This window comes from Rhinoderma darwinii, chromosome 4 (genome assembly GCF_050947455.1).
Source record: "Rhinoderma darwinii isolate aRhiDar2 chromosome 4, aRhiDar2.hap1, whole genome shotgun sequence".
In the NCBI taxonomy this organism is placed as follows: domain Eukaryota; kingdom Metazoa; phylum Chordata; class Amphibia; order Anura; family Rhinodermatidae; genus Rhinoderma; species Rhinoderma darwinii.
Window position 1 is genome coordinate 397,150,527 of NC_134690.1, and position 132,884 is coordinate 397,283,410.

The 132,884-nt window shown below is 45.3% G+C and overlaps 3 protein-coding genes and 1 long non-coding RNA gene across 9 annotated transcripts; 2 read left to right on the forward strand and 2 right to left on the reverse strand.

Moving 5' to 3' along the window:
* Positions 1-5,043: 5,043 nt before the first annotated feature.
* On the reverse strand, positions 5,044-22,564 carry FBXO28 (F-box protein 28). Its single transcript, XM_075863398.1, has 5 exons — positions 22,331-22,564; positions 14,201-14,310; positions 9,653-9,791; positions 7,831-8,026; positions 5,044-7,169 (listed from the first exon to the last, which is right to left on the reverse strand). The coding sequence occupies exons 1-5, from the start codon at positions 22,505-22,507 to the stop codon at positions 6,778-6,780; spliced, it is 1,014 nt and encodes a 337-aa protein (XP_075719513.1). The 5' UTR covers positions 22,508-22,564; the 3' UTR covers positions 5,044-6,777.
* A 12,919-nt stretch (positions 22,565-35,483) lies between these two features.
* Positions 35,484-80,273, forward strand: TP53BP2 (tumor protein p53 binding protein 2). 6 transcript variants are annotated; one of them, XM_075863399.1, is made up of 19 exons: positions 35,484-35,916; positions 38,802-38,933; positions 54,039-54,186; positions 56,443-56,556; positions 56,749-56,828; positions 57,386-57,487; positions 58,483-58,657; positions 58,798-58,979; positions 61,007-61,294; positions 63,022-63,253; positions 63,597-63,707; positions 64,775-64,917; positions 66,167-66,584; positions 67,798-68,591; positions 69,281-69,418; positions 70,611-70,744; positions 72,139-72,305; positions 79,265-79,464; positions 79,734-80,273. In XM_075863399.1, the coding sequence occupies exons 2-19, from the start codon at positions 38,907-38,909 to the stop codon at positions 79,773-79,775; spliced, it is 3,495 nt and encodes a 1,164-aa protein (XP_075719514.1). In that variant the 5' UTR covers positions 35,484-35,916; positions 38,802-38,906; the 3' UTR covers positions 79,776-80,273. The 6 variants fall into 6 exon arrangements, with proteins under 6 accessions (XP_075719514.1, XP_075719515.1, XP_075719517.1 ...); XM_075863400.1 differs by having other exon boundaries at positions 61,007-61,273; XM_075863402.1 differs by having other exon boundaries at positions 61,007-61,171; positions 63,049-63,253.
* A 1,470-nt stretch (positions 80,274-81,743) lies between these two features.
* Positions 81,744-119,457, reverse strand: LOC142760290 (calpain-2 catalytic subunit-like). Its single transcript, XM_075863407.1, has 21 exons — positions 119,134-119,457; positions 112,551-112,620; positions 105,732-105,850; positions 105,165-105,298; positions 104,376-104,544; positions 102,538-102,621; positions 102,370-102,455; positions 100,916-100,990; positions 98,486-98,646; positions 97,174-97,343; positions 94,385-94,396; positions 93,037-93,248; positions 92,696-92,732; positions 92,033-92,098; positions 87,316-87,373; positions 86,844-86,908; positions 85,322-85,390; positions 84,862-84,940; positions 84,340-84,456; positions 84,003-84,061; positions 81,744-83,298 (listed from the first exon to the last, which is right to left on the reverse strand). The coding sequence occupies exons 1-21, from the start codon at positions 119,368-119,370 to the stop codon at positions 83,275-83,277; spliced, it is 2,103 nt and encodes a 700-aa protein (XP_075719522.1). The 5' UTR covers positions 119,371-119,457; the 3' UTR covers positions 81,744-83,274.
* On the forward strand, positions 109,864-113,928 carry LOC142760291 (uncharacterized). Its single transcript, XR_012883288.1, has 3 exons — positions 109,864-109,938; positions 111,388-111,463; positions 113,301-113,928. It is a non-coding gene; the product is annotated as an uncharacterized LOC142760291 (long non-coding RNA).
* Positions 119,458-132,884: the final 13,427 nt, after the last annotated feature.

Sequence of the window (132,884 nt, forward strand, 5' to 3'; positions counted from 1 at the left end):
ATTGGTGGGGATCCCAGCAGTAAGACCCTCACCGATCAGATATGGCTGTGGCTAGGTGATTAATATTGATTATGGGAAAACCCCTTTAAGACCTCAGACCCCTAAACTCATTCAGGTGCCAGATCAGACCCCTAAACTCATTCAGACCCCCAAACTAGATCAGCCCCTAAAATCAATAAGTCCACTGATCCCTAAAATAAATCAGCCAGACCAGACCCTTGAAATGAATAGACCCCAGAGTAGACCCCTAAAATGAATTTGACGCCAGACCCATAAAATTAAACAGATCACAGAGATCCTGACGCTGACCTTGTAAGCCGGGCCCTGGCGGACCTACAGCAGATTCATTGGAGAAGACACTGCCCTCCTCCAATTCATCTATGACGGCAGGTCTGGCGATCCGTCTACAACTTGAGACGGGACATCAGGGAGATTATAAAACGGTGTATGAAGCGGCCCCCTGCCCAATTATATAGGACACGTCCCCGGTCTACAGCATATGGATCACAAATAGTGCGTATCTTCATCACACGCCTAAACTAATATAGACCCCAGACCAGACCCCCTAAAAGAGTCAGTGTTGAAACGCGTAGCCTTAAATAAACTTTTTGTAAGATGCCATTGTTACCATCGTCTTATTTACAGTCAGCAGTTTTGATTGAGGTTCCATTTTCCTTCTTCTTCTTGAACCCGTCAGTGAAACGTCCATAATAAAACATTTCAGCCGTGATCGTGATTCATTTTGGGACGTTTTTGAATATTTATGTATAATTTTTTTCAATCCCGATTATAAAACTCTGCCTGCTTTCGCAGCTGCCCACTGACACTGTGCATTGCCTTCAGTATATCACTTGTCTGACATGTTTTTCCGGGTCTGTATACAGTAGCTTCTTATCAGATTAACGTGTTTGTTCTTGTCACTGTTGGTCTTCAGTGCTTTAAAACTTTATTTTGTAATCATCAATGGTTTTTCCAATACAAGACTGAAGACGAGGTCAATACTGGGAGGTCCATGAACTTTGTCATCCATTACCTTAAAAAAAAGACACCCTATCAGGGCACCTTCAAATATCCTGTTTCAAGGTTATTCCATAGACTTGTTCGTTGACAATAAGCTGATCGCAAAGTGTCCCCCTGCTGGGACCCTCAGCGATCAGCCGTAATCTGCGGGGAAACCTGGCAGTAAGTGGTCAATTTTCCCTGCAGCGCCATTACAGGGGAAATTAAGTACTACAATGTCCATTCAAGTCAAGTGGGTTGTCTGTGTGATGCAAGACAGAACAGGTCCTCCGGAGATGAGGATCCTGAACAGAGGGCCCCCCCCTTTATTAACTCAGAAGTCCCTAATAGGGTGTATGGAAATAGGTTTTCTTAACTGGACAGCCACGTCCGTTTTTCAGTTGTTCCATTGTGGTAATTGGAAAGTCGAACATGGAAAATGACAGAAAACGCGCGTGCGCCAACTGCTGTACGTTCATCAACATTCACCCAGTTGATGGAACAAGGATCGGTTTATGATTTTATTTTTTCACAATTTTTCGATGTGATGTAGAGATGTTGAAAATGATCTTCTTAGGTTAACCACCGACGAGTCACTTACCATACAGATTGATATTGGACAGAAACGAGTACCTGTCAACGCGCCCATACAGCCTGTTTTGACCGTTAATAAAAGCTAAAGTAAAAAAACATGAAGGTCAGATGGGGGCCATACTTATTCACGGGGGCTGTCTTTACACCTTTCACTCAAAAGTTCCCATTGTCGTTAGATGGATGTGCCAATTGCTATTGAAAGGGTCATTAAAGTCCATATTTTTAGGTAAGACCCAAAAAATTTGCTGGCATTTGGAACATCAGATGTACAAAAAGTTTAGCAATCAAAAATATATTTGACCCCCACAGGATCCTGTCAAGAGACCAGAGGCGTATCCTGAAGCTCCTGGGCCCCGATGCAAAATCTGTAGAAGTGCCCCCGCCAACCATTTGCCAAAAACTAGTCTTTTTAAGTGGCAGAAAGCCTTTGGGCCCCTTCAGGCGCTACAGCCGTTCAATCATAATGTAACACGGCTTCTGAGATAATCAGGGGTTGGGTCACCTTATTTCCACTATCTTCTAGAAAATGGCTGGTTCTTGGCTGCCCTCGCCACGTTCCACAAAAACAACGTGGTCCCTCGTAACCATAGCTATGACAAGAACTACGCAGGAATCTTCCACTTCCGAGTGAGTATCACTTCTTATTCCCACACATTTTCCCCCTTTAATGCGGAGCAGTGGTTTTAAGAGGGATCTAAAATAATCTAAACCAACTAAATCTAAACCAATTACTTATATTCTTTCTTGTTCCTGCATGTTTGTCCCCGTGTCCTGCTTGTTTGCATTCAATCTGTATTGTTTCTTAAAGGAAAACTCCAGGCAACATGGATACTGTGTTGGGCCTGAAGGGGCGGAGCATGAGACAGGGATTTACCAGATATCGAAGTCACGCCCCCTCAAGCCCCACCTAGGCATAACACAATGTATCACTTTTGTGTGGAGTGTTCCTTTAAGCTTTCTGGTACCAGAGAAGCATTGACCTAAAACAAGTCTGTGCATCACAGAGAGGAAGTCAAGAGAAAACTCCAGCCAAAACGCCAGATTCTGTTACGCCTGAAGTGGCGGGGCATGGCCCAGGGTTTATGGAGATGCTTCGAATCCCTGGTCGTGCCCCACCCCCAGCATTATATAGTATTTTGTTTTGACCGTCGACTTCAATCCAAATTTTATAAATTTGGTATTGGAATTTGATTGATTGTACTTCGGTGTTTTGCTACAACAGATATTAGTAATGATTGTGGATTAGGACCATCATGCGAAGGTATTCTTCCAGATAGGTAGAGCAACCAGACTTAAAGGGATAGTCCAGTTTAGAAAGACTAGTCACACCCCCTATTAGAGAATTCAGAGTTAATATAGGGGAGGGGTCCTCATCTCTTGGTCAGGAGAGCGGTTACATAGAGCGTCTCTCTCTCTCTGGAAGACCCGTCCTTTCCTAGATTACACAGGCTACACATTGATATGAAGATGAAAACAACAAGACCTACAAGGACGAAAAGCCAAAAATTGGTGTTTTGAAACCAAGATCAAACCTAAGGCTGCAAGACCGGGACACCCCAGCGGCTCAAGTAAAATGAGTCTGTGTCGTCCATAGAACCCTAGGGTGAATTAGGTTCAGTTCACTTAAACCGTGGTAGGTCTAGATCTTAAGGCCCTGTTCACATGGCTCTCAAAAGAACACGACATGCAAACGTGTCAAAAACACTGCGTTTTTTTGTAAAGCACTTTTTAAAATACAGGCGCTTGACACATTTCGCGCTAGTTTTTTTTTTTTTACGCGACGCGTTTCTTTAAACACACGCGTGTAAAAAAAAAAAAATCAAAAAAAGCGTATGCACTAACAATGCGCTTTCCCATTGAGGTCAATGCGAAGCTTAAGGCCCAGTTCACACCAAGTTTTTTTGGCGCTGATTTTGATGCGGAAACCGTTGGAATCAGCGCCAAAAACACCTCCTATTGATTTCAATGTGAGGCGGAGGGTTTTTTTTTTCCCTTACGTCAGCTTTTAGCAGCTCGCAGGAATAAAAGCAGCGTGTTCTTTCTCAACGTGGTTCCGACTGACCACGCATTGAAATCAATGGGAGCCAGAAAATTTGTTTTCGCCGGCAGCCCTAATAAACGCAGAGAAAAACAGCGGCAATCATGCATTTTTGGGCACGACTACATGCAGTGTGAAGAGTCTTCTGATCATGACCCCTAACCAGAGGCAGACTGGGTATTCAGGCATTAGGCCAGAGGGTACCAACAGCCCAAAAGTTGTAAGTGCTAACCCAAGTGAAGTGTGTCACGGCTAGAGTGGTTAGTAAGGGGCCCAAATTACTCTCCGTCCGCCCCTAACCAAACACTTTCAGCTACTTTCTTGAAAGATAAATATCAGAAGTAGTAAGGCCTCATTCAGACTGACGCAACCGCTGGTCTAATAACCTGAACCAACAGCAACGTTGATTCCGATGATGATCATGCAGTTAGTTTGGGTCAATAGAACCGCGGCCGATCCAGGAAATGCAGCCAAAATTTTGACATAACGAATGCCACCTCATTACGCTGCTCCAGAGGCAGACACCACAGGAGACTCCATGGACTATCACCACCATCATCCACCACCCCTGAGCAAGTTGTTGTCCTCTTCGCACCAGCTCCTGGTGCGGCTTGCAGAGAATCCGAGAGATCTCTCTCTCTCTCTCTAGATCTTACTATCCGGAGCAAAGGAAAACCTGCGGTGAAGCACGAGAGGGGAAACACGAAGAACGGCGCACGCTCACTGCGGTAAGAAAATGCGCAGTTCGCAGCGCTAAACTATGTCTAAGGCAGAACGTGGTACCTGAGAATGAAGGGGCCAATTTAGCGCCGAGTCCCCTTCTAAGAGTGGCCAAAAGCGCCGCTGTGCGGAGAAAATCTGTCATTCATTCGCAGGATGAGAGGGGGGTCCCCGCAGACCCCCAAAGTGACAACATACATATTGACATACCATCACTTTAGAAGATGAGAATAGCCCTCTACAGAGGCTTCTGTGCCTCTCATTCCCCCCCACTCCTTTTTATTATCATGTATCTGAAATAAATTTGTATACAGTTTAGGTTAAATATTCCCTACCGTTTTGTGTATACAGCTCCTATGCAGATGTAGGAGGCTTCAAGCCCTATGTGTAGTCCCACCGTCTGTAGATTATCAAGGAAACCGATAGGTGATAGTAACACGACTGCAGGCTCACATTACACACGGGGTTTGGGAACATAGGTCTGCATAGGAGCTGAAGACACAAAACGGTAGAAGACGGTTTACAAAGTTAGTTCATTTTTTTTAATTCTAGATGGATTGAAGCAATAATAAAAATGGCTGCCAAGTGTAAATACCCTTCTAACCCAAGAAAGAATCCCCTTTCCCCGCCATAAGAAAAAAAATTAAAAATAATCCCCCCAGGAACTTGATAATGATAAAAACCACAAGGAATAAAGGTATAATATATATTTATACGGATATATATACGGTGTATACACAATTCAAGTCTAAGTGATGTTTTACAAAGACTGGCTTTTTCAGACATTAGTGAATCGTTAACCAGCATCCAGCACTGAACTCAAATTAAAGGGACAGTGTCACATATACCATTCTGCCATTGTTTACTTTCAACATCTGGATGTTACACATCTGTTAACAAGGAAAATAGGCACTGAGGAGTTCGGTTACCTAAAGCCAACGGAACATAAATAACACTTAGGGGAGGGAGGGGGGGGGGGATGGGGTTAAGCGTAGGGTAAGGTGCTAGGTATGGAGGAGAATTATAAACCAATCCCGGCTTCTACAATCAGCTCCTTAGTGATATTCTCACAATCAGACATTAGCGTGTGAAGCGCTGGAGCCATTTAATCACCAAGCGATCATTTATTTCCCGGTCTTAAAGGGGCCGTCCATGAATGATAACGAACCATTACATTGAGGGAGATTTGTCAAGAAAATCTGGCCCTGTGGCCCATAGCGACCAATCACAGCACAGCTTACAAAATGAAGGCGGAGCTCTGATTGGTTGCTACGGGCGACAAGGCCAATTTTGATGAAATAAGACCCACTGCTGTATCCGTGCAGCAATTCTGTCAGCAGAACCAACATGGCGGAAACCTGCAGATACAAAATTACCAGCGGTGTCTCGTAACTCCGGTCACCCTCTCAAACAACGGCTCTTGATGGCTGCATCGCCAGTGTGTAGGCACCAAAACCACTTGAATGAGTATGCGATCATTGGGGGTCCGTTAATCCGAGACCCTCACCAGAGAAGAAAAAAAAAAAAGGAATGCAAACACCATCAGTCTTTTCTTCAAATGAAGCCGACTGAAGCAGAAGGGGCATGGCTTTGTTCTAGAGATCGGTGGGGACCCCTGTTCACGGACCCCCCACCAACATCTTCTGATCTAGCTTGCGTAGTCTATGCAGAAATGTAGGATCGCTTAAATGCATCTCAAATAAGACGTGAAGCAACTATGCAAATATTGAAGAAAAAAAAAAGAAAAAAAAATCTACCATTTGGTGTATACAGTTCCTATGAAGATGTGTGTGTCTCCATGGTTACAGACTACAAACCCTGTGTAGTCAGAGTCTCTCTCTTCCCTGTAGCCTCTACTACTGTCTGAAGAGGAGGTAGAGGGAACCAAGTAAAACGTGACTGCAGCATCAGACGACAGAGGGTTTGTTTGTAGTCTGTAACTATGGAGACACATAGGTCTGCATAGGAGCTTCATACACAAAACGATAAGATAATATTTGCCAAGTTTGGAGCAATTGAAAAAAAAAAAAAAAAGTTTGCCAAAGTTTACACACAGGTGGTCAATATCAGGTGTTCGATTGCAGCGTGTAATAAATAGATTTCTTAATAGGAGACAAATCTATTACGATCCAGATCTAATGTAGTGAATTCATGTGCTGTGAAATAGCTTTACACTGGATCCATAAACAGAATTAATATTTCCACTGTAACCTACCTCCTACAGGCTGCAAAATAAAATAAAAACCTAAGTAGTATGGAGTTAAGGAGTAACCTGCAAGGTGCTCATCTTAAACCGTGGCATTGAACTGCATGAGAGGGTAAAGTGGAACCTACAACAAAGCTGCAGTCCAGTCCCCCCGCCCCCCGGTTGCCAACCAGTGCCCAGTCCAATAACCATGCCGCTAGTTGAAACAGTTTTTGTACAGCTACTTCCGGGTTCGGAGACGCTTTGATTTCCTAGGACAGTCCACGACCCCCGCTACTTTCTTCCGTTTGCGGGGGGAATCATCCCTGGGCCCTGCTCCGGAGGGGCCCACCGCGCTTTCCACCACATCGCGCAGTTTGTGCTCTAACTCTGCGAGGCGCACGTTCTGCTCGCCGATGATTTGGGTCTGCTCTAGAAGTTTCTGGTCCTGGTCTTGGAGCTGTTTCTGCTGCTCTTGTACCTTGGTGCGGAGCTCGGACAGCTCCCGCCTCAGGACGGTCAGGCCGGCTCCATTGGTTTTCACTTGCTGCACTAGTTTCGTCACCTCCTGTCTTGATGGGTTTTGCTTGGAGAAGAGCTGCATTGTACTTAGGTTGGTGGAAGGGCCTGGAACTACATAGAGGAATGACATTTTTTTTAGATACGACAGAGAGAACACACAGGTGCAGCAGGTTACAGTTCTGATCCTTTTATTGCCAGACCAAATCAATACAATTGTGAAGGCATGCTGGGAGTTGTAGTCTCACCACAGCTAGAGACCACCGGTCCATTAGACATGCTACTACGTCTTGCCGACAATCAATAGACCCCGCAGCAGTCTTTCTGCTATACAAAAGACAGTCCAGGTCCTCCAGAGTAGGACTGGACAAATTCCAGGAGTCAGGAGGTTAGTGCACCCAAAAATGTGTAAACTTTTTTTTTTTTAAAGGATTTAACATGTATGGGGGACACCCAACTGTTCTGAGGGCAGCCGAGAGAGGTGGGGGGGGGGGGGGAGTGTCAAAGAAATAAACGTCAGCCAAACGAGCCATCGGCCGATGGTTATTTAATACATACGGCCGCCTTAAGATGGAGTTGCCCAGATTGGACGAGCCCTTTAAGCCAGTCAGATTTTCCCCAATACCATTCCGTTCACTTGCATCATGGGAAATATTGTGCCTTTACATAGATTTTCCTTGGATTATAGTAAATAATGGTTTACCATTGAAGGGACATGGAATTGTAGTATTTAGGAAAGGTGGCGGGTTCAATACGGGATAAGCGGATCACGTACCTGGAGTAGAGCCCATGAGACGTCCCGACACTTCAGAGCCAGGTAGCTTCTTCTTAAGGATCGGAACAATCTTTTCATCAAAATATTCCATTGCCATAGAGGAGATGTCCCGTAATTCTTGCAGGACCTCATGAGCTCGCTGAGGGGATCTTGTAGAATTTACATATCGTAGTACATTATAAATTTCATCAATAACCTGCAAATGGAAGAATAGCTGATGAGTAAGTAGACGGCGGCCAGGAGCCGACAATGCGCAGGTCACTCATATGTCCTATAGGTGGAGATACCCGGAGCGTTCCCTGCCGTGTGATCCTAGAGCTGACCTATAGGAAAATCAACATCATAACCCCGGCCCTTTATCCCATTCGACCGGCAGACATCCTCCATTCTTCTATAATCCCAATATAGAAGAAAAGTCACGTCTTCAATTCCCTATAAATTACTTATTTCTACGTAAAATCGTTCCTGCACAGAAAAGTTTATAAAAACTTTCTAAAGTTAACAAACATGGACGTCATAGGTTGGGGGTGATGAGGATAAGGCGCATTACACTGTTAGCCCACGGATTTCTATGGGTGACATATAATGCGTTACTTCGACGCTGAAGGGGAAATAAAGGCGAACCGGACGCTTCCCATGGCAATAACAGATCGCTACACCCCCGTTCCCCCAGGTGTAATGTGCTGGGTGAAAACAGTGATAACTAATTTTTGTTATTCACACTGTATCTCCACACGGGTCACTGTAAAGGGTATACAGTGGCATACGTCGCCCATAGGCTTCCATTGTGAAAAGAACTTATAGGCCCGACACGTGCCAACAGGACACTCTTGGCCTCCGCCAGGTGAATGGGGCCCTATTGATGCACAGGGAGCTTTCCTTGGGAATAATCTGAACAGACACTGCGATGGGAATAGACCCGCACAGTAGGGCAACTCGGTGGTTAGCACTGTTGCCCTGCAGCGCTGGGGTCCTGGGTTCAAATCCAACCAAGGACATCATCTGCATGGAGTTTGTATGTTCTCCCTGTGTTTGCATGGGGTTTCCTCCCACACCCCAAAGACATACCGATAGGGAATTTAGATTATGAGCCCCAATGGGGACAGTAAGTGTGGACCTTTATACAGCGCTGCGGAATATGTTGGCGCTATATAAGTAACAAACAAATAGTTATGAGACTATGCTGAGGTAGGATCACATAGAATAGAGATCAGACACTGCCACCTAGTGGCCACTTGGGAGAAGTGCAGATTTATAGATCCATTTCAACCTTGTGGGGGATTAACCAATGTTGTAAATTGTATTTTGGGTTTTCTGTCTAACAGCTTCAGATACTATAAACATTAGGAAAGCTGAATCATGGACTGGTTGTTGTCTTTTAGGGTCAGGGATGGAATTTTGAAACCCCACCAAGAGATCTTGTCCTCCCCTGCACACACGCTTACGTCATTGCTGGCAGCAGCTCAGGCCCTGGAACATCCCCGCAATATATTTTTTATAAGTATTACATTTAATGGGGTTTTCCCAATAATCATCATTTATTACCTAGGTGATAAATATCTGATCGGTGGGGGTCTGACCGCTGGGACCGCCACCAATCAAGAGCTTACCATGCGGTCCCGGTGTGCCCCATATGAATGGAGTGGAACTGCGCATAGTCAGTCACCGCTCCATCCATTTCTATGGGGCTCACAGAGACGGCAAGAGAAGCCTGTTCTCATGATCAGTGAGGGTCCCAGTGGTCAGACCCCCACCGATCAGATGTGTGAAAAATATTAATGTAAACCCCCTTTAAGGCTAAATCTTCAAGTATCATTCTCACCTTTCCTGGGATGAAACAACACAGATTAGAGTCAACGTATTTCATGAAAGTCATGTTCAGTAGTGAAAGCCGGGTCTCCACGGCAGCCAGGATATCCGCATGACGAGCCAGAGAGTGATTCCTCCGTTCTGATTCTCGCCTGCACAAGAGAGAAGGAAGTTAATAAATGGAACACAAAGGATCCAGTCAATCACCGGCAGAGCCCGACCCACCGCACTCGAGTGCTGCAGCCGCATATACCAACAGATCGATGTTAATTGCGGGGTAAACGAGAAAGAGAAATGCCCCAGTGTTCCTAGTATGGGGGGGGAGATAAGCAGTGAAACAAGACGCCATGAAGCGTGGTCCATACTTTTTAAAAGACCTTGGTTTCCATTACAAATCCGAAACGCGTCTCCTGATATCTTACATCCATGTTGAGATAGAATTGCTTGAATTTACAGGCCCAAAGCCTGAGGCTGCACTACCGAGAGTTTTTACGTATTCTATTTGCCACTGTTCAGGCCTGTCAAAATGTGAATGATTAACCCCTTGTGTTAGGAAACCCACTCCTGCCCCCCCCCCCTAACGTTAGACCAAGGTGCAGCGACTTACTTTCCATCCGATTAGCTCCTTAATAATGACCAGACATTTTTCTTCAGGGGAAAGAGCACGAAGTTTATTCTTAAAATTTGTAAATGGACACTAAAGTATTAGAACGGGTTCCCTATATTATTTCGGTAATTATTATGCATAATATGTAGTTTTGGGTGAATGGGGTGGCTATGGCGACAATTTGAATTGGTACATATATATATATATATATATATATATATAGGTTTTTTTTTTTTATTTCGGTTTCAGAATAGGGCCCCTCGAGGGGTCATAAAAGATCTATGGGGGACATTCACACAATTTTTTTTCAAATTATTTTGCAGTTTTCCACTGTAACTGGGGCATCCAAAAGAGCCTCACTGATACCGAAAATAACCCCAGGGTGACATTTGTCACTGGTCTGCTAAGACCCAGCAGCTACGCCATGCCAAGGGGCACCCAGCGATCACGTGATTGAGCGCTATGTGGGCTGGAAAGATGACAGGAGTTCTTATAAACCGCTTCTCTCTTCTCCTCGGGGGTCCACGTGTGTCTGCTAGATTGCAGGAGCTTAAAAGCGGCGACGCCAAAAGACATCACTGCAGACTTCGGACCTGCGCTGCACACAGTCAAAGGACAGGGGGGTGGTCGATAAGAGGTTAAAATGTCTTCTTCTAAACAGGTCTCCTTTAATAAAGCGCTAGTGGTGAATTCTGGGTGTCAGATCTCGGTTTAGAAGGGACATGACCATTGCTGCGTAGCGTGAAGTAAAACGCGTCAGGCGCTCGGCTCAGGATGTAGTGACAGCTGCTGCGGAGAATGGTCCATTTCACAGCAATGATCTCGATGTCCTGGTATCTATCGTTCACAGACGTGACGGCCATGCATTCACTTAGCCAGTGTTCTGTCATGGCTGACATCTATGCACGGCACCAACCTCATCTCCTGCACACGATACAAGCGCCCGGAGTGACTATACATGCTTTATGTCGGGAAGAACCTTCATATATTTTACCATATACACTAGTAGTAGACTGTGACCACACCGTCCTCCACAGGGGAGCAGAGAAGCAGCAGTGGTCACCTCAGCCAACCACGTCTGTTGCTGGGCAGCCAGCTGAACTCAATCAAGTATTGCTTTGCATGCTAGCAGCTTAAAGGGTATGTTCACCTGTCATCAGTCTTAAAGTTATATGTATGGAAATCTATATAAAAAGTGAAGGCACTTTGTGAATGTATATTACATTTCTCATCTGATCCTGAATTACAGTTTGTGTTACACTCCAGAGCTGCACTCGCTATTCTACTGGTCAACGTAAGAAAAAAAATGACAAACTTGCTGTCAGACGTGTCCCTAACAACTTGGCTGAGCTCCTATAATGAAGAGGGAGGCAGAATGTTTCTCCAACATCAGATTTCTGTATAGTGCTTGGTGTAAAGATGGCGCTTCCCAGAAAGCAAATCACCAGAGCAAAAACTGTGCAGACACTGAATAAGCAGGGAATGCTGGGATATTTCAGCTCTGAAGGCAGAAGAATTGTGAATGCAGCTTTGGAATAGAATACAGGCTGCAACTCAGGACTGGTACAAGATACGTAATGTACGTACACAGCGACTTCACCAGCAGAATAGCGAGTGCAGCTCTGGAGTATAATACAGGATGTAACTCAGGATCAGTACAGGATCAGTAATGTAATGTATGTACACAGTGACTCCACCAGCAGAATAGTGAGTGCAGCTCTGGAGTATAACACAGGCTCAGGATCAGTACAGGATCAGTAATGTAATGTATGTACACAGTGACTCCACCAGCAGAATAGTGTGTGCAGCTCTGGAGTATAATACAGGATGTAACTCAGGATCAGTACAGGATAAGTAATGTAATGTATGTACACAGTGACTCCACCAGCAGAATAGTGAGTGCAACTCTGGAGTATAATACAGGATGTAACTCAGGATCAGTACAGGATAAGTAATGTAATGTATGTACACAGTGACTCCACCAGCAGAATAGTGAGTACAGCTCTGGAGTATAACACAGGCTGTAACTCAGGATCAGTACAGGATAAGTAATGTAATATATGTACACAGTGACTCCACCAGCAGAATAGTGAGTGCAGCTCTGGAGTATAACACAGGCTCAGGATCAGTACAGGATAAGTAATGTAATGTATGTACACAGTGACTCCACCAGCAGAATAGTGAGTGCAGCTCTGGAGTATAACACAGGATTTAACTCAGGATCAGTACAGGATAAGTAATGTAATATATGTACACAGTGACTCCACCAGCAGAATAGTGAGTGCAGCTCTGGAGTATAATATAGGATGTAACTCAGGATCAGTACAGGATAAGTAATGTAATGTATGTACACAGTGACTCCACCAGCAGAATAGTGAGTGCAGCTCTGGAGTATAACACAGGATTTAACTCAGGATCAGTAATATAATGTATGTACACAGTGACACCATTTATTACGTAGATCAATTCTATATGTAAGCTGTAAATGAAAAAACACATTCACTGCAACAGAATATCCGGCTGCGACAGTAACAGCCAAGCTCTTCTCCCTGGACTTTTGGTGGTGGGTGCTGGTCCTTACTTCAGGGTAGGCCACCAGAACACACTAGAGACGTCCAGGGCACATTGTCCAGGATGGAGCAGAGCAGTAATGAGCTCTGGACTTCTTCCCAATATGGAGGACTTACCTTTGGTCTAAGCCTAAGTTCACACTACCGTTAAACTTAAAAGTATCGCTTCTGTAAGAATTACCATTGCAACTACCATTTAAATCGATGGTAATTCTAACGGAAGCATTGCTTTCCGTTTGGACTCTCGTTCACCTCTTCCTCTGATGGAAGAGTCCTAAACGTACTATAACGGTAGTGTGAACAGAGCCTTACACTCTCTGGAGCTATACTTCACTGTGCGTTAATAGGGGGTTCTTGTTTTCTATACTATGTTTGATGAATTATATAGTAAAGTTAAATATAATGGAAGGTCTGAGAAGCCGCGTTCTTGTGGAAACAGACTTGGCGTGAGACTCTTTGTACACAAGGAACGTGTATTCCTGTACTCGGCACTGAGCTAATAAAGGAAAACTGCCCGAGGCAGCGCTTAAAAGGGAAGGGGGTCATGAAAATTTATTTTTTATAATATTGAATTTAACATACATTTTATTTATTTGTGTTCTCATGTTCTACTTTTTACGGTGTTCTCTCTTTTACTTCTCTATGGGGGCTGCCATTTTTTTTCATCTCTGTAGGTGTCAATTAACGACACATACAGAGATGGAATACGGCAAATACAACCCCATAGAGAATGCGAACGGGAGCCGTTCCTTTTTCAGAAGCGTGCGCCGCTCCCACACAGACCAAAACGAAGCTCATTCGCAGAGCGAAATCCGGCGCCATTTTAATGTGGACCGGAAGCCGCTGCCGGACAGTCAGATGACGACTTCCGACAGCGGCTTCCGGCCATATGTTCAAGGAAGAGGAGCGGAGGCGGCAGGAGCAGGTAATTTATGTTCGTGTATGTGATGTGTGTATTATGTTCGTGTTATACTGTCTGCTGAGCACTGTATCTAATCCTCCTACACTGTGCAGTCGCTCAGAAAATGGCGGCACAGTGTAGGAGGTTTGAAGATTCAACCCCCTCCTTCTCCTGGCACTAGCCAGAAGAAGGGAGGGGGGATTGTGAGGACACTAGAGCGAGTGTGTCTATCCCAAATTTGCAGCATACATCAATGAGGTTGCTTTACCACAGTGACCATGCTGCAATTTTGGGAACTGCTCCCTCTAGTGCCCAGCACATGGAAATGTTATGAATTAGAATCTAATTTATAATATTTCCTGACTTATGAAAAAATTAAAACAATGTGTAATCACTTAAATAAATAATTGTTTAACTAAAAAAAAAAAAAATGAACACTTTTCTAGCGACACATTCCCTTTAAGATATCGCAGGCAGCCGTACCTTGGCAGTTGTGCCTTGACCTGTTTCTGACACAAGCTGTGATAGCGCTCCACCCGCAGGAAGCCCTGATTCAGAATGCGCTGACACTCCAGATCCATGCGCTTGCAGACCTATAAGAGAGAGAGTACATGAGCCGGACGATAAAAGAAGACTCCGCATAAACACTTCTATACATATCATGTGTTTCCCAGGAGATCCGCCATTTTCCCTCCTGCTTCTAAATCTGTCTGCCTGTAAGGCACCTGGCTGTAGCAGGAGCCCTGCCCCACTTCTCTGTATACAATACAAGACCTGGAATACTAAGCCCCCTCTTCTGTTTGTTACATTTACCTTCTTTCTAGGCGCGCTGTTGCTTTATTCTCCACTTATATTGCACTGTAATCGTGTACATTTCCATATAAATTATACCATACGATATAAAGATCTCACACTTAAGACTCTTCGATCCTTCACACAAATACAAGAATTATTTCATGTACAAGGTACATCATTTTATAGATATTTGCAACTGAGACGCGCCAGTCCCCGAATGTATCGTGCCCCACGACCGATTCCACTCAGTTGGCCTCCGAGACCAAGTGGAAAATGCTTGTTCCTGGTCTGTCTCTGGAGGATTGGGAGGAGGCGCTGGCGTCCCCGCTCTCTCTGTGTCTCACCTGCGGTTAACAATCGCATGACTCAATTATACTTTCTGCACTTCTGTTACTTCTCTCCAATGCGTCTTCATAAAATGGAGAGAATCCCACCCACTAGATGTCCGATGCTCCACCACACGAGCGGAGACTTCTGGCACACGGCTTGGGAGTGCTCATATTTCATTTTGGAAAGAGAACCTCAGAGCGGACATCTGTTCTGGGGATTCCAGTGGCAGTCGCCCCCGAGCTGTGACTTCTTGGGTCTTTTAGAGGAGTCGTTATGGCCACATCACACCAGGGCTGTCACGATACCAGAATTTGGACTTCGATACTTTGTGCAGTATTTCGATACTCGATACCAAAAACGATACTTTTGCCAACAATAAAAAAAAAAAAAGAAAAAGGAAGTTCTTCCGTTTTCTGATGTGAGGCGCGAGGTGTGATGACTTTTGAACCTCCACGTGCCTCACATTAATAGTAATTAACCCCATCATGTTCCTCAGTCATAATGGACAACGTTGGGTTACTATGTAAGGTACATGATGGGGTTAATTACTATTAATGTGAGGCACATGGAGGTTCAAAATTCATCACACCTCGTGCCTCCCATTAGTAAGTGAAAGAAAGCAGATTTTATTTTATAACAGCGTAAACATGAATGACGCTATCAATTTATTACGGTCGCGACGATAACGAATGTGTATATTTTATGTATTGAGACTTATTTTGATGTTTATCGTAAAGAAAAAAAAAATATTTTTTTAAGCTTTAATGCACTGGCATATATCTATATACTGATAGTACACAGGCAGTTGTTAGGACAGACCTCAGTATACCCCAACAGGAAATCTGGTCAGACAGCCCTGGGGTCCATCAATGGACCCTGCCTGACCTGTCTGCCCATATATGGTATGTCCCTCGATCGTGTCACAGGGATTCCTTGTGACACGATCCAAAGGGCATCCCCCCCCCCCATCTCATTTACCCCTTGAATGCTGCGGTGAGCTATGATTGCAGCATTCAGGGGAATAATGACAGAGAGATGAGAGATTGCTCTGATCGCCGCCTCGACTGTGTAATACAACCATTGCCCTGCTCCTGACTATGTGCGCACGGTCAGCATAAGGTGACGCGGCCAGCGCTGCACGAATGAGCGGCAGCACAGGCACTGAACATGGGGGTTTTTCAGTGTGCCCCCGCCATGTTCCATCTTCAGTGCAGGCAGTCATTAGTCGCATCACCTCATGCTGACCGCGCGCGCACTTGTCAGGACTCCGGAGCGGGGCAATGACTATATCACACAGCCACAGCCCCGCTCTCATGCAGTCATGTGCGGCCGCACAGCTTAGTATCGAAATACATGAAATAACGGTATTGAACCGTTGGAGGGTGCACGGCGAAGTTTCGATGCATCGTGCAACCCTACATCACACTAGAATTTTCTCTTAGGGAGGCTTTGTTTTTTGCCTGTAAAGCCATTGCGCTCAGATGGAGGGGTGATAAATTCCCAACCATAGTTCAATGGAGGAGACTGATCAACACAATGCCCTATGAGAGAATGGTATATTCCCACAGAGGCTGCCCCCAAAAATTCCAGAAGATATGAGGGGAGATGGATGGCATCCCCTTGGGCTCTCTCGCCCCCGAGATCGCTTAGAGCTGGCCTCTCCTCTGATCTTTGGGGTTCTGGAGGACACTAATAATGGGGGGTTTAGAGAGTCCCATCGCTGTATAAGGTATGAGAAATCGGAGGGTTAAAACCTAGCCAAGAGCTGTGTGGACATGGAGGTGCTAGTTGGGAAGCATTGCTTTACATAAGACAGCATGTATGTTCACGTCACCCTCTAAGGAGGAGACAAATTCAACTGCTCAACCACAACGGACCACGCGCTTTAGACCGGGACATCCAGGACTATTCCAGCGAGCTACAGATTGGTCACAGACGATGGTAGACGTGAAACCTCGATGTATTTTACCTTCCTCGGCATCAACAGGATAATAGAATGAACTGGACGGACTTATGTCTTTTTTCAGCCTCACATGCTATGTTACTATAGACGTCAATGGGAGCTGTATATATCTGTAGGAAGTGAGCTCCCCCTAGTGGTGGCTGCAGGCAGACAACTTTATCATGTTACTAGGACTATGCGGAGGTAAGCTCTGTAAAAAACAAAGACTCTGACCCTTATATAAGATTTTTGGACCTATGAAAGAAGAAAATTATAGGTACCATTTTCTGTTCTGAACCCCTTTCATTATGCCCCTTCCCCATCTAGGGATACAAGCGTGTACCAACTGTAAAACGTAGGGGTACGGGTCATTTTGCCATCACTACCAAACCTCCCTTTCAAAATCCTGCATTTGAATTTGTTGTTTATTTTCATATTCATAGATTACATGGTCAGTCATTCTTCTAAATAGCATGTAACACCACATTTCTCCAGTAGTGGCCGCTGTAGGAGAAATGTATGGCCAGACGTAGCTTCCGGTGGGGAGAAAAGCTGATCGCTGAGGGATCATGAGTCAGACCCAAGGTGATCGAGTGATGACAGGGCCGGCTTCAATTTAAAGAGAGGTCGTCCCATCAAGAAAATGCCTTTCCATGTGCCCTATAAGGGGCGCCCTCAGGAGGCAGACCAGACAGTCACTACATATAGCGGCTCCTGCCACATGGACAGCATATAATACCACAAAATCATTGAAAAAATGAATGGCCATGCGCAGGGGAAAGGAGTAGTCTCTGCTGTCACAACACGCTGGGAGTTGTAGTTTTACACAGGTTCAATAGGTTTTTGATATGTTACCAGAATGGCTCCACTGTAATCATCCTCATCACAAAGCTGCACACATTGACGCCAATGATTAATAGCCTTGTTTCACCTCGGTAAAGATTAGCTAGAAGATGAAGGATGGCATTACCAGGTCACCGTCACCCAGAGGCAGTGACAAACTGGCACACAATATGCTGCGCTTACCCCTGCCAAACAGGATGATCTGCAAGTAGCAGCAACCAATATACATTTATCATGACAACCTGTGCACCGCAGGCCCCCCCTCCCCACCACCACCACCTGTGCACCGCAGGACCCCCTCCCCACCGCCACCTGTGCACCGCAGGCCCCCCTCCCCCACCGCCACCTGTGCACCCCAGGCCCCCCTCCCCCGCCGCCACCGGTGCACCGCAGGCCCCCCCCCCCGATGCCACCTGTGCACCGCAGGACCCCCTCCCCACCGCCACCTGTGCACCGCAGGACCCCCTCCCCACCGCCACCTGTGCACCGCAGGCCCCCCTCCCCACCGCCACCTGTGCACCGCAGGCCCCCCTCCCCACCGCCACCTGTGCACCCCAGGCCCCCCTCCCCACCGCCACCTGTGCACCGCAGGCCCCCCTCCCCACCGCCACCTGTGCACCGCAGGCACCCCTCACCACCACCTGTGAACCGCAGGCCCCCCCCACACCACCTGTGAACCGCAGGCCCCCCCCACACCACCTGTGAACCGCAGGCCCCCCCCACACCACCTGTGAACCGCAGGCCCCCCCCACACCACCTGTGAACCGCAGGCCCCCCCCCACACCACCTGTGAACCGCAGCCCCCCCCCACCACCTGTGAACCGCAGGCCCCCCCCACCACCTGTGAACCGCAGCCACCCCACCACCACCACCAGCCTGAATAGAGTTCCATCCACAACAGTCCATGTTTGGGCAAGCAGCCAAAATCTTAGGCTCTGTTCACACTTGCGTAGTGGTTTGCGTTTATAAACCATGACAGATCATGCATCTGACACAGATGTGAAGATTACCTTAAAGGGGTTTTCCACGATCGGACAACTGATGATCTATCCACTGACACCCGGACCCCGCACTGACCAGCTGCCGGATGTTTTGAACGGTATTCAGTAGTTTGAGCAGGAAGCAGATGGCTCCGTCCACTACATAGTGGCCGTTCTGCGGTACTGCAGCTCTGCTCCTACTCACTTGAACCGTACTGCAGCTCGGTCGCTATTCCGTGACCATCTGCTTGCCCGGTGCAACGACCTATCCACCCGATAGGTAAACAGTTGTCCGATCGTGGGAAACCCCTTTTAGAAACATATTCTTGACTAGAAGATAAAAGGTACAGACAGTGCAGCCTCCTGGTCTCTCCCTGTAAACGATGTAAGTACAATATTCTACAGCATCATATGAGGTCACCTCAGGTCCATGACACCACGTACGGAGAAGCTGGCCATACACATGCAATAGTTGTCAGTCACACCGCTATTTCACCCGTCCCCACCCCTGTATCCTTTGGATTTGCATTGAAGAGAAATATATGGAAAAAAAAAAACGGGTGGGAGCCGTGCTATTTAGGGTCCTCTTACATGAGCCGTGTAAACGAGCGCCAATCAAGGACAGCTCGTGGATCGGCGCTCGTTTGCTCCTACCACAAGGAGTCATGTATGGAGACGAGAGATGGTTAGTACGTTTGCTTGTCCCTACACATCATGTCGGCAGCGCGTCGCTCTATTTACACACCAAGATGTGCTGCCGACAACGATAATATTTGATGCTGCATAAACGATACGATCAGCTGAAGAACGAGCGTTGGCCCCATCATTGTCCACCAACATGCAAGCACATCTGAGTGAGTTTATTTAAACGGGGAGAGGGGGATAAGCAGCTGCCAAACCGTTTGGGCAGAAGCTGATCTCCGGCAGGAACAAAGGATCTCAATATGGATTTCAACATGACGATCCTTCTTTCCCCCGACATCTGCCGCCTGGAACCACACAGGACCGCAAGCTTCTTCTGTAAGGACACCCGCGATAGATTTGTTTCATCAGAAAATCCGCAGCAAGATCCACAGGTGCCACGTGCAGATTTTGCCGCGGATTTCACCCCTTCTACATTGAAAAGGGAGAAATCCGCAACAGAACGAGCAAGATGGCGATTTAATAACTTGGAGCGCGCTCGGATATCAGTCCGGAAAACGGTCAGCACCAGGTGGAGGACATTTGGTTTGAATCTCATTCAGCCACCTAGCTGGACCGTAATCCGCGGCGCATCAATTTCTCTTATGGAACGAGCGCGGATTTGCGGCGGTTTTTCCACATTGACTTCAATAGGGGAGATAAACTCTGCAATCAAATCCTAGTACAGCGGATTTTGAGGTGGATCGCCCGCGATTTTCAAATTTATTTTTTACTTCTTAGGAAATCCGCAAGAAAATCCATAGCGGCAAATCCGACCTGTAGGCCGGGCAGCCACACGCTGTGCAGGAATTCCGCAGCATTTACAGCAGCAGCAAAATGGAGGAGATTCTGCAAGTCCCAGGCCCGCGCCGTGCACGTAAATCACAGAAAAGCCGTTCGGAAAGTGTTCTGCGGTGCGACTTTCAAATCGGCAGCACGTAAATTTACGCTACATATTATATTATGAGCAGAAACGTTGCGTTTGGCCTAGAAACTTCAATGGGGAGCACGAAATCCGCACTAAAAATAGCAACTTGCGGCGTGGCGTTGTGTACAGCGATACTGCAGCGGAATCGCAGTAGAAAAAAAAAATGCAGAAAATCCTCAGGCGCACGCGCATTTTACTGTAATCAATGCTTCACACTAAACCCGCACCCCATGGACATCTGCCGCTATGTCGGGTACACTGAGGGGGATGTTCTGCAGCGGAATCTCCAAAACAACCGCAGGTAAATCGAGATTTGTGACCGATTTACCTGCGTTTTTTTTTAGATTCTGCTGCAGATTTTCTCTTATACGTCTGCAGCGGCTCCTGCCTGTGTGAACACACCCTAAGGCCGGGTTCCCACGGGACGGATACGTTGCGTGAAAACCACGCAGCGTATTCGATCTGGAACCCGCAGAACATTCCGCCTGAAAACCGCACCACATCGTGGTGCGTTTTTTCGGACGGAGTTTCCGCTGCGTAGGCCGTTGTTAATGGCGACGCGTCCCTTCAGTCCGGCCTCCCTGGATGAGCTGCAGCCTGTGATTGGCTGCAGCAGTCACATGGGATGAAACATCATCCCAGGAGGCCGGACTGCAGGAAGGAGGAGGGCATTCTGGGTAAGTATGATTTGTTTTTTCAAAATTTTTCCGTAGTTGTTCTATTTGCGGTGTAAATGACTGCGAATAGGCCACAAAAGTCGCAAACCTCGGCTTTCTGCTGCGTGTTTTTACATCCTACTGAAATCAACGGGGAAGACCCGCAACGGAAAATCAACTCACGCGCAGCATAAATGGACATGCCGCTGAGACAAATTCCGCACCGCGGGTCAATTTATTAACGTTTACGCTGCACCAGATTTACAAAATCTCATCCTTTTTGCTGCTACTGTAAATGTTGCGGAATTTCCGCACACAATTCCGTTGTGGAAATTCCGCAGCGTTTACGCTACGTGGGGTCCTGGCCTTAGTGTTCTGACATTGAGATTTCCACGGGGTCAGAACCCAATAGACAATAATTAACGATTGCAAAATCTTTCCGTTCATTACCAAAAATCTCGCCCGGCTCCCACTCCAGGCAAACCGCTGATTTTACGGAGGTGAATTCGTGTCCGGCCCTACAGCCGCCGCTGCTCGTGGAAATGTAGCAATACACGGCGGCCATTCAGATACACGTCAAGACTAGGACAGCTGGAGTCCGCCAAAACGGGAGTCACGCATTGACTCATAACGGGGTGTCCCGAGCAGGAGACCCACCCTCTCTGATGTCCATCGCCCTAATAAGACATATGGACGGGGGCCGCCCTCCTGAGACACCCCGTGTGTCAAACCCTAGATGGGTCTTCACACCAATAACTCTTACACCTTCTATAATAAATAGTTCTGCTCTCCATTATATTTGGTGTATAACGTCCCCCCCTTTTCAAGATCTCTGCTGGTGGTCAGTGAACGAGAACCCTCGGGGATGAGAATTTGTCCTGGTCGCGTTTTGCTCACAGGTGTACGCGCTACGCACCTGTGAGCATCACATGACCTCAGGGTACGGTCCCACAACAGCATCCGCAAACCACGGTAGGTGGGGTTTTTCAATAGTGTTAATTGGCCGCACTATATAAAAGGGGTATTTAGACGCAACACCGCTACGTTTTTATGGCTGCGCGGTTTTACGGTTTACCTGCAAAATCCCGCGGACAATTAACTCTGCAGACACGGATGACGCTACTGGGGATCGTACCCTTATCCTCTGGAAGTAAGCAATGACTGTTGCCATTCACTGCCAGCAAGCAGAGATTTTGAAAGCAGTGAAGAATTCATAAGCAAAGCATATTAGAAAATTGCAGATCTTTATCAGCAAAAAAAACTAAAGACCCCCTCCCCCCTATTATAATGGAAAAGATTGAGCAGCAGCTCAAGAGGTTCTGCAGCAGCTCCGCTGCCTCGTCGATATATATATAGAACTCTATAGAAGAGCCGCACGGGTGACAGGGGGGTCTGCGCAGGCCGCCATTCACAGTCACCCCAGTAATGACAGCGCCCCCTCCCTGATGTCCCCCTCACCAGGCGGAGTTGGCTGATCTCGTCGTAGGTCAGGAAGTTGAGGATGTTCTCGATGGCGACGATGGGCAGGCCGAGCAGCGTGTTACTCTGGGGGAGCTGGTGACTGGGGGACGAGGAGGAAGGTGAAGAGCCCCCCGGGCCGCCCTCGGTCCCCCTCTCCTCCTCAGCCGCCGACATCTTTCTCTTCCTGCTGGAGCGGTTACGTCCTCTAATGACGTCACTTCCGCTGGGCGGAGCCTCCGTCTCGGCCCGTTGTCCGGCACTACCGGCTAAATAACGGGCCGGTACCGCCACCAGTATTCACACATAGTCCAGTGTACATTATGTGCATCACCTCCTAGGAATGCATTATATGTATATTATAGAAATGTATCTATTGTATATAAATCATCTCATATCTATAACAGGCAGATATTATACAATACAATTCCATTAACCCGCTACCTGGTGATTAGGGCCTGTTCACACGGAGTTTTTTTGCAGGTAGAAAATTCTGCATGGAAAAATCAGCATTTTTCCCTATTTCTTCAAGAGACAAAGCAAAAGTCCATGCGTCACAAAGCGCGTTTATTTCCGTCTCCCATTGATTTCAATGGGCATTTTTAGGGCATGTCGCTTCATTTTCCGGTGAGCGTTTTTTTTTAGCTCACGGTAAAAAAACGCCTCCACCCGAAATCAATGGGAGTCAATTTCGGCCGTATATTGCGCAAAAACCACAGCAAAAAAACTCTGTGTGAACAGGCCCTTATAAATCAAGATAATCCAGCGTGGGACACATTTTTGTGCCATGCTGGATTATCGTAATTGCCTGATTAATGGAATTTTACTGTATGTCTGATAATCTATCACTGGGCCTCAGGGCCAGACGTAGTGTAGTAATAGGCCACAAGGGCGTGCTGTTCGGCACGGTTTTCAAATTGATTGTTGGGCCTTATTCACACAATGCAGTTTTGATGCCGTTTTTGAAGTCACGGCCAGGAGTGTATGGTAAAGGGATGGGATGTATATAGGAAACATTCTACTCTTCTTTTTTTTTTTAATCCACTCCTCGTTGTGGCGTCAAAAACAGCATCTAAAAACCTGTGAACACGACCTTAATGGCAGCACAGTTTGCAAAACCGCACGCCATTTACATTCAATTTAAAAACCGTGCCTCTGTCGCCTCTCACGGCCTCACCCTAAGGCCAGATTCACACGAAGGAATGCAAACTCGGACGCGAAAAACGGCTGTTGCCGTTTTCCCTTGAAAACAGCTCTGTATTTTCAGACGTTTTTGAGTTTGCGTGTGAACATAGCCTTACAATAAAGACTATAGTAAAGTATATAGCGTTTTGGTTTGTGGTGTATTTCTTGCTTTTTAGTCGTCAGTGGCGCCGGGTTGTTGTTTTTTTTCTGGTGCTTTTCCCATAGGCTTCTCTATAGGACTTCAAAAATGTCACCAAATGAAAAACGCCATAAAAACCATAAAGAGAAGTGTACGACTCTGATTGGTCACCGTCATACACTTTTCTTTACAACGCCCATTTGGAAAAAAAAACACCCAGTTGGGCTTTTACAAAAAATGTGAATAAATGTTAAAATGCTCATAACTTTGTCACTAATAGACACGGTGCCTATTAGATTAGGTAGGAGATAGGGAAGTATGAAAATGGCGACAGAGCCTCTTTAATGCAACCATGGACAAAGAGGTGGGACGGGGACCATCCGACCGCCCATCTCTGTCCACGCTGTAAACGCTGCAGGAGCGTCCGAGAGAAGAGGACACGTCAACTGAATGCACGACTCCCACCAACACCTCAATCACTCCAGAACCCCTGCACCCTCACACTGGTGCGTTTCCCTGTGAATCCTCACACTGGTGCGTTTCCCTGTGCACCCTCACACTAGTGCGTTTCCCTGTGCACCCTCACACTGGTGAGTTTCCCTGTGCACCCTCACACTGGTGAGTTTCCCTGTGCACCCTCACACTGGTGCGTTTCCCTGTGCACCCTCACACTGGTGCGTTTCCCTGTGCACCCTCACACTGGTGCGTTTCCCTGTGCACCCTCACACTGGTGCGTTTCCCTGTGCACCCTCACACTGGTGCGTTTCCCTGTGCACCCTCACACTGGTGCGTTTCCCTCTGCACCCTCACACTGGTGCGTTTCCCTGTGCACCCTCACACTGGTGCGTTTCCCTGTGCAGGAAAGTTGCGGCATAGTCCAGTGGTAGGTGTAAGAACTGGTAATTCCTTATTATTTGACCTTTGGGTATTGTCAGGGTCTGTGGATATGTGGACCCACTAGGCCGCACCACCATAGCAGGGAGGCAGCTGGCCGAACAACAGAGCACCCAAACAATACAAAGTCCAGCACAAGGGTACCTGAATAGTCCAGACAGTGGCAGAGGCTTTAGCACGGATGGAGGTGGGTGCAGCAGTTTGCGCCAGACGTGGCGGATGACAGCAGGAGCAGCAGAACACGACTCCAATCACTAACAGGCTCAGGAACAATAACACAGCACGGGATACAGGTAGCAGGGCACGGGAACACTGGGAACAGGGTAATCACTAAGGGACCAGTTGTAAAGACTAACATGGGAATTACTAACAACGCTCAGGGAGGGATCTGAAGGGCAGGGCCCTTTTTATAGTTCAGGGTGATTTGGGAATAATTAATGAATTATTACATATGCGCGCGCTGGCCCTTTAAGGCCGGTAACCAGCGCACGCGCGTCCTCTAGTGAGCACTATGGGACAGAGCGGGCGCATGTGTTGGCGTCTCCGGGGAGGGAGATGCTGGCAGGAAGAGGGAGATCTGCGGGAGGCAGGTAAGTGGAGGTCGCAGTCCGTGACCGCGGACATAACAGGTATGTTACGTCTAAAGAAGCATTGGTAAAGGTAGGGATTCCATTCCCTATCTGGCAATAATTTCAAGACTATTGGAATATAACTTTTGGATTGTAAATAATAGAAGGGATCAATGGGTACATTCGGGAACTTCAACCGCATCTCAGACAGCGTAAGCATCCTCCTCTCCAATATGTGAACAGAGTATTTTATTGAGGTCAGACCCAGTGCATGCCACCTACGAAAGATGCCATGGGGGTTGCCATCCTGGAAGTTAGGGTTGCACATCGATGGCAGGTGGAGAGGCAGCGAAGGGGAGAGCTGTAAATGAGCTCAGATTTTTTGCTGAGCCCGCCAGGTGTTAAAGAGTAAGGGGTTGTTGCTAGTGAACTGATTGCAAGGAAAGTGTAGAAGAGCTGCAAGTGCCCGACCCGGGAAGAGACCAGAGCCAAGAGGGGTAGACGTGTAACATGAGGTGTCATGGAGCCAGTCAGATACAAAGCGAAGCAAAGCCGCCAAGTTATATTGTTTGATATTTGGGAAATTAACCCCCCCTCCCATTAGCCCTCGGCTGCTGCAGAATATGGTAGGCTATACATGATCCCCCCCCCCCATATAAAAGTCCTATGAAGAAAGTTATTCAGTTTTTTATCCGCTGGTGTAAGGTAAATTGGCAGCGTGTGTAAGAGATAGAGGAGTCTAGGAAACTCTGTCATCTTAAAGGGAATGTGTCGCTAGAATTTTTTTTTTCTTCAGTTAAACAGTTAGTATATAAGTGATTACACATTGTTTTAATTTTTTTAATTTTTTCACAAGTCAGGAAATATTATAAATTAGATTCTTATTTATAACATTTCCATGTGCTGGTCACTAGAGGGATCAATTCCCAAAATTGCAGCATTGCAATGTGGTAAAGCAACCTCATTGCTTTATGCTGCAAAATTGGGCTAGACACACTCGCTCTAGTGTCCTCACACAATCCCCCCTCCCTTATTCTGGATAGTGCCAGGAGAAGGAGGGGGTTGAATCGTCAAACCTCCTACACTGTGTGCCGCCATTTTCTGAGCGACTGCACAGTGTAGGAGGATTAGATACAGGGCTCAGCAGACAGTATCACACGTACATAATACACACATCACATACACAAACATAACTTACCTGCTCCTGCCGCTGTCGCTGCCGCTGCCTCCGCTCCTATACCTTGCGTCCTCGCTGCCTCGAACTTATGGCCGGAAGCCGCGGCCGGATGTAGTCATCTTACTGTCCGGCCGTGGCTTCTGGTCCACATGAAAATGGCGCCGGATTTCGCTCTGCCAAAGACCTTCCTTTTGGACTGTGTGTGAGCTGCGCATGCGCCGTTCCCACACAGACGGCGTACGCTATAGTGAATGGAACGGTTCCCATTCGCATTCTCTATGGGGATATATGTGCCGTATTCCATCTCTGTATGTGTCGTTAATCGACACATACAGAGATGAAAAAAAAATGGCAGCCCCCATAGGGAAGTAAAAGAAAGAAAAAAGTAAAAAGTAGAACATGAGAACACAAATAAATAAAATTTATTTTAATATCATACTAAAAGCAATATTATATATATAAAAAAAAAATATTTCGTGACACCTTCCCTTTAATCATATTCGCCCTCCGCAAATAGGAAAGAGTGAAGTGTTTCCAGCGCTTAATCTCTTCTCTAATTGGGAATTATATTGGGACATGTTAAGTCAATATAATTTACCCGGGTGTTTGGAAATTTGTACCCCCAAATATGTTAGTGCTGAAGATTTCCATCGAAACGGGAGAGCCGAGGACCACAGCGGTACAGAAGGTCCCTTTAGTAAAAGAGATTCCGTTTTGTCCACATTGAACAGATAACCCGACAGTCTCCCCAGTCTATCCAGGTCTCGAAGAAGTGGGGCCAGCACCTGTTTAGGGTCCGACACCGCTAACAAAATATCATCCGCGAATGTGGCTACCTTCAATTCTAAGTTATGTGATTTAATTCCCCTAAAAATCTGAGTTTGTACCAAATGATGCATGGTGCAACTTTCTAAATACTCCTATATACTATATACAGCACACCCTCTGTCACAAATGAAACTGTGTTGGTCAAAGTTTTGTGGTGTCGTCATAAATAGGGTGTTCTGCACAAATGCCATAATTACATTAGGGGTTCTCCAAGGCTTTAGACAGTCCTTTTTTGTTAAAAGGATCCCCAAGTATTAGCTGATCACAGAGTGTCCCTCTACTCAAACCTCAGGGATCAGCTGTAATGTGGGGGAACGGCAGCAAGTGTACAATTTCCCTGCAGCGCCACCATAGGTGAAATGCAGCATTGCACAATTTCCATTGGAATCAAAGGGCTGTAATTAACTGACATACTAGGTCCTCCAGAGTCAGAGACACTCTTTGTAGTCACTCTCCATTCTGGCTAATAGATGAGGGACGAACAGAATTGCCTAACAGGACATCCCCTTTAAATACGTCCGCCGCATGAAGAAGCATTTCTGTTGTGAGACGTCAGAACAAGCCTACAGGGCCAAAATCCTGTAAATGCTCTTATTTTTCTTCAAAATGCATTTATATTTAGAAAAAATTTGCATGTACGTATTCTGCCCCTCACAACACACATTCCTCAGGTGATAACACCTTCATGTCAAGTACCGCAGCACTGGCTGACACCAGCGAAACGTGACAAAAGAGGTGAAAAAATGAAGTGTAATTACCATAATGATAAAACAGGAGCTAATGCCGAGGTCCCCACATTATCCACCTTGTGAGCTCTCAGCACCATACACACTGTCACTGTCCCATCTGCACAGTACCCACCTGCCAGTCACCTCCGCTCTCTATATGTACCCTCTCTATATGTATCCTCACTGTCTCCCCGAAACTCAGTACAATCTCCACCACCTCCAGTCTCTATATGTATCCTCACTGTCTCCCCGAAACTCAGTACAATCTCCATCACCTCCACTCTCTATTTGTACCCTCACTGTCTCCCCGAAACTCAGAACAATCTCCATCACCTCCACTCTCTATATGTACCCTCACTGTCTCCCCGAAACTCAGTACAATTTCCATCACCTCCACTCTCTATATGTACCCTCACTGTCTCCCTTACACACAGTACAATCTCCACCACCTCCACTCTCTATATGTTATGTACCCTCACTGTCTACCCTATACACAGTACAATCTCCATCACCTCCACTCTCTATATGTACCCTCACTGTCTCCCCGAAACTCAGAACAATCTCCATCACCTCCACTCTCTATATATACCCTCACTGTCTCCCCGAAACTCAGTACAATTTCCATCACCTCCACTCTCTATATGTACCCTCACTGTCTCCCTTACACACAGTACAATCTCCACCACCTCCACTCTCTATATGTTATGTACCCTCACTGTCTACCCTATACACAGTACAATCTCCATCACCTCCACTCTCTATATGTACCCTCACTGTCTCCCCGAAACTCAGTACAATTTCCATCACCTCCACTCTCTATATGTACCCTCACTGTCTCCCCGAAACTCAGTACAAGCTCCATCACTTCCACTCTCTATATGTACCCTCACTGTCTCCCCTATACACAGTACAATCTCCACCACCTCCATTCTCTATATGTACCCTCACTGTACACCCTATACACAGTACAATCTCCATATCCTCCACTTTCTATATGTACTCTCACTGTCTCCCCTATACTCAGTACAATCTCCATCACCTCCACTCTCTATATGTATCTTCACTGTATACCCTATACACAGTACAATCTCTATTACCTCCACCCTCTATATGTACCCTCACTGTCTCCCCTATACACAGTACAATCTCCATCACCTCCACTCTCTATATGTATCTTCACTGTCTACCCTATATACAGTACAATCTCCACCACCTCCACTCTCTATATGTACCATCACTGTCTCCCCTATACACAGTGCAATATCCACCACCTCCACTTTCTATATGTACCCTCACTGTCTCCCCTATACACAGCACACATTCCATCACCTCCGCTTTCTATATGTACCCTCACTGTCTCCCCTATACACAGTACAATCTCCATCACCTCCACTCTCTATATGTACCTTCACTGTCTCCCCTATACACATTACAATCTCCACCACTTTCACTTTCTATATGTACCCTCACTCTCTCCCCTATACACAGTACAATCTCCACCACCTTCACTTTCTATATATAACCTCACTGTATACCCTATACACAGCACAATCTCCATCACACCCACTCTCTATATATACAATCACTGCCTCCCCTCTGTCCTATATATATTGGAAACACAGAATTTTGGAAACCACAATGGGTACGATTGGCACCAGAAGTAATAAGAAGCCCACCTGGAAAAGATCATATTTCCTTGTGGGGGTCCAAGGGTGAAGAATCTGGAAATTCCTTAGACTCACGTCGGATAGCCTGAGTTGCGCCTAATTTATTACGAGGGATACATCTCTTCATAATTTAGGTGCATTTTAATCCAGCGCTCTTCATATTAAGACTTATAAATGACAGTCTCAATAATATCCCCCCTTTGTCTATGCAGGGGATTTGGAACTCTGTATCAGTAGAACAGAGCCCTGACTGCTAAGAAGAAAGGGACGGCATTTACTTTATTTGGTTAAACGGGCACGTTTTACTGTGAGATTTTCCCCATAGATTCCGCAATTCCCTAATATGACACTTCACGTGGCTCGTCACATCTACCCCGGGGCTCGTTAGTTTTGTCTGGAAGTTTATACTCATGTTGTAAATCATTTTAGTTTCACAGATATCGGAGTATAAATGACTGGATCATTATAAGACTGAGGTTCCTCCTGTACTGACTGATCCCGGAGTCATCACCCAGACTGGAGGGATCGATCGAGAGCAGAGAACAGGTTTCCCATCCTGAGAATATCGAAAAGTGCCCCCCCTTTATTTGTCCTTCATACGCCGGCGCGGAGTATCTGATGCACCATAAACGCATCCCGTACAACACATCAGGGTGAGACCCACAACAACCACTTCTTTACTATATAACCATAAGTAAGTTAGGTGGGGGCCGACCTCTGGGACCCCCACCGTTGCGGAGAATAAGGGGCTCTTAGTCTTTATTCTTGACTTAATTGGATGAGCATGCGCTGTCCCTCAAGATAGAGTTCAATGGGGACGTTGGAAACAGCCGAATGTACGTGTTCAGCTATGAATGAAGTTTGGCTATTTTTGATGCCCTTATTCAACTTTTTGGAGAGGGGAGGTTGACAATTGGGACTTAGGGCCGCTTGTTCTTGGCGATAGTGGGGGTCCACTAAACTTACTTTAATTAACTGTCTGATTAGCTGTCTGGGACAACCCCTTTAACCCCTTTGCGACATCTGCCGTATATACAGGGGTATGCATGTGGCGGGGTCACCAGCTGAGCCCACTCCATATGCAGCGGGTGTTAGTTGTGTATTACACTCCCGGCTGGGATCAGAGATAACGCTGATTCTGGCTGTTTAACTACTTAGATGCCACGGTCAATAGATAAGTGATCGCATGTTCAATTCCCCTGGTGAAACTAAAAATAAACGTAATAAAAAAAGTTAAGAAATCTATAAAAAATAATTAAAAGTAAAAAAAACACCTTTTCCGATTTATTTTGTAAAATAACGTAAACTTCTCGTCCAAATAAACTGAAATACAAAGTGATCAAAAAAGTCATATGTACCCCAACTACAGCTCGTTCTACAAAAGAAAAACAGCCCTCACACAAATCCATCGACAGTAAAACAATACAAAAGTTATGGGTCTCAGGATATGGTGACACAAAACTATTTTTTTTAAGTGTTTTTATATGGAGACTTTTTGAAATAAAAAAAAACATATTTAAAATGGGTATATCGCCATAATCATACTGAGGTTAACTTGTCATTTTTACCGCATGTGAACAAAACCCAAAAAAGAAGAATGGAATTGCTGTGTTTTATTTCCATTCCACTCTCAAAAAATTTTTCAACGTTTTTCAGTACATTATATACGGCGATGTCGACGGATTTTTTTGTTTTATGGCTCTTGAAATGTGAGGATGAGAAAACGAAAAAAAACTAATACTGCCCGTGGCGGGAAGCTCTTTTTTGGAACATGACGTCTAAGGCTATGTTCACACAGAGTTTTTTGGAGGCGGAAATTCTGCCTCAAAATTCAGTTTGGAAGTTGGAGGCAGATTTTCCTCTCCCTGCACGCCGATTTTCGTGCCATTTTTCGCACACGGCCATTGAGCGCCGCGGGCATAAAACGCTGCGAAATACGCATACTCTGCCTCCCATGGAAATCAATGGGAGGCATTTTCGGGCCGTTTTTGACGAGTTTTGCAGCGCGGTTTCTGCGTCAAAAAACTCGTCCAAAAACTCAGTGTGAACATACCCTTATTCTGCAATTCTCTAATTAACTGATTGCAGAGAAGGATCTTCAGTTCAAGTCCCAAAAAGAAAATCACGGCCATAAAAATGTCCTGGGGTCACATCTCAGGGCTTCATCCGTCCTACGACAGATGTGACCGATACTTCTGGATATAGAGCTGTCACCTAAAGGAACAGGGAAATGATACGTCTCACTGCGATAAGAGCGGAGAACAATCCCAGCAATTATGTAACCAGACACTAGACAGAAACAGAAGCTGCAAGGTAAGTATCATTACTAAAAATATCAATATCCAAGGCCAGGGTTAAAACGGGCAAACTCTGCAGCTGCCCAGGGTCCATGTTCTTCAGGGGGTCTTGGAACATGGAAGCCTATGGGCGATGCATACCATATATGGAGAAAGACGCAAAGGGCTTCCCCAGGGCCGAAATCCCCGGCCAGAGTGTCGCCAACGTTCTGACCGGGGACTTTGGCATCGTAAAACTTCTGATGTCATTGTCAAAATATATTCCATCCTTCAAAAAGAAAAAAAAGTTTACTGATTATATCTTTTGGTCTTCGTTGGACTAATGGACCCCTATGAACATGTTTATCGTGTACGACTGAAGCTTTTGTAGGGCACTAATGTGATGTGAAGGGGGCAAATGGGAATAAGATTAAGAGTTGGGGCATTGGGGCAGGCCGACTGTCAATTCACAGACAAGCTATTATATTGGCGCTTTGTCTGGTATTATTGTATTGGCGCTTTGTCTGGTATTATTGTATTGGCGCTTTGTCTGGTATTATTGTATTGGCGCTTTGTCTGGTATTATTGTATTGGCACTTTGTCTGGTATTATTGTATTGGCGCTTTGTCTGGTATTATTGTATTGGCGCTTTGTCTGGTATTATTGTATTGGCGCTTTGTCTGGTATTATTGTATTGGCGCTTTGTCTAGTATTATTGTATTGGCGCTTTGTCTGGTATTATTGTATTGGCGCTTTGTCTGGTATTATTGTATTGGCGCTTTGTCTGGTATTATTGTATTGGCGCTTTGTCTGGTATTATTGTATTGGCGCTTTGTCTGGTATTATTGTATTGGCACTTTGTCTGGTATTATTGTATTGGCGCTTTGTCTGGTATTATTATATTTGCGCTTTGTCTGGTATTATTGTATTGGCGCTTTGTCTGGTATTATTGTATTGGCGCTTTGTCTGGTATTATTGTATTGGCGCTTTGTCTGGTATTATTGTATTGGCGCTTTGTCTGGTATTATTGTATTGGCACTTTGTCTGGTATTATTGTATTGGCGCTTTGTCTGGTATTATTGTATTGGCGCTTTGTCTGGTATTATTGTATTGGCGCTTTGTCTGGTATTATTGTATTGGCGCTTTGTCTGGTATTATTGTATTGGCGCTTTGTCTGGTATTATTGTATTGGCGCTTTGTCTGGTATTATTGTATTGGCGCTTTGTCTGGTATTATTGTATTGGCACTATGCTACCATTTTATGGGAACTACAGGTGGTGCTATGTCTTGTACTATATTTTATGGGCACTATGGATGTCACCTGTGGGTGCAGTAATAGCTTTCCCAGAACGAGTTATAACTAAACTGCTCAGCAGAATTTTTAATAACTTGCCAAAACAGGAAGACCCTAGGGCTTATCTTTACAACTTACGATCCTAAATGTAAGATGTTTTACATTTCGCAAAAAATGCGTGATTTTGCTGTGGTTGCAGCAAAAAATAAAATGAAACTTGACCTCGACGTCTAATTATACCCTAAGGCAGGTATTTGTGCCCCCGCACTTCAACTGAACTGTAATTAGATAATCAAAGCTGATCACCAGGACCAGACACCAACTGCACCACTGATCACCAGGACCAGACACCAACTGCACCACTGATCACCAGGACCAGACACCAACTGCACCACTGATCACCAGGACCAGACACCAGCTGCACCACTGATCACCAGGACCAGACACCAACTGCACCACTGATCACCAGGACCAGACACCAACTGCACCACTGATCACCAGGACCAGACACCAACTGCACCACTGATCACCAGGACCAGACACCAACTGCACCACTGATCACCAGGACCAGACACCAACTGCACCACTGATCACCAGGACCAGACACCAGCTGCACCACTGATCACCAGGACCAGACACCAGCTACACCACTGATCACCAGGACCAGACACCAACTGCACCACTGACCACCAGGACCAGACATCAGCTACACCCCTGATCACCAGGACCAGACACCAACTGCACCACTGATCACCAGAACCAGACACCAGCTACACCACTGATCACTAGGACCAGACACCAACTGCACCACTGATCACCAGGACCAGACACCAACTGCACCACTGATCACCAGGACCAGACACCAACTGCACCACTGATCAGCAGGACCAGACACCAGCTGCACCACTGATCACCAGGACCAGACACCAGCTGTAGCAGTGATGAACAGAGACCAGATACCATCTGTGCAACTGATGAATAGGGACCAGACATCAACCTTATCACTGATCACCAGGACCAGATACCTTGTGTACTGCTGATGAACAAACACTGGCTGCACTGATGATTATTAGCGACTACTGTTCTAGTAATTATCATTGTTTAGGGACTAACTACCAGGGACAAGACACCTGCTGTATCACTCGTCAACAAGGACAACACACTTGTTGGACCAATGATCACCAGTGATTAGATAGCAAGGACCAGACACCTGCTGTGTCACTGATCAACAGGGGACACACTTTGGCTGATCGACAGGGACAAGACGCTGGCTGCACCACTGATCATCAAAGACCCGACATCTGCTGTACCAGTGATCAGACAGAAGTTCTACAACTTTCTAATATATCTTGTGTTTTAATTTTTCACCATTTTCAAGATCTCTGCTTGCCGTCAGTAAATAATTATCAAAAGACTGGAAACCATATTATAGCTGCAAAAAAACAAAACGCATATGTTTTGTTATGCAGAAGTCACACCACTTCCAGATCAACAGGGTTTCAGCTTCAAGATGTCTCCATTCACTGACAGACAGCACAAAAATGTAATCAGGAGGGGCATTTAAACACGGTATATTAGACTGTTGCCGAGATTTTAATTTACAATCATTCGGCTTAATTTACATAAAATAATACACAATGGGATAGGGCTAAGCAGCGACATGTGCGGCGCAACATCAAGTCACATAAGCGACGCGAGACAAAATCAGTTATACGAATTGCACGCGATTTGATATCGCATTAAAGTCGCGCGTCTTTGGTCACAGTTTGGATTTTTTGCGACGGTCTCAGTCGTGTTAAGTCACACATCGCGATGTGACCACATAGGCAATCGTTAGCTGCAATGGCACACGCAACATGTGCCAAAGATGGCTGTGCCGCCCTGCCTGCATCGCAGATGATGACATTTAATATGGCCACATTGCGACCCGGGTTGCTGTGAATGCGACCCAACGGTCACAAGAAATTCGAATTTGTTAGATGTTCTTTGCGACTGTTGGGTCGCAATGCGACCACATTGACAATGTCATTTCCTGCGATGCAGGCAGGGCGACAGTGATCTTTGGCCGTGCAACCAATATCGCAGCCAAAGTCGCCGTGTAGTCCTAGCTTAAGGATTGTCAATGCGCTCGTGGTGTGACGCGTGACACGACGGTTTTCGGAAGTCACACTTGACTCGGTGTAAGCGTGCGACTGTGACTCGCTTGCGACATGTCTGCGTTTTTTTTTTTTTTACAGACAAATCGCGCCTCAGCAAGTCGCGGACAAATCGTGCAGCCCTAATCAGGGATTGAGTGTAGGATGACCAGCCAAACACTAGAGGGCGCTCTCCTAGCAGAGCAGAGGGGCAGGGAAGGCGGCCTCTCTCATGACCAGTGTCTGAGGTTGCCTCGGTTGTTACCATGACAACACGTGTTATGCTCCCTGATGGGACGACGGCCATTTTAAACTTCTCCCAACTATTGCACAAAGTCCTCAGCACTGTACGGTCACACATCTACCGCCCTCTCTAGTGACCGCCGCACGTCAAGACATCTATATCGCCACATGTCGCCGACATTCATAGCCCAGGGAGTAAACAGAGAGGCGAATCATGTGATCGAATGTAACCAGTAGTGACGTTGAACGGGGGGCGTGGCTATGCGTCACGGCAGCCGCTGAGGGGGAGGAGGGGACGGGCGGTGCAGTATCGGCCTCTCACGCAGCGGACAGGCGCCTCCCTCCACCGCAGGACAAAGCTGGGGATCCCGGGAGAGACGCAGGAGAGTTGTGAGGAGAGGGCGGCGGGGCAGTTTCCTGGAGATCCCTGCAGTGTTGTCACCAGCAACAGGTGGGTCGTGGAGATATCCTTGAAGGAGAGATATGGGGTGGGGGCTGATCACTGTACTGGGGGGGGACCCTGCTCTAGATCAGCACTGGGGGAGGGGTGGTCTGTACTTGCAGGGAGTTCGGATTAGATACATGTTATCACCCTGTTCTGTACATATGTTACATCTATGTGAGGCTGCGCTGACATGTCACGACTTAGAGATGGGGATCGTGACATGTACAATGACGAGAAAATGTATGATCTGGGAAAATCATTCTAGCAGTTTTTGTGTGTGTGGCCCTTTAAATGTCAGATTGGGGGCAAATTAATCTATAGGGGCTTATTGATCGTATCATAAAAAGTTCAGCAACTTTGTAATATACTTTGTTTCAATTCTGCACCAATCTCAAGATCTCTGCTTGTTGTCAGTGAATATGAATATTCTTGTTTACATCCAGAGGCTAAAATCCTGTCCAAACCTAATACGTCTCACAGCTGAAGAGTTTGTTACAGTTGTATCCGGCCTAGACCATCCTGTGTGAGACAAACAACCTGGACTCCAGACTGCATTTTTACCCGCGCTGATACATTGTAACAAACCATCAGCGCAGGTAAAAGAGATTTGTGCTGCTGATCTGTTTAGTTCAGAGGATTGTCTGGCCTGGATACAATTGTAGCGGACTGCCAGATGTGCGAAGTACAGCTCTAAACAAGAATGGTTTTGTTTATTGACAACTAGCAGAGATCTTGAGATTGAAACCCAAAGTATATAAGAAAGATGCTGAATTTTCCGTTATAGAATCAATAATATGTATTTCTATAAGCACCTACGGATCAATAAGACCCCAATCTGACATTTAAAGGGCCACACACAGATAAGCTTTCTAGAATGGTTCTCTGTGGGGGAGGGGTAGAGATTATACTGCTATAAACCAGTTACACAGAATGGTGCTGATCGATGATCTCCTGATCCGCGGAGCGTTTCAATGTGCATTTATTTGTTTGAACTTAAAGGGGTATTCCCAGAATAGACATGTCTGATCACTGAGACCCCCACCGATCACTAGAAGGGAGTCCCGAGCCCCCCCGTTCCACCTCACTGCACCCACCAGTGAGGTGGATCTTGTATGGAGCAGAGGACGAGCCGATGCCGCTCCATCCACGGAGCCGAATGCTGCGTCAGTCCCATAGACATTGAATGGAGCGGCACCTCGCATGCTCAACCACCGGTCCAGTCAAGCCCCTCCTCGCTATGGGGGCTCTAGACCCCCTTTTAGTGATCGGTGGGGTCCTCTTATCACCTCTCCTGTGGATTCTGGGCCGTCCCCTTTAACACATTGAAGTTTTGCAATCGGCTCTATTTTCCGTTAAAATCTGACAATCTGCAACGGAGCCCCCGACGCAGGTGTGAACAGAGCCCAAACGTGTTAGAATGAATCATTTTGATGGAATATTTACCCTCCCCATGAAGATACAGAGGGGGGGGGGGGTAGCTGCTGATGTGGTGATATGTTTATGGTTTGCAACATCCAGGGGCGGACATAACATTTGTGTACAGGGGCCCAGTAGGTTGGGGCCCCCACTGCCACTGGTACTGTGTATTAGATTGTGTGGGAGGGACGGGGTTAATGACAATGGCTTTATATTATTGGTGGATTATTAGCTGTATGATGGGAAGGGGCCCTTATAATGTCCTTGTACGGGGCCCTCTGCTGCCTATGGCCGCCCCTAATAAGATAAATCTATAGTATAAAGTCTAGTCCAGGATGCGAATAGTTAATTGAATTGTACGGGCAGCGCTCAGCGTCCCCACAGTTCCGTATAATAGACACGCGGGGGTTAAGTTCCCGTTCATTGCGCAGCCGGGTGACGGCCGCAGGTTTTCCACATCGTTATTGCCGTTTTTGTCTGGCGGTCGTCAGTGATCCTAATGATTGCCGCAGGGATAGAAGCCGGCCCGGAAACAGTCAGATGGACGGCTGCAGCAAATATGCAGTGTGAACATGGCTGTAACACGGCGCTCACAGATTACTGCGGGACTGTACGGCGCCCTTTATCTCAGATTAATATGAATTATGTGAGAACGGAAATGCGACGCGGTCCATTACTGCAGCATCGCGTCTATGGAGAATACAACGCCTCGTGTACGCACCATATGGCGGCACATAGGGACCCCGCGTGCTGCCGTGCAGTATCCATGCAGGTAGCAGTACCCTATATAGAAAAACATGGCTGCTCTCTTGCCAGAAACAGCGCCATACCTGTCCATGGGTTGTGTCTGGTATTGCAGCTTAGACCCATTGAAGTGAATAGGACTGAGCTGTAATACCACTCTCAACCTGTGGACAGGTGGGGCGCTGTTTTTGGAACAAAGCAGCCATGTTTGTCTAATTCTGGACACCCCTTTAATGGGAACTCCATTAAGCTCTGTCATTTCCTGCACCCCCGGTCTCCTTGGCTTCTGGTTCCGTCGGTTCCGCCATCACATGTTCTCTATAGCGATGACGCCATCATGTGACCGCTAATCGCTGCGGCGGATGTAATATTAATATAAACAACACGTCATTGCGCCTTTTTTATTCAGTTCCCAGAATGCTCGTCATATTAGGGGTTTTCTAGATTGGGTGGGAGTCATTACATCTGGCGGAGGTCGGGGTGCAGGTATACGGACAGGCTGTCATCGAAGCCATAGCAAGTTACGATCTTAACATGAACGCGGGCAAGCATGTGTCGCCATAGTTACTAGCCCTATAGATATGCAAGTCGGTGGAAGGGAACCATAAAGGTGAGGAAGCTCATCATCCCTGGAGGGTGGGGGTGGTACTCTACGATTAGATCTGTGGGGGGACGTAGGATACGGCTGGTACGTTAGTTTTGGATTCACACCTTTCCTTCTTCTCCCGCAGGTTCCAGCTTCATCCCCAAGCGTTTTCCTTCCCTGTGAACGAGGAGACGTCACCCTGACCCCGTCATCTCTTCCCTGCAGCTGACGTCGCCTCCGACTTTTATAAATGCGGTACGGAGCCAAGATGATGCCGGTGAGTCAGCGCTGTGTGCTTGGCGAGAGTTGCACTATTTGCTCGCTGGATGGATTGCGCGGGGTAGAGAACGCCACGGTGAGGCTTTGTTCACACCTGCACTCGTCAATCTGTTGTCTAATTCCGGAAGGAAAAACCGGAAGCGCCGATTCTGCTGCACTGCGGACACCGCCAGCGGCTGACGGAACCCATTGACTATAATGGGTTCCGTCAGGGTATCTGTGGTTTTACCAGACACAAAAGTGCAGCGTGCTGCGCTACGCCATTATTTTCTGCGATGGAGCCTCCAACACAGGTGTGAACGAGGCCTAATCCGTATACATGATGTGTTATTACAATGTGCCCGCTCAAATGAATGTCATACATGTTCACATCTGGCTGATGGTTAAAGGGGTTTTCCACCACCGGACAACTGATGACGTATCCACAGGATATGATCGGTGAGGTCCGCACCAATCGGCTGCCTCCAGGCATCAGATGTCCACGCTGGAAGCATTTGGCTCCAGTCATGGAATAGCGGCCAAGCTGCAGTATTCAAGTGAATAGGAGCAGAGCTGCGGTTCGGCAGCACGGGAGCCAACTGCTTCCAGCTCCGTACATTGCATACTGTACAATAACATCCGGTGCCCGCAGGCAGCTGATCGGTGCGGGGTCCGGGTGTCAGTCCCGCACCGATCATATACTGATGGATAGGTCATCAGTTGTCCGGTAGTGGACAACCCCCTTTAAGTGGGGTTCCCTTTTTACGTCCATATGTCTTGATGTGTAACCCCCCTGTAAGGCCCCATGCACATGACCGTGCATTTGCGTCCGTATATTATCGGAAATTGCGGATAGTATAGGGTACATCATATCCTACGGGTCAATGCACACGACCGTGATGTCCACGTTCCATGCCTTGGTCGGAGCCCGGACCACAGTAAAACAGGACATGTCGTTTTACGGGCTGCATCTGCGGTCCAGGCTCATTAAAGTCAATGCAGTTTCGTGTCTGCACGGTCCGTGACTGCGGTCGGGCCGCGGATGACGCTGCGGCCCGTCCGTGCCGTAATCCCAGACCGGTCAGACCTCCACAGTCGTGTGCACGAGGCCTGAGCGATCCGTGTGCTGTTGTGATTAGTAAGTTTTGACTTGTGCAGGTTTCTTTCCACAGTATCAGGTGAGACCCCCCCTCATTCTTCGGTCAACCGGCCCCTATGAAGGTGTATTGTGTTGGATGTGGTTACCGACTTTGTTATGTAAATGGAGGGGAGGGGGTTCTGTTGTATATGAAGGACTGCGCTGTTCACACTCTCAGGCTTCTCCCTGTGTAATGTCTCAGTGACCACCTGTAGTTTGGTCATCGTTATAGGGGGGTCTCCCACCATACGCTTATATCAACCCCCAAAAAGTCTGATTATGGGGGTGCAACGGCTGATCCTGAGGATAGGGCAGGTCCCTATTCTAGAGCTGGGGGATCGTGACATAAATCAAAATCAGGATTATTGAACTGGTAAACTCGATTACCATTAATGACGTTTAGGCCACGCCCACTTTTAAACTGCTCGCTTGATTAATTGCCCAGCCCTTGTATATTATATACAGCATAGTAACATATATATCCGCCGGCCTGTATATGATATGTTACGCACCCTGCTCGTGTGTATATAGCAGACGTAAATCTGTGACGCAGAATGGCTGCGCTGCCTGTAATGGCTGAACCGAAAAAAAAAAAAAGAAATGCGCAAGATGATGTTGGTTATTTGCTCCGAATTTCGGTTTTGGTTTTATTTCGATATCATCTCCCGTTTCCTATTATGTTCTTCGGATTGGTTGGGTTTCAAGCACCGTCACACTTTTATGGCATATATATATATATTTGATATGTTCTAGGTATGAGGTGCCCCTTATAATTGCCATAATAATGCCAAGCAACACCTATGGTGAGACCTTCTCTTCTCTTCTCTTCAAGACTTTGCAGAAATGTTGGTTCCCGTGCCTAAAGTCTTAATGTAGTCTTACATACTCTGTGCTGCTGTGGAACTACATCTGCTGTGTCGGCAGTCCTCCATGTACTGTACTTTCTGTTGCTATGGCAGCCGCAGACACAATAGTGACTACTTCTGGCTCGGAGGTTTAGGAATTCCTCCAGATGGATATAAACAAATCCATCACTCCGTGGGCGAGGCTGAGGTTATGGGCAGGTTACCCGTCATGTGTCATGTCTGCCGGAGGAGGAGGCGCCGTACGGGGCAAAACCAGGACAAAACCGTAGAAGCCGCGTCCTGGCTGCAAAATAGGGTTATAGCAATTTATTACTCGTTAACCCTGTGAGGACCAAGGCAATTTTTCCCAATTTTTTTTTCTCTTTGCATTCCGGCAGTTATAATTTTTTTTTGCGTTCCTTTGACGTAGCTGTAGGAGGCCGTGTTGTTTGCGGGATGAGTTGCACTTTGTGTAGGTGCCATTTTTTTTAACGCTCCTTCGAGTTGATGTAGCCATAGACTTCCGCTCAAACATGACCACGCACAATCCCATTGTCGGCATCCACAGTGAGCCCCTTTTAGTCAGGCCCCGTGCACACGACCGTGTTTTTCATCCATCCATAAATACTGTCCGTAAATACAGTCATACGGTCCGTATCGCATGCGTATTTACTGTTACGCTATAAAACCGGAGAGGAATCTAGGGTAATCCCCCTGGCGTTTGCATAGCAATGCTGGCGTAATTACGGATGCACATCCGTAGCCCTCTGTAATTGTGGACGCGCCCATAGACTATTATGGAGAGTCCGTGTCGTAATTACGGACAAAATAAGGTAATGTTCTATAATTCTACGGCACGGACGTCCATCCGTAAAAATACGGTAAGTTGTCCGCAGCCCATAGAAAGAAATGGGTCCGTAATGACGGATGAAAAATAGGGTCGTGTGCAGGGGCCACTGTGATCAGGATTGTGTGATCCTATGGGTACAGCCGCTCATTGGCTTCAGGTTAGATGATGGGGGTTTGACTCCGTTTTAGTGACTGGATTTGACCGTTTTTGACCGCAGAGAGAATTTCGTATTTTTCTGCTCTGCTGTTTTAGGTCAGCGCTTGGTTAGCTCTGCTGCGTCACTGTGTTTGTGCGGTCGTTTCTGCCCCATCAGCTTCTTGCCAAGGATCGTTTTGAACAATGCGCCGAGATGATGAGAGTAAAGTTCACTCGTGCAGCAATTCTAATGGCGCCGTAGTGGAAATGACACCTGAGACGTTCTTCGTGTTCTTGTGTATATACAGTGAGCTGGAAGAGGACGGCGTCGCTACGTAGATAGAGTTTTCCAGTTTTATGTAAATAAAGCTTAATGATGGTGGAAAGAAAAGCTCTACAGCATTTTTTTTTTTAATTCTTCATCCTCTGCTTGCTGTCAGTGAATGAAAATTGTCTTGTTTGCATTCAGATGCTGAAAACCCATGAAGGGGTAAGGTGCGAAACTCTGCATATGCCTCACAAAGTGAGATTTACACCGGCTATGAGCCTGCCCCCTTTTCACAAAAGGGGCAAGGGCGGCATAAAAAGGCCCTTTTGCAAATTTCTACGCCAGAAAACTGGCGTAGAAAGGTTAATAAATTCACCCCAAAGTATATGAGAAAGTTGCAGAAGTTTTTATCTTTTTAGGATCCGTGCCCTTCTCATCTATATGGGGTAGTTGAAGGCCCTTTTACACGGCCAATGATTGAGCAAGCGCTCGTTTGTCGTCTGACTGTTTAGTTTATGCAGCAGATGATATCGTTGTCGGATCTCCCATGTAAACGATCGCTCGTCCCCTTACGTTACTGATCATCGCTCCTTGTGAAAGGCTCAAAAGCACGTCGATCAAGGGAAAACCGCCTCAGATTTTCAGCTGTTTTTTAAGCATCGAGTGTTTTTCTATTGACCCAATGAAGAACTGCTCCAAAAACGGTTCAAGAAGTGACATGCACTTCTTTTTACGGGGCGTTTTTTTACGCACCGTTTTTACAAACGGTAGCGTAAAAAAACGCCCTGTGGGAACGGGACACCGGTTTTCCCATTGATATCAAAGGGCAAATGTTTATAGGCGTTCAGCCTCTGTTTTTCGGGGCGCTTATAGCCCGAAAAACGGCTCAAAATAGGCTGTGTGAACATGCCCTTAGTCAATAACCGGACTCCTCTCTCTTCTGTTTTGTTTGGGTGAACAGTAATTTGCTGCATTCGTTCTTCTTAATTGGCTTTTTACAGCTTCCTAATTGTCAATACGAACTTTACATAATGATTATTGTATTTTCTGCCATTTGTAATGGTTTCCACGCCGTTGTTTACTGTCCTCCCAGGATAAAGGTTATTAAACATCACCATAATAGTGACAAAGCTGCACCTGAAACTCCCAACCTCCATGTGATGTACTCACTATTCTGCTGGTGGAGTCACTGTGTACATACATTACATTACTTATCCTGTACTGATCCTGAGTTATATCCTGTATTATACTCCAGAGCTGCACTCACTATTCTGCTGGTGGAGTCACTGTGTACATACATTACATTACTTATCCTGTACTGATCCTGAGTTACATCCTGTAATATACTCCAGAGCTGCACTCACTATTCTGCTGGTGGAGTCACTGTGTACATACATTACATTACTTATCCTGTACTGATCCTGAGTTACATCCTGTATTATACTCCAGAGCTGCACTCACTATTCTGCTGGTGGAGTCACTGTGTACATACATTACATTACTTATCCTGTACTGATCCTGAGTTATATCCTGTATTATACTCCAGAGCTGCACTCACTATTCTGCTGGTGGAGTCACTGTGTACATACATTACATTACTTATCCTGTACTGATCCTGAGTTACATCCTGTAATATACTCCAGAGCTGCACTCACTATTCTGCTGGTGGAGTCACTGTGTACATACATTACATTACTTATCCTGTACTGATCCTGAGTTACATCCTGTATTATACTCCAGAGCTGCACTCACTATTCTGCTGGTGGAGTCACTGTGTACATACATTACATTACTTATCCTGTACTGATCCTGAGTTACATCCTGTATTATACTCCAGAGCTGTACTCACTATTCTGCTGGTGGAGTCACTGTGTACATACATTACATTACTTATCCTGTACTGATCCTGAGTTACATCCTGTATTATGCTCCAGAGCTGCACTCACTATTCTGCTGGTGGAGTCACTGTGTACATACATTACATTACTTATCCTGTACTGATCCTGAGTTACATCCTGTATTATACTCCAGAGCTGCACTCACTATTCTGCTGGTGGAGTCACTGTGTACATACATTACATTACTTATCCTGTACTGATCCTGAGTTACATCCTGTAATATACTCCAGAGCTGCACTCACTATTCTGCTGGTGGAGTCACTGTGTACATACATTACATTACTTATCCTGTACTGATCCTGAGTTACATCCTGTATTATACTCCAGAGCTGCACTCACTATTCTGCTGGTGGAGTCACTGTGTACATACATTACATTACTTATCCTGTACTGATCCTGAGTTACATCCTGTATTATACTCCAGAGCTGTACTCGCTATTCTGCTGGTGGAGTCACTGTGTACATACATTACATTACTTATCCTGTACTGATCCTGAGTTACATCCTGTATTATGCTCCAGAGCTGCACTCACTATTCTGCTGGTGGAGTCACTGTGTACATACATTACATTACTTATCCTGTACTGATCCTGAGTTACATCCTGTAATATACTCCAGAGCTGCACTCACTATTCTGCTGGTGGAGTCACTGTGTACATACATTACATTACTTATCCTGTACTGATCCTGAGTTACATCCTGTATTATACTCCAGAGCTGCACTCACTATTCTGCTGGTGGGGTCACTGTGTACATACATTACATTACTTATCCTGTACTGATCCTGAGTTACATCCTGTATTATACTCCAGAGCTGCACTCACTATTCTGCTGGTGGAGTCACTGTGTACATACATGACATTACTTATCCTGTACTGATCCTGAGTTATATCCTGTATTACACTCCAGAGCTGCACTCACTATTCTGCATGCTTCTCAGCATCCCCTGCTTGTACTGGATTGGTAACTGCCCCTCTATATTATAGGAGCTTCGCTAATTGCGAGTGATTCCACCTATTATATACCAAATTATTCTGTCATGCTGCTTCTTCCATTGCCGCTTGTGTCAGGTGTCAGTGCTGCGTGTCCTCTTCCTCTCGCTCCTTGCTCTGTATTGTGCGTAACATTTTCCTGTCTTCACTCACTTTTTCTTCTGATGGCGGCTCCTGTAGACTGGTCCTGTCCTGCTTTTGTCCTCTGCAGTGATGCTGTGTACACAACATGATCACATAACAGGTTCTTATCTATAAGGGGGTAAGTGGGATATGGGCCCGGCCACTTGTGTTGTGTTTGGGATTTCTTTGTACACAATAACTAATAGGACGGTGACTACCTGTGACCTCCAGGGCTGATGCCGCCGGCCACCTTTATATCCATTCCCTTATCTCGGTCAGATAAGAGCAGGAGGGGTCAGTGTATACCGAGATTACACATAAACCTGAAATAGGAGCGTGGGGGAGGGGATGCAAGTGTAAGATATACTACAGACACTAAAGTTACATATTCCACCCCTGAGGTCCTTCTAGAGGGGATCACGTTCTCATCGTCACATTGTCATGTTGAGGGTCGTGTCTGGAACTGCCCCTTTAAAATGAAGTGGCAAAATTTGATGCATTAAAGGGATGGTCCAGTTTTATGAAAATGAAGCGTAATAATTGTATAATGTAACTTTCTAATCTACTTTGTGTTGCAACTCCTCACCACTTTCAAGATCTCTGCTTGCTGATAGTGAATGGGAACATTATTGCTTACATCCAGAGTGTGAAATCCTGTACAGGCTATGGCGGGGTTCACACCAGCATTCGGCGTTCCGTTGTTCTGCTCCGACAGAGAAGCAGAGCAAGGGAAAAACTGGAAGCGCTGATTCCGTTGCACCACGGACTCCACCGGCGGCCGACAAAACCCATTCACTATAATGGGTTCCGTCGGGGGTGTCCGCGGTTTTAGTGTTTCCAGTATTCTTGGCCGGATCTGCGACGGAGCCTCCAATGTAGATGTGAACGAGGCCTTAATACATCTCGCAGCTGAAGGGTTTGTTACAATTGTATCCAGCTTAGACCATCCTCTCTGGACTCAGACCTGATACGTTTTACTTGTACTGACACACTGTAACAAGCTCTCACAGCTGACGGGTTGTTACAATTGTATGCAGTCTGAATAATTCTCAGTGAGCTAAACAAATCCACAAACCTCTCTGCTGTCCCTATAGTTTGTTACAATGTGGAAGTAAAATATATGTAGCAATGTCCCCAGCTGTGACCAGTATTAGGTCTGTGCAGAATGTAATCAAGGTATGTTACCGTTCCCTCACAGCTAGCAGAGATCTTGTAAATGGTGAGGAACTATAATGATGTATATTAGAAAGTTACAGACTTGTTTCTTACAGCTGTATACAGGGGTATGGGCTATATACCAGCGGTTGCGGAGGTGGTCTCTGGGGGGAGGGTCAGGAATGCTTGGCTGTATATTCTTGTAGGGCTCAGGAGCCGTGGGGGGATCTGGTCTCTGGCCCCCTCATGTTTTATGGCTTTTCCTCGCCGCTCGCTCTTGTGTATTTTCAGCCTTTGACCTATAATTGATCTTGCAGGTTCCTTCCTTTGCTTTATGGGGGGGGTGGGGGTTAATGGAAAGTTTTTTCTAGGACACAATACTCTGCGTTATCATAGGGATATTAGTCATGTCGCAACAGATTAAGGACATTTCTAGCTTCTGGGTGACCTCCAGTATACATGTACATCACCGATCCCGTGGGGGTTATTAATCAGCGGCAAAACGGCACAGATTTGCTATTCGTGGGACTCTTGAGTGAGGTCTCCGGTGAGAGTTGTAGTTACAACCACATGGAAATGGCTAGAAAGGAGTTTTCCTGGTTTGCATAACAAAGTTCTGCAACTTTTAAATATATTTTTATACCATTTACAAGATCTTTGCTTGCTGTCAGTGAATAGGGAAAAATTCGTTGACATGCGCAAACTGAAAGTCTAAGGCTGGCCATACACATGAGATGTACGTCGGCTGCACCCTCCGATTTTCAACGGGACCAGCCAACCATCTAATGAATGTGGTGGCGTCCTGACTCTCCCGTGATGGCAGCGGCAGATGTCTGGAGAGAGAAGGGTCGGACATGTTGAATTTCAACGTGTCCGATACTTTTGTATCTGGCACCGACTTTCTCCCTTTTGAAAAGGCGCGCACGCCGGGCCCTGTGTATGGGGGAGTTGGGAGGAATAGCTGTCAGCCAAATGATTGTTCAGCCAACGGATTTTTCAAGTGTACGGCCAGGTTCACACTTTGCGCATTTCGGTTGCGCAAACCTAATTTGTTATCACAGCATGCCCTGACGCCCAGACGTGACGGAAAAAATCCTCTGCAAATACGCTGTGGATTTCACCCTTTGCATTGCATCTTATTGTCCCGTAAGTGAATACGGATTTACCGCGCCGAAAGTCCAAGCCGAATCCACAGCGTCTGATCACACTCGGTCTGTTGCGCAAATGTTGTAACGCAATGAGTGATATCCGCAGTTATAACCACACCGAAATCCGCGTGTAACAGATGCGGCTTTGTAGACCGGTTCAACTGCGTAATATTTACACTGTGTTATCCGGCCTCATGCTTCCCACAGCTGAGGGTTTGCTACAATTCTACTCTTATGTTGAAAAAATTCTTAAAAAGCTTTATTGATGGAAGGCGTTTAACGTTACGATGTTTCTCCAGCTGCAATTATTTTCCCCTTGTTATTGCCAAGCGCCATTGTCTTCCTTTCTAATCACATGGCGGTGAGAACAATGCGTCTTCCTTCAGGACAATTAAAAGGAAAACCCGTCATGTCTTCTGGAGCTGCAGAAACAATTCACAGGGCTTTAGAGCCTTTCCTCCTGCGCTTAGCTGAGCTGGGCCGGCGCGTCTTGTGTTGGGGTGAGCCATGTACTGAGCACGGTGCGCGGCTGATATACAGGTCTAACATGATCCTTATCTCCAGGACTTGTGATACACAGGACTCCGCAGCCGCTGTAACCAGAGACACAGTTGGATTAGATTGTCAGCTCCTCTGGGCATCTTCTCCCCGTACCCCCTCTACATTGTCTTCTTGTCATTCTCGCAGGCTTCATACTGTGGTGGGATCAGGTTACTCATTGATGTGGAGCAGCAGCTGCTCGGGTCTGATTTTATAATTTCGGGTCTGGTATATTCATCTCCATATCATTTTCCTAAAGTGCCAATGTTAGCTGTGAAAATGCCCCCAATTGTCTCTCTAGATGCCCCATAGTATAATATCACAATACGTTTTCTCATCTGCAGTTTTTACCCTCGTGGTCCAAGTTGGGGAATGTCGACCGACAGTTTTTTGCAACTTTTTGGAGACGTTCAAGCTCCTCTATATGTGTTGCAGACACCAGTAGTAAACGGGAGTACATCAAACATACTGATCTTTTTAAAGGAACACGAAACCCCCTTTTACATGGCAGATCCCTGCCCGTTATCAAGCGCCGATCGACAAGGACGTGTTGATCGGCGCTCTTTGCTCCATCCATAATGGAGCGATGATCGATCGTGGCTATATGGGGGGGGGGGGGGGAACGAACGATCAGTAATACAATCGTTCATCTCCATACAGTTTCCATATTGTGCTGCCGACAAGCGACCGTTTTTTAGGCAGCATAAAAGTTCTGATCAGCTGCCATGTTGAAACGGGCCGATCAGGAGCGAGTATTGGTATGAGTTCTCATTCACCCAACTTCGACCATGTAAAAGAGTGAATGATAAAAATAAACTGGAGATAAACTTGCCCATAGAGTCTGCAGGATCCTGAAACAAACAGTCTTGTAGAAATCCTGCGGAGGACACCGGGGTTAACTTCACTGCTGATCTGTTTTAATTTTGCTGGTAATTGTGGTGTGGCAGGGCTTAGCCAATTGGGCGGACCTACCACAGACTGGGGGCAGAGGGAGGTTCCTGCTACAGCCAGTTGCCTTACAACTAGAAACAGAATTATTATGATGATGAGGAGGAGAAATTGGCTGATCTCATCGGACACCGTTTTCTTTGCATATTTGTCAGTTTTAATTGCAATATCAGACAAAATAAGAATAAAGGAAAAGAGGAATTGCTGGGATATTCTTTTTATTTATTTTTTTATGTGCATTTTATACGTTTTAGTTTTCCTGTACGGGAAAGTGTCATCTTCCTCACCTTCAGCAGCCTCTAGTTCCCTAGTTGCTTTCATGTTCTATGTAAATGTTTGGACCACCGAACAATCCCACTACAGTAAGAAGAAGACTGGGAGGATGGGGATGCAGCTGCAGTATCTCAGCATGCTGTGAGAGGGAAAGGGGGAGCAGAAGTAGGGAGACATCTGATTGGTGTAGGATCATACCAGGAATAGCCCTCCCACTTCGTAAGCCTGGAGGGAGAAAATATATAATATTAGGAGGCAGTGGATGGGGAAACAGGCTGGATGGACATTCACTTGAATGGGGCAGTTCCCAGCCCCACCAACCATGACAATGAATGGGTGCCCGGGAGTTCATGGATTTGCAGCACAGTGGCCGCAGTGCTAAAATAACACTGCCGCCCATTCATTCTCCGAGTCGGTGGGGGCCCCAGAGGTCGGACCACCACCGATCAGAAAGTGATGGTATATCCTAGCAATATGCCATTACTTTATAAATTGGGAGTAACCCTTTAATGCCGACTTGACGAGTGCATGGATTGCCCCACCTGATAACCTCACCCGTCGTGCCCCGTCGTTCACCCTCCTGGATGGGTCGTATATGAATTAGCAAAGTAAGTAAATGTGAATTCGTCTAATCCCATGATGCGTCCTCTGCTTCTCGTCCTGCACCTCTCTCCGGCTACACACAACTATTCCTGGAATTTCTGACACGTAGATAAGACCGGTAGGGCGGTGTGTACACAGTGTTACTGTGACCTGCCGCTTATCCACCCAGAACTGAATGTGCCGGGAACAGCCGTATACCTGCGTACATATTCTAGTGAGTTCATGGAACTGCCCCTTTAAAATGAAGCCGCACATATTGATTACTCATTGTATAATAACAAATTCTACAGCTTTCTAATCTACGCTGTCATTTTCAAGATCTCTGTTTTCATCAGCGGATGAAAACTAGACTGCATACTATTGTAGCAAACCCTGAACTGTGAGAAGTATTCGGTCAGGACAGGTTTTCAGTTTCTGGATATAAACAAGAATGCTCCCATTCACTGACAGCTAGCAGGGATCTTTACAATTGCGAGGAGTTTAAAAAATAAATTCTGCAACTTTCTAACATACTTTGTGTTTCATTATACATTGATTTATTTCCATAAAAGTGGTAATATATATTTCGGCTGGGTTCACACATCGCGGTCAAAATTTGTTTGGCAATATCGCGCCATTTTGCCACAAAAAAACACAACATTTTGGCCGTGATGTGTGAATTTAGTCTTAAGAGTGAAATGTATTGAAGGAGTGGACCACTTAAAGTGGCTGCTTTCCCTGGCAAAAACTTTTTTTGTGTGGTCGTAGCCCAGTAGTCAGACCCCCTGATGATCAGATCAGGACCTTCATTGGAGGAAGGTATCTGGGGGCCAAAATACTGCGATGTTGGCCGTACTGTTAGATCGCTCGGATTCTGGTTTTGCAAGGGGGAACATCTGTAGATTGGCGGCAGGTCGGCGCACTCTCTTGGCATACTGACTCGCTGGGGGGGGACTGATGCCACTACCATTATCATTGGCACACACACATGATTGGCCATAGCAATATTAGGGCATCTTTAATAGTATTTTTTTGCATTTAATATTGCTGGAAAGCCAATTCCTCAGACGACTGTCGTTGTCCTCGTCGTCTGGATGTGGATTCTTCCCGGTCACACCGTGCAGAGATCCTGTGCCCAGGAAACCGGGAGAACCAGTTATCAGGCGGAGGTGCCCGTGTCTGTGACTAATGCCGACCTCACTGTTTTCTGGTTACATCACTGCCTGCAGGAAGATACAATGTGCTACTTTGTATGTGACTCACCCTGGGGGCTGTGCGATGTATCACTCGGCGTGTTACTGTATATGTACATTATTCATACAACGTGCTCCTTATCTGGGCTCGGAGGATAATATACAGCTGAGGTCACCACGTGTGCTGCTGCTGTACCGCTGATCTCCAACCGCTGCTCATCTGTGCTATATGCGGTGCCCAGGGGTGTAGCTAATATAAAGCCTATGCCACTGCCTTTCCATAAGCTCGGCGCCATGTTGGATTGGGCGTTGAAGCTTTATGTTACCAGTCCGTCAGGGCAATCGGCGCCCCCTTCAGTAATGTCAGGTAATGCACCCAGTGCCACAGATCAGATGGCACAGCCCTAAAGCTGGCTCTGGAAGCTGGGGGCTGGCAGGGCATGCATGTGCCATGGGTGACAAGGGGAGCACGCTCGTTGGCCCGGGCAGCAAACCATCTTTTGCCCTGGGTGAAGGAAAGCCTAGCTGTGACCATCGTGATCTCCGTCCGCAATAGCAACTTTTTCTGTCCCTGTTGGGTTTACAAAGACGAGGACATAGGAAATAACCCAATCTGGACTAGTTCTATGATTTCTATTTCATGTCCATTCAAGTTGTGGATCTCACTCCCCGCAGGATCTCCCGTGTAGTAATATCTGCTGCGTCGCGATCTCCGACTTCTATTCTTGTAGATTGGAGTTCGACCTCTCGGATGTTGCTGATTTGTGAAAAAATAAAAGGGCGTCTCGGGTCCGCCAGAATGGCTGTCGTTTCCGACTGAATCAATAGCGCAGTCGACTGCGCTATTGATTCCGTCATTAAAACGGAAACCTGCCGGAATGGTGATGAACGGAAACAATTAGCAATGTTTCCGTCACCATTGATATCAATGGTGACGGACACGGAAGCTGTGGTTTCAGTTTGACTTTCCGTTGCGGGGTTCACCCGACGGAAACCTCCGACGGAACCCCCGGAACGGAAAGGGAACGGTGATGTGAACAGGCCCTAAGGGTGCAGTCGTTTTGCTGGAATCAATAGCGTAGTCGACTGCGCTATTCGTTCCGTCAAAACGACGGAACCCCTTACACAACGGTGCCAAACAGAAGTCATTTGCTCCGGATCCGTCACTATTGAAGTCAATGGTGATGCAACCTGTGGTTTCCATTGGTTTCAGTTTGGATTCCGTTCATATGTTCCCCTGACTGAAAGGTCTGACGGAACGGAGCCCCGACGCTGATGTCAACGAAGCCTTACTGGACCGCCACGTCTGACTGCCCGTGCTACAGACTCCTCCCTGCCCCGTCTATAACATGGAGGAGTCTGTACCGCTGGTAATCAAGAGCCGACCAGTCATCAGAAAGAAGGCGTTGCCCCTCTCCACAGTACAGCCCGCGAGCAGGAGCCTCAGAGGACTCTCCTTTTTTGCAGCATTCTCCCAGGCATTTTTGGGGCAGTAGGGAACCCTCTTCTAGAAATCTTACAGAGAATACAGGCGTCCATTTGTTTCTAATTCCCCCTCCAATTTTGCTAGCGACCATCTGGAGGTGGAGCTTAGTTAAAAGGGTGGGGCTATTTGCTAATGGTAAACCTTTGCACTGGATGCAAGGATGGGGGGGGACCCCTCTATCTGTTTCGTGTCCCGATGGATCACCGTTGGGTGCTGCCACATCCGTGTCGCGGTTACTGTACATCCGGGTGTCGTGGAATCATTTCTCGCTGATATCATCTGTTTGTTTAAACCGTTCCAGTCTGACAAGCTAATATTTCCATACGGCCCGAGATCTGTGTATTATTTTTATGGACTGTTTGACACTTCAGGACAAGCTACAGAAAATACAGAACCGGATTTCCAAGATGCCTAATCCTGTAGAAGCCGCAGGCAACTTGCTGTGGATTTAAGGATCCAGGTCCACCATTCCAGGAGCCAGGTTTTTAGTAGCCCAGAAATAAGTTTCCATAGGACTTTCTAGGTGTCATGGGCGCCTGGCTCCTGGGATTGCTCTAGGGATAAGATTCTTACTCCTATACACGTACATATGGAAGAAAAGGGTAAGGGGCTGCGGGGAGATGCTCACCACTGCTATAGACTTTATGGGTATGCTCACACGCAAATCAAAAAACACGGCTGTAAAATACGGAGCTGTTTTTAAGGGAAAAAAAACTCTGATTTCCAACCGTTTTTTGTTTTTTTTCTTTTGATGTGTTTTTTTGCGGCCGTTTTTGGAGCTGTTTTTCTATTGACCCAATGAAAAACTGCTCTAGAAGTGACATGAACTTCTTTTTACGGGGCGTTATTTTACGCGCCGTTTTTTCAAACTGCCCCCCCCCCTGGAACAAAACAATGTTTTTCCCCATGAAAATAATGGGCAGATGTTTGGAGGCGTTCAGCCTCCGTATTTTTAGCCGTTTTTCAGGGGTCGTTTGCTGCCCGAAAATGGCTGAAAATACGCCGTGTAAACATACCCTTAAGGGGTTGTCCAGGATTAGAAAAACATGACTGCCTTCTTCCAGAAACAGCGCCACACCTGTACATGAGCTGCGTCTGGTATTGCAGCCCAGTTCCATTGAAGTGAATTGAGCTGAGCTGCAATACCACTAACAACCTGTGGACACGGATGGCGCTGTTTATGAAAGCATCCATGTTTTTCTAACCATGGATAACCCCTTTTAAGTAAGAGCCAGTTAGACCAATGAAGAGGCCAAGGAGAACTTTCATAGTCATCAATAGACAACAACCCCAAAAAGTTGTGCCCAGTTTTTGAGGGGATTTGCCAACCACCGCTGTATTGTCATTTATTTTGCTTGCGGTAGTACATACGTGGCTTTTTGGGTCGCTGGTCCAGTGTTTGACTGTAAATCCTATCCGTTTACTTGGAGAGATGAGACTTGGATTGGAAGTCTTGGTATAAACCAGTATGGCCTCCTGCAATGTGCGGCGTGTCTGCAGAATATTCGCTGCTCTTCATTGTTACTTGGTTTTGTCTTGTTTTCTTCTAGATGTTTCTCACGGTTTATCTGAGTAACAACGAGCAGCATTTTAGCGAGGTGCCCGTCACTCCTGACACCACCTGTAGAGACGTGGTGGAGCTGTGCAAGGAGCCCGGAGAGACGGACTGCCACTTGTCTGAAGTATGGCGAGGCACAGGTATGTATCTGCTGCACGACCGCTCCACGGATGCTATTAAGAGATTATACAGGAACGTAGATCCATCTAGATATCTCTGGGGGAATGTGGCCATAGCCCGGCGGACGTCTCACAGATCGTTGGTAGCATTTTACCAACTGTTTCCTTACTGATCGGGCGCAGCGCTCATGAAGCCACTGTGGTCAATTGGAGAGAGAACTGTTCAGCTCATGAATCTGGAGCCTGAAGCAGAAAATAAATCACCGGCCACCGGGTATTAACTTCTCTCTTACCAAGGACCACCGGGGATTCTGACATGAGCCTCTCCACTCCCCCCCCCCCCCCCCCACTACCCTAGACCACCAGTAAAGCAGACATGAACCCCTCCACTACCCTGGACCACCAGTAAAATAGACATGAACCCCCTCCACTACCCTGGACCACCAGTAAAGCAGACAAGAACCCCTCCACTACCCTATGCCACCAGTAAAGCAGACATGAACCCCTCCACTACCCTATGCCACCAGTAAAGCAGACATGAACCCCTCCACTACCCTGGACCACCAGTAAAGCAGACATGAACCCCTCCACTACCCTAGACCACCAGTAAAGCAGACATGAACCCCTCCACTACCCTAGACCACCAGTAAAGCTGGCATGAACCCCTCCACTACCCTAGACCACCAGTAAAGCAGACATGAACCCCTCCACTACCCTGGACCACCAGTAAAGCTGGCATGAACCCCTCCACTACCCTAGACCACCAGTAAAGCAGACATGAACCCCTCCACTACCCTATGCCACCAGTAAAGCAGACATGAACCCCTCCACTACCCTATGCCACCAGTAAAGCAGACATGAACCCCTCCACTACCCTATGCCACCAGTAAAGCTGGCATGAACCCCTCCACTACCCTAGACCACCAGTAAAGCTGGCATGAACCCCTCCACTACCCTAGACCACCAGTAAAGCAGACATGAACCCCTCCACTACCCTGGACCACCAGTAAAGCTGGCATGAACCCCTCCACTACCCTAGACCACCAGTAAAGCAGACATGAACCCCTCCACTACCCTATGCCACCAGTAAAGCTGGCATGAACCCCTCCACTACCCTAGACCACCAGTAAAGCTGGCATGAACCCCTCCACTACCCTAGACCACCAATAAAGCAGGCATGAACCCCTCCATAACCCTAGACCACCAGTAAAGCAGACATGACCCCCCCCCCCCACTACCCTAGACCACCAGTAAAGCAGACATGACCCCCCCCCCACTACCCTAGACCACCAGTAAAGCAGACATGAACCCCTCCATTACCCTAGACCACCAGTAAAGCAGGCATGACCCCCCCCTACTACCCTAGACCACCAGTAAAACAGACATGACCCCCCCCAACTACCCTAGACCACAAGTAAAGCGGCATGAACCCCCTCCACTACCCTAGACCACCAGTAAAGCGGCATGAACCCCCCCCCCCTCCACTTCCATCAGGGAAGTATAAAATTGATCTGAATTTTTTTTTTTCTTTGCGGTTGCCTGAACTTGGATATATAATTTTGTATGTCATTGGTTTATTTCGGAATCTTTATAGTCTTTCCATGCGCGCTCCGCCGTCCTGGGTTATGAGGGATTAGGATTACAGAAGTGAGGACTCTGCAGTGTAACCGGACAGTGGGGGAGATTTATGTGTCGATGATAATTGTGAAATACTGTTTGTCCTGTTCTGTGGATCCAGCAGAGAAGAAAGGGGCTTTGTGTTGGCAGGTTTTTCTTTTGGCAGGACAAAGCGCTTTGTCCCCTGAAGCCTGTGACATTTTGTGTCCGGTGGAGGAAGGTATTTTAGAAATGTAGAGCGGGAAATGCCCTTTTCCCCCATTACCTTTTGCATAGTGAAGACATTAGGACTCGGTGGTGACAGCACAGCTATTCGGGTGTGTGGATTTTCGGTGTTTTTTTATGGACTGCAGCTGTTGGGGGCATTTTTGGTATATTGTGAGGGGTAGGCACCCGCCCAGGGCACCATTGAGGGATGAGGGGCACATTTTTTGCATAACAAGATGTGTCCGGACTCCAGGTAATGCCGGGGTACAATAATGTGGAAGGGTCAGGTGGCAATAAAAGGAATGATTGTCCATGCTGAACCTCAGGGAGGGTAAGGGTGCCTTGGGCATCGACGGCTATGCCCGCCCCTGATTGTTATGAGGTGTGGTGAGGGATTTGTGCTCCTCGTGTATTTTTGTTGTTCTTCTGAACGTGCCAATTACTTTGTTCCAGAACGCCCCATGGCAGACAACGAGCGCATGCTTGATGTTCTTCAAAAGTACGGCATGCAGCGGAATGAGGTCCGGTTCTACTTGCGCCACGATCGTCCTCCATCTAGAGAATCCGGTGAGTTGTCCTTGCAGTTTCTTTAAAGGATTTGTCCCATGATGGACATTTATTACCGGTCTACAAGATCGGTGATCAGTGTCTGATCGCTGGGGGCCCCATGATCACTAAAATGGGGGTCCCAAGCAGGGGGGGGGGTGGAGCTCATTGCACGACAGCAGTGATTTAAATGTATTCTTTTTCTCATTCTAGGAAGTCTACAAAGAGTTCATGATCCCAATGTGAAGCGAAATGGGGTGAAGGTCCCTTCTGACCGGAGAATTGAAAATGGGGTATGTATATTAACATAGCTGGGACAATTGAATCATTTAAAGGGTAAATAAGCTTTCAAAAAAACTTTTGACATGTCAGAAGTTTTGATTGATGGGGGTCCGAGTACTGAGACCCCCTAACGTTCGCTAAAACAAAGCGGCAGAATTGCTCGGGTGAGTGTTTCTGATAGTCTTTCCTTGGAAGTGGTGTACAGGCTTAATAGAAAGTCTATGGGTCCGTACACCCCTCACTCAAACTGTGCTCGCCCGAGCAATTCCGCCGCTTTGTTTTAGCGTTTGGTGGGTGTCTCCGCGCTCGGACCACCATCGATCCAAACTTGTGACGTCACTATGACAGGTCAAACGTTTTTTATGAGCTTTACCCGTTAAGTACCAGGTTAGGCAGCCACATTATAGTTATTTATACAGCACTGACCCATAAATATGATGGAATGATTGGGGTCCTACATGGGTAATACATAAAAATAATGGTATCCAATGACCTCCGTCCCTGTTCCAGAGATACCGCAGACCGGGTATTTTCATGCCTTATGACTTTGCTTTTCTGTAAAAACCAGGTGAACGGCCCCAGGATGGACATGACCCTCGCTGAACTGCAGGAAATGGCAGCGAGACAACAGCAGCAGATCGAGGCCCAGCAGCTCATGCTGGCCACAAAGGTAAGACGGACACTTTCACTGAGAAACGATAACCGGGCAGGAGTGTTCACTATAATCGCTTTTCTAATCTCTTCTATTACCGATTTTGCTCCTGGCAGTGGCACAGACTTTGTGACGTTCGTGCTGCCGGCTGCAGTAGGAGGCAGAGCGTCCTGCTCGTCTCCAGGGCTCCCGCATGCAGAACGGCCGCCAGCAGTATAGAATATAAGGAACAAAAAGATTGATGTCCGGACAAAAACCAGCACACACGGAGTTACAAAATTATTAAATTTAATCCTAATTAACCCAAATATTAAAATGCATAAATACCAGTCCCTGGACAATACCAGTAAAGATACCAAACAAAATATAATATAAAATAACCCCTAGACTACTTGGCCAGGTTATAGAACTACAAGTCCCAGCGAGATGACGGAGAAGTCAATAACATGTGCAAGTTTGTCGTTTCTTTCTGTCCGGAATGAATTAACAAGAGGGCAGTAGGCCAGGACTGTATGGCCAGAGAAGTCTAGGCAGTCTCGTCAGTGTCTCTCAATATGTCTCGCGATATCCAATATTCCAGAGACAGGTTAGTACCGCGTGTCGACACAACAGGCAAATCCACGGTGTCAGGACGTTGCCCACGTCCGTGATGGAGTATAACTCGGCTGACGCGTTTCATCCCAGCTGGAATTTCCTCCGAGCCGTGACTGTAGAACCCTAGAAGTGTTCAATAACATGCACTTCGGTTCGTTAAAACCCATAGAAGCAGGATGTAGTACCATGCGACCCTCCTATGAATCTTTTGCCCTGTTCTGATACTGTACTTTGAGCGGATCTGGGGCGGCCACATGAACATTGTTCCTTTTTGTAGGTTCTGCTCTTCCTAAAGTTCATTTAACTGTCAGCAAACTGGGGGAGGGGAGTTTGGGGCATAATCCTATTTTTACTATGGTTCTCCATGAATTGTAGTCACGTCTGTTCCGCACATCACATGTTCCTTTTGATAACTGTAGGAGCAGCGTTTGAAGTACTTGAAGCAGCAGGATCAGCGTCAGCAGCAGCAGGCCAGCGAGCAGGACAAGCTGAAACGGCTGCGAGAGATCGCAGAAAACCAGGAGGCCAAACTGAAGAAAGTGCGGGCATTAAAGGGGCACGTCGAGCAGAAGAGGCTCAGCAATGGCCGACTAGGTGAGGACCTGCGTATCTCATCGCCAATATACCGCGTGTATTTACATATAAAAAGTACTGCTGTTTTCTATAATATGTAGTAAACTTGTGTCATGACTTTTGGATAATTTTTGCATTGTTCTCCCTCGTTTTCTCGGCAGTGGAGGAAATTGAACAGATGAATAACATATTCCAGCAGAAGCAGAAAGAACTCATGGTGGCCGTGTCCAAAGTCGAGGAACTGAGCCGTCAGCTGGAAATGCTAAAGAACGGACGTATCGAGGGTTATCAGGACAACCAGTCTGCCGTAGCGGAGCTCGACCGTCTCTACAAAGAGCTTCAGGTACGTGGCGGAGATGGCAATAAGCCGGTCTATGAATGTGCCCAGGCTACTGACCCCAACCATTAAAGGGGTTGTCTCGCCAAGACCAACCCTGTCTTATTAGTGCATATGGACATCATAGAGGGGGATCGCTCGCTCGGGACCCCCTTCTATGAACCAGAACTGAGAGCTATTTTATTGGCCGTGTAATACTGCCATGTAATGTCTGACTGGCCGCGTCTACCCCCAGCAAGATCAGCTGATCGCCGCCCCGGCTCCCATACGAAAAGGGTTGTCTGATGTGACCCCCCCTTTAAGAAAAAGCATCGATTTATATGCTTTATTATTCACCTCTAACTTGTGGCTCTCCAGCTATTCTAAAATGACACTAAGTTTTGCAACAGATGGAGAGCCGCAATTTAGGGAGCGCTGCTCTGTAGGAAACTATGCAAAATACCGGTGCTTAGACTGAGAGGCACTACAAGCCGCATCCATTGGTCCGTTGGCACAGAAGCGCTGTGGATGTGGTGTCTCTCAGGCAATCCTGCCGAGAGGTGCGCTAATTTGCATAGGTCCCGCGGTTTAAAAATGGCCTCTTTATGTTGTTCCTCGTATAATGAAAGGCTTTATACAGTTTTCCAATACGCTTTTCGTATCATTGCCTTGTGTTTTGCAAGATCTCTGCTTTCTGTCGTTCAATAGAGGAACCCTCATGGGTAAAAGAAAAATCCATCCTGGTCATGTGATGGACAAACGGGGAATCAGCTCGCTACAAGAGACCGCTCTGATAGACATACTGTAACGAGCCATGCCCCTGTGTCGTCATCACATGACTAGGACAGATTTTTGTGCACCGGAACTATTGAATGACCGCAAGCAGAGTTCTTGACATCTGTAAGGAATTAACTGAATGCTGGAAATCGTATAACTTTTTAATTTGCTAAAACGTTAATACAGCTTTTATAGAGGCTCTTAGATAATATCTGTCATGGTGACCGATTCACTTCTAAAGCCATCGAGGTTTATTTGGTCCACAGGGGGGTGGTTGGTTGTCTGTTGAACACCTCCTAATCCTTAAATCAGAGAGCTGCTACCAATAGAAGGGACCGGCACATCCGAACATTATAAGGACGGCCCATTGATTTCATTTCTGCAGGAAAAATAAGGGTTCAATATGGTTGCCCTCCCCCATAATCCGCTCATTATCGTAAGACCTCCCTAACTAAGGCCACATTCACATGACCGTTTGTATTTTATGGTCTGTAAACAACAGATCCATTGTCCGTTTTTGCGTTCCGCGTCAATGGGGTGTCCTCCGCAAACACTGTCCGCATCGCAACGGCATTCATGGATCCTCAAAAAAGCGGAAGGCATGAAATGACGTCAATAACTGGTCCCAACACCCCGAGAAGGTCACATGATCTCCCTGGCGCCATTTTCTCCTGCGTTTTTGTTTTGCTTTGTTGAGCGCTCTGTCTGATTATCTCTGCTGATCCAGCAACTCATCCGCAAAACACGGACGGCATACGAAGAGCACGCCGATGCCATCCGCGTGCCGTCCGTGGTTTTCACATCGCCATAGACTTGAATAGGCGGGACCGAGACACAAACACGGACAGGAATAGGACCTGCTACTCTGAGTTTTTCGGCCTGGTCCCCCTGCCCTCACACGGATCCGTGAAAATCATGGTAATGTTCATGGGGCCATAGAAATGAACGGGTCCGCGTGCTATCCGTTAAAAAAACGGACAACGGTCAAGGAGAAGTCCAAACTAGTCAAGCCATTGGACTAGACGCCTGCGCTTCAGCCGGTGTATATATATTTTTAGACCCGTCTCGTCTTAATTGCTGGGTGTTTGTTCCTCTGTGGGTTGGCGGACATGTACTTGGCGTTCCCTGAATATTCCCCATGTAGGTAGATGGGTTTTTCAGGAACTCCAAGCGCCGCTGTTTGTCCTTTTTTTTTTAGAATTAGCATGCAGGGCTTTGCCTAGCCTGTCTTTCGTGCCCTCCGTCTAAAGTGTTTGTCGTTGTGTGACTTCATTCAGTTGAGGAACAAGCTGAATCAGGAGCAGAATGCCAAGCTGCAGCAGCAGAGGGAGAGTCTGAACAAGCGCAACTCGGAGGTGGCCGCTATGGACAAGCGGGTTCATGAGCTGCGGGATCGGCTCTGGAAGAAGAAAGTGGCTCTGCAGCAAAAGGAGAACGTACCAGTAAGTGCAGAACCTCCAGGGTTAACCCCTGCACTGCCAGATGACCCGTCCCCGTGCCACGCTGCCTTGATAATGAACTTCTCAATCCAAATGAATGCTGATGTAAGGGAACAAGCTGCACCGGTAATAAATTAAAGGGACAGTAAACCTGTAACACTGGTTGTTGTCTTTCTATTTATAAGATCCCTGGAATAGATCCTGAAAGGTTCCCATGCCTCCATTTACAGAAGTCCTGGTTAATATTAGAAGCCGCCTGTTCGATCAATCAGTGCGGAGGTCAGGATAATGAATTCTGCTTTTTATAGCCATCCTGATCTACCGCTGATCGTTCACATGTGTGTTGTGTCAGCTCTTCAGCGCCAAACCAACCCCTTGGCAGCAATGTTTTGCTTTTCGTGCCCTCTGAAGTGTGAAATGCGGGGTCTTTAGTTTAAATGGCATGTGAATGATGGAGAAAGGGGAGTTTGGTTGGAAACGCACACGCACAAAAGGCACCTTAATCTGTAGTTTGATTAGATGGGGTGAACCGTGGCAATGAATGGGGCCTGTGTATGGGACATGCCGCCGGATCATTTCCATAAACTTGTTTTATATCCGGAAGGGTTAATACATACCCCTCCCCCACCTCATGCTTTCAGATGAAGCTTAATCATTGTATAATAAAACATTCTGCAACTTTCTAATCTACATTGTGTGTCAATTTCTCATTTTCAAGATCTCTGCTTGCTTTCAGGGGAAAAAAAATAAATCATTGTTCGCATCCGGAGGCTAAAAACCCGTACAGACCTAATATTCCTCACAGCTGAAGGTTTGTTACAGTCCTATCGAGTCTGTTCGCCAAACACACCAGCAGCACAAATCTCTCTCCTGTCCTGATAAGTTTGCTACAATGTATCCGTGCAGGTAAAATGTGTCAACCTGGAGTCTAGACTTTAGCACAGCAGAAAATTGTCTCAACAGGATACAAACCCACAGCTGGATTTTTAGCCTCTAGGTGTATACAGGAATGTTCCCGATCATGGACAGTAAGCAGACATATTGAAAACGGTGATTAATTGAAGCGCAAATGGAGAAATGTATCGACCTTTCTACACCAATTTTCTGGCATAGAAAAGTCCCAAAGATCGCAATGTGCGTTAAAAAAAAAAAGTCCCAATTTTTAAACGCACATTGCGATCTTTGGGAATTTTTTATTTTTTGTTTTTTTTTTTACTTTAAAAAAAGTGGGTGTGGCTTAGACACGGCAAATTTTATTATGACTTGCATCTGAAAATGAGATGATGTAGATTTCACTCTGTGGGGCGTAGCAAGGAGCTGGGCCTCGTACCTTGCCTCTTCCGATCAGACTGCCCCCCCCCCCCCATCAGACAATAATAAAAAAAAGAAAAATATACAATATAAGGCCTCATGCACACGACCGTAGCCGTGTGCACGGCCGTGATTTTTGGGTCGGCCGGCTGCGGACTGTCAGCCGCGGGCCGCCCGCAAATCGTACGACATGCACATGGCCGCCGTCATTGTTTTCAATGAGCCCGGACCGCAGAAGATGTCCTTAATAGGACATGCCCGTTCTTTCTGCGGTGCGGGGTCCCGGGCCATGCACGGACCGTAAAAACTACGGTCGTGTGCATGGCCCCATAGAAAATAATGGGGCCGCAATTCTCCCGTGGATTTTCGGGGGAATTGCGGCCGCAAAAACACGTTCGTGTGCATGGGGCCTTACTGAACCTTCTACATGTGCCTGATTTGTTATGCTGCCCCTCCCCCGTCCTGCATGCCCCCCGTCTTCTGCCATATTGCTGTGTGTGAGTATTTGGTGTTGAATAGCTCGCCACCTCTCTCCCCTTTAGATTACATCTGATGGGAATCTACCTCAGCAGGTACCGAGCATCTCCAGCAGAGTGGCGGCTGTCGGCCCTTACATCCAGTCGGCCACCATGCCTCGTCTGCCTTCCAGGCCAGAGCTGCTGGTTAAACCTGCTTACCCAGAGGGCACTGCCACCACACAAGCGCCTGACGTGCTGCTGAAGTCACAGACCTTGCCCAACATGAAGACTGCATCCCAGGGCAAAGCACCAACCGGTAATTATGTGACCCGCTGCAAACAACGCGCCCCTATGTTACGGAGATCCCATCACCCTCCATGCATCTTCTTTCTATGAATGCCATTGATTATTTAAAGGGACACGGTCGCAATCTAGTAGCTGCATCTCCCAGCGGGCTAGTGAGGCCATAATTAGATGCCTGCAGAGCATATGCAGCTACTAGATCGTGACAGTGTCACTTTAACAATAACTGCTCCGCCGTGACACTTTACAGCGAGTCCATACAGATGCACAATGAATCCAGTGTTCGTCTCGAGGTCTCGCTGACGGGTGACGTGTGCGTCGTGCTGATGTTTGTGTCCGTCCATTGTGTTTTCCAGGGGCAGCGATCCACAGCATCAAAACGCAGCAGCAGCCTGGCACTGATTGGAGCACCGTCAATGGCAACAGTCAGGGACCAGCGAAAAGCGCCCCGAATAGCGCCGGACCAGGTGAGTGTACAGAACGAAGCGACAGCCTGACCGCCGCTGACCAGAGAGTCCATGCGGTGCATCCGTTCGTGGATTTATTATATTTCCTTTCTCTGACAGAAGTAGAACGCCGCATGTTTAGTGACCAGGTCTATCCTCTTCAAATGCTGTGCGGATGAATACAATGTATTGTTCTCTGTTATCAGGCTGGGGAGAGGCTGTGACTGCATTGGCCTTAAATGGGAAGTCTGAGAAAAGTCCCCGCCATGATCGCTACTTACGTCAGGAAAAATTCCCAACATATCCCTCCGAAATAGGCAACTCTATGCCATAGACCACAATTGTAAAAAAAAAACAAAAAAACGTATACTGCACGTTATACGTTTTGTTGTTTTTTTTGCAGCGCCCAGGAAAGCACAGCAAGTCGCACTTTCCTATACAGCGTAAAATAGGGTATACGACTTATACCAGCCCAGCAGATGCCAGAAGGACCTTCATGTGGCATCCATTAGGCACATAGTGGTCTATGGACACATTCAGGGTGAGCGCCTGCAACATTTCCCAGTGTATAGTGTGAATAGACCTCTTAAAGGGGTTGCCCTTTTCCTAAAAATTGATGGCCTATCCTCATTCATTTTAATGGGAGAAGGTTGTAATGTTGTGAACCGCCGCTACTGCTGTGTTGGCGATTCACAATACGAGCAGTGACTCGTGCGAGCGCTGTGACCCCTTCTAAACAGCTGATCGACGGGGGTCCCAGCAGTTGGCCGATCAGATATTTGATGGCCTATCCTGAGGATAGGCCATCAATTTTTAGGGACTGGACAACGCCTTTTAATTTCTGTGCGTGGACCTTGTAGGGTTCAATGATCCTTCCTATGAAATCCTATTTCTAAGCCGATGATGGTCATTCCCACATAGTAGGTCATGGGGTGTTTGCAGGAAGGATTGACCAAATAATGGGCGACAACTGGGAGAAAAAAAACAACCTGTCAAAATGGTCAGTTTCTGCCCCCAGTTCCCCCCAGTCTGCAGCTTTACAGCAGTGTTCTCTGTTACTGATCTCTCTGCATTGTTTCTGGCTCTAGACATTGACCCATCTGTAAGGGATCGAGACAAGAAGACCAGACCCAACTCCATGTTTGACACCGTCCAGCAGCCTCCGGGACCCCCCAATTTCGGAACATTGAGGAAAAATCAGAGCAGCGAAGATCTCCTGAGAGATGCCCAGGTGCGTTTCCATGGTGATCTGGATGCGGTGTCTAAAATGTTAATAAACATCTCCACTATAATTCACTTGTCCTTTGGACTGTTCCTCCGATCTTAGTATTACATTCAGGGATCGTACTCCGCTCCTGCTTCAGTTCAGGCTGCGATGTTCTATTCTGTACTGTACCATTTAAAGGGGTATTCCCATGTTATAAGGTTAAGGCGTTCCCATAATATTCTGAAAGTACCACCTTTAGGGCCCCCATTGATCCCAAGAACAAAGGAACTGAGGTCCCTTCGCTGTGTTTTTTTTTTTTTCCCCTGCACAATGGCACTCCACCCATTCGCTGTAAAAGGGACTGCGTGCCACAGTGCAGGGAATATCTGTATAACTAGGGCTACGGCCCCTTCATTCTGGGGATAAATGGGGGTCCTGGCAGATAGACCCCCACCGGTCAGTAAGTCATGGCATATCCAGCGATATGCTATCACTTATGGTGGGAAACCCCCCGTTTTATGTGTGCTACCCCAATATGGCAAAGGCTGAGGAGCTGAGCCTGCGCCATACGCAGCGGGTTCCAGCTGCCACCTCAATACTGACCGCGGCATCTGAGCGGTAAGAAACAAGGAGGGGGCTCCCTTTGTCGTTGTGCCTTGCAACAAAATGATGGGGTGCCGATCGGTTGCCATGGAGGACTATTGATGCCCTACAGGTCGGTTATCAGTGCCCTACTATTAAGCCTTGCCATAGGCAAGGCTTTATAGTAGAGCACAGATAACAGCGACTATTGCAGTGGATTGCATGAGCGATCTAATGTTTGCAGGTTAAGGACCCCTAAGGGGGCAAAAAATAAAAAGTCTCCGTGTTGTTAAAATTCTGAACTAGTAAAATATCACGTTATCAAGCAAAAATTGGCTGTGTCACCAAGGGGTTAATTGGATCGGCTATCTTTTTATGGCACAAACAAGGCGGCATTGGCAATTGTGCTATAGATATTAAATCCTTTAAGTATTCATCCAAGGAGAAGCAGAAGAATGGATAAAGTGCAGATACTGGGCTGGATTTCCCCTGTGGTTGATAATTCTGTCACAGCGCAGAGTCGTGTCTGGGATCTTGCGCTTTATCTGCTCTTTATACCTTGTGACGCTTCTTCTTTGGTGCTTTTTATGTTATTCTGAGTCGTTTGAATCCTTCTTCAGACCCGTTTTATTTATTGCCGTTTTGTCTATGTTCATATCAACCAAAATAATGGAAATGTTTAAACCCGCAGAGTGCAAATAAAAACGTGACGAAGGTGCCACCGCCGGTTCCCTCCAAACCAAAACAGATAAACCTGCCTCATTACGGTCAAGTCGCTCAGTCGCCTCCTGCCGAATCAAAGCCTGAAGTCGTCCCGGGTAGGACACCTGCAGCAGGCAAACAAAAAGGTGCACCACAACAGAGGATCCCCGTGCCTCCTAGCCAGGATATCCCCCCTCCTGCCAAGATGGAGATTCCACCTGCAGTGGCAGTGCGTCCATTTACACCGCAACCAGTAAAAGAGCCGCCTCCGCCGCCATTCCGTAAACCTCAGATGGTGGCTGCTAGTTCCATCTATTCCATGTACACCCAGCATCAAAAACCTGGAAAAAACTACAGTGTGCATGGGGCACTCAACCGAGCCCAGACCCGGCCGCATTTTCCCAGTGGTAAGTCCAATATTTAACTTTTGCAGATCTTTCAAGCGTTTCTGCATTTATGGAAATAATTCTTAATCGTTGTATCATGAAAAGTTCTGCAACTTTCTAATATACTTTGTGGTTCAAAAGCTCTGCTTGCTGTTAGTAAATGCAAGTATTCCAGGGTGGAATACCTCTCTAGCTTGGGGTGTATTTACATGAGTTTTCATTTTCCAAACCGCGGTTATGGTGCAATTCCGAAAAACTCGCACAGGTGCCGGCCTTGTTCACATCGTGAAAGCTCTGACACTGTAACGAGCTCTGCATCTGTGTTAGGCCTCATTCACACGAACGCGTTTCTCGTCAGTGTGATGTCCGTTTTAACATTGGACAGCACACTGACCCTTGCAATTCACTGGGGCTGTTCTTTTTTTACGAAGCGTGTGTCCGTTGCGACAAACTCACAGCATGTCCTATTCTAGTCTGTTTTTGTGGACCAGACTCGCCTATTAATGTCTATGTGTACGTGAATAAAAAAAACGGAAAGCACATGGGCAACATCTGTGTGCGGTCTGTGTTTCCGGGATCAGTTGTCAAAGAAATGTAGAAAAAGAAAAGTCAAACCAGCAAGTTTGCAGACAACAAAAACCGCCGAGCGAAGCGGCTGACACACGGTAACCACATAGACGCAACACGTTCTGTTTTTTGTGGACGCAAATCGGCGTACACGTGAGAATAAGACCTTAGGTCTGTACAGGTTTTCAGCCTCTGAATGTAGAAAATAATATTTATTTTCTGTGACAGCAAGCAGTTGTAGAACTTTTAATAGTAATGGTTTAATCCATTTTGTACACTCCCTTTTTGTTAGAACGATCTGCCAGGAATCTGATTATTACAGGGCGTCTCTGCTGCGATCGCTGGCGATCGCCTGTAGAAGCTGGGAAGCCTAGCCAACAAATGTTTAATTCTTCTGCAGCGCCACCACGGGTGAACTGAGGCATTACATGGTGCCCATTGCCCAGATCCTCCAGCGAGAGAGAAGCTGTTTGTACTATTAGGGCGTTCAGACTTACTAGACGGGGCAATTAACTCAGAACTCCCTGATAGGGGATTGGAAAATGGGTTTTCTGAAGTGGACAACCCCTTTTAACCTTCATTTGTGTAAAACAGGATCATTCCGTTAATATACCGCATGTCCTCCCATATAAATCCTGACATTGATGCATTTATTTATTATTCACAGTGTATGGTAAACCCGTGATTGGTGGAGGAACAGCCCAGAACCAGCAGAATGGTAACTTATCCACAGATGGCGCCCAGGTGGACGGTAAATCGGGCAGTCCAGAGCCCGAGTCTGAAGTTCCAACATCTGGTACCGAGAACCAAGAGACTGAAAGAATTCCTCGTCCACTTAGTCCAACCAAACTCCTTCCGTTCCTATCTAACCCTTACCGGAACCAGAGTGACGCAGACTTGGAGGCTCTCCGAAAGAAGCTTTACAATGCTCCCAGGCCTCTCAAAAAACGGAGCTCCATCACCGAACCCGAAGGACCTAATGGACCAAATATTCAGAAGCTCCTGTACCAGAGGACTACTCTGGCCGCCATGGAGACTATCTGTGCCCCTAAACAGACCAGCGTCACCTCCATCTCTGAGAATTCTGCAGAGGCCCAAGGTACCCAGATATCTGCAGACATAGACACTGAAGTCTCCTCAGAAACCTCTTCAACCCTACACGTCATGGATGTTGTTCCTCCTGAGGAGACCATCAATATATTTCCTGAGGACATTGAGATCGCTTCACAAGAGCTGGGACCTGACAGTATACCGGAGGGAATTCCGTTCGAGGGCCTCCCACCTGCCCCGATGGAAACGGAGCTGAATCCAGAACTGCCACAACCCCCCGAGACTTATGTTGAGGAATATCCTCCTTATCCCCCACCTCCGTATCCCACTGCCGCCGACCAGGACAATGTAGTTGAAGATACCAGTAACCTGTGTCCTCCAGAGATCACCGGGCAGTTCTCCCTCCCTCCGGTAAGTAAAGACCTGATATCTAATATGTCCATATATACAAGTTTTATTTATTATAATTTTACACGTCGGTGGCCTTGGTTTTGAAAACTGGTTGTAGACTGTATCACCCAATCAGATTACTAGTTTTATTTTTCTACACGTTGGAAGGATAGGAGCTGACCTCTGATTGGTTGCCACTGGATGTGAAGATTCAATGATTGAGTCAGACCCCCAAATTCACTTCCCTTGAACAGTTATATATATATATCACCCTGTACATAAAAGGAGAGCCCCTGTCCATATATTTTATTAGGACATATGGACTATTTAGAAGATAAAACCCCGCCGTGATCCCCCTCTATGGCCAGAACAGAGAGCTGCTAAGTAAGAGCGTCTTCCACTCTGGAGGACCTGGTCCGTCCATGGTCCAGTATTAATTTGGATGGCCGGCATCTAATACTACATTTCTCTTGCGTTGTTGATTATTGTCCACGGCTTCTATGCAGATTTGAGGGTCTCCATGGTAACAGACTACAAACAAATGCTGTGTAGTCTGATTCTGCAGTATCTGTACCCTACTTCTTCGCATACATTTGGTATGGGAAGATCAAGTAGAAGGCAGATGGATGGCCCTATGGGAATGTGGTCTTAAGTGCCCGACTTTAGGTATCCACAGTCCACTTACACATGACATATGTTTTTACTTCTAGGGTAAAAGAACAAACCTGAGGAAGAACGGCTCCGAGAGGATCAATCACGGGATGAGGGTGAGGTTTAACCCCCTCGCTCTGCTTCTAGACTCCTCCTTGGAAGGAGAGTTCGACCTCGTCCAGAGAATAATCTTTGAAGTAAGTGATGTGAATATTTAGTATATTGAAGTTCATTGAAGATTTCACTCCGCAAATAAACAATCTGTAGATATGAAGATTCAATGATTGAGTCAGACTCCAGACCCCTAAATAAATTCAGACCCCTAAAAAACCCATTCAGACCCCAGACCAGACCCCCCTCCATTTACTGATTTCTCCTCGCTCCTGGATCCTCTTCACTCCCGGGCACTGCCACATCCAAGGTCCTGAAACTGGCCGGCGGCACTAGAGGTCAAGAGGATCGGGGCACGAAAAGCATTATAGGGGTTTTCCCATGAGATACATTTATAACCTATCCACAGGATATGTCACAAATGTCAGAGATGCGGGTCCCACCTATCTGTAGAACGAGGCCCCCTAAACCCTGTTCTACTGCCATGTGTTGTAGCTGAAGCGTGTGATTTCCGACCATAAAGAAGCAAACCGCGTAGCTCCGCGAGCACCAGCCACAACACAGAGCGGTAGACCGGGGTTTAGGAGGCCCCGTTCTAGGGATAGGTGCTGCTCCCAGAGGTGGGACCCGCATCTATCTGACGTTTATGGCACGTCCTGTGGATATGTCATAAATGTCTCTGGTGGGAAAATCCCTTTAAGTGATACTGGTCGTTCTCTATTGGATCAAGTCCTAATCCTGGAGTCTACTACCGCAGTAGCCGCTGCTATGACTGTTTCGGCGGTAGTTGCGCCCCTGATTTCACATTGAAATGATCGTTCCAGACCAATGAAGATCTGATGCGTCGTCTATGTACCGGCCATTTTTTGACATTGTTCCTATTATTCAGGTTATGATGAAATCGTGATGAGTGTGTAGGTGTTATCTGTTGCGTTCACCACTGTGGGGGTTGGTAAGATCTGCGGGTTATCATTCCTGTAATGCAGCGTGTTATTATAAACCTCTTGTTTAGAGTTATAATTAGAAATCCTCCTGCCCCTCCCCCCCGTAAAATTTGTCAGGGAAGCGGCTCCTGAATAACGTCCTTGTCCCTCTTTCCTTATTACTGCGGTGGTAACCTCGGATTGTCCTGCTCGCTGGCTTTGATGGATGAGGTTTATTGTGTTAATGAATGTGGCTGTATTCTCGCTCGCAGCTCTGAAGCCAATGCGGTGACATGGAATCCGGAGTTATGGACTGGAGCAGTAATGTTGTATCTCCTCCTTCTTCTGTCCACAGGTGGAAGATCCCAGTCAGCCCAACGACGAAGGGATCACAGCCCTACACAACGCCGTGTGCGCCGGTCACGCCGAGATCGTCAAGTTTCTCGTACAGTTTGGGGTGAATGTAAATGCGGCAGACAGCGACGGCTGGTACGTCCATGTTATGTTACGGTTCACATTAAAGAGGTTGTCCTATACATTACCTGGAGCAGAGTATGGCTACAAGGAGCCACAGCGAATAAAAATCTGTCCTGGTCATGTGATGATCACACAGCTGCAGGGTTCGTTACAGTGCGGGGATGTTCACATGTGGTGGATATGCTGCAGATTTTTCATCTGGATTTGCTGGTGGAAAATCTCCGGCCTTTTACAGTAGCAGCAAAGTGGATGTGTTTTTAAGAAAACGTGTCCGCAATTGACTAGCGGTTCGGATTTTAAATTCGCAGCGTGTCAGATTTTCATTCCTTTCAATTAAGTGAAATCCTCAACTGATTTTTTTTTTTTTTCCGTCCCGTGTGGACGTACCCTTAGGCTGGGTTCTTACGGGTCAGATATGCTGCGTAAAAACCGCACAGCATATCCGACGTGGAACCCGCAGCACTTTTCATCCCAAAACCGCACCACATTGTGATACGGTTTTTCGAACGCAATTTCCGCTGTGGAAAATAAAATCTGTTCATTCTTACCCCCTCCCTCTTCTCTGCGCATAGACCGGCCTCCGTGGATGACATTGCCGGCCATGTAATGCTGCAGCCTGTGATTGGCTGTAGCGGTCACATGGGATGCAACTTCATCCCAGGAGACTGGACTACAGGAAGGAGGAGAGAGTTCTGGGTAAGTATAATTATTATTTTTTCCCCGAGTTGCGATTTTTGCGGCAGAATCGCTTCGATCGCCGCAATACTGCCTCTCTGTTGCGAGATTTGCATTCCCATTGAATTCAGTGGGTCGGGAAAACCCGCAACAACAAAAAAATAAAATTGACAAGCTCTGGATTTAAATTCCGCTGGTCAATTTATTAACGTTTACGCTGCGGTTTTTTTTTCCGCAGCGTGGGCATGAGATTTTCAAGATCTCATCCACTTTGCTGCTACTTTAAATGGCGCGGATTTTCCCCACAGAGCGTTTACGCTACGTAGGAACCCGGCCTTAGGTTTTTACATTACATTTTTGTTTCAGATTTCAGCCCTCTTATTAAAAGGATCGAAAATCCGCAGAAAGAATTGACTTAAAATCAGAACCGCAAGTCCATTTCCGTGCAGATATTTCCGCAGCATTGTAACGAGCCCTGCAGCTGTGTGTACATCACATGACCAGCACAGATTTTGTATTCACTGCTAGTAAAATTGAACCATTGAAGGTTCCTATTGAATGACAGCAAGCAGATATATTGAAAAACGTGATGAATTGATACAGAAAATATACTGAACTATTGTATAAGAATAGAAATACCCCTTTAAGGTGACGTTTACGGTGTGGAATATTTACATGTGACGTGATGGAGGTCGGTTTTTTAGAATTCTTCCCCTTTGTGTTGCGGTCAGGACCCCGCTGCACTGCGCCGCCTCGTGTAACAATGTTCAGGTGTGTAAGTTCCTGGTGGAGTCCGGAGCGGCCGTGTTTGCCATGACCTATAGCGACCGACAGACGGCCGCAGACAAATGTGAGGAGATGGAGGAGGGGTACAGCCAGTGCTCCCAGTTCTTGTATGGTAAGTACCGACCAAGACGTTCAGTGCCGTATGTGAACGACGCAACAGCCGGCCACATAGAAGAAATATTCCCTTAAAGGGGAAGTTCACTCCTCTCAAACAACATTCTGATGTATTACCATTGGTTACAGGTGGCAGGCAGCAGTCCTGCACTGGGCTGCTCTATTATATGAAGGATCAGTACATGAGACTCAGGGCAATGGAATGATGAGCCCTTTATTAGACCTTGTTCTGCTTACGCAGCTGCAGAGATCGTTACAAGACCGTGATCTGATACGCTTAAAGGGGATTAGAAAAACATGGCGGCTTTCTTCCATAAACAGCGCCACACCTGTCCGCAGGTTGTGTGTGATATTACAGCTCAGTCCCATTTACCTCAATGGAGCGAAGCTGCAATACCAGACACAACCCATGGACAGGTGTGGCGCTGTTTCCTGGAAGGAAGTAACCATGATGTACTAGTCTTTTAAAGGGGTTATCCCACCTCCTCTTATCACCTATCGACAGGATGGGGCATAAGCATTTAATTGCTGGGGGTCCCACCGTGGGTACCCCGCACCGTTGAAAAAAAAAATACGTGGGTCCCGAGTTCACTTTCTATGGGACTGCCGGATATAGCCGAGTACAGTGCTCGGCTATCTCGGGCAGTCCCACAGAGATTAAATGGAGCGGCAGCGCACAAGTACGACCGCCTCTCTGTTCATTTAGGGGACTCCGAACCCCCTTTCTCTGGATCAGCGGTTGGACTCCGACCAATTGAACACTCATCACCCATCTTGTGGATAGGTGATGCGGCTCTGTGAGTAGGACTAAGTCAGTATAGGTAAATGAGTGTTTCCATTCACTGACAGCAAGCAAATGGTAAGGAATTGAAACGTAATGAAGCACTGTGTAACTTTCTCATATACTGTATATCCTGATTTATGTACATAAGGCCAGGCCGGAGGGAGAGTCCTCCATGTGAAGCGGTTTCGGGGCTGGAGTCGTGTTCTTGTCGGCGATCACTATGAATGTCTGGAATGTGGCCGATTATAGGTCTCCTGTTCTGCGCTGCTCCGGGCTGTGAAAATAATAGTTTGCGCGCTGATTAGATTACTCACCAGTGAACGCACATTAACTCTTTGGGGTTGGGTATGCAAGTAACATTTGATGGCTTCACACACCAGTGACTATTACAAGCGGCCCGCTGATCCTGCCGGCAATCTCACATCTGAGGGGCCATTTACACCGCCCAGTCAAATCGTGTTTTATTGGCCCAAAATCGCGAGAAAATGCAGCGGGTTCACAGTAACTGCGGCATTAAAACGCACCGTGTGAATAGACCCTTAGGAAACCAGGAAGGTTGGATTAAATCCTGTCCGATCGTATTGATTGTTCCATGATAAGCTGCACCAAATGTGTCTAGCAGCCGCTTCTCCCAGCCCCCACCATAGAAAGTACATGCTGACCTGTGTGGGCCTGTTTATGGTGGAGATGGTTGTGTTTAGTGCCGGACATTCACTGTGCAATGCTCATAGTCTGACCCGCTTTTCGCGGGGCACATAGTGTGGCACCAACCGCCTACAGGCCATTTAATGGCATCCTTGCAGCGAATCAGACTGGACCCAGCTGAAGGGGGAAGGGACTATATAGTAGCATAAGTTAGGGCCACATGGTGGTGCAGTCACAATAGTAGCGGCACTACCACATCACGGGCATGCGTCTACTCATCCTAGGATACCGTGGGGCAGAGCTTCTCCACTGTCACATTATATCCCCCCTGCAGATCTATAGGACACAAGGCTTTGGCTGCAGGAAGGGATATTACTATGTGATAACTTTACATCCCACGTGACACTCCTAGAGACGTTCTAACTGAATGTCCTCCAAATGTAAGATGTAGTGATCCTGTGACCTGTAGGCAAAACCAAACTTACCTGTATAGAAAGAAAGAAATCCCATATGTTCTGACAAGACGGCTGCTTCCTCCTATATAGGGGGCAGTATTATAGTAGTTATATTCTTGTATATAGGGGCAGTATTATAGTAGTTATATTCTTGTATATAGGGGCAGTATTATAGTAGTTATATTCTTGTATATAGGGGGCAGTATTATAGCAGTTATATTCTTGTATATAGGGGGCAGTATTATAGCAGTTATATTCTTGTATATAGGGAGCAGTATTATAGTAGTTATATTCTTGTATATAGGGAGCAGTATTATAGTAGTTAAATTCTTGTATATAGGGAGCAGTATTATAGTAGTTATATTCTTGTATATAGGGAGCAGTATTATAGTAGTTATATTCTTGTATATAGAGGTCAGTATTATAGTAGTTATATTCTTGTATATAGGAGGCAGTATTACAGTAGTTATATTCTTGTATATAGGAGGCAGTATTATAGTAGTTATATTCTTTTATATAGGGGCAGTATTATAGTAGTTATATTCTTGTATATAGGGGGCAGTATTATAGTAGTTATATTCTTGTATATAGGGGCAGTAGTATAGTAGTTATATTCTTGTATATAGGAGGCAGTATTATAGTAGTTATATTCTTGTATATAGGGGGCAGTATTATAGTAGTTATATTCTTGTATATAGGGGGCAGTATTATAGCAGTTATATTCTTGTATATAGGAGGCAGTATTATAGTAGTTATATTCTTGTATATAGGGGGCAGTATTATAGCAGTTATATTCTTGTATATAGGAGGCAGTATTATAGTAGTTATATTCTTGTATATAGGAGGCAGTATTATAGTAGTTATATTCTTGTATATAGGAGGCAGTATTATAGTAGTTATATTCTTGTATATAGGAGCAATATTATAGTAGTTATATTCTTGTATATAGGAGCAGTATTATAGTAGTTATATTCTTGTATATAGGGGCAGTATTATAGTAGTTATATTCTTGTATATAGGGGCAGTATTATAGTAGTTATATTCTTGTATATAGGGGGTAGTATTATAGTAGTTATATTCTTGTATATAGGAGCAGTATTATAGTAGTTATATTCTTGTATATAGGAGCAGTATTATAGTAGTTATATTCTTGTATATAGGAGGCAGTATTATAGTAGTTATATTCTTGTATATAGGAGGCAGTATTATAGTAGTTATATTCTTGTATATAGGAGCAGTATTATAGTAGTTATATTCTTGTATATAGGGGCAGTATTATAGTAGTTATATTCTTGTATATAGGGAGCAGTATTATAGTAGTTATATTCTTGTATATAGGGAGCAGTATTATAGTAGTTATATTCTTGTATATAGGAGGCAGTATTATAGTAGTTATATTCTTGTATATAGGAGGCAGTATTCTAGTAGTTATATTCTTGTATATAGGGGCAGTATTATAGTAGTTATACTCTTGTATATAGGGGGCAGTATTATAGTAGTTATACTCTTGTATATAGGGAGCAGTATTATAGTAGTTATACTCTTGTATATAGGGAGCAGTATTATAGTAGTTATATTCTTGTATATAGGGAGCAGTATTATAGTAGTTATATTCTTGTATATAGGAGGCAGTATTATAGTAGTTATAGTCTTGTATATAGGGGCAGTATTATAGTAGTTATATTCTTGTATATAGGGGGCAGTATTATAGTAGTTATATTCTTGTATATAGGGGGCAGTATTATAGTAGTTATATTCTTGTATATAGGGGACAGTATTATAGTAGTTATATTCTTGTATATAGGGGCAGTATTATAGTAGTTATATTCTTGTATATAGCGGGCAGTATTATAGTAGTTATATTCTTGTATATAGGGGGCAGTATTATAGTAGTTATATTATTGTATATAGGGGCAGTATTATAGTAGTTATATTCTTGTATATAGGAGGCAGTATTATAGTAGTTATATTCTTGTATATAGGGGCAGTATTATAGTAGTTATATTCTTGTATATAGGGGGCAGTATTATAGCAGTTATATTCTTGTATATAGGAGGCAGTATTATAGTAGTTATATTCTTGTATATAGGGGCAGTATTATAGTAGTTATATTCTTGTATATAGGAGCAGTATTATAGTAGTTATATTCTTGTATATAGGGCAGTATTATAGTAGTTATATTCTTGTATATAGGGAGCAGTATTATAGTAGTTATATTCTTGTATATAGGGGGCAGTATTATAGTAGATATATTCTTGTATATAGGAGCAGTATTATAGTAGTTATATTCTTGTATATAGGAGCAGTATTATAGTAGTTATATTATTGTATATAGGAGGCAGTATTATAGTAGTTATATTCTTGTATATAGGAGGCAGTATTATAGTAGTTATATTCTTGTATATAGGAGGCAGTATTATAGTAGTTATATTCTTGTATATAGGAGCAGTATTATAGTAGTTATATTCTTGTATATAGGAGCAGTATTATAGTAGTTATATTCTTGTATATAGGAGCAGTATTATAGTAGTTATATTCTTGTATATAGGGGGCAGTATTATAGTAGTTATATTCTTGTATATAGGAGCAGTATTATAGTAGTTATATTCTTGTATATAGGAGCAGTATTATAGTTGTTATATTCTTGTATATAGGGGCAGTATTATAGTAGTTATATTCTTGTATATAGGAGGCAGTATTCTAGTAGTTATATTCTTGTATATAGGGGCAGTATTATAGTAGTTATATTCTTGTATATAGGGGGCAGTATTATAGTAGTTATACTCTTGTATATAGGGGGCAGTATTATAGTAGTTATACTCTTGTATATAGGGAGCAGTATTATAGTAGTTATATTCTTGTATATAGGGAGCAGTATTATAGTAGTTATATTCTTGTATATAGGGGCAGTATTATAGTAGTTATATTCTTGTATATAGGGGGCAGTATTATAGTAGTTATATTCTTGTATATAGGGGGCAGTATTATAGTAGTTATATTCTTGTATATAGGGGACAGTATTATAGTAGTTATATTCTTGTATATAGGGGCAGTATTATAGTAGTTATATTCTTGTATATAGCGGGCAGTATTATAGTAGTTATATTCTTGTATATAGGGGGCAGTATTATAGTAGTTATATTATTGTATATAGGGGCAGTATTATAGTAGTTATATTCTTGTATATAGGGGGCAGTATTATAGTAGTTATATTCTTGTATATAGGGACAGTATTATAGTAGTTATATTCTTGTATATAGGGGGCAGTATTATAGTAGTTATATTCTTGTATATAGGGGCAGTATTATAGTAGTTATATTCTTGTATATAGGGGGCAGTATTATAGTAGTTATATTCTTGTATATAGGGGGCAGTATTATAGTAGTTATATTCTTGTATATAGGGGCAGTATTATAGTAGTTATATTCTTGTATATAGGGGGCAGTATTATAGTAGTTATATTATTGTATATAGGAGGCAGTATTATAGTAGTTATATTCTTCTATATAGTGGCAGTATTATAGTAGTTATATTCTTGTATATAGGGGCAGTATTATAGTAGTTATATTCTTGTATATAGGGGCAGTATTATAGTAGTTATATTCTTGTATATAGGGGCAGTATTATAGTAGTTATATTCTTGTATATAGGGGGGCAGTATTATAGTAGTTATATTCTTGTATATAGGGGGGCAGTATTATAGTAGTTATATTCTTGTATATAGGGGGCAGTATTATAGTAGTTATTTTCTTGTATATAGGGGCAGTATTATAGTAGATATATTCTTGTATATAGGAGTAGTATTATAGTAGTTATATTCTTGTATATAGGGGGCAGTATTATAGTAGTTATATTCTTGTATATAGGAGCAGTATTATAGTAGTTATATTCTTCTATATAGTGGCAGTATTATAGTAGTTATATTCTTGTATATAGGGGCAGTATTATAGTAGTTATATTCTTGTATATAGGGGCAGTATTATAGTAGTTATATTCTTGTATATAGGGGCAGTATTATAGTAGTTATATTCTTGTATATAGGGGGGCAGTATTATAGTAGTTATATTCTTGTATATAGGGGGGCAGTATTATAGTAGTTATATTCTTGTATATAGGGGGCAGTATTATAGTAGTTATTTTCTTGTATATAGGGGCAGTATTATAGTAGATATATTCTTGTATATAGGAGTAGTATTATAGTAGTTATATTCTTGTATATAGGGGGCAGTATTATAGTAGTTATATTCTTGTATATAGGAGCAGTATTATAGTAGTTATATTCTTGTATATAGGGGGCAGTATTATAGTAGTTATATTCTTGTATATAGGAGCAGTATTATAGTAGTTATATTCTTGTATATAGGGGGCAGTATTATAGTAGTTATTTTCTTGTAAATAGGGGAAGTATTATAGTAGTTATATTCTTGTATATAGGGGGCAGTATTATAGTAGTTATATTCTTGTATATAGGGGGCAGTATTATAGTAGTTATATTCTTGTATATAGGAGGCAGTATTATAGTAGTTATATTCTTGTATATAGGAGGCAGTATTATAGTAGTCATATTCTTGTATATAGGGGGCAGTAGTAAAGTAGTTATATTCTTGTATATAGGGGCAGTATTATAGTAGTTATATTCTTGTATATAGGAGCAGTATTATAGTAGTTATATTCTTGTATATAGGGAGCAGTATTATAGTAGTTATATTCTTGTATATAGGAGGCAGTATTATAGTAGTTATATTCTTGTATATAGGGGGCAGTATTATAGTAGTTCTTGTCAGGGCTGATATTCGCTAATAGTCAGGACAGTGGCAGAATGAGTTTTTAAGTTTTATTAGACCAGACAACTTGTTTCCTATATTCAGTTAATGGCTTTTTAAGAGGGAAGACGAGGTCGCCTTCGTGACATTTTCACTTCTAACACTGTCCAGGAACATGTATTGCTGTAGGTTTCCCGTGTCCTTGTATTTGTTCTTTGTGGGGTTTGTAGATATCTCTGGTGATTTTATGCTTTCAGCACACTTGGTGCGTAGTTGTAGCACTGACGGTGTGTGTCATGTGTATACACAGGTGTGCAGGAGAAGATGGGCATCATGAACCGAGGTGTTATCTACGCTTTATGGGACTATGGGGCTGAGAGTGATGACGAGATGACCCTGAAGGAAGGGGACTGCATGACTGTTCTGCACAGGGAGGATGACAATGAAACGGACTGGTGGTGGGCCCGCTTACAGGACAAGGAAGGATACGTCCCACGTAATCTACTCGGGGTAAGTAGTAGACCAATCAGATCTCACCATCATATGTAAAATGAAACCGAATCATTAAAGCTGAGTGACGACACATGGCGTTATTCTGCCTCTTGGCGCATTTCATCGTATGTTCTAGCCGATCCCTTCTTATGACCAGGGGAAGATGCCGCCATGTTTATTAGTTCTCACACACTTTAGAATGGGTTGGGGGTGTCCTGAGTTGGGGTACTCCTCTGATTTACATATCATACATGGTCGTTATAAAGTAACGCTTGTGTCGTTTACAGCTCTACCCGAGGATCAAACCAAGACAAAGAACGTTGGCGTAAATCTAATTCCGGGAGACAATTGTCCTCATTCCTCCTCGTGTCACCTGCAAAAATGAAGGATTTCAACATTTAGACTCAAGTGTTTGAATGGATTTTCCCAACCTCTGTATCTCCTAGAGACGGATATCAACTGGACTACAGGCCGCCTCAAAACAATGGCGCCCCCGGAGGCCGGCTCTGCTCTGTAATGTTCATCGTCACGTGTGCGACCAGTTCTGGCCGCCCCGTTTCCTCGTCTTGGGCGTTCACCGCGTGACTATTCACAGTCCGAACATGAACTAAGTATTTTTTACAGACTTTGAATTCTTTTTATTTTTTCTTCACTAATAGAAATCATTTCCTTTTTGCGACGTGTAGATTTAGGTATTTTACTAAAACATTGTTATATATTTATTTTATTTTTAGCTTAGACATTGGAAACCGAAAAGGCAAAAAAGATTTTAATAAAATGGTCTCGTTGTGAAGTGTAAAACATAAACTGGATGAGATGAAGATGAAGATGGCTCCCTGGTATTAATAATTTTCTAGACGAAACGAACGAACCTGATTGAGGCATTTACCCTAAAAAAAAAATACCCACCTCTGTCCCGCACCCATCTACAGAAGAGGGGTCTCTGGTGGGGAGGCTAATGACTGCTTTAGCCATTAATTTCTATGGGAGTTCTGGAAATAGCTGAGCACGCTTGGCCGCCTCTCCATTCCCTGCCAGGATGAGGTGGTTGGTGCCCCTGTCTGTAGGGTGGATGTGGACCCATGCTGGGAGCTGCATCTATCAGACTTATCAAATCTTTATAGATTTCCTGGTCGTGGACTAGAACACCACGAGCGCCGCAGATCTCATTGCTCTATTGGGTTTTGATCTGGTGACATCAAACTACTTGTCAGAACCTGAGATGATGTGCAATGTGTGACATGGCCTGCTGGGGGAGTAGATTGGGGTCACAATGGGCTGTACATGGTCTGTAAGGCCGGGTTCACATGTAATGTAAATACTGCAGATTTTCTGCAACGGACTGCCTGGTGGAAAATCTGCCGCGTATTACAGTAGCAGCAAAGTGAATGAGATGAACGCTCGTAAAACAGTTCACCAATTGGCCTGCGGTGCAGTGTTTTTAAACAACGTTCATTTATGCTGTGGAATCGCTGCTTTTCTGTTGCAGGTTTTCTCCATTAAATCCAATGGGGAGGTAAAATCCGCAACAAATAGATGTGGTTTTCGTGGCAGACAAGCCAATTCCGCCGCAAAAAATTGCAACTCAGAAAAAATCTGTATTATACTAAGGCCTTAGGCAGACGAATGGGTCAGTTTTGAGTCCATGAAAAACGGCTCCAAAGACAGCTCAAGAAGTGACAGGCGCTTCTTTTTACAGGGCTTTTTTTTTTACGTGCCGTTATTTAAGAATGAGGTGTAAAATAACGCCCCGTTGGAACAGAACGCCGTATTCCCCATTGAAATCAATGGCCACATGTTTGGCGGCGTTCTGCTTCCGGTTTTTCTGACTGTTTTGGGACGTTTACAGCCATAAAAATGGCTGAGAATAGCCTGTGTGAACATACCCTAAGGCCTTACCCAGATCGCTGCTTCTTTGACCAGCCCGGCCTCCAGGGGTGAAGTTTCATCCCATGTCACAACTGCAGCAGTCACATCAGATGAAACATCCCAGGAGGCCGGGCTGCAGCACGTCAGTGGGATCGTCACCATGGTTACAGCAGTGATAAGTATGAACTGCCGCCGGAATGTGGTGCGGTTTTTCAGACAATGTGCTGTGGGTTCTAGGTCTGATTCCATGCGCTATTTTACACAGCGTATCCGACCTGTATGAACCTGGCCTAGAAGTGATGAAAAGCAAATGGCCTAATTATGGTGAGAACTGCAGGAACGTGAAGATATCAGAGGTTAATCATCATCCATCCATCCATCCATCATCCTCCCCCCCCCCCCCCCCCAGAAATGAACAGATAAACGTCTCATGATTTAATCTCTTTATTGACCAACATGTGAATAAAATATCCCACAACACGCTGAACAAACCCACATCATATAAATATATATCATCGTGGCCGACCTCCAGTTTTGCATAGATCACTGTATTGGTGACTTGGAGTATTTAGGGACTACTTTTCCATCATTTTTATTTCTTTTTTATTCGAAGCGAAGACATGCGTGGAGCTGCAGCACGCCTATTAGAATCGGAGTCCGCATGCGGATACTGCGCCGACAGCTGCCCCGTCCGAACATTATTATAGGACTATTATGAAGCTTATTTTGCAGCTCAGATGCAGCAGTTACCCATCATCTTATCTCTTGGTAGTTTAGTTTCTCATAGTTTACAATCATTCTGATCTTTCTGTACTGAGAATCAGCTCTCCTGCTAATCTTGTGCTTAGACACAGTTGCCAATCTGGACAAGCAGGGCTGCAGTGTACAGCATGGGGGAGAGACATCCACAGCCTCTAAGTGAGGCAGGAGCCAAGAGTGAAGACAACTTGGTCTGATGCTTCCCTGCATTTTATTGACCTATAAATAGAATATTCAAGCCCATAGCTGGACAACTGACTTAGTCACTGCTAATGAATATAATCTCTAAATGACCATTTCTCCAGCAGGTGACCACAGGTGCTGTCTTATCTATAGAACTGCTGCTTGTGTTGTGTATATAATAATTAACGTGCTATCTATTTTCAGTCTATATATCTCATGCCAAAAATGGGAGCAAGCTTCTTGTGATGGCTGCCCGCCGCCATTGCAGTAGAGTAGGCAGGCTCTACAGCTGTACGTAGGTTATAATAGATCAGGGCTGACACAAAAATGCTGTCTTCTCTTGGTGTAGGAAAATACCTTTCCTTCCCTCATTATTTTGGGGGTAAGACATTTGTAAATAAAGAAATATCAAGGCATTTTGGTAGAAGGCAATCAAGTGATTACAGGTGTAAAGTAACGACACTACAGCTCTGAGGTTACTGTATACCAGCAATACAAATCTCCATGTGAAGGCCCCCAACAGTGAAATCATAGGTTCATAATCTCAAACAAGTCCTTTAAAGACAGGGTCTGCTCTTATTTCCAAAACAGTGCCACTCTTGTCCATGGGCTGCATCTGGTAGTGCAGCATTCACTTGAATGGGGCTAAACTGCAATATCAGACACCGTCTCAGGACAGGAGTGGCGCTGTTTCTGGACTAAGAGCAGATCTTTTTCTAATTCTGGAACACCCCTAAGATGATTTTCAGACATTATTTTCCCCTAAAAGGCACCAAAGTTCTAAATATAATGCTCAAGACTTATAAAAACTAGAATATAAACAAACTGATGTGGCCCATAGCAACCAATCAGAATGATTTTTTTTCTTATTTTACACCAATATATAAAAATGGCTTTGGATCCTGATTGGCTGTCGTCGGTCACATTACAGCGTGTGTTTACATGAATGGCGCACAATCGGTTGCATATTTCTTGCATTCATTGTCGTCGTGCACAGTAACTTCTCCAGTCTCCTCCTCACATTATAGTGAATGACAGCCACTGGAAGAGAAAGTCAGTCTAGTTACTGAAAGAGTTAATGGTTGTATTACCAGATGAACATAAATATATGTGGCTTTATTATTTAAAAGCAGCTGCCTGGCATTGTGTAGTAATAGGGGGAGGGGGTGCTTAAAAAAAAAATGTGGCAGCTGGGTAATCCACTAAAATAACTAAAGTAATACTTAGGCCACATGCACACGACCGTATGTTTTTTACTGTCCGTAAATAAGGATCCGTAGTCACCGCTATATGTGGCACCGTGTCTGCAAATACGGTCCGTAGTGCATCTGTATTTACAGATCCGCCCAAAAAAAAAAAAAAAAGGCTACAATGATAACTGGTCGCATAGCAACGCTTCCGCAAATACGGACGGCTACAGATCAACCTCCGTAGCCGTCCGCAATTACGGAAGCGCCCATAGACTTCTATGGGGCGTCCGTGCCGCAATTGTGGACAAAAGGACATGTTCTATACTTTGCGGATCATTTCTACAGCACGGACGCACATCCATAAAATATACGGAAAGGTGGCCGAAATAAGTGAATGGGTCCGCAATTACGGACGAAAAATACGGTCATGTGCATGAGGCTTTAACTAGTAAATCCCCAGAGCTCATTAAACCTCATTCACACAAGACAACCTCCCTGGGAATCCCCACATTTCGGATATAGCAGAGGCGATATAGTTCATGTACTTCTACTCACCGAGGTCATTGTGAGAGGCACCACGCCGCTATTTTCTGTATCCATTTTCTTGAAGAGTTCTGCAGATTAAAAAGTAGAATTATCACGGAGGTCGGTAACATCTCCAGTGAAAAACGATCATTGCGAGGGCGATTATACCACAACTTGTCTGCAAGGTTAGAAATACCAACTCCCGTTTCATGTGATGTAATATTTGGTAAAATTCTATCATTCCCATGATTTCTAGCGGGGGCTCTTTAGTGGTTTGCTGGCAGGGCATGCTGGGACTTGTGGTGTAGATCGCCGGTCTCAGCTACAGAGTGATTTGTGTCCATTGTCCGTGTGATCCGTCACTTACTGAACATGATCTCCAACCGCAGAAGACACCGCGCAAAGTTATCAAAGTCAACGCAGAGACTGTCATCCGCGAAACGCGCCACCAGCAGCTGATGCAGCTCCGAATTTAGCTTAAACCCTGCAAATATCAAGAAAAGAAGGGTGACGGAGTGAAAAGATCTGGAATGATTTCGGTTACAATGTATCAGATGATCGTCTCCTCAGACTACATAGTTTTTTTTTTGTAGTCTGTAACCATGGTGATGCATAAGTTTGCATAGGAGCTGTATACACAAAACGGTATTTGGAAAAGTGGCTTCCTTTTTCCACTTAAATGCAAAAAAATGGTTGTAAAGGTCTACAAACCCCTAAAAAAAAATAAAAAAAAAAAATTGCTTCCTGATCTGCTCCAAAAACCACCACAAAATTAATTTTCCCATTCATATACATCTGGATAATGTTTTACCGCATGGAAAAAAATACACTTTTACAGGCAAATTTCCCTTGTGTAGATCTCAAAAAATTATATTTTTTTTTTACCAACCTGCTTTTTCTAGAGCTTTCCTCATCTCATAGGCATTCATTGTTCCTGAGCGATCCACATCGATAGCCCTATAAATTGTCTAGTACAAAAAAAATATTTTTTTATGTCAGTTCTACAATACATCACTAGATGGCAGCAGAGCTACAATTTAAAAAAAAAATAAAAATTATGTCGATTATAGATCCATTCTACATTACGCCACTAGGTGGGGTGGCAGCAGAGCGGCACTGTATCTTAACTCATGGGGTTAATCCTTTTTACAGCAATGTAACAGTAAAAACTGGATACCGATTGGTTACTATATGCAACAAGTTCAAAAATTGTATATTTTTTTTTTTATACAAAAAGGTCCGGTGATGAGCCTTTCATGGGTTAATTGCGGTCTTTTGGTTTTCTACGTACTATTGTATTATGCATTGGATAAATGTCAAGAAAAGATCTAGGTTAGCGGTCGGCTTACCTGGTATTTCTGTAATTTTGACCACAAAATATTAAATTCTTTGAGTCCCAGTTTGCCGCTTCCATCAGACTAGAACATTGCAGGTTAAAGAAAGAAAAAAATCCAGAAAAACAGAAAATCAGTCGTTTACTAGTCGACTACGCTATGGATTCTGGCAAAACGACGGAACCCTCGCACAATGGAGACAGATGGAAACCATGGGCACCGGATCAGTCACCATTGAAATCAATGGTGATGGAAACAGAAACCTCTGGTTTCGGTTTGTGTCAGTCAGGGTCTCGTTCCTACAGAAAGCACTGACGGAACGGGACCCTGGTGCATATGTGAACGAAGCCTAACATGCACATAGTAAAGAAAACCTAAACCAAAAAGCTTCATACTTCTGTAGCCATGGTGACGCGTCTCTCTGACGTCCTGCAGGCCGGCCTCCTGGGATAACGTTTCATCCCATGTGACACCTCAGCCTGTGATTGGCTGCAGCGGTCACATAGAATGAAACGTCATCCCAGGAGGAAGAAACACAGACGACTGGGTAAGTATAAGATTTTTTTTTTCCCCCCCGAGTTGCGTCTTTTGCGGCGGAAGAGCTGCGATTCCCACCGCAAAAAAAGCAACATCTGCTATTTGTTGTGGGATTTACCTCCCATTGAATTCAATGGAGAAATCCCGCAACAAATAAGCAGCGATTACGCAAATACAATTGACATCAAGCGGAATAAAAAAAAACTGCACCGCAGGTCAATTTCTGAACGTTTTTTCTGCTGATCATTTACGCAGCGTGTGGAGGAGACTTGTTCAAATATCATCCACTCCGCGGATTTCGTTGCGGAAAATCCGCAGCAGGATCCAGTAACAGCAATGTGTGAACTGACCCTAGGGCTATGTTCACACGCTCAACAAAATATGGCTGAAAATACAGGGCTGTTTTTGAGGGAAGACCGCTCCTGATTTTCAGCAGTTTTATTTAAATTAAACAAGCGTTTTTGGCTGTTTCTCTATGGATTCAATGAAAAACGGCTCCAAAACTGGCTCAAGAAGTGGCTGGGTTCACACGACCTATTTTCAGACCTAATGGAGGCGTTTTACGCCTCGAATTACGTCTGAAAAAACGGCTCCAATACGTCGGCGAACATCTGCCCATTCATTTCAATGGGTTTGCCGATGTTCTGTGACGACGACCTGTCATTTTACGCGTCGCTGTCAAAAGATGACACGTAAAATTACAGCCTCGTCAAAAGAAGTCCAGGACACTTCTTGGGACGTTTTTGGAGCCGTTTTCTCATAGACTATTGAAAACCGCTACAAAAACGACCGAAAAAACACAAGTTGCTCAAAAAACGTCTGAAAATCAGGAGCTGTTTTCCCTTGAAAACGGCTCCGTATTTTCAGACGTTTTTGGCTCAGCGTGTGAACATACCCGAATACTCGTGGGCATTAGCCGCCGCCACCGCCTTCCTCTCGCCCTATTAATGAGACGGTGATTATTTCCGCCGGGGGCTTAGAGTTCAGTATTAGAGGATACGTCCAGCAGGTCCACGATGCTCCTACAGGTCTCCAGACTGAAGCCGTCAGATTTGATATCAACCTCTGAACGAGACAAAAAGGAAAAAGAAAACAAATGACAACGATAAAAGTCACATCAACCTGTGGGTCTGGGGGTGGCCGCACAACACCCCCCCCCCCCCCACGCCCGTCATGATGTAGTCACCAGCGCAATGTGCAGCAGTAGAAGAATCTCGTTATGTCCATCAGACTCATTAACATGTGTCAGTTCTCCTCTATAATTCATAGGCAGGAGCTCTGCAGTGTTTCATCTGTTGCCGGGCAACAGGCGCTGCAAGTGCTGGGTGACTACTGGGTGACCGCTGCTGGTTTTTGCCAGTCGGTGGATATAGATAGCAGGACTCCAGCTTTTCTCCAGGAAACCAGGGGATGGCATCAAGAATAAAAGGCAGATGTTGGTAAGAGACGTCCAGGGTCTCAGAGGAACTTACGTTTAGAAATTACTTTCTGCAGAATGTTATAGAGTTCAAATGCTGAAATCTCTGCGTCCTGGGGAGAGAAAACTGCGTATTAGAGTCAATGGACGTGTAAGATTGTGGATCCCAGGGATTATTGTACTTCCTTGTGTGGGGCGATGATAGCAAGAAATCTAATGGTCATATAAAGAGCGCTGGTTACAGAGAAGGATGGCGGATCGGACATTAAGGGGGTACGGGATAATGTATTCCCTGCTGTATATTATAAGATTACAGGACAACGAGGATCTTCTGATGAACACATGTGGGCAGATGCCAAGGGGATTCTAAAGGTTATAATAATAGACAACTTTGTTTAACTTCCTACATCCACCACTAGAGGGAGTTTACTGCATATGAATGTCTACAGTTTCCATTCCAGTTAATACAAGTTGTACAGTCAGCTCCCTCTAGTGGTGGCTGCAGGCAGCTACAATTATAATATTCAACTCTCTGGCAGTGTGAAGAGAAGCAGGGGATTAAAAGCTGTAAGAGCGATCATTAACCCCTTAGTGACCAGCCCATTTTAGGCCTTAATGACCAAGCTATTTTATTCGTTTTTCTATAGTCGCATTCAAAGAGCTATAACGTTTTTATTTTTTCGTCTACATAGCTGTATGAGGACTTGTTTTTTGCGGGATTAGTTGTGCTTTTTAATGGCACCATTTTAGGGTACATATAATTTTTATATTAACTTTTATTAACCTTTTTGGGGGAGGATTATAAAAAAAACCTGAAATTCCGCCATTGTTCTATGCGTTTTTAAATTGACGCCGTTCACTGTGCGACGTAAATAACATGTTTCCTTTATTCTATGGATCGGTACGATTACGGCGATACCACATATGTAGAGGTTTTTTATGTTTTACGACTTTTGCACAATAAAAACCCTTTTGAACTAAAATTATTTGTTTTTGCATCGTCGCTTTCCAAGAGCCGTAACTTTTTTATTTTTCCATCAATGTAGTGATTTTTTGGGCTTGTTTTCTGCGGGACAAGACGTAGTTTTGATTGGTACTGTTTTGGGGTGCATGGGACTTATTGATTCATTTTGATTATGACTTTTTTGGGGGGCAATGGAAAAAAATTGCAATTTCGCCATGTTTTTTTGCGTTTTTTTTTTACGGTGTTGACTTTGCGGTTTAAATTACATATTAACTTTATTAATGGAGTAATTACGGTCGCGGCGATACCATATATGTGTACTTTTTTTTTTTTTTTACACTTTTACTAAATAAAACCACTTTTTATGGAAAAAAAATGGATTTATTTTTTTACTGTACTTTTTATTAATAATCTTTATTTCACTTTGATGACTGATTTTATTAGTCCCACTAGGGGACTTTACTGTGCGATGTTCCGATCGCTGCTATAATGCTCTGGTATACTTCGTATACCAGAGCATTATTGCCTGTCAGTGTAAATCTGACAGGCAATCTGTTAGGACGTGCCTCCGGCGCGTCCTAACAGGAATATGTCCAGGGCAGACCTGGGGGCTTTTATCAAGCCCCCGGCTGCCATGACACCCCATCGGAGACCCGCGATTGCATTCGCGGGCCGCCGATGGGTGACAGAGGGAGCGCATCTCCCTCTGTAAACAAAGTTAAATGCTGCGGTCTCTATTGACGGCGGCATTTAACGGGTTAAACGGCCGCGATCGAAGTAAACTTCGATCGCGGGCGTTGGAGCAGGAGCTCAGCTGTCATCAGACAGCAGAGACCCGTGCAGGACTTAGACTAGGCTGACATGAAAAGGCGTCAGCCTAGCCTAAAGCCCATTAGTGACCGACGTAAAAAGGCGTATTGGTGGTCACTAAGGGGTTAACCCCTTTCCGGCCCTGTGATGTACCATTACATAGTGGGAACTATAAGGTTCCCGCAAACTGACGTAATAGTACTTCATGCCCACGCCATCACGTCCGGCTGTATTATACTGTATAAGAGGGTGAGCGGGTTCAAAGGCCGGCAACCAAAGTAATAAAGGGAATGGGTGGACTACAGTACCCAGGATGATCAAAATTAGGGTTATTCTTTCTAGAGAAAAAAAAAAAGGACGGCTGAGGGGCGACCTAAATATATTATAGAAGCGATCAGGGAAATCACACTTGCAATCCTTAGGGGGGGTTAGAATGAAGTTCAAAATAGGTATTCCCATTGTAAATATCTCCCAGGGTACGGCCCTTTACCGGCAGCGTCCTGGGGAATATCAGAACGCTGGTCGGGTCAGGGGCGTATTGCAGCCAACAGATCTCAACATACGAGCTCGAAATCAAAGAAAATTAGAATACTGATCTGTACGTAAAGCGGATCTGTCCTCGTACTATACTGCCCTACATGCGGGCACACGGCGGCGCGTCCTGACTGCTGGGGTGGGCGCTCCCCTGATGAATATAGCGGACTCACAAATACGAGCGGTTTTTTATTGGGCTCCATCTGATAAACCGCACAGTATTTTGAGTGTCCTATTAGAGCGGACTTGTCCCCATACTAGGCTGCCCATAAATAGGTGACAGATCCGCTATAATATGAACGCATGCACGGCACATGCAAGAAGAGGCAGCGGCTTTATGTTTAATATAAAACACAATTTTTTTAGGGATATGAAATTATAGATCTTTACAGCCCCCTCTGCTGGTCAGAACAGATTCCTGCAGCCCTTAAACTCGCTCTGTCTTGTTCTTCAAGCCTCTGCATTTTGGATCAAATTTTTTTTTTTTTTTTTTAAAGTTACCCATTCTCCTTGCTGAGATGGTAGGGAGCAATGATCCCTGGGAAAAGTATGCAAATAGCTCTCCACCCCGAAGGAAGAAAACTGTCTCTCTATTGCCACCTATTGGCGACAAGTCAATGTCCGACCCTTTTATAGAAACTTGAAACAGGACTCGAGTTAATAGCCGAACCAGAGACACCAATCCCTACTCTGTAGATGCAGCGCTGTGTACAGATGGACGTCTGGCTATAAACCCATCATGTGTCAAGGGTCGGATTTTCAGGATAGTGACCTATAGGTGGCACTAGAGGCGGTTTTCTTCCTTCTGGAGGCGAGTGGTAAACTTTTTGTAATAAACTTCTGTTCTTTGGATGGAGTGAATATTCCTTTGCGCAGAGAGGTTGTACTGGAAAGGTCGTCCACAGAGATCCGTGAACAGGACAGATAACCAAAGCATGGAGGTAGGGAAGCAGCACAGGGAAGAGTGCGGAGAGGCTGTGAACTAGACACAAGGTTAGAGTCATACCTCCGGTGAGATCTAGGATGACGGCAAAATAAATCCAGAATGAGATGGTTAGTAGGAGAATGATAGACTTCAGGAGTCATTATATATTAGTACCGAGACCACACATCAGTGTCAGGAGGTTTCCATAAAAAATAAAGCTTAATCATTGTATAATAAAAAGTTCTGCAACTTTCTGGGTTTCAATTCTTCAACATTTTCAAGATATCTGCTTGCTGTCAGTAAACCGAAACATTCTTGTTTAAATTCAAGGCCGAAAAACCTGTACTGATGTATACTTTGCACAGCTGAAGGTTTGTTACATAGTGTAGACATTAATCTGTGAGCTTGGCTGGACTCCAGACCGATACATTGGAGCAAACATTCAGAACAGGAGAGAGATTTGTGCTGCTGAGGTGCGTAGCTCAGAGGATTACTTTAGACTGGATACAATTGTAACAAAATCTCAGCTGTAAAAACTATATTAGATCTGGGCAGTCTCGGATTATAAAAGTAAAGCAGAGATCTTGTAAATGAGAAAATCAGACAAAAAAAAATATATGTAAAAATGTAGAATTATACAAGAATTTAGTTTTTACATAAATCGAGAAAACTCCTTTAAACTCGGCCCTGCACACAGATCCCCTACTTCTTCCTAACCCAACAAATGTTATCAAGAAGTAGGGGACAGATAGAGGGGAGTATGACTGCAGGACCAGACTACATAGTGTTTATTTGTAGTCTGTAACCACGGAGACACACAGTTCTGCATAGGAGCTGTATACACAAAACAGAAAGCAAAGTTTGTTATTTTAAAAGCATTGGCTGGACGTCGCATTTAGAGCGTCTTCATGTCGGACATAGATCCGTGGTTCACACTGCAGACTACGTCAGATCACAGGGACAACTATATGAGCGCAGTATTCAGTGTTGTGTCATTCGTTCATCCCATCAATGTGGATGCTGCTACAATGTAACCACTCACTCATAGGCTGTGTTCACACAGGGCGGATAAGCTGCGTAAAAGCACGCAGAGTATCCACCCTGTGCGCCGCAGGGAATCCCGGTCAAAAATAAAAAACACACACTGACCCCGGAACGTCCGCTGCGAAAAACTGCAGCACTCAGCCGGCCCGCTAGCAGGTCGGACTCCTGGGAAGACGTCTCATCCCGGGAGTCTGCGCTGGAAGGAGGAACCTTCAGGTTAAGTATGAGGTTTTTTTTTTATCCGAGCTGCGTTTTTTGAGGCGGAATCGCTGTGAACCTGCCGGAAAACCAAAACAGCTAATAATTTGTTGCAGGTTTTTACCTCCACATTTGAATTCAATGGGGAAAACCCACAACAAATAAGCAGCAATTACCCAAATACAAATGACAAAATTCTGCACCGTCAATTTCGGGGTGGTTTCTCCGCTCAGTATTTACACAGCGTGTGAACTGACCCATACAGCTTAAATAACATATTACAATACAAGAACTCACCTCCCCCGCCAGCTGCAGGAAGAGTCTTCTGAAATTGGGATCAATATGATCTTCGTTAAGGTCGGGCTTTAAAAAAAAATTTTTAACAAAAAATGAACCAGACAAGTGAGGATCCGGCTTTATACATTGTGACACGGCAAAAACAAAACAATGCAAAAATTAGAGGTTGACCCATTAGGATAACCCCCTGCCCATATGCCCTATGAGCGTCTCAGTGGTGGGTCCTCCCTTCTATTAGCCAGAGCAGAAATCAGCTACTGGAATGGGCACCATGTAATACCACATTTCTCCTATAGTGGCCACTGCAGAAAAATGTGTAGCCACCTGCAGCTTCCCTCAATTATAACCGAGAATTGCTGGGGGCCTCACCTGGAGGACCAGCGGCGATCAATCGGCCACCATCGGGTCATTATTTAGAGAAGGGGTCATTCAGATGGGACAACCCTTTTTAAAAACACAGATAATTCCTCCCACCAGCTGTAAAGACATTATAAGGGAGGTAAGAGACTGATAGTGTAAGGCTGGTGAGGATTTATTAAGCGTATTCCATCTATGGGATCTGGCAGGTTGGAGATGGCGCCGCTTATATTCATTTAATGTCTACAGCCGTCTGGCCGGTAAATTATTTGTGCAATTTTAGGCTACAGTTAGTAGGGACATTACCTCGTCAATGTTGGCTTCAATCTCATCATCGACAACCCTGAAAACATTGAGAGAAAAATAGTCAATAAACTAACAACACGGCGCCGCCACCCAGCCCAACACGGCGCCGCCACCCAGCCCAACACGGCGCCGCCACCCAGCCCAACACGGCGCCGCCACCCAGCCCAACACGGCGCCGCCACCCAGCCCAACACGGCGCCGCCACCCAGCCCAACACGGCGCCGCCACCCAGCCCAACACGGCGCCGCCACCCAGCCCAACAACAACGTTAGTGTACATGAGGGAAGTGACACAAAGAACACACAGAATTAGGTCACAATATCCTGGCACAAGACACTTACTGAGACTCTGCATTCTTCTCCGAAAAGACACGAAGACAGAAGTCTCCTATTTTGTTAGGCTCAAAAGTGGAAGGGACAATGATATATTCTCCTGGTGGAAGGCGGAATCTGTTGAGGACTTCTCGTAGGTTTATGTAAGTGTCTGACCGTTCTCGAGCCTTGTTCCTCAGGAAGAAGTCTCTGTTCAAGTGAACATTGGTCTGACCCTGCAGCTGTAGGAAGACACAGAGCCATGATAATAGTCAAACAAATGAGCTGCATGTTAATGTGGTAACGTGATATCATGTCCCAAGTGACAACACATCCGACACAGTTTACAAGTGTCTGTAGGGTTTTGCGAATCGGGATTGGCGGGGGCAGGAGAACTATTTAGAGTCACAAATGATCACAAGAATAAATCACGGCCGGAATTTGTGAGCAGAGAAGAGGAAGATAGCTGTAACTTATTTAGGCAAGCAACCCATGGTGACAATTAGAGAGAGGGGTCAGCAGAGTCACCTTGTGACTAGGAGGGGCCAGCAGAGTCAGCTTGTGACTAGCAGGGGCCAGCAGAGTCAGCTTGTGACTAGCAGGGGCCAGCAGAGTCAGCTTGTGACTAGCAGGGGCCAGCAGAGTCACCTTGTGACTAGCAGGGGCCAGCAGAGTCACCTTGTGACTAGCAGGGGCCAGCAGAGTCACCTTGTGACTAGCAGGGGCCAGCAGAGTCACCTTGTGACTAGCAGGGGCCAGCAGAGTCAGCTTGTGACTAGCAGGGTCAGCGGAGTAATCTTATGACTAGAAGGGACAGCAGAGTCCCCTTATCATTAGAGAGGGGTCAGCAGATTCATCTTATTAGAGGGAGGAGACAGCAGTCATTATGTTATCATTAGAGAGAGGGGTCAGCAGAGTCATCTCATTATTAAAGGGAGGAGACAGCAGAGTCCTCTGGCAATTAGAGAGAGAGGTGGCAGCAGAGTCATCTTATGATTAGAGGTGTCAGCAGTCATATCATCATTAGATAGGTAGAGACAACCCCTTAAATGACAGCTATCTATATAAAGCAAGATAGCAACATTAGATTCACAGATAAGGCGGTGTATGTCGCTCCCCTGCCACCTCAAGGGGAAGCGGCTGTTCTCTTCCTGGAGACTGTATTCGCCCTATGGACACTTTTCAGACCATTAACTCCCATGCATTGCAGCTGCTATAAATGTCTATACAGGAAGGAAGTGTCTCCTATACCTTTACCTGTTAATATTGCATCTATACAGTACAGACCTCCTATATTTAGCGGTGAGCAGTAATAGTTACAGCCTTACCTTCTATTATTATGAGTGCCAACTAAGTAAATGATGCTCCGTGTACATACCTGTGGGGGAACCTGTGGACAGAAGAAAACCACATTAAGATACGTTATAAACAAGGTCATACACACAGTACAATGTCTGCATAGATCTTAGGGTATGTTCACACGAGGGCGTCCGTTACGGCTGAAATTACGGGGATGTTTCAGACTGAAAACATCCCCGTAATTTCAGCCGTACCGGCATGTGCAGGCGCTTGAACGCCGCATCCATTACGGACGTAATTAGCGCTGCTATTCATTGGAGTCAATGAATAACGGCTCCAATTACGGCCAAAGAAGTGACAGGTCACTTTTGACGCGGGCGTCTATTTACGTGCCGTCATTTGACAGCGGCGCGTAAATATACGCCTCGTGTAAACAGACAAACGTCTGCCCATTGGTTTCAATGGGCAGATGTTTGTCAGCGCTATTGAGGCGCTATTTTCGGGCGTAATTCGGGGCAAAAACGCCCGATTTACGTCCGTAAATAGGCCGTGTGAACATACCCTAACATACATTTTTAGTTGACATCACCCGCATATGAGGCCACATGTCTACAACAAAGGGGTGGTATGCCTGAATAGGACCGCGTTGCAATACCCAGTACGGCCTTAGGTTGGGAGTTGCACTGTTTTGAGAAAAAGCTGAAGACGCTGTAGCTCCTTTACTGTAGGAATCGATGGGAGTCGGAATGATCGGACCCCCATGGATACGACATTAGAGGGGTCAGCAGAGTCATCTTATGATTAGAGGGGTCAGCAGAGTCATCTTGTTATTATCAAGATGCCATTAAAGCTCCTGGTGGGAATAGCACATATTCAACTTTTTTACGGGATTGTTTTTTTCATTGTAGTTTATTGTACAAAACCATAATTGTTCGTTTTCTTTAGTCCCAGAAGGGACCTTTAAGGATCAGTTCACACAGAGTTTTTCGGTGCGGTTTTTTACTCAAAACCGCGTTGGAATCCGTGGCAAAAAAAAAAAAGTCCGAAATCACTGGAAGGCAGAGGCGTGTTTTTTTCCAGGACTACTTTTGACCACTCGCGGAGGAAAAAAAGCAGAATGTCCTTTCTGGTCACGGTTTCTGCATCTGACTTCTCATTGAAACCACTGGGAGACAGAGAAACCGTAGCGCTCCTTTCTGAGCGTTTTTTGACCGCACTCCTTGCATTAGCTTCAATGGACGCGGGCGAAAAATGCTGCAGTTCAAAATCTGCCTCAAAATTCCTGAAGGAATTCGGAGGCAGATTTTGTTTTCTGCGGTGCAAAAAGCTCAGTGTGAACAGGGCCTAACTCTTAATCTTTTATTTTTAATTGTAATGCATTGGAATATTATGCATTACTGCCTGGGCATAAAAAAAATGTACAAGCATACGTTACAGTATACCTAAGGTATGCTCGAACAGGTATTTCAACTGGACAGTCCTGGGGGCCTTACTTAGGCCACCGAGCCGGGGAAGGAGGGGCCGTAGTGCTGGTTTAGCTCCATTCCAGAGAACGGGACCGTGCTGCAGTTCCCAGTACGGATGACGGCCGGGAGCAGCTGTGCAGGGAAAAACTTTTTCCGTTGATGCAGCACAAAATCAGCGCTGGAGCCCCTTCATGTTCAGGATGTGGGGGGGGGGTTCCAGCTATCGGACCACCACCAGCCAGAAAGTGTTGGCATATATGATATCACTGTCCATGATGGAAATAAACCATTTGAATGGCCACGATTGGAGGTTCCCATGATCCTGCTGGTTACAGCGGTCAATCCCCGTAGATAGAATATGGCGCACCAGGGCGTTAACATGATCAGCGTCACAAATTTGATTGAAGCCGTTCAACGCTTTGGACAATCTCTACTTGCTAGACGGGGTTATTGACAATAAGCTAAACACAAAGTGTCCTCCTGCTGGGACCCCGAGCGATCGGCTGTAATCTGTGGGGAAACCTGGCAGTAAGGCTGGGTTCACACGACCATGTTATGTCCGTAATGGACGGAACGTATTTTGGCCGGAAGACCCGGACCGAACACAGTGCAGGGAGCCGGGCTCCTAGCATCATAGTTATGTACAATGCTTGGAGTCCCTGCCTCTCCGTGGAACTGCTGTCCTGTACTGAAAACATGATTACAGTACAGGACAGTTGTCCCGCACCGAGTCAGGGACTCCTAGCGTCGTACATAACTATGATGCTAGGAGCCCGGCTCCCTGCAGTGCGTTCGGTCCGGGTCTTCCGGCCGAAATACGTTCCGTCCATTACGGACGTAACATGGTCGTGTGAACCCAGCCTAAGTGTTCAATTTACCTGCAGCGCCACCACAGGGGAAATTAAGTATTACACAGTGTCCATTCATATCAATGTGTTGTCTGTGTAATACAGGACAGGACGGGTCCTCCAGAGAGAGAGATGCTCTTTGTAACTGCTCTATAATCTGCCCAAGAAATGAGGACCCTGAACGGGGGGCCCGATATGATCTCAGAAAACCCATTTCCATACACCCCATTAGTGAATTCTAACAATCCCTTTAAATATGACAAGTGACCTGGAAATAGTGCAGAATATTTAGGATTCAGTCATTTTACTTTTCAGAACTTTTCCAGGTTTGAAATTTTTTGGAATTCTTAAACCGGTGTGTATTTTTGGGTTTATGTGCGCGGTCAGACATTTGGACCCCACTGTGTAGGCGTATCCATCTAATATCTAAAGCCAAAATGTTTTATAAAATAACAAAAAAGTTCCCTGCCCGGTATTTTTGCTTCCACTGAAACGAATGGTTTGGTTGAGACCGCTAGAACTCGGTGGACACTCGTCTCGGTGGATGGACCTGCCTCATAGATTCCGAATCCGATGGTGTGCATGTCCTCGCCCATCTTCCTCGCCTTCCTGCGGTTCTTCTGTATCAGGCCTATAATGAAGGTGCAGCCATCCTCCCCGTCATCGGGATCATCGTCGGCCTCGTCCAGCTTTATGAGGTACTGCGGGTTCATCCAGAAAGTGTCTGTAACAGAAGCAATAAAGTATCTGAAAATAATCTGAGTACATGACCCTTATTCCATCCATACACCATAACGTCAATCTTCTGATTACCCTACAACGTGTCCCAATACTCTGTCTGGTACTCACATGAGTGTAGAGGTCATTGCTCCCCACAAATTCAGCACACTCCCCTCCTGAAATACTCTGTGCTGCTGTGGACCCCGCTTCCTCCACTATACAACGCTCAGTCTGTGACCTCCGACTGGTCTCCATTCCTCTCCTCATACAGGCCCGTCACACGCAGCCCTGTCCTTACTAACACCATCACACTAGGACTAATATTAATATAAAGGGTCAGTGCAGCGGTGGACGTCACACCATTATAATGTAATCACTGTATATAGCGCCATCCTGCCATAGAAATAAATACCTTTATATACAAAAGGGGTTTTCTCATGAAGTCAGCCCCTGTCTATATGTCCTATTAAGGCATATCTACATCATAGGGGGTCCCCTGCTCGTGAACACCCTATATGGGCCAGAACGGAGAGCTGCTCTGGTGGCCTTGAGACGTCCATGTATCTGAATGGCAATACCGTCGTGGGAGCGCTTTGTGGCGGTCACCGTAATGTCGCCGGCTTGTTTACAAGACCTATTTGCGGTCTATCACTATCCTGGCAGATTGTGGTGCTTGGTCGTCTGCTGGGGTAGAGGGCCGCATTTCAGGGCCCCGTAATATGGCAGCATAGCCACCACTGCTCAAAACAATTGTATTGGTATTCGGACCAAGGGATCGTCCACACGCTGCAGAATTGCCGGAATTTCGGACGGAAAAAACGCAATAGAATACAGTGGCAGCAAAGTGGATGAGATTTAACAAATCTCATCCACACGCTGCGTAAAAATTCAGAGCGGAAATTGACCTGCGGTGCGTATTTTTCGGACAGCCGCATGTCAATTCCTGCTTTTTCAGAGGACACGTCACCATCTCCCAACATTGTGAAAAACGCAACAAAATACGTACCATTTTCTGCCGTAAAACCCGCAGGAAATGGTGCGTTTTTGCCGCAGCGGAACGTCTGAATTTTTCAACAGAATTGCTGCAGTTCCGTTGTGTGTGGACAAGTCCTAAGATCCAGGACAGAACTAGTCTTTGAGCGTCACCTGGGTAATTCCTGCACCCTCCAGCGGTCGAGCCTCGTCTCCACATGCCGTCCATCTTTACCAGGCTCCACTTCCGGTATTTGTCGGATGACAGGGTGTCCGGGCTGAGATTGCAGATTTCCAGTCTTGTGTATTGTCTTAAGAAATCGTTATAAGACATCCTGACGGAGAGGAAACCACAGAATTAGTTAGGACAGGATAGCGGTGATTTTCCAAATAGCCCCTTAGGGGGTTCTCAGCGGCTGGGCGCTACACGGTGACAAATCCTGTGCCAGTCATGCTTTACCCCAACACCTAGAGACGACGCACGCTGCACTTAACCCTTTCACCACCAAGGAAGTAGCCGTCACGTCAGCGAAGTTTAAAATACAATCCAAGCCATGGTTGGAAATGTCCTATACAATAGACAGTCCTGGTTACAGCTCCCTCTAGTGGTAGAGCATATGTATATAGATGGTTTACAAACAGAACTGTTCAGCATCAGCATTTTATATATTCAAGGTGTAAAAATTAAATATACGAGCTGATCCGCACCATGAAGTCACATTTTCTTTAACCGGTGACCCAATAAAAACACCCAAAAACGTTGTGTCTTTAGCGAGCGGTTTTGATGCGGTAGTGGCGCGACTTCGTCCAGCATTTTATTGCGATTTACGTTTAGTGTTCAAAAATCGGTTCAAGGCATAAATATCCATGAATGTCGTATCCTTAGAATAGACCATCAATGTGTAAGACGCACTAAGCGATCGGCAGAATGAAGTGGCCCTAGTGCTTGGCCCCTTCTATAGAAATAAATACCTCTTTTTTTTAACTATAGGGGTGGTCCCATGCTATAAGAGGTTAGATGGATGCCCCTGTTTGAGCCAGACTGGAGAGTCTCTCTGGTAGACCATGTATCTGAATGGCGGCCGTGTAATACCGCATTTCCCCTGTAGCGGTCACTGTGCTTGGTTATGGAGCAGTTCCTGTTATGGGGGCATTGCGGCTGTGACCGTTATGGTATATGTTGTTTTTTTTGGTGTTAACCATAAAAATGTATTTTCCCCACAGTAAATAAAAGGGCCATAGTGCTTGCTGGACCAGCGCAGCCCCTGCCATGTTGTTCCAGACACAGAAGCAGTGACCGGTACTATATCTCAGTCCCATCCAAGTGAAAGTGGACCATCAAGGAATATTCCAGAAAAAAAAAAAATTTTTTTTTAATTGGAACGGTCAAAAAATGCAAAATAGAATAAAAATGAAAAATTTCAGCTAAACATTTTTTAAAAATCCCATAACCCTCAAATGGATGGTCTAAATGTGGTGTGAACGGAGCCTTAGAAACACGGAGCACAGATCAATCAGGTCAGATCTGGACCACAACTGGATTGAATATTACCGACGATCATCAGGATCTGACCCAGAGTGGATTGTGGTTCCTGATTTCCAGCAGTGGAGCGTTCTTTAGTGCAGCCAATGTAGTATGACGAGCATTTCCTGCTCTCCATGGGCGAGGTTCTCAGAGGTTGAGCTTCTATGACTCAACTCTGGTTTTATGTTATTTTCTTTTGTATGAAATATAAGAGGACTCACTATTCACTTTCTCCTCTTTACAATAATTTCTATGGCACGATAGTAACAGGACCCGGGCGCGGCAGAGAATTTCTATTTCCATTATCTTAATATAAAGACTTTCCCTTAACCCTGTAATTTACTAAAAACTCAGTCTGTTCCCTGACAATATGGTGATCACAGGGTGTTCTGCTGCTGGGACCCCCAGCAATCAGTGAGGGAACGCAGCAGTAAGTGTTCCATTTCACTGCAGCGCCACCACAGGAGAAGTGAAGCATTACACAATTATTGAAATCAATAGGCTGCCTGAGCAATGCACGGACATGCCGGGTCCTCCAGAGCAAAAACTCCTTGCTTTAGCTAATATAGGAGGTCCTGAATGGGGGCCCACCTACTATTACCTTGAAATTCCCTAATAGCGTATATGAAAATTGATATTCCAAACCAGATAATCCCTTTAAATATTCTCCTTTTTAAGCACCTTAATGAATAGGGTTATTCTGATGGAACATAAAATCGCCGTAAACCAAAGGCCACATTAAATGTGTTGAATGAGCTTAGAAAAATATGGCGGCTTTTATCCAGAAACCGCGCCACGGGATCTGTGTAATTTGGACTGAGCGGCAATACCACAATCAGCCTATGGACAAGAGTGGCGCTGTTTCTGGTTAGCAGCCATATTTTTCTAATCCCATACAAGCCTTTTGAGATCGTGGTCTCCAACCTGTGGCTCTCCGGGGGATGCAAAACTATTACTCCCAGCATGCCCTCAAAGGCACGTTGGGAGTTGTAGTTTTGCAACAGCTGGAGACCACTTATTTAGGCCACAAAGCAGGTAAAAAAATATAAAATATAAACCGATATCACGAGACGACCTACCAAAACTCTCCATCGTCGCACCGTCTGATCAGTCGGTCTCTTTCACTGGGATCGACGCTGTTCCATTCATTAGAACTGGATAGAAAATAACGGAGTGACGTCATCGGATCATTTATTGTACGTCCAAAGCAATGACTTGTATAACGAGCAGTAAAACCACAGCAGCCAATAAGCATTGAGCTTTTATCGGTTAGGGAAGAGCAGGGTCATTAGCAGGAAAATTCCTTGTAATTTGACGCTTATCCCCCAGTTCGTGCCATGGCTTAGTTGGCACACGAATGACATATCCACTACATACAACAGCTTTGAGTTACTTTAGGTCTTAAACTCCAGTTTCATCCAGAGCTGCATTCAGAATTCTGCTGATCAATTTCCTGCAAATCCTCACAACGCATAATTGGATTCAACGTCTATACAAAGATTGCTCTGCTGTGTTGCATTGTGGGAGATGTAGCATTATAACCCAGTAAAAATCACCACAACCTGCAAGTGGATTCAAAGTCTGTACACAGTATGCTCTGCTATGTTGCATGGTGTGATATGTAGTGTTATAACCCAGTAAAACACTAACATCTCCCACAATGCAACACAGAAGAGCATGCTTTGCACAGGAATTAAAACCAATGTACTTGAGTTAATTTATGTCTTATAACCGAGTCTCATCCAGAGCTGCGTTCATAATTCTGCCGATTTTCTATAAGTGTTCAGTTTTTATTTATATCCTCACAACCTAAGATTGGATTCAAAGTAGACAAATCTGAATGCTACACACCAGAGTACAGTGAATGATAAAAGCTCAGCAGAAGCTGTTAGGGGCGTGTCTGTCAGCACAGTGCTGACGGTTTCCAAGTGGCAACCATCAAATTGTTTAATGCAGCTCTGGAGGTGACTGGAGTAAAATGCATGAAGGAACTGAAGACCAGCAGGCGATTGTGTCAGACTGAGGAACATCGGGCCCATTAGAGAAAACGATGAGGGCCACACCCAGTTATGAGGAGACATCATAAGTTCTCTTGACCCTGGACTTCTGATAGAATATTAAGACTCCGCACTTAATGCAGATTTGGACCATAAAATGATGGAGCTTCACTGTAATGATCAAGGTTATATGAGGAGGCCACATGCACTCGACCGTAAAAAAAATTAAAAAAAAAAAAAAAAAAAAAAAAAAAAAATCGCCTACAATTACGGACCGCAATTTCTAAGGCCGACGGACACCTTCCTGTATATCTACGGGAGGGTGTCTGTGCCGTAGAAACCTACCGGGAAAAAAATAGGACATGCCCTATCTTTTCATTTTGCGGAATGTGCTCCTATACTTTATAATGGGAGCACGGCCCGCAAATAACGGCCGGCTGCCTGCGAACGACCGTGCCCGTAATTATGCATCGTAATTACGGGCACGGTCGCGAGCATGAAGCCTTAATGATATATACTTTCTCCCCGGTACTCACTTATCACTCCACGCTCCGGTCCACTCCACCTCTCCCCAGGGATTTCGGATCCGAATGAGTTTTTCCTGACTGCCCCTGTAGTTTACCTGGATGAAGAACGCAGAATAAAAAATATACATGAAAAATATACAGTAAAATATTAATATACACAAAAGGCCGAGCCCCCACCTCTTCTGCGGCGGTCACGGAGTAAGCGTGGCCCTTCACCAGCTTCTGGTTAGTGATCGCTTCGGTCTCCGATGCATTTGTGATCTGAAGGATAGAAAAGTATTAATACCAATGCAGGATAAACCATCAATGTTCTGAGAAAGTCCAAACCCAGAACGTTCACGCACGAGCAAATTCACGTCCTCTGCCATGTAACTGTATGGTGCCTGGCGCCGCGTTACCCCATGCCATTGTAAATGTACGGCGCGGGTCTAAAGCTCCTGCAATCTATCAGGATGGGTGTTTGGCCTTCAGAGACACCCAGTGACCCTGAGGACAGGACAGAAGTGTGGGCCCCATTGCAGCCTACACCGTGCTCAAATAGCGCTGTGTAGTGAATAGAGGCAGGGGTCATGCCATTGCCCCTATTGGGCCCTGCGGCCATGTGATCAATGGGTGCCCCTGGCATGGCAGAGCTGCTTGGTGTCAGTAGACCTGGATCAGCTCTGCCAGTGACTAATAAATAAAGTGTGAATGTCCTCAGTCGTCTATTATGACCTCTTGGGGTATAAAAAAAAAGTTAAAAAAAAAGTAAAAAAAAAAAAAAAAAAAAAAAAAAAAAAGTTACAAATGTGCAGTATATAAAATACAAGTAAAAAAAAGCAACAAACAACTCAAACCATCATCATAACCGCCCGATCATCGGATACTATACATATTACATCCCAAAACAAAATAGGGAACTCATTCGAATGGCTATATTTTTTTTAAATAGGCAAATTCACAATAAAATAATTACAAGTTTAATAATAAAGTATGTTCTCTTTACTTTTATATAGCGTATCCCTGAGAAAATAACATGGATGTGAAAAAACAGCCCTCTGCGTCACGAAAACATAGATGCAAAAATTTTGGCAGCCTAACAAGTAAAAAAGTCAGGGCCATTAAACTTTCACATGTGCAAAATAGCTGAAAAGCGTCCGGTCATTCTGGTCCAAAACCGTCTGGTCGTTAAAGGGTTAAATGTGCAGATCACGAAACAATCGTCACTTTAATCCCAACGGAGGACAAATTCATAGACTAGCAGCAGATCAGGGGCATCATTAAGGGGGTATTTCATCGAAGACACAGGACATGCCAAAAAGGTCTGATAAACGAAAGTTCCCGGAACCTGTGCCGAGAACAGGGGTCCCACTGCCCGGAGAGGCGGTCGCCGCATACAGGGGGAGAATGAATTTCTGTACATGGGAATGAGTTTCTGTAACTCCCATAGAAGAGAATGGAGGGAGAAACGGTCACAGCTTCTTCATTCATTCTCCGTCTGCATGTGGTGGTCACCGGGTGGGACAAGGATCGGGTGACCCTTGTTCTAGGGATCGCTGCAGGTTCTAGAGCTAGGACTCGCATCTTTCAGACATTTATGGCATATCCCATGGTTCGGTCTTAGAGGGGACTCCCATTTTATCTGTAAGCACCGACCTGGTCCATAACCAAGAAGCGGTCAACATCCTAAACGTAGATGTCCAGGAGACGGAGCAGGTCACCACATCCTCAGCTGGAGCTCAAGTACGGAGCATTTTAAAAAGCCAACCCTCATCCCGTCTCACAAGACGGTATCCAACGTCATTCAGTTTTTGACCAAAAAGTTACACCATATCTATGTAGGCGACAATACCAAAGAGTCTCGCTACAGGATTTGCTTGCAGGTCTAAGATGTTCCCAAAGAGCCAAACATATCCCACCAACCAATGACTTTCTGCAACATTTACATACGTGAAACAGTGAAGACCACGTTAAAACACGGAAGTATAATCAGTTCTCCCAAAGGATCAACAATGGTCGGATAAGCCGGCACTTACGTCTATGGAGCAGCCCAGGAGAGAGCCGGTCTTGAGCGCCTTCTGCATGATCTTGTAGAGATTGTCTGGAGCCTTCTTCAGCTCGTACCACTCTGCGAGGCCTCCTGTGAAGTCTTCAAAACCCTCCGTAGTGGCACCGCCAGACAAAGCTTCATAAGATCCATTCAGCCTGCATTAGAAGACACACCGTCACGTCTAACCTCCGCTCCTCGCGTCCCTCAAGTCCTGCCCTCTAAAAGCTTGTCCGAGAACCCATCCATGAATATTGGTGCAAATTTTTTTGCAAAAAAAATGAAATAAAAATTAAAAACAAAATACTCCGTTTTGGCTGGAGTTCCGCTCTTAACCCTGTACTGGTTGAACGCGCCATACTTTGTATTAAAAACCGCATTCGCAGAGTGAAAGTTTTATTTGCTTAAAGGGCATGCCCATCTTTGCAAACATTTTTAAACTGCTCTAATGCATAGAAAAAATAAAAGTAAAGCAGCTTTTCAAATAGTCTGATAGATTGGAAATCTTTTGCCGTTTTGCGTATACAGCTCCTATGCAGAATTAAAAGGGGTTATTTCATGAAGACAATACACCTATTAGGGCATGTGGTCATCATAGAGGGAGGTCCCCCTCTCATGACTTCCCTCCACGAGCCAGAAAGTAGAGGCTCTCAGCATAGGAGCTGCGTACATATTATATTTAGATTAGAACGGATTGTCTGCGTCACCCTTTAATAAAGTCAATGGACATTTTCTTGATATGTGGGGGTCTTAGGGGTGGATAGGTCTATGGTCTTACTTGGCGTAGGCCTTCTCCAGCAGTGCACTCCAAAATTCAGTCCCTTCAGCAGAATGAACAAAGACCAGCTCATTATTTTTGGTCGGCAGACGATCGTCGATCACCACATCCACCCATTCTCCAAACTGCCAGAACTAGAACACAAAGGGAAGAATCAATTACAATCCAAAAAAACACTAAAACAGGAGTTAAAAAAAAAAAAAAGTTTTCAGTTTTTGTGTAAATAACGTTTTCAATCTCTCTGCTAGAAGTCAGTGAATAGAAACATTGAAAACCTGCTAAGATCATATCCAATTGACAGAGATCCACAAACCCATTACAAGCGGTGTACCTCCGTCAGTTGGACATGATCAGGATAGATTTTCAGACCATGAACGTCTCCATTGTCAGACAGCAAGCAGAGATCTTTAAAATTGTTAGAAATTAAAAAACTTTTTAATGTATACGGATCATTTTTTATACATTTTCCAGCTTAATTTTTTTTTTTGGGGGAGTGATTAGTTCTCATCCCTCCTGTGCGGACAGCTGACCTCATGAGATCCTCATTTTATTCATATTGAGAGTTACCTGGAAATGGAATATTCCCGCGTAGTTCTCCTGGAAACTCTGGTCTTTAGGGACGACGCGAGACAGGATCTGCTCGTTGAGTGTGAGAGAAGCGATGGCGGCCAGCAGCCAGCAGTCCCCTAGAAGATCATGAATAGATTTCACATATTACATTTAGATTATTACAGCATACGCCATCAGTCATATTAGAGATACGCAGCATCCATTTGTATAGAGGTTTCATAACATTTATCGAACAATGTTACAGATGTAGCAGAGCCGAGGTGATCATTTGGCACAACTTCCCAGAATACATAAGAGACTGGGCTCAAACTTTGTCCCCCGTTTTATAGCCGGGTTAAGACACCCAGAACAGATGGGACTGGTGTTGGTTTCCCCTTTTCATGACACTTCTGGCAGTATCTTAGCCCCTTGTTTGCTAACCATGAGGTTCGTCTGTAGAGGGGAGTCCTGACACCCAGTAGTGAACAAGTAGGGATCAACCAGGGCTGGACTCCCCATCTCCAGGTGCCCCATAGCGGCCGCATGCTCTGCCTCTACAACATGAACGACCTTGGCAGCAGCCTACAGAATCTCTGTAAAATGTTCAGAAACCTCCTCAGTCACTAAACAATGCATCTAATGTAAAATGGTCAATAGAGAACGGGAGGAGGGGGATGCAGCTGCAGCTGTCACTCAGTTTCATTGAAACAGCATAAGAGGGGAGGGGGCAGCAAGTGGAGACATTTGATAGGCTCAGAGAACACAGCACAGCTCTGACATCACATCAGGAAGAGTCCGCCCATCACAACACAAACGGTTAAATGACAAATTCATCACTGCTACATCTGCGTATTATGTCAGCCATTGTTCTAACGTTCACAAAACACTTCGTATATGAGGTCAATAGTCCTAGACATCTTTGGAACTCCGGTTTGAAATGTTAAAGAGTACTCAGATTTTTATCCTGCAATGCTGCCGATCCTGCAGTCCTCCCCCGGACAAGGTGCCGGCAGATTACAGGCCAATTCCTTCCGGTCCCAGCCTGTGCGCATCAGTCATGTGACTACTCTGAAGAGACCGACCTGTATTATGTGACCTCACTGTTAGAGGAGGGGCTCAGCACGGATAGAGAGAAGGGGCTGCCGATTAGTGCAGTGCAATTTTGCAGAGAAAACGTGTCTGTAAATACGGGTGGAATACTGTACTGGTGACAACAGACCCGTATTTACGGGAGGAAAAAAAATCAGTTCGTGTGCATGGGGCCTAAGGCTGTATTCAGATGTTGTGGTTGAGGTGCAGTAAAAACCGCATTCATAAGCCACGATTTTGTGCGTTTTTCAACGTGGTCACATTTTGTACCTCAACCTCCCAAGATCCCGGGCAAACAGGTAATTTTACCGGTGAGAGCCCCAGCCGGACATGTTCCCTGCAGCGGTCACTACAGAAGAAACATAGTATTACATGGCGCCCGTTTCAGCATCTCTTCGCCCCCTTTGGACCCCCCTCCTCTAAGAGGTTTGGGTGTCCTAATTGGGCATAAAAAAAAAAAAATTCTACTAATTATAATCTTGTGATTTGCTTTGTCCCTCCACAATATTTCGCGCTTCCATCTACAATAAGATCTCAGTGTACGACGTCCCAGAGGGAGATTAACCGGTGATGGGACGTAAAGTTCTGTATCTGTGAATATGTGACTCACGTGCAGAATTATCAGCCGTTTCCTAAAACCTTGTGATTCTGCGGGAGAAATTGTGACTCATCTCATGAAAAGGAGGTTTGTGCCTGAATCACAACTGCATTCCAGACCCGATGGAAAACGCCATCAGCCGAGGAGGAAAACAGCAGGAAACCCCCACATAAGTGAGAGAGGTCTGTCTGCCCCTGTACACCGCTTCACGGCTCTAACCGGGGCGGACACAGATCTGGGCCCCTGGGTATTAATGCTCCTGGGCCCCTTACCACCCATTATAGAAAGGCACCGGATTTGGATTTTATTCTTCGCAGGTCCTTCTCTTAGACTTTAAGCAGGGAGTTACTGACCAAGGGGCTGTTGGCCCCTCTGGCCCCCAGGCACTGCTCCAAGATCTGCAATTACAGAGATTTTTTTTACGGTCGTGTGCATGGGGCCTTATACAGGAGATTTGCTGCCAACAACGATGGGCAGAGGGCATTAAAGCTGCAAAAGGGGCCAAATCTATAAACAGCCGGGGTCTCTAACAGGATGTCCAACATCTCACATAACGCTCAGGTGTCCACATACTTTTGACCATAGATTGTAAACGAAAGTATAATGGGATTATTTAAAACATTTTTATTTATTTTGTTTTTTTACAAAAATGCCGGTGCCCACAGGGTCGTTACCACATTTACCAGTGACTCAGATATTGACTCATAGTGAAAAGTGTTTTGTTTTTTTTAAAGGTTGAAGCGCTGAAAAAGGAAATGCTCGTTGTGATGGTGGTTTGTTATGACGACCTCCTAGATATCCAGCGATGACCCTCAGCAACACAGAAGACTTGCAGCGAGCCGTGAAAACAAACGTCACCGAGTTACAGATGCACCTACTGCTAGGCTGGGTTTTCAAATCGTGGCAAAAATGCATTTTTTTTGCCGCGAACCCTAGCCAAAGGGCGCAGTTTTGACACGTTCCGAAGCAAAAGAAAAAAAACAAAAACATTTTGGCCACGTCGTTTGAATCCAACCTCACAGCGTACGACAAGATACCCACAGATGGGTTATTGTGGTTTTGGTTTTTTTTAAAACGTAAACAAGAACAAATTAAATCACTTGTTTTTAGAACGCCCTTCCCCATTTACGGTTTAAAAAAAAAAAAGGTGCCATCTAAACCGCACGTGTGAATCCATACTAGTAACCTGTCCTGATAAGGGGCTGCCTACCTGCACAGCCCAGTACAGTGTACCAGTGCCTTCTTGAGCACTTGATCACGACCGGTATTAAACCTCTGGATGTAAAGAATGATTTTTCCATTCACTGACAGCAAGTACAGATCTTAAGAATGGTGATAAATATCAGAAAGTTGCAGAACTTTTTATTATACAAGTAGTCGGTCATACAGATAATAAAAGTAAGTTTAGCGGTTATCTGACCAAACCTATAATGAGGACAAGTATTGGCAGCATCGTAAACAGCCGAACACGCTTAGGCTGGATTCACACGAGCATGTTCGGTCCGTAAAGGACGGAACGTATTTCGGCCGCATGTCCCGGACCGAACACAGTGCAGGGAGCCGGGCTCCTAGCATCATAGTTATGTACGACGCTAGGAGTCCCTGCCTCACTGCCGGACAACTGTCCCGTACTGTAATCATGTTTTCAGTACGGGACAGTAGTTCCACGGAGAGGCAGGGACTCCTAGCGTCGTACATAACTATGATGCTAGGAGCCCGGCTCCCTGCAGTGTGTTCAGTCCGGGACTTGCGGCCGAAATACGTTCCGTCCTTTACGGACGTAATGTGCTCGTGTGAATCCAGCCTTCGGGTCTGTTCACACGCTTAGCAAGAAACGGCTGTAAAATACGGAGTTGTTTTCAAGGGAAGAATCTAGCGTTTTTTGATGCGTTGCTTACGGACGTTTTTAGAGCTGTTTTTTATTGACCCAATGAAAAACTGCTCCAAAAACCGCTCAAGTAGTGACATGCACTTCTTTTTTACGGGGCGTTTTTTTTAAGCGCCGTTTTAAAAAACACGACCACGTAAAAAACGCCCCGTGGGAACGGAGCGCCGTATTTCCCATTGAAAGCAAGGGGCAGATGTTTGGAGGCGTTCAGTCCCAATATTTTCAGCATTTTTTCAGGGCGTTATGGCCTGAAAAACGTCCGAAAATAGGCCGTGTGAACATACCCTCAGTCTGCTTTTCCGACGCGCCAGTTCTTCTCTATGGAGATCGACAATGATGGGTTACTATTTCTATACAGATTATAGGCCTCATTATCCAAATGGTCTATTGGCCTTGTTGTCCATAGCAACCAATCAGAGCGCAGCTTTAGTTTCCTAAACTGCTCTAAATGCTGCACAGAGATTGATCACTATCGGCAACAAGGCCCCGATTGATAAAGGAGGCTCATTATACCTTTTTTTCTGTACAATACCAAATTTTATTTAAAATGTAGTTTACACTTCTATGTGAAATCACTAATTCTTATTTTTTTTTTTATACAGCTACAGTTCCCACGTAGGGTGAATGCATCAGTCAAATCTACAGAAAAAGTTAAGTCATTATGTAAATACATTACGGATCTTGTGTCAGCCTGTATGATACTCCAGAGCTGCACTCCCTATTCTGCTGGTGGAGTCATTGTGTAAAGGATTTGCCAGACACAACTTCTGTGTCGACACCCGTGGGCAATCAGTCTGCACCTGCTCCTATGTCTGAGAGACTGACTCCATCTTCCACCACTCAGGATGGCAGGCTTAGGAGTGGGAGAGCCTATCACAGCCTGGCCAGACGGAGCTAGCTCCCGCCCACTGTCTATTTATACCTGCCTTTCCTGTTCCTCCTTTGCCTGTGACTCTTCTATGCTTGTTTCCTGGCTCTGCTGCTGCTGCTTGTACTACTCATCCTCTGCTTGTTATTGACCTTAGCTTTCTGACCACTCTCCTGCTCAGCGTTTTGTACCTCGTTCTCTTCCTGGTTTGACTCGGCTCGTTCACTACTCTTGTTGCTCATGGTGTCTCCGTGGGCAGCTGCTCCGTTTCCCTAGCTTCTGTGTACCCTTGTCTGTTTGTCTGTCTTGCACTTACTGAGCGTAGGGACCGTCGCCCAGTTGTACCCCGTCGCTTAGGACGGGTCGTTGCAAGTAGGCAGGGACTGAGTGGCGGGTAGATTAGGGCTCACCTGTCTATCTCCCTACCCCGTCATTACACATTGTGTACATACATTACATATCCGGAGTTACATCCTGTATTAAACTCCAGAGCTGTACTCACTATTCTGCTGGTGGAGTCACTGTGTACATACATTACGTTACTTATCCTGAGTTACATCCTGTATTATACTCCAGAGCTGCACTCACTATTCTGCTGGTGGAGTCACTGTGTACATACATTACATTACTTATCCCGTACTGATCCGGAGTTACATCCAGTATTATACTCCAGAGCTGCACTCACTATTCTGCTGGTGGAGTCACTGTGTACATACATTACTTATCCTGTACTGATCCCGAGTTACATCCTGTATTATACCCCAGAGCTGCACTCACTATTCTGCTGGTGGAGTCACTGTGTACATACATTACTTATCCTGCACTGATCCTGAGTTACATCCTGTATTATACTCCACAATGTATCGGTGGGTTCTGTACTGAAGTAGAGTTGCGATGAGGGTCAGGAGTGGAGCGGTTAAAGAAAAAAATAAATCTGCAGGAACTTCTGTTCTGGAAACTCCTTACAATGTTACTGATAAGAGCCCCACCTGTCCCCCGCCTCAGGGTATAATGTGTGTAACCACCTCATAGAATTCCGCCGCCATGCACATTAGAGCTGCTGAGTCACAGTTCACCGCCGCTGGGCTCCCATTAGGGTGTGTATGACGGGATCACTCCATCACCATTAATAAACAGGTTACACAGATTTTGTAACGCAAAGGACAAGAATGAGTTGAGAAAAAGAAGAAACACTCAGAAACCACAAAATAATCTTCCTACAACTCCGCAGGTAAACTGGAAAGTATCCCGAAGAAATTCATTAAAAAGTCCAGAGTTCCAGTGTTCACCACGAGCACGATTAGAAGGTCTGTCGCAGATACGGGTATTTTTTTTGATTTGTTTATAAAGCGTTTGCCATTTTCAGGTCAGACCGGTCATAGTCCATAGACGGCTTATCCAATCGGCAGTATTTTATATATACAAAGGAATAGTATGGGGGGGGGGGGGGAGATTTGGGGGCAAACGTAAAACGGTTTCATTTTTGCAAAATCTGTTGGAAAACGAGGCTTATATTTTTAAGGGTAACTAAACTTTCAAAAAACTTCTTACATGTCAGTAGTTTTGATCGGTGAGGGTCCGACCATTGAGACCCCCCACCGATCGCTAAAACAAAGCTGCAGAAGCGCTCGGGTGGGCGCTGAGCCGCTTTGTTTCTGATCGGCTTTTCTTGGAAAACTGAGCAGTTGGTGTCATAGACTTTCTATTGGGCCCGTACTTTGGTGTTGTCTCAGTGCTCAGACCCTCACCAATCAAAACTTCTGACATGTCAGGAGACCGATAGAAGAGAGGAACCCCTGGCTGCAGGATCAGTCTATGTAGACACATAGTTCTGTATTGGAGCTGTAGACACAAAACGGAAGATTTCGAACTAGGACATATGGACAGGTGTGGTCTTCATGAGAAAACCCCTTTGAATAAAAATTCAATACAATTTATCGTTACGCCAAGTTCTGCAATTACTGATGTCCGAGAATAATGAGCGGGTTTTATGGGATGTAGACACTGTAAATAACAGCACCTGAAATTTCCATGACGGGAACAGAATTTACATAACTACATCACTGGGTGAAAAGCAAAAAAACTTTCCACTGCTCGCAGAAAGGATTCATTCATTTTATTTTTCAATGGCTTTGGACGCAGTGTTGTACAGGATTAGAAAAACATGACTGTCTTCTTCCAGAAATGGCGCCACATCTGTCCAAAGGTTGTATTTGGTATTGCGGATTCATTGAAGCGAGTGGGGCTGAGCCGCAATACCGCACACAACCTGTGGACAGGTGTGGCGCTGTTTTTGGACAAAGTCATTTTTTCCTGTCCAATTCCTGTAAATACATTGAATATTCTCAAGTCTGAATATAAGTAATGAAACTTTCTGTATATAGATAGTCTTACCCAGTGCTCCTTGGCAAATATCAGTTCGTGTGGCTCCTCCAGTGATGAATTGTGGGTTGGAACACAGATCCTGAAACAGATAAAAATGGTCTTAGAAAAATGGCGGATCCTATTAATTTCTATGGGACTTAAAGGGGTTGTACAGGATTAGACTGCTTTCTTCCAAAAACAGCGCCACACCTGTCCATGGGTTGTGTCTGGTATTGCAGCTCAGCTCTATTGAAATATATGGGACTGAGCTGCAATACCACAAACCACCTGTGAACAGGTGCGGCACTGTTTTGGGTAGAAAGCAGCCATGTTTTTCTAATCCTGGACAACCCCTCTTAACGGATGCCACAAAGTAAATCTATTAATCTATACAGTCATGATAAGGACATATTTTAGAATTTTTACATCATGGGGGGGGGGGGGGGTGGCTAAAAATCAGCCAAACTTTCTTTAGGTAAATGTAATTAGCTTATTCTATGTGCAATAGAATTGCCCCATGGGTATTGTATGGCACTATCCCTATGGGCGTTATTCATATCAGCACTGTATGGCACTATACATGCATTACTGTGCCGCACTATTCATATGGGCACTGCGTGGCACCTTTTAGTAGGACACCTCAATGATAAGGTCTCCTACACGAACCTGTATTATGGCTGTGTATAACGTAATTGGCGCCCATACAAGTGAACTGTACCTCTGCATGCCTCCAATTTCATAGAGACATGAGACTTATTTTAATTTTTTTCAAATCCCTAGGTACAAAGGCACGTTCTCCTGGACTCCATATGTACAGACGTATTCTTGTTCTTCGAGGGGAAAATATCTCCCTGCATCCGGCACCCAACGATGCCTTTACCGCAGCATATAGAGGTTGTGCAGCTCCGTACTAGGGATCAGTACTTCCTCTATGCTCTGCTGTGCGCATGAGCCCTAAAGACGAACATATAAAAGGTATTGATGAAGGGGCCTAAAGCTTCGAGGGCGATGCTTGGGAAACATTTGGAAAATGTATAAGAAATTGACCATTATGTAAAAGAATTTGCTCAAAAAAATGGCGCATATGAAAACAGAGGCCATTAAAACAACGCTCATCCCAGGTGGATTGAGACCGGAAAATCTCTGTTCACGCAGAGCATCACTGACCTAAATATATCCCAATCACCAGACCGGTCCCGGACGCTTCCTGCTCTGTACAATCCCTCCATTAATTGATCTCTGCTAATGGACGACTGCTGGCACGGCGATTCAAAGCTTTTAGCAGCGGTCCTCGCTTTGTCGTGATGAGGTCATGAGAACGAGCTCAGCAATTCTCAGGTAGTGTCTGGAGTTAAAGGGGGTTCCCGGTTTTATGTAAAGATTTTTCATTGTATAATGAAAAAGTTCTAAAATGTCATTTAAGTTTGAATTTCTAATTTTTGTCAAAATCTCTGCTTGCTGTATGTGAATGGAACCTTTCTTACTAACGTCCGTGCGCCATTTTTCTGAAACATTACACAAATATTCTGGTATATTTACTTTAAGTGGACTTAAAGGGAATCTTTCACCCGGTTTATGCTGCCCTCCAGTAGTGGCAGAGACCCGGATTATGGCACTTCCTTTGAAATAATTTTGTGGTTTTCATAAAACGCCGGTTTTCTCCTGCAGTCCGTATTCATGAGCCCTCACGTCGCTGTTCGACAGATTCCTCCCTTTACTGTGCATAGAGAGAAAGCCGCCACTCCGCCGCGGGTAGGCAGGACTAGCCACGGCTCACAAATACGGACTGCAGGAGAAAACCGCGGATTTATGAAAACCACACGTTTTTTTATATCAAGTGACACAGCACTGTTTTTTTAAAATTTATTCCTCCTCTTCTTGAGTAAAAGAGCTTTGCAATATGTTTATTAAAGATTTCCTCCCTTTCTATGGCTCACAAGGAATGGAGCGACAGCAATGAATGGGCGTCTGTGACACTGCGTGTAAACATTGCCCCCTCTCTCACAGTCTGTGCATTGTATGGGACGCCCACACGTTGTGATACAGCGGGTAAAGCCTCCCTGTGTATTGTACAGTCACCCCCCATACGTTGCATAGACTTGGGGCGGTGCCCATGTACAGTAACATCATAGTGCAAAACGCTTATTTCTCAAGACTAAGGGCTAAATAAAAATATATACACCCCGGAGAACCCCTTTAACATTGAGGGCAAGTCCATGCACAGCATAAACGCTGCAGAATTACCACGCGGAAATTCAGCCAGCGTTTCGCAAGAGAAATTGCCATACGGCCGATTGAGAATCCGCTCCGCAGGTCAGTTTATGCTTGTGTTTTCTTCAGTTTTTTTTCTGCATTGTATGGATGAGATTTGTTCACATATCATCCACTTTGCCATACTTGCCAACAGTCCTGAATTTGCCGAGACTGTCCTGAATTTACAGAGGCAGTCCCGGGACGTGTCCAGGCAACTGCTACATTCAATTGTATCTGCGTCCTCAGGAAGCAGATACAATTGAATACTATGGCAGAGCAGGAAACTATCCGCTTCATGCGCTGCCATTCACCCCTCCTAGAGCGTTGGAATCCCCGGCCAAAGTTTTAACGACACACTGGCCGGGGATTCCGCTCATAGATGGAGCCCCTGACTTCACTGTCCATATAAGGGCAGTGACGTCAGGGGCACCTCCTGCAGCGGAATCCCCGACCAGAGATACGGTAACGGTCTAGCTGGGGATTCCCCTCCTAGAGGGAGCCACAATGGCTCTATCTACAGGGTAGGGTGGCACCATCTACAGGGGGCGCTGTGGCATTATTTACAGGAAGCAGTGGGGGCAGTGTGGAGCACCATCTACAAGGGGCACTGAGTGCGGCACTATCAATGCTGGTTTTTACGCTGCCAGTAGTGGTCAGCACATATCACCTAGTGATTAAATGAGACATCACCTGCCTGTAAACAACAGGATAGCCAGAGAGAGATACCGGCCCCCATAGTAGTTGTCAGCCAACCTAGTGCAGACATTTTTGTTTGTTTATTTGTATGTAGAAATTCTGGGAAGGAAGCCACGTCCACTAGCCAAACCCACCAGATAAACCAAACCCACCAAATACAAGACACCCCAAGTGCCCCTGGCAAAAAAATGTCAAATGTTGGCAACCATGACTTTGCTGCTGCTGCAATACGCTGCAAAATTTCTACAAGTAACGTCATAGTGTTTACGCTGCGTGTGGATGAATCAATGGCATCAAACAACGAATGTTTAAAGTCAGGGCAGCGAGATGGCGACGGGGTTAGCGTCAATTAAATGGTCAATGTGGATTATGACCAATACGTATTGCAAATGTCATTAAAGGGTACGGCTGTTTTCGTTACTCCCTCAGCTGGGAGGGTGGGTGCCGGGGTCCCCTGATGCAAATTGTTAGTGAGGGTCCTAGTGGTCAGAGCGCCAACGATCGAACATTCACCACCTATCCAGTAGATAGACCATAAGTGATTTTTGGCTGGAATACCCCTTTAATACAACTAATTGGACTTTGAGAGGTTCTACAGTTTACAAAACCCTATTTACATGATGCAGAAAAAATAAAATAAAAATCAATGCAGATATTTGGATGCCCAGGTCCCGATGTTCTAGATTATAGTGGGGGTCCCAGTGGCCTGAAACCCCCACTGATCATGGGTACAGCACCAGGGAATCCCATGGGTGGAAGTTGACCATCAATTCACAGCAGCGGAGTTTCTCCAGATGTTTCCATGACATCACCGGCTCTGGAGTTGTCACGCACTTTCTGCTGCGTCTGTTGCTAGGCGACAGCCTGAACATGTGCGCGTCGCCAGTGCACGGAGTGTATAATCCATTAGAGCGCTAATTATTCATTAGAGAGAGAGAAGCGTCCGAACAAATTATTACTACAAAAGGACTTTCTAGCAGTTTCCTTTAAAACCATATTATATAATAGATCGGACCGCGGTGCAGGGAAAATCTAAAGATGGCCATACACATTAGATGAAAGTGGATGATATCGATGAGAACGAATGATTGTGACAACCTCCCGATGGACGACAGTAATCTACATAAAATTCTGGTCCGCCATGTTGATCGTGCACGGGTCACTCGGGCGACCATGAAGGAGCGTTCTACAAACCATGAAGGAGCGTTCTACAAACCATGAAGGAGCGTTCTACAAACCATGAAGGAGCGTTCTACAAACCATGAAGGAGCGTTCTACAAACCATGAAGGAGCGCTCTACAAACCATGAAGGGGCGCTCTACAAACCATGAAGGGGCGCTCTACAAACCATGAAGGGGCGCTCTACAAACCATGAAGGAGCGTTCTGCAAACCATGAAGGAGCGTTCTGCAAACCATGAAGGAGCGCTCTACAAACCATGAAAGAGCGCTCTACAAACCATGAAAGAGCGCTCTACAAACCATGAAAGAGCGCTCTACAAACCATGAAAGAGCGCTCTACAAACCATGAAAGAGCGCTCTACAAACCATGAAAGAGCGCTCTACAAACCATGAAGGAGCGCTCTACAAACCATGAAGGAGCGCTCTACAAACCATGAAGGAGCGCTCTACAAACCATGAAGGAGCGCTCTACAAACCATGAAGGAGCGCTCTACAAACCATGAAGGAGCGCTCTACAAACCATGAAGGAGCGCTCTACAAACCATGAAGGAGCGCTCTACAAATGACAACCCATAGAGGAGGAGAATAGGAAAGTCACTTCTGGGCAGTCATTTTCTTGTCCCATTGAACATGTATGGGCACATTGTACGACTAGAACCCCCATCATCATCTGGAATGTGTATGGGGACGTCGGCTTAACGAATAATCGGCGGACAAGCGATCGTTGTATTGTTTGTTCCAAGAATCACTTATGGAAAACGAAGCTGGGTATGACCAAACATTGTATTTTCCCTCCTCTTGGGGGGGGGGGGGGGGGGAAACGGAGCGGGCTACACTGCAAAATCGGAACGGCGAATCCAGGAGCTGACGTCATTAATAGACTAATGATACGGGTAAGAGGTAAACCATTAGGACACCATAGTAACTCTACTTAGATTACATCTCCGGGGAGAGTCTTCTGCAGTCCAGGTACAGTAACCAGATTAACTCTTGAATCCCCACTGTGTAGACACTTGCCAGGTAAATGTTGAGATTTTGCCACAAGAATAAAGACTCAGACACTCCGTATGACACCATGTTCTCCGCTAGAGCATCAGATGGAACATGCCACAGGATTGGATGAAATCCGTGGCATATCTGGAGGTATAGAATGGACTGGACCTATAGAATTCTACGGAGGCCATATTACACAGCCGTACAACCCGGATCCGGAATACGGTCATGCGCATGCGCTCTTAGGTCTCGTCCACGCGTAACGGAATTGCTGCAGAAAAACTCGGCAGCTATTCTACTGAAAGTAGCAGTCTTTCCGCTGCGGGGAAAAACGCAACATTTCCTGCCTTTTTGACTGCAGAAAATTCAGTCCACTTTCTGCAGCAGGAATTGACGCATTGCGGCCAGAAAAATATGCACCGCAGGTCAATTTCTGGTCTGAATTTTTACGCAGCGCGTGGATGAGATTTGTTAGATCTCACCCACTTTGCTGCTACGTTTTTTCCCGTATGCAATTCCGCTACGTGCGACGACCCCTAAAGCTTTCTGCTTGTTTCGGCGACGGCTCATGCACGTGACCGTATTACAGCGCCGTACACCAACCTCTAAATTGTATGAAGTTATAATACAGCACATATAGAAGTCTGTGGAGTCCCACTCTACCTCCGATTTCCTAGTTTTTTTTTCTCCTGTAATATTACATATGAATCCGACATAAAAAACAAACAAAACAGCAACAAAACCTCGATCCGACAGTAGGGCGCCACAGAAGTCTAAGTGGCGGCCCGATTACAGTCCCGTAAAACTTGGAGGTCGGAGAGAGCCGTGATCCGCCACGTCCACGGAGCATTATATGAAAGTTTTGTAGTACGGATTAGTTACGATTGCGTTTGAGCCTTTTGTCGGAGGTACGGGCTAGGAGGATTTTCTGACGTATACCTTCAACGAAAGGCTGCAACGAATACCACTCTACAGGCATACAGTGACAGATCATTCATTGGGCCCCATTGTGAAAAAAACTATACGGCGTCACAAAGTTTGTTCTTATTTAACATTTCTATACTTTTAGAAAAAAGGTAAACGGACGCAAACCGGCCGACAGATGCCAAAAGAACAAAGTTTTGATATACTCCGGGTGAATGGAGCTCTATGGATAGGTTTTGCGTATGCGCCAGTAGCTCACATAGCGCATACGCCGCACCTAGAGCGCAAACGCAATGGGAACACAGCCCTACAGGGGAAAACCTAAATAACAAACGTTATACAGTTACCGTGACGGGTGGCTGAGCGAGGAGGCAGCGAGTGCGTCCTGTGACTAAGAACAGAGACGAATACATAGGTTTCGAAGAAATAAATCTGCATGAATTTAGTAGTAAGTAGTCACGATCCATACAGCACCGCCATATAGTCCAGCTTCTGTGCTACGAACAGTCCCAGCATCTTACTACCATGATGGGACTTGTAGTTCCACAGCAGCAACATACGACTTACCGTGGGTCTCTTCCACACCACTCCCTGGACCTTAGACGAGTTCTGCCCCAGTTCATTGAACCCTAAGGAAGAATGGATGGCCGGGAAGTAGGTGTCTTTAAAGAGGGTCCCCGCCTGGAGACATTCATTCCTCAGAGCCTCATAGTCCTGGTTGAGATATTTAATGGCCATCTCATTGGTGCCATAGCCATTGGCTATTGCCCGGTCATGGGCAACCTTGGCAGCCGATCCAATCATTCCTGCACCCTCTATTCACAGGACAGACATCCACAATAGAGCGGGCTCTGCAGTCAGTGTGTGGTCCCTGCAGCCGGTCCTAGGAAGCAGCTCTGACACCCACAGTAATAATATAGAGAGAGCTGCAGAGAAGCCGGCCCCTCCTCACACATCAGCTGCAGGGTGTGTCCTGCCTATGGGCTGCTCTCCTCTGAATGTGTTATGTCACTTCCACCAAAGCTGCTTCACTAATATTATACCTATAGCTGCTGCCGGAGGTCACGTCTAGCACTACCAAAAAGTCCAGCACCAAAAAAAATTCCAAATAAAAACTGCGTGCGGTTTACTGAAGAATAAAGGTCCGTAAGAAGAAACCGGACAGGAAACCGCTGCTTTATTGGAAATTAATTACTCCGGTGCTGAACTTTTTGATTCTATTTCTTTGCCAGGTGCCGTCTCCAGCCAATCAGAGCAGAAGAGGATTTCCTTGCCACGTGGCGTCATGAGCTGACTGGACTAGTTGTTCCTAGTCATCAGGACTTAAAGGGAAGGTGTCCCGAAATATTTTTTTTTATATGTTATTGCTTTTAGTATGTCATTAAAATAAATGTTATTTATTTGTGTTTTTGTGTTGTACTTTTTACTTTCTTTTTCTTGTCTACGGGGGCTGCCATATTTTTTTTCATCTCTGTATGTGTCGATTAACGACACATACAGAGATGGAATACGGCACATACAACCCCATAGAGAATGCGAACGTGAGCCGTTCCATTCACTATAGCGTACGCCGTCTTTGTGGGAACGGCGCATGCGCAGCTCCCACACAGACCAAAAGGAAGGACTTTGGTAGAGCTACTTCCGGTCGCGGCTTCCGGCCATATGTTCAAGGCAGCGCAGACGCAAGGACTAGGAGCGGAGGCGGCAGGAGCAGGTAATTTATGTTTGTGTATGTGATGTGTGTGTATGTTAGTGTTATACTGTGTGATTACCACTGTATCTAATCCTCCTACACTGAGCATTGTAAAAATGGCGGCACACAGTGTAGGAGGTTTGAACATTCAACCCCCTCCTTTCTCCTGGCACTAGCCAGGATAAAGGAGGGGGGATTGTGTGAGGACACTAGAGCGAGTGTGTCTGCTCCAAATTTGCAGCATAAAGCAATGAGGTTGCTTTACCACATTGCCAATGCTGCAATTTTGGGAATTGCTCCCTCTAGTGACCAGCACATGGAAGTGTTATACATTAGAATCTAATTTATAATATTTCCTGACTTGTGAAAAAAATTTAAAAATTAAAACAATGTGTAATCATTTATATACTAACTGTTTAACTGAAGAAAAAAATAAATACATTTCTAGCGACACATTCCCTTTAAGGACTATGTACACCTTAAGGCTGGATTCACACGAGCACATTACGTCCGTAATGGACGGAACGTATTTCGGCCGATAATCCCGGACCGAACACACATCAGTGAGCCGGGCTCCTAGTATCATAGTTATGTACGACGCTAGGAGTCCCTGCCTCTCCGTGGAACTACTGTCCAGTACTGAAAACATGATTACAGTACAGGACAGTTGTCCGGCAGCGAGGCAGGGACTCCTAGCATCGTACATAAGTATAATGCTAGGAGCCCGGCTCCCTGCAGTGTGTCCGGGATTAGCAGCCGAAATACGTTCCATCCATTACGGACGTAATGTGCTCGTGTGAATCCAGCCTTAAAAATTTGATTGTTGCAACTTTCTAAATACTTTTTATTAAAAACGATTTTTACAGGTTTTGAACATCAGCGTTCCACATCCCATGGCCAAGTTGATACAATTGACCTGAGATGAAGGGAAGAAAAATTTCCTATCTGGGGGTTCACCTTACTGCTTGTTATTCCACCCTTTCCGCACAAATTTCCTCCCTCTCAAACAAAAACTGAAAACAGATCTGTTAGGGTATGTTCACACGTAGTGTTTTCAGCCATTTTTCGGGACGTAAATATCCCGAAAAACGGCTGAAAAATCGGAAGCAGAACGCCTACAAACATCTGCCCATTGATTTCAATGGGAAATACAGCATTCTGTTCCGACGGGGCGTTTTTTTACACCTCGTTTTCCAAAAACGGCGAGTAAAAAGACGCCCGTGAAAAAGAAGTGCATGTCACTTCTTGGGACGTTTTTGGAGCCGTTTTTCATTGACTGTATACAAAACAGCTCCAAAAACGGCCGTAAAAAACGCAGAGAAAAACGCAAGTTGCTCAAAAAACTTCTAAAAATCATGAGCTGTTTTCCCTTGAAAGCAGCTCCGTATTTTCAGACGTTTTTGAGTTTGCGTGTGAACATACCCTGACACTGGGCCTCTAGGCCACTTTCCTGGTTCGGTCGGATAGCAGCGGCTAAAATGACGGTTCTTCCCAGAATCTTACACTTCTTACGCACTTTACCTATAGATGTCCCTGCCCCCTATTTAAAAGACCTTCAAAGGCTTATATTGTCCTACGTTTGGGGTCCTAGACGATGTAGAGTCCCACCAGGTATTCTCGATGCTCCTAAAGTATCGGGGGGTTTGGGTTTACCGAACCTCACTAAATATTACTATGCGGCTCGCCTGACGCCCATAGTCTCACTCCACAGTATCAGTAGCCAAACATGTTGGATTTCCATAGAACAGGCAGCTACTCCTGATGTCCCGGTAGACCACCCGTGCTATGCCCGCTCCTCTCTTCTTCCTTGGCGCTGTGGGATAAGTTGGGTCACAGGTTCCGGCTCTGCTCCGTCCACACACCGTCAGCATTCAATGGCGGCTGGATAAAAATCTGTACCGAATTGGACAATTTTGTGATAGACTAGGCGTAAAACCCTGTCATTTCTACCAGTCCATCCACCACATGCCGGACTCTGGGATTTTTCGTTTTCACCAGATTCATCATTTTATGTCCTCATTTAAATCTACTTCAGTATTTGAGAATTTATGTTTGAATAATTCCAGTGGTCGTCATGTATTGTCTAATATTTACTCATTTTTGGTTTCTCCGTCGGACAAGTTGTCAAATACGTCTGTGTGGGAGAGGGACTTACACACGTCCTTTACCGATAGGCAATGGAAAGATATGGCAGAACGTGTTGCGAAAATGTCTATTAACGCTTCGCTGGTGGAAGCCAATTATAAAGTCTTCTTACGATGGTGCTTAGTTCCCTCTAGACTGGCCACGATGTTCCCTTCTGCCTCATCTTCTTGCTTCGGACACTGTGGATGTGTGGGAGACCCTCTGTATATATGGTGGGGTTGCCCGAAGATACGCCGATTGTGGAGACGAATCTTTAATATGTTATATTCCATAACTCAGATTTACTTGAAACTGTCCCCGTCACAAGCGTTACTTAATGAGGCCGTCGCTGGACTGTCTAAAGCCTCTCATAAATTTGTATCCTTTCTTTTCCTGGCAGCTAAAATTGCTAAAAAATTAGGTAACATTCTAGACAAATTTGGCTGATTTAGGAAAAACCGGGATATTCTAAATATGTTGATGGTATATCTGATAGAAACTATGCAGATGGTGTGAGTACCAGGCCAGGATTCCTATCTTTTTGTATGTGATTTGTCACCTAATTTAGCAAAACTCAATAATTAAGATCCGCGGGCAGGAGACTGGCGGACACGGCCGGCATGGCCGGCCTTAGCTATGTTCGACCAGTGCGGTCGCACAGGGCGCCGGCCGCCACAAAGGCAAGAGGGGCGCCAGCGGGCGTGTGTATCCCCGAGCCGTTGCAACTACCAGCGGGGATACACACACTAACTGCAGTCGCACCCGGGCGCTTCTTCACTTAGTGGCCAACGCTACCGCTGTAGCAGCCATAGCGGCTGCTAGCGGTGACACCGGGCATGAGGGCGGTGGCGCCGCTAGCAGCTGCTGTGGCTGCTATAGCGGTAGCGACGGCACTATAGCAGAGCAGGGAGATATCTCCCTGCTCTGCTGTCTACTAGCGCCACTGTAGCTCCCTGAAGGAGCGGAATCCCCGTGTGGCCGGGGATTCCGCTCCTGGAGCGCTGCTTGATGTCCATATATGAACAGAGGCATCAAGCAGCGCCCCAGGAGTGGAATCCCCGGCCACACGGGGATTCCGCTCCTTCAGGGAGCTACAGCGGCGCTTGTAGACAGCAGAGCAGGGCGATATCTCCCTGCTCTGCTATAGTGCCCCCCTGTAGATAGCAACCCCCCCCCCTTCTAGGATAGATAGCGACACAGTATATGGACAGTGACATCAGGGGAAACTCCTGAAGCGGAATCCCCGGTCACAGCATTGCAGACTCTATGACCAAGGGATTCCACTCCAGGAGAAGCCAATGACATCATGGACATAGACGACAGGAGCTTCTCCTGGAGTGGAATTGACGGTCATAGCGTCTGCAACGCTGTGGACGGGGATTCCGACTCAGGAGTTTTCCCTGATGTCACTGTCCATATATGGACAGAGGCATCAAGCAGCGCTCCAGGAGCGGAATCCCCGGCCACACGGAGATTCCGCTCCTTCAGGGGGCTATAGTGGCGCTATCTATACTGGAAGGGGGGGTTGCTATTTACAGGGGGGCACTATAGCAGAGCAGGGAGGTATCTCCCTGCTCTGCTGTCTACTAGCGCCGCTGTAGCTCCCTGAAGGAGTGGAATCCCCGTGTGGCTGGGGATTCCGCTCCTGGAGTGCTGCTTGATGTTTCTGTCCATATATGCTATATATACTGGATGGAGGGGGGGGGGTTGCTATCTACAGGGGGGCTGTGGGCTGTGTGGCACTACCTACAAAGGACAACTGTGCAGGAGCACACAAAATACCCAGCTTTCCCGGGTATCAAAAAAAAGTGTGGAAATAAACTAAGATATGACTTTTATTTAATCTAGCTAAAAGGATTAATCCTTTACTCAGACTAAATAAAAGTTATAACTTAGTTTATTTCCACACATTTATTTGATAGCTGGGAAAACTGGGTATTTTGTGTGATCCTGCACAGTTGTCCTTTTTTTAATGTCTATTGCCCGCCAGCTATCAGGGTCATTTCGTAGTCCTTGCACTACGTATAAGGGGGCTGTGGGCAGTGTGGCACTACCTACTAGGGGGCTGTGTGGCACTACCAACCAGGGGACTGCGTGGCACTACCAACCAGTGGGCTGTGTGGCACTACCAACCAGGGGGCTGTGTGGCACTACCTACCAGGGGGCTGTGGGCTGTGTGGCTCTACCAACCAGGGTGCTATGGGCTGTGTGGCACTACCAACCAGGGGGCTGTGGGGCACTCCCTACCAGGGGTCTTTGCGGCACTCCCTACAGGGGGCTGTGCGGCCCTCCCTACAGGATGCTGTGTGGCGCTATCTACAAGGGGGCTGTGTGGCGCTATCTACAAGGGGGCTGTGTGGCGCTATCTACAAGGGGGCTGTGTGGCGCTATCTACAAGGGGGCTGTCTGGCGCTATCTACAAGGGGGCTGTGTGGCGCTACCTACAAGGGGGCTGTGTGGCGCTACCTACAAGGGGGCTCTGTGGCGCTACCTACAAGGGGGCTGTCTGGCGCTACCTACAAGGGGGCTGTCTGGCGCTACCTACAAGGGGGCTGTCTGGCGCTACCCACAAGGGGGCTGTGTGGCGCTACCCACAAGGGGGCTGTGTGGCGCTACACACAAGGGGGCTGTGTGGCGCTACACACAAGGGGGCTGTGTGGCGCTACACACAAGGGGGCTGTGTGGCGCTACCCACAAGGGGGCTGTGTGGCGCTACCCACAAGAGGCTGTGTGGCGCTACCTACAAGGGGGCTGTCTGGCGCTACCCACAAGGTGCTGTGTGGCGCTACCTACAAGGGGTTGTGTGGCGCTACCTACAGGGGGAATCTGTGAGTGGGGGGCTGATGGTTATTTTACTGAGTGGTGGGCTGATGGTCATTTTGCTGTGAATGGGGGGCTGATGGTCATTTTACTGTGAGTGGGGGGTTGATGGTCTCGTCTTCAAGTGGTTTCCACATCTGACCCACAATTGAAAATAATAGGAGGCAGAAAATACCTGCAGCGCCAGTTTGGAGCTTTTTTTTCCTGCGTCTTTTGCATTCGCTTCAACAGCTTAAGAAAAAACACAAAAAAAAGGTCACACACGCTGTCAGTTTTGAGGCAGATTTTTTTTTCCTTACAAAAAACGTGTGTGAACATGCCCTACGAGTGTAGTGCTTGTTCTTAGCCGTTTTCTGGCTTTCTCAAAAAAAATTTAGGTAGGGGGGCCCAGAGGAAATTTTGTTTTTCCAGTGCTGCCTCAAGTCCGAAAAGGTTGAGAAACTCTGTACTAGGCTACAGGGTCCCATCATGGAGCAGCTCAGTTCGTCATGGGAACGGGGCCTAGGTGAGTACAATTTTTGTTTTTGTTTGGGGGCACTGTCTACAAGGGGGAGGTGCGGGGACTGTATGGCACGATCTACAAGGGGGAGGTGGGGGACTGTATGGCACTGCCTACAAGAGGGAGGTGGGGGATTATGGCACTGTCTACAGGGAGGCTATATGGCAAAATCTACAGGGGGGCACTATACTGTGTGTGGGCCACTAAGCGGAGATTATACTGTGTAGGGGTACTACAAATGGCATAATACTGTGGGCACAATTAGAAGACAAAATACTGTGTCCTTGAAGGGGTTGTAATATATTATATTATTAAATATTATTATTATTATACTGTATGGGGGCACTAAAGGGGCATTATAATTTTTTTATGGGGCATTTTTTTTTTTAATGATGGGGTGGGGCGCCGAAAGATAATTTTGCACAGGGCGCCACCTATACTAGGGCCGGCCCTGACGGCCGGTTCCCCCACAATCAGGATCAACCACAAGTCAGTAATTCCAGACCAAGTCGTAGAGCGCATTAAAATGAGGACCTGAATTTTGCTTAGTAAATAGTGTTTGCAAGGGACAGACAGAAACCAACAAAAGCAAGAGACACATGACAGGAAGAGGACTAATACCTAAAAATACATTCTACATCCTGCCCTGATACACTTTAGACTGGATTCATACGGCCGTCTTCAGTCCATGAGATACGGACAGTCTGTCTGCCGCATTTACCGGACCGACCACGGTTCAGGGAGCCAGAGTCCCTAGTATCAGTTATGTATGACGCTAGGAGTCCCTGCCTCCCTGCGGGAATACTGTCTATATATATGATGTCAATATATGATGTTTTCAGTACCGTCCAGTAACCCGCGAGGAGGCAGGGACTCACAGCGTAATGGAGGACCATGATGCTAGGAGCCTGGTTCCCTGAATTGCGTTTGGTCCAGAAAATGCGGCCGACATACGGTCCGTATCTCACAGACTTAACTCGGCCGTGTGAATCCAGCCTTACATAGACAAGAGATCCTGTTCTATATGTCCAAAAAGAACCAGCTATTTAACCCCCTGGAGACACAGACAGTTTTGGCCTTGTGAACACAGCCCATTTTTTCAAATCTGACATGTGTCACGTTATGTGGTAATAATTTTGGAATGGTTTTACTCATACAAGCGATTCTGTTTCCTTGTGACACATTGTACTTTATGTAAGTAGTAAAATTCAATCAATACATTCAGTATTTATTGGTGAAAAACACCAGAATTTGGAAAAATTTGTATTTTTAAAAAAAATTGATCTGCTTGTGAGACAGATAGTAATACCACACAAAATAGTTATTAATACACATTTTCCATATGTCTACTTAATGTTGGAATAATTTTTTGAAGGTCTTTTATTTTTCTAGGACGTTACAAGGCTTAGAACTTTAGCAGCAATTTCTCACATTTTCAAGAAAATTTCCAAAACCTATTTTTTAGGGAACAGTTCGGTTCTGAAGTGGCTTTGATGGGCCTATATATTAGAAACTCCCCATAAATCATCCCATTTTAAAAACTACACCCATTAAAGTATTCAAAACAGCATTTAGAAAGTTTCTTAACCCTTGAGGTATTTCACAGGATTTCAAGCAAAGTAGGGGTGAAATGTACAAATTCCTTCAGAAGGGAAGGAGCGCCATCTAGCTTTTGGAGCTCAATTTTTTTGGGAAAGGTTTTCGGGTGCCATGTCGCATTTGCAAAGCCACTGAGGGAACAAAACCCATCTTAGGTTTCCCTAATCAACTCCTTTATTATTAAAAAAACATGAAAATATGAAAAAAAACTATCCATAATGGGTATCGCCGCGTTCGGAACGGCCTGATCTATAAAAATATCACATTTTTACCGCACGGTGAACACCGTAAAAAAAATGTAATAAAAAACAATGACCGCATTTTATGTTTTGGTCATCTTGTCTCAAATTTTTTTTAATAAAAACTGATCAAAAAGTTGCAAGTAACGCAAAATGGTACCATTAGAAACTACAGTCCGTCACGCATAAAACAAGCCGTCCCACAGCGATATCAACGAAAAAATAAAAAAGTTATGGCTGTCAGAAAATGGCGACACTAAAACATGATTTTTTTTAGAAGAGTATTTTTATTGTGGGAACGCAGTGAGACGTAAAAAAAACGATATAAATTTGGTGTCGCTGTAATCGTATCGCCCCGCAGAATAAAGTTAACATGTTGTTTATACTGCACGGTGAACACTGTAAAAAAAAAAAAAAAAAAAAAAAAAAAAAAAAAGAAACGTGCTGGAATGGCTGTTTTTTGGTTTCCTCATCTCCCAAAAAATGGAATAAATAGTGATAAAAAAATCGCATGTCCCCCAAAATGAAACCAATAAAAATTACAGCTCGTTCCACAAAAAAACGCGCCCTCACAAAGCTCCGTCACCGGGAAAATAACACGTTATGGCTCTCAAAACGCAATGATGCAAAATGACGGCCCAGACTCATTTTTAGGTCCAGTAGAATTTCCCTAAATACCCGACATCGTCTTTTGCTGGACCCCACAGGTGGACCCCGTAGACGCAGCGGAGATGAGGAAACTTTAGGGCCTTGTGCGGCTTATAGGGCTAGTGAAGAAGTCAAAGATTAGGCAACGCTGGAGCGCAGATATTCTGTATAATACCCAATAATCCCGGCCTGTGTATAAAGGATTGGTTCAAAGCCACAGCAATCCATGGATTCTTCATTCTCCCCATTATTACATCATCCTATTATGACCTGTTTCACTCCGCCCAGCTCACATATACCCTGATGTACTCCGCACATATTACATATACCCTGATGTGCTCCTCACATATTACATATAGCCTGATGTACTCCGCACATATTACATATACCCTGATGTGCTCCTCACATATTACATATACCCTGATGTGCTCCTCACATATTACATATACCCTGATGTACTCCGCACAGATTACATATACCCTGATGTACTCCTCACATATTACATATACCCTGATGTACTCCGCACATATTACATATACCCTGATGTACTCCGCACATATTACATATACCCTGATGTACTCCGCACATATTACATATACCCAGATGTACTCCGCACAGCTTACATATACCCTGATGTACTCCTCACATATTACATATACCCTGATGTACTCCTCACAGATTACATATACCCCGATGTACTCCTCACATATTACATATACCCTGATGTACTCCGCACAGCTTACATATACCCTGATGTACTCCGCACAGCTTACATATACCCTGATGTACTCCGCACAGATTACATATACCCTGATGTACTCCGCACAGATTACATATACCCTGATGTACTCCGCACAGATTACATATACCCTGATGTACTCCGCACAGATTACATATACCCTGATGTACTCCTCACATATTACATATACCCTGATGTACTCCTCACATATTACATATATCCTGATGTACTCCGCACATATTACATATATCCTGATGTACTCCGCGCATATTACATATATCCTGATGTACTCCGCACATATTACGTATATCCTGATGTACTCCTCACAGCTTACGTATACCCTGATGTACTCCTCACATATTACATATACCCTGATGTACTCCTCACATATTACATATACCCTGATGTACTCCTCATATATACCCTGATGTGCTCCTCACATATTACATATATCCTGATGTACTCCACACAGATTACATATACCCTGATGTACTCCTCACATATTACATATACCCTGATGTACTCATCATATATACCCTGATGTACTCCTCATATATACCCTGATGTGCTCCTCACATATTACATATATCCTGATGTACTCCTCATATATACCCTGATGTGCTCCTCACATATTACATATACCCTGATGTACACCTCATATATACCCTGATGTGCTCCTCATATATACCCTGATGTGCTCCTCACATATTACATATACCCTGATGTACTCCTCACATATTACATATATCCTGATGTACTCCACACATATTACATATACCCTGATGTACTCCTCACATATTACATATACCCTGATGTACTCATCATATATACCCTGATGTACTCCTCATATATACCCTGATGTGCTCCTCACATATTACATATATCCTGATGTACTCCTCATATATACCCTGATGTGCTCCTCACATATTACATATACCCTGATGTACTCCTCATATATACCCTGATGTACTCCTCATATATACCCTGATGTGCTCCTCATATATACCCTGATGTGCTCCTCACATATTACATATACCCTGATGTGCTCCTCACATATTACATATATCCTGATGTGCTCCTCACATATTACATATACCCTGATGTACTCCTCACATATTACATATACTCTGATGTTCTCCGCACAGATTACATATACCCTGATGTACTCCGCACAGCTTACATACACCCTGATGTTCTCCTCACATATTACATACAACCTGATGTACTCCGCACAGATTACATATACCCTGATGTACTCCTCACAGCTTACATATAGCCGGATGTACTCCTCACAGCTTACATATAGCCTGATGTACTCCTCACATATTACATATATCCTGATGTACTCCTCACATATTACATATACCCTGATGTACTCCTCACATATTACATATACCCTGATGTACTCCTCACAGCTTACATATAGCCTGATGTACTCCTCACAGCTTACATATATCCTGATGTACTCCGCACATATTACATATATCCTGATGTACTCCTCACATATTACATATACCCTGATGTACTCCTCACATATTACATATACCCTGATGTACTCCTCACATATTACATATATCCTGATGTACTCCTCACATATTACATATACCCTGATGTACTCCTCACATATTACATATATCCTGATGTACTCCTCACATATTACATATACCCTGATGTACTCCTCACATATTACATATACCCTGATGTACTCCACACATATTACATATACCCTGATGTACTCCACACAGATTACATATACCCTGATGTACTCCTCACATATTACATATATCCTGATGTACTCCTCACATATTACATATACCCTGATGTACTCCTCACAGATTACATATACCCTGATGTACTCCTCATATATACCCTGATGTACTCCTCATATATACCCTGATGTGCTCCTCACATATTACATATACCCTGATGTACTCCACACATATTACATATACCCTGATGTACTCCACACAGATTACATATACCCTGATGTACTCCTCACATATTACATATATCCTGATGTACTCCTCACATATTACATATACTCTGATGTACTCCTCACATATTACATATACCCTGATGTACTCCTCACATATTACATATATCCTGATGTACTCCTCACATATTACATATACTCTGATGTACTCCTCACATATTACATATACCCTGATGTACTCCGCACAGCTTACGTATACCCTGATGTACTCCTCACATATTACATATACCCTGATGTACTCCTCACATATTACATATACCCTGATGTACTCCTCACATATTACATATACCCTGATGTACTCCTCACATATTACATATATCCTGATGTACTCCTCACATATTACATATACCCTGATGTACTCCTCACAGCTTACATATACCCTGATGTACTCCTCACATATTACATATACCCTGATGTACTCCGACAGATTACATATACCCTGATGTACTCCGCACATATTACATATACCCTGATGTACTCCTCACATATTACATATACCCTGATGTACTCCTCACAGCTTACATATACCCTGATGTACTCCGCACATATTACATATACCCTGATGTACTCCTCACAGCTTACATATACCCTGATGTACTCCGCACATATTACATATACCCTGATGTACTCCGCACATATTACATATACCCTGATGTACTCCGCACAGATTACATATACCCTGATGTACTCCTCACATATTACATATACCCTGATGTACTCCGCATAGCTTACATATACCCTGATGTACTCCTCACAGCTTACATATACCCTGATGTACTCCGCACATATTACATATACCCTGATGTACTCCGCACATATTACATATACCCTGATGTACTCCGCACAGATTACATATACCCTGATGTACTCCGCACAGATTACATATATCCTGATGTACTCCGCACATATTACATATACCCTGATGTACTCCGCACAGATTACATATACCCTGATGTACTCCTCACATATTACATATACCCTGATGTACTCCTCACATATTACATATACCCTGATGTACTCCGCATAGCTTACATATACCCTGATGTACTCCTCACAGCTTACATATACCCTGATGTACTCCTCACAGCTTACATATAGCCTGATGTACTCCTCACAGCTTACATATACCCTGATGTACTCCTCACATATTACATATATCCTGATGTACTCCTCACATATTACATATACCCTGATGTACTCCTCACAGCTTACATATACCCTGATGTACTCCTCACATATTACATATATCCTGATGTACTCCTCACATATTACATATACCCTGATGTACTCCTCACATATTACATATACCCTGATGTACTCCACACATATTACATATACCCTGATGTACTCCACACATATTACATATACCCTGATGTACTCCACACATATTACATATATCCTGATGTACTCCTCACATATTACATATACCCTGATGTACTCCTCACAGATTACATATACCCTGATGTACTCCTCATATATACCCTGATGTACTCCTCATATATACCCTGATGTGCTCCTCACATATTACATATACCCTGATGTACTCCACACATATTACATATACCCTGATGTACTCCGCACAGATTACATATATCCTGATGTACTCCTCACATATTACATATACCCTGATGTACTCCTCACATATTACATATACCCTGATGTACTCCTCACAGATTACATATACCCTGATGTACTCCTCACATATTACATATACTCTGATGTACTCCTCACATATTACATATACCCTGATGTACTCCTCACAGATTACATATACCCTGATGTACTCCGCACAGATTACATATACCCTGATGTACTCCGCACATATTACATATACCCTGATGTACTCCTCACATATTACATATACCCTGATGTACTCCGCACATATTACATATACCCTGATGTACTCCTCACAGCTTACATATACCCTGATGTACTCCTCACATATTACATATACCCTGATGTAC

Excerpts from the sequence above, each read along its gene's own strand:
- FBXO28 (XM_075863398.1), bottom strand. The coding sequence starts at position 22,507 with ATGTCGGCGGCTGAGGAGGAGAGGGGGACCGAGGGCGGCCCGGGGGGC. Across the intron at positions 14,311-22,330 it reads AGATCAGCCAACTCCGCCTG|GTCTGCAAGCGCATGGATCT; the intron begins GTGAGGGGGACA and ends TCTCTCTTATAG. Across the intron at positions 8,027-9,652 it reads GTTGTTTCATCCCAGGAAAG|GTTATTGATGAAATTTATAA; the intron begins GTGAGAATGATA and ends TTCCATTTGCAG.
- LOC142760290 (XM_075863407.1), bottom strand. The coding sequence starts at position 119,370 with ATGATTGGATCGGCTGCCAAGGTTGCCCATGACCGGGCAATAGCCAAT. Across the intron at positions 102,456-102,537 it reads CCGTGACCGCCGCAGAAGAG|GTAAACTACAGGGGCAGTCA; the intron begins GTGGGGGCTCGG and ends TTCTTCATCCAG. Across the intron at positions 97,344-98,485 it reads AGGGTGCAGGAATTACCCAG|ACACTTTCTGGATGAACCCG; the intron begins GTGACGCTCAAA and ends CTTCTGTTACAG.
- TP53BP2 (XM_075863399.1), top strand. The coding sequence starts at position 38,907 with ATGCGGTACGGAGCCAAGATGATGCCG. Across the intron at positions 54,187-56,442 it reads TGAAGTATGGCGAGGCACAG|AACGCCCCATGGCAGACAAC; the intron begins GTATGTATCTGC and ends ACTTTGTTCCAG. Across the intron at positions 58,658-58,797 it reads GCTCAGCAATGGCCGACTAG|TGGAGGAAATTGAACAGATG; the intron begins GTGAGGACCTGC and ends TTTTCTCGGCAG.